We start from the raw sequence: 144,179 nt of genomic DNA, 5'->3' as shown, positions 1-144,179 counted from the left end.
CCTTTTCACAGCCTTCGACACCATTTGTCACCACACACTTCACACATGCCTCCACAACGCTGGAATCCACCACAGAGCCCTGAATTGGCTCACATCCTTCCTCTCTGGCAGAACCCAAAGAATCTGCTTCCCCCCTGTTCCTGTCAATGCCACCAAAACCATCTGCGGAGTCCCCCAGGGATCCTCACTCAGCCCCACCCTCTTCAATGTCTACATGGCACCACTCACCAACATCGTCCGATCCCACGGCCTCAACATAGTCTCCTACGTGAATGACACTCAGCTGATCCTCTCTCTCACGAAAGACCCAGCCCAACCGCCAAGACCAACCGCCACACCGGACTTCTCGCCATCGCCAACTGGATGGAGGCAAGCCGCCTCAAACTGAACTCGGAGAAGACCGAGATATTCATCTTCGGCTCCAACAAAGCAGCATGGGACGACTCCTGGGGGCCTGCCACTCTGGGAGCCGCCCCAGCACCCACCACCCATGCACACAACCTTGGCTTCATACTTGACTCATCGCTCACTGTGACCTAGCAAGTCAACGCCATCTTTTACTCATGTTTTAACACCCTTCACATGCTTCACAAGACATTCACATGGATCCCCATTGAAACCAGAACAGTCACCCACACCCTAGTCAGCAGCAGACTGGACTACCGCAACGCTCTACGCGGGAACAACGGCCAAGCTCCAGAGAAAACATCAGCGCATCCAGAACGCCTCAGCGCGACTCATCCTCAACCTCCCTCGCCACAAACATCTCAGCCAACCTCCGAAACCTCCACTGGCTCTCCGTCAACAAAGGGATCATCTTCAAACTCCTGACCCACGCTCACAAGGCTCTCCACCACACCGGACCCACCTACCTCAACGAGCGTCTTAACTTCCACATCCTGACATGCATATCAATATACGGGAGATAAGGTTGAAATAATCATTAATTGCATGAATGATATCCATGCACGTTTAACTGCATGCTCCAATTCCACTGATCACCAGACTAATTAAATGAGGTCTCCCATTGACCTTAATCTACCTTTTCTGTATTATTTCGTAGCCTTGAGAAAGCCCCAGGTGAAATTACCGCAGGGGGCAAAACACGTGTTGGCTATCACAACTGTCTCCCTACCATTGGACTGTGGCATTTGATGGACAAACAGTCCAAAACTGGATATCATTCATGCAATTCACATCCCGACATGGCAGCACCGCTCCACCAACCTCGCTACAGTCTCCCGCGTCCACCATACCACAGCCGCCAGCAGATCCTTCTCCAACCTTTCCGCCAAAACGTGGCACTCCCTCCCAATCAACCTATATCTGACCCAGGACCTCCTGACCTTCAGGAAGCGCCTCAAGACCTGGCTATTCGAGGAGTAGCACCCTCCCCCAGTGCCTTGAGACCCTATCGGGTGAGCAGCATGCTTAAATTACTGATTGAAGCCTATAAAGCTCCATGCGTTTTTGTGTGTGTGATGAGAGAAGGGGCGTATAACTGCTGCTCGTCCTTTGTTTGCCACAAACAAGGTAAAGTTGCTCTTTTTCACTAACATTTCAAACTAGCATTCTTTCAAATGGATGTCATTTTATAGAAAACGCTGGTTCATGCTCCCCACCTGCATTATAACATGTCATTCACTGCCCCGCTCCCCCACTAGGCTGGTAACGGGCCTGAGATGTGGAATACTCCTAACTTCCAAACTGCAGTAAAAGTTGACAGCTGAGCCTGGCTTTCAAGTAAACGGGCTGTATGACTGTCTATATCACTTGCAGAAACAATAATCCTTTAAGGTCTGAACAACATATCACGTTTTCTGAGGCAAAATACATATAGTTACCCACCGAACCTGGCCCCGCCTTTCAAAAGTGCCAATCCTGTTGCTGAGGCTGTTAAACTGGCAAGGGTCCATGGTAGGTGTTTATATGGCGACAGTTTCACTCTTTCCCAGTATGTGAGTTAATTGGTCCTTCTTATTTTATTCCGTATAACGTGTTTGTCTTCCAGGGTCAGTCTCATCTCATTTTATTCCCAGGGTGTAATTTCACTCTCTTTCACACTCAGTGTGTAGTAATTGTATATCTCTTCAATCCCAGGTGGCACAGAACCCTTAATTACATGTTACCTTGCTAAACACTTATAGGGTCGCAAAGTGAGACCTATTGTCTATGCCAATGCTAGTTATATAGCGCAAACTCGACCTGAAGTTTTTGCCACGCTTTCCATGAGCACCAGTTATTATTTTTTTTAGGCACCGGGTGATAAAGTTATTTGCCCAGAATGAGTGTTGAGGCGACACAGACTCGGACCTGGCTCTTAGCAGAAGCTTTGCGTCTGCATGAGTACTCGCTATATCTGCAGACCACGGAGACCTGATGTCAGAGAAGCATTTCCTGCTTTCCATTGTTCTAGACATCCAAATCTCGAGCCTATGAACCGCAAACTATTTTAAGTGGGAGGGCGGGCTTGGAGACTCATGTTAGACCTCAGTTGATCCTCCATGTCCTACAGGAGGACACTAGGGGCCATATGTACGAACACATTTTCCCATTGACACAGAATGGGAAAAACCCTTTGGTACATCTAGCCCCAGGTAACAGTAGTTTTAATATGTTAATTCAAATACTAGAACTCTTGAAAAAGAAGCATGCTGGCTCGGCACAGCCGTACTCTTCCATACACCATCTCAGGCGCAGTTGCTACGGTAAACTGCTAAAGAAAAGTAAACCAAATCAATGCGTGGCTCAGCACTGCTGCTCTGATAACTTCAAACATACTGCATCATCCCCTCTACAGTGGTATGAGCGCCCAAAAATACACAGGCAAGGTGTGTTGCCTTGCTCCATTGCACTATAACACCATAAGTAACTTCAAAATAAAAACGTACCGATAGGCATAGTCCATGCGAAGAGAAAGAAAACAAGCATTGGCAAAGCCTGTGGATTTCACCTATGCAAGAGCTATTGGCTGTCTCAATGTGTTTTAGCTATGTTTCACATCAACGCGGCTTCTGTACAACACGGCTAAACGAAACCTTGACAAAGCCTATAGCTCCTGCATAGGAAAGACATTGGCTTTGTCAATGCTTGTTCATTCATGGGTCACGGAGATAAATAGCAACACAGATAACAGACTAAATCCAGCCACCAAGCCAAGAATGCATTTATTTGGGGGTGTCACCCCCAAATGCCATCCCCCCCTTAAAGCTACACCCTTAGTCACTGTTTGCAGGCAAGTCTGGTGCTAGCAAAGGCAGTGGCGGGCCATGGTTTCATAAGAAAACGTTTGTCAACCGACATTTGTTAAAGGAAATTACTGTACTTAAAAGGAGACGTTTCCATCCATGTACAGGGCTTTTTCGCGATGGAAGCTCCATTGTACAAAATTTACATTTCAATTGAGTGATGAAACTGTAGAGGAGACCAACCAATAATGAAATTTGCCTTTGTTACCACAAAAAGCATTCAAATTAAGTTTAGGTTTGCCTGTACTGGATACCAAACCTGCTAAGTATTATTGTGATTTTTTTTGAGGATTTATGTCAGACTAAATTCGGATTGACTGGCGTGACCATTTAGTGCATTGTAAATACATGTACCCAAATTGTTGTGAAGGGACAGCATTAATTTACAAGCACTGCAGGAGCTTAGCAGCATTTAGGACGCCTTTTGCCAACAGTGTCAAAACCAGACAGACACAAGCATATCCTATGGAGTACAGAAAAAAGTCTATATGAGGTCAGGATTTTCTGAGTCATGTTTTGAGTTAGTGCTTGGTTGCTAATGGAAAGCAATATGGGCCAGATGTACGAAAATGAAATTTTGCATTTCTTAAATACCTATTTTATGGAAATAACTATTTAAGAAATGCAAAATACTATGTACAAAGAAATTCCATTGCATTTAAGTCAATGGGCTGATTTTGCATGTCCTAAGTAACAATTTCTTAAAAATAGGGGTGTACCTGTAGAATACACATACACCTAAGGGGCATGTGTGTGCTCTATTACAATTAAAAAAAAAAAAATTAATTGCACCTGTTACCACTGACTTCAAGTCGGTGGTAATTGCATCTTCAAAATGCCCAAATCGCATTTTGGAAATGCATGGTACAACAGAATAGGAAATGTAAATAGGAAATCCCTATTTGCATTTCCTTTTCTGGGAATCACAAATTGCGATTTCTACAGGGTAGAAATGGCAATTCGGGATTCCTTAAAGGGCTATGTACATTAGAAAATTCCAGTTTACATTTCTTAACGGCCTTAAATACTGTTTCAGACCTTTAAGAAGTGCAAACAGGCTTCGTACATCTGGCCCCAAGTTATCGGTATTGCCTTTAGTGCTATGCTGGTGTCAACAATTTAATTCTTGCTTTCCTGGCCTGGTGTACATGTTGTTGCCATTCTTTATTATTAGTCAATCAAATATTAAATGCAAAAATCACCACATGCATTGATTCATTGTTAATGTAAGATTTCAAAGGGAGTCACCCTGGATAGTTATCAATGGCAATGAATTTTTTTAGGAGAGTGTGGTATCATATAAAAACATTTGGGTGACCACGTCCCTGTCCTGTGAGTTTGCCACAAAATAGCTGAGCTGGGAATGTTTCTTTCCTTGTTTACTTTATGCAACAATAGAAGACATACATACTTTAGACAATTCATAATACAGTGCAAGCTGCCAAAATACAGGTACTTAAATCAACAAGTCATGCTACATGCATACATATGATCCCACACACCTCAGAAGACCTTTGCAACAAACTCAGAATTCTTCTGTAACAAAACCACCCACTATATACAGCAACTTTGATCCTTAACCAGACTCTTCACAACTCAACTTCAGATCACGGCTTATGAATGAACCCTGATCTGCCATCACCACCATAGAAATTGCTGCTACCATGAAGGCCATCCATTCAGGGCTTCATCTGATCCTTGCCCCCATTATGCCTTCAAAGGACTCCTAACAATCGTTGAAGACTAACATTCATCCTCAATGCCTCCATTGAGCCAGCCACATTTGCTAGGACACCTGGAAACATGCCACCATCATGCCCCTACGCAAACCATTCCCTGACCAACACACACTTTCCAGATACAGACCCTTCTCCCTCCTAACGTACCTGGCAAGTGTTTGAGAAACTAATCAACCAATGCCTCACCGACCACCTCAGCAGCCATCAGCTCCTGGACACCACTCAGTCTAGGTTCTGGTCCAATTACAGTATGGAAACAGCACTCATCGCCACCACAGATGACATCCACACGATCCTTGATGGAGGAAAGCCAGTAGACTCATTCTCCTGGACATCTCTGCAGCAGTTTACATGATCTCACACGCCTGCACGAGATTGGCATCCAAGGACCCACTCAGCTGGATCTACTCCCTAAGAGATAGAACACAACATGTCAGCATGGCATTTTACTCCTCATAAGCCCAGAAGCCCACCTGCAGAGTGCCCCCAATGGTTATCGCTCTGCCCCATTCTCTTCTACTCATATATGATGCCTCTGGCCAATGTCATCCACTCACACATCAACAACCTCTCTGATACAGACAACATGCAACTTATACTCTCCATCTCTGATAAGCCCCCCGCACAAGAAACAAGTTCACTGGTTGCATGACCGAAGATGCTAGCTGGATGAAAACCAACTGTCTTGGGCTCAACACATACATGACTGAAGTAGTGATATTCAGCAAAACCCCTCATCATGTTACTCCAACTGGTGGCTAGCTGAACTTTGACCCACATCAGGAACCACAGAATTACTGATGGCAAACTGGACCCTGAAGATGCTGAGGAAGATCTTCAAATGAGACTGCTCCCATGCAACACTAGAAAATGTGTCACTCATGCCCTAGTCACCAGCAAGTTGGACTATGGGAACACCCTCTAAACCTGGAACATCAAGCAACTCCCTAGAAGACTACAAACCATCAAAGAAATAATAATAATAATCGGCAGCCAGACTAATCCTCAACCTCCCACACAGAACTACATCACACCACACCTGGGAACTAGACTGGCCCCCGATATACACATGCGCTCAATTCAAACTCCCCACACACACACACACACACACACACACACACACACTCTGAAGGCATTACACAACTCAGGTCCCACCTACCTGAACAGTCAACTCACCCAACTACACAGGCACCTTCACAGAACTACTTGCATACATTACAAACCTATACAGAACCTGATCAGGAATGGTATTCTCTTACATTGCTCCTAAAGCAAGGAATGACCTCCCACTCCACATCAGAGCCTCCTCCTCTCTTCTTGAATTCTGCAGGAAGCTGAAGATCTGGCTTTGCAATTAATTAACCAACAGGCAAGGCTAGGCTAGGCACACATACCTTCCCTCATTGCCAGGAACATTCAGAGATGTTTAAATCCAAAATATTTATTTATGTCTTTTCACAGCACAATATTCTTACAGTATAACATTTGTTTTTTGTAATTATACAAAGCAAAATTGAGACAGTTATATTAAGATTTCAGACCATTCATTTAAATTCTCTAAACACCCAACTCCTCCTAAAAGATGAACTGCAGGAGGTGTAGGGCAGAGAAAAGGAAAAACGAACAAGTGTAGAAAAGTTATGAGTGAAAGAATGTCCTATATGAGATAAACATATTAAAACAAAGAGCCCTGGGTTCTCTTCAACAGCATAGAGGCTATAGTGAGGTCAGAACACAGCAGCTGAGCACAGCCTCCAACTTCAGATTCCACAGATACTCTGCAAAAAAAAAACTCGACCTGGCGCACAAAGACATCACAAAAGAGCCAGCCCATAGATGTATTTGTACAATGAAACTGGGTTACGAGCAAGGCACAGGACGGCGGCATATTCAGAGAATAAATTCAACACTGGAGGCTACTCACCAGCGTTCAATTATTTCTGATGGGCACATCACTTTTTCCTTTGTCTTGCAGTCACCACAATCATTCGGTAGGCTCCATAAAGCTTAGACCCCATAAAGTTTTCGACCAGCACACAGTTTATAAGGACCGACAAGTGCACTATCAGTTTCAACATTCAACCATTTAATGCCCTGTGTGCAACACAGATCTACCAGTGTGTAGAAACAGTCAACTGTTTTTAATAGTGACTGGATGAGGCCTACTCTAATGACAATAAGCACATTCTCTGCCACAACCCTGTGAAGGTGAAAGATAAAAGAAAGGAAGAAATTACACAAGGCAGTGCACATTTAAAAACAGATCACATATGTTTGCAAAATTAACATGGATGTTGTGGTGGTTGTTTCCCAAATTGTCCAACGTTCAAAAAAGCCAGAATGGTAGTACCCAACAAAACCCTGCTGGGAAGACCTTCCCACCACAACAAAATACAATGAAACTACACTGGAATCCCTTGTTCCACATGAATTCATGCCTTACAGTTGTTGGGACACTGGACAAATGAATGCAACTGCTTTCAGAAACCAGGGCATTCTGGTGGTGAGACAGCAGCAGCCAGAGTATTGCTGGAGCTAGGATACTAAGGGCTGTTCTCAAAAAGGTAATAGATGTGTGTGTGTGTGTGAGACCACATGAAAATCAGAATGGAATTGATACCATTCGGAACACAAAAGACCCCAAATCAAGCCAATCACAGTGCTCACCTCTCCTTCTTGGGCAGCGTCAGCATGCAACAAGGGAACTCCCAGGAACTAATGTAGGTGCATCAGTCACAAACAGAGAAAGACAAACAGCAATTAAAGTGGGATATGCCATTCTGGCAGAGATAAATGAGTTTGCATTTTGTATCCCAATGCGATAATGTTTTTACTGAGTCAATATATTCGAGGGGCGATTTGAGTTTGAATGCCCAGCTCTTAAGACGGAGACCTCCGTGGTTCACTATTAAAAGACAATCCTTTGAAAAGTATATATGTTGAGAAATATGGAGGAAACAACTTGGTTACTGGTATTGAAGGTCACCGTGACCAATAAAGAGTTACATGCTCTGGACATATATTCTGTGAAAATAGGGTAGTTTATCATGGTTAAGGCAACTCATGTTTGTGGATTTGTAGGATCACATGATCAGCTGTAAAACTGTTGAGATTTGGATTTCAGTGTTTATACTTAAAAACAAACAAAAAAAAAAACAAAGATAGAGGAAATGGTGCCTTTCTAAAATAAAAGCGTTCACTGATTGTGTTCTTTCCACAGCTTTTACCCTCGTAGAATGATCAAGTTGCCAAACAAGGGGGTTGGTGATGATTTTCTGTAAGTTGTTCTTTGGAATTGGTGAAGTGGTCTCTTAAAAAATGGATTTCTTTTGATCAAAGGAACTTCACTTTTGTTTGAACTCTATACATATACCTCGGAGTGCAAAGGAGATGTGAAGGAAAACGGCCGGGAATATACGTGTATGCAATGCGTTCTAGGTTCGTGTCCGATGGCGGAGGTCTTGCCTACTGTAGCAAGCCAGGCTCCCCCAGGCTTCCCAGGCTCTGTCAACATTCAGAAGTGCTTTGTGAGCAATAGCAGGCATCTCTGCAACCATTTCAGTCCTAGATGGCAAAAAGTATATAAAAAAAAAAAATTACCATCTCTTTAGGCCAATACAAGATCACAACCATATCTCACACGAAACCAGGGTTAGTAGACTGTATGCTCAAAAACTCAAATGGCAAATTAAAAGCAGATAGCAAACCTATGATTTCATTGTTTTCTGCATTTTGGATTTTTCTCTGGGGGCAGTCACCATGCCAGCCTACAGGGAGTATGTTAGATTCTTAGGCATGCTTTGCAAATCAGCTCAATAACCCTGAACAGGACAAAGCATGTGCATAAGAATGACAGGAATAAGTACAATAGTTAAAACTTCCACTTCAGACTTTGATCCACACAAATACCAAAGAACCTCAACTCTATTGCATCCTAAAGCCTCTTGATTTTGGCAACAGCAAGTAGAAGACTTAAAAGCCTCAATATTAATGAGGCACACAGAAACTCAGGATGAAACATTGCACAGACATGAAATTAAATTTACCTGTTAGTCCTAAAAGGCAACAAGAGCTAACTATATACTCTCACAAGAGCCCATCTAACTTCCAAAATTCAAATTAAATTTGGGGACGATAATAAAGATGAAAGGGTGACCGACTCACACCCCTACCCGGTTATATTCTCTACGTTTTACCCTGAGGAGAACATTTAAGATGGTTTGGTGTACACAGACTTTAAATATTTTGAAACTTGCAGATGCAACCTATTCTCCGCACTTTGGGTTTGAGCGAGTTTCATCATTAAGGAACACTTGCATAGCACTTGAAGTCAAGGACTAGTAAGCCCACAGAGGGACAAATCAAAGGATATTGAATGATTCACATTTCCATACAGCCAGGGGCTGGGCAATGAAAGGGGCAGGGACCTGTGCAGACTACTGCTTCTGTAAAAGGCACTTCTGCCCCTTCCACATTTGATTAATTTTACTTTGTTTTTGGTAAAGGCAAAAATAAAAGAATAGGCTTGCCGAGGCCCCTGATGTCCTGGGGTCTTTCCACGCTCCTTAATTGACATCTACTACTCAGAGGCTTAAATAACAGCTTTAAAGCCACTACTGTGCAAAGGTTTCAAGCTGTTATCCCTCCAGTATTGATATTGGCTACTCAATGAGTGACCTTGTGAGTTTGCAGGTCTGCAGAGTTCTGTCGATATGGTGTGGAGAACCTCTCAAGAAACACTGGGTCCTCTACATAGGAATGTGGGATATTTCATGGTGTGTTTGATATCCTTACAGAGCTATCAATCTTTTCAACGGAAACTGTATTTAATTACTTTATTTATTACATATTGATAACAGCTACTAATAAAGCATCTTAGCACATGCAAGAATTCTCCAGAAAGTACAAATGGAAGAGGTTAAACCTTTGGAACCAGAAACGTTGTCAGGCAATTTGGAAATTGTAAAAAGTAGATAACTGAGTTCGGAGGGAAGAGAATTCCAGGCCTTTTCCACGCTGTCTGATGTGATTCATCCACCACACCAGTCTTTGAGAAAGAAGGAACTGTTAACAAATTTGCTGATTTTGGTCAGAGAGAGATGGCTAGAACTCATGGTTTAAGAAGCTTTGCACTTAATGTGCCTTGTTAGGAGTGCACAAAATAGTATTGTGGCATAACACAAGTTTGAAAAAGACATTGATCCTTAATGGTAAGCCAATGTAAGGATTTCAGCTGCTCCATCATATGTGCACATTTAATCAGCCCCAAACACATGCTAACCTGCTGCATTCAGAACACGCTTAAGTCTAGCAACTGGAGAATTAGGAAGTCTGAGGACAAGGGAATTACAGTAGTCAATGCGATTGAGGATAAGGACCACTGATTTTGCATTGGGTTCCAGCAGAAAAAGAAGGAAGTTTTCATCAATATTTGTAGCATCTGAAAGCAACCAAAAGCAACTAAATGAAAGCTTATGAATATATCATTTGTAAATAACTCTTTATTATAGGTGATCCCTAAATTGTTTTCACTGAGCTTGCAATGTCTAGGGTTGGTCCAAGATGTTCTGCCCACAAGAATACTGAGTGACAAGAAGAGTTCAGAACAGTAATATTTTAGTTTGTCTGCATTGAGGCAAATAAAGTTAGTTGTTACTTGAATTCATAAGATCGACCAGACAGCCTTTCAACTTGATGGCACGAGTGCCCTCTAAAGATTGAGGCACACAATCAGCTGTGTTATCAGCATACAAAATAGAACAGATAAAGTGTAGTAGCTCCCAAGGGGATCCCATATATTTTGAACATCACTGGGCTAAAAGCCAAGCCCGGAGGTACGCTGCAGTTGAGTCTTCTAGATTCTGACATAAGTGATTTCAAAGTCAGTTTGAAGTCAAAGAAAAACGGACAAAAAAGGTAGAGCCATTTAAGATTTATAGAATGGGAATATACTTCTAAAACTAAAAATATTTTGTTACTATATGAGGCCTGTTAGAAATTAGGTCTTCGGTTGGCAGTCAGGTTACCCCCTGTCCAAGCAAGGACCCTCACTCTAGTCAGGGTAAAGGAAAATCACCCTCAGCTAACGCCCGCTCACCCCCTTGGTAGCTTGGCACGAGCAGGCAGGCTTAACTTCAGAGTGCTAGGTGTAAAGTATTTGTACCAACACACACAGTAACTTAATGAAAACACTACAAAAATAACAGGTTTAGAAAAATAGAAAATATTTATCTAAACAAAAGACCAGAACGACAAAAATCCAACATACACAAGTCAAGTTATTAATTAAAAAGCAAAAAGTCTTACATCCTTGAGAAAACAGGTAAAACACTTAGCATTGAAAAGTACCTGGGTAGCGTCAAAATAACACGCATGGGCGAGTGTGCAGCAAAAAAGGTAAGCGGTGTGCCGGGTTTCTAACCCGCAAGCAAGATCATGCGTTGTTTCTCCTTCTCGGGTCGGCGTGCGTCGTTTTTCCTCCCTGCAGGGGATCGATGCATTGAACCGGGCAGCCCTCAGGTCCAGGCAGGCATTGCATCGCTTTTCCGCGCCTAGCAAGGTTTGCGTCAAAATTCCTGCTGCACAGTACCCACAAAACCACGCAATGTGGGTTGCGACATTAACAGCCTCCGTCAGCAGGTGTTGGGTGTCATTGTTCCAGATACATGCGTCGATTTTCCAGCCAGGGTGCCGGGGAAGCACCGATTTCTGCTGCGAAGCCAGCAGCGTGTCGTTTTTCAGCCACTTCTTGAAAGATGCATCGATATTTTCCCCACACTGCAGTCTGTGTGTGGATTTTCAGTCTTGGTCTGTCAGCTTCACCTTCCAAGGCCACAGGAACTGGATTGGGCACCACTTAGCAGGGGCAGGGGTCTAAGCAGAGAGTCCAAGTGCTGGCAGGGGAAGTCTTTGATGGCCCTGAGACTTCAACAGGAGGCAAGCTCAGGACATGCCCTTGGAGATTTCTTCACAAGCAGGAAGGCACACAAAGTCCAGTCTTTATCCCCTGGTAGCCAGGCAGAAGCAGCAACTGCAGGATAGCTACACGAAGGACAGTCTCAGGCAGGGCAGTGCTTCTCCTCAGCTCTTCAGCTCTTCTCCAGGCAGAGGTTCCACTTGATGTCCAGAAGTGATCTAAAGTCTGTGGTTTTGGGTGCCCTTCTTATACCCATTTTGGCCTTTGAAGTAGGCTTACTTCGAAGGAAAGTCTATCTTGTTTGTGAAATCCTGCCTTGCCCAGGCCAGGCCCCAGACACACACCAGGCGGTTGGAGACTGCATTGTGTGAGGGGAGGCACAGCCTTTTTTCAGGTGTAAGTGACCAACCTCCCCTCCCTCCTAGCACAGATGGCTCATCAGGATATGCAGGCTACACCCCAGCTCCATTTGTGTCACTGTCTCGAGAGGTGCAACAGCCCAACTGTCAAACTGACAGAATCCACAAACAGGCAGAGTCACAGAATGGTTTAAGCAGGAAAATGCCCACTTTCTAAAAGTGGCATTTTCAAACACACAATCTTAAAACCAACTTTACTAAAAGATATATTTTTAAATTGTGAGCTCAGAGACCCCAAACTCCACATGTCTGTCTGCACCCAAAGGGAATCTACACTTTAATCATTTGTAAAGGTAGCCCCCATGTCATGCTATAAGGAGAGATAGGCCTTACGACAGTGAAAACGGAATTTAGCAGTATTTTACTGTTAGGACATATAAAAAACATTAGTATATGTCCTATCTTAAACACATTGCACCCTGCCCTTGGGGCTACCCAGGGCCTACCTTAGGGGTGTCATACATGTAGGAAAAGGGAAGGTTTAGGTTTGGCAAGTGGGTACACTTGCCAAGTTGAATTGGCAGTTAAAATCTGCACACACAGACACTGCAGTGGCAGGTCTGAGCTATGTTTACAGGGCTGCTAATGTGGGTGGCACAACCAGTGCTTCAGGCCCACTAGTAGCATTTCATTTACAGGCCCTGGGCACCTCTAGTGCACTGTATTAGGGACTTACCAGTAAATCAAATATGCCAATCATGGAAAGCCAATTACATACACATTTTCTACAGGAGCACTTGCACTCTAGTACTGGATAGCAGCGGTAAAGTGCCCAGAGTAACAAAAACAGCAACAGTCCAGCACACAACAACCGGGTAAACAGAAAACAAAGTTAGGGGAGACCATGCCTAGGTGTCTATGATTTTATTCTACGTGATGCAGGACAGTATTTAGATGGTATTGCAAGGATTGGATTTGTTTTTCTTGTTGTAAAGGAGTGATCAACTCCTGTTTCCACAACAAAGGAACTTCTGCAATCTAAATTAACGATTACATAGTGCCGTCAGATGAAATACCAGTAGACCTGGTAGTACTTTATATTTGGTAGGAAATGGGTCCACCAGTTGTTTAGCAGACATGATCAATAGTTATTGTAAGCCATTGGGATTAAGTTTTCTTGTTAGGGAAATATAGGCAAGTTGCTGCATTAGGCCCAGTAGCAATTGTGTTTTGCTTTGATTCTAAGGTACAACTGAATTTGCCCACTAAGTTAGAAACACTGTTGCAAGACTACTGTGATGGGATAAGCAGTGGAGACTTTGCCTCAGGTATAGCCAACTTCTTTTAGACAAAGCAGTCTTATAGAGTTTGCAAATTTGTTAAGATTGTAATATTAACTAATATGAGAATGGTTTACTGAGAAAGTCTTGCTCAATTTGGCAGTTCAAAACAGAATAGTTGTTTTCTAGGACTTCCTAATTAAATATAGTCCCTAAAGTGGGAAATACCATTAATGAGCTTCAAAGGGGTCGCTAAGCAAAAGAAAACTGCTTTAATATCTATCCAAGGTAACGCAGACAGATGAAGAAATTAACAATGTAGACAGTTCGTAAGAAATAAATCAAGAGAATTTGCCAATGTGTATGGCCTGTGACTAATTGCTATAAAAGCCTAATGCTCTACATAAGTCAAGAACATTTTGAGTGGATACGATATTAAGATCATCCACCCAGATTTTAAATTTTCTACTAACAGAACATCATTCCCCAAAAAGATAATTAGTATGACACTGTCAAATTTAGGGAACTGATACCATTTTTTTTTAGTGTTAGCAGATATATTAATGGCAAGGTTTTCAGATGCAGGAGTTGTTCTAGTTGCTATTTTAGATATATTAAATGAATTTCTAGTTGAGCGGATCTGTGCTCTAGTAGGGTGCTAGCAATTATATACCTTCTTTCCCCAATGTTCGATGCAGGCCATAGTTTTGGGAGGAACAAGTGGGTTTACTTCAATCATTACCATGCACCAGATGTTCCTATCAGGCACAATCTACCCCAAGACACCACCCCCCAAAGTCCTGATGACGATCCCCTGCATTCCGTTTTTGGGATCGAAATTTTGTTAAGTCCTACCTTATGTTATTTCAATACTTCTGAATTGGTTCCTGGTATAAGTGCAGGCACTATTTAAAATTGACACAAATGTTGGCATTATTATTGTGTCATATGGTATTGCTGGAGTTTTACTATTGATTACTGTAATGTAATATGCCTCAATTAATATTTATCATCTACCATTTGCGATTGCAAACTTTCATACATATAATTGTTGAACCCGAGACAATTCACTGTGTTTGGTTTTCACTATATCAGTTATGCTGGAAAATGCATACTTTATTTTAGTCCCTTACATGCACGTACCCCTGCCTTAATTTTTTTCATGATTTGTTTATTAATAAAAATTTTTTTTTACTTTCACATCACACAGAGCTTATTTCATATCTATGTGCAAATTGTGAATCATTTTGTTGGTAAGGGGTCCTTGTTCCTTTTAATATTGTTACAAATGTCTGAGTGCTACATAACCTTTTCAGAGAACCGCATGCACATACGAGGCAGCATTGGTAGAACATGCAGAAATAGTGCTGATTTAATAAATCACAAGCAAATTATTTTTCTGTCGGGTGGGGGTTTTGGTGAAAACAGCGAGGTGGGAGGGTGACACCATGCCCGCAAAGGGTGGGGGGGCTGACGACACCACAGAGAGAGGGAGGCATGAAGGCGATGAACTGCATTACAAAAAGTAAACAAGCAGGGGTTTTCACAAGCTTGCTAACAAATAAGGTAACATTAGAAAGAAGTTCGACCAACGCAAATGAAAAGGAGTACTTGGGCACTGGGATGCTGATAAGAACACAAGAAGATCAAGCATTGACATATGCAAGAAATAGTGCTACAGCCAATAGAAACAGAGTAAAAGTAGGCGGTAAGCACAGGAACAAATGAAAAGCAAGGAAAGCAAGGGGGTGTAAACTAGGCTCCTTTTAAGATTGATATTCAATACAACTGATTTCAGAAGCACAGTGCAAGTGCTGTGCAGTCAAAACCTAAAAAGGTCTCAAAGTTTGGAGCATTTTTAATAATCAGAAAAATATCCAAGTTGCTAACACATCAATACCAGCAGACTGTTGAAGAGGTGACTGACATTGAGATTTGCAAGGACCAAGACAGATTATTAAAAAGTGGAACCCTTTCTATCACTAACTCTCCCACAGTCAATGAGCGCTGCTGCAATTTATGTGGAATAATGATAATTTATTTAGTTTTCTGGGGGTTCAGCGCAAGCCTACCAGCATCGCAAAAGCCCACACATTGATGAAAAAGGAATTGAAAGTCCATTTAAGTTTTCAATATGTGCAAAGTGTAGCTGGCAACTAAGAACAAGGAATCTATATATATATATATATAGAGAGAGAGAGAGAGAGCGCAAAAAGAGGGTTGGTGTCAAGACAACCCTTTCTGACATCGGTCAGGTGGAATAGGTTCAGTTAGATGGCAAGCCCTTCTCCGCCTAACCTGGGGATAAGTAATATTGTGGATCCAGATAAGAATATCCAAGAGGTTATCTGGCACTCCCATTTCCTTTGATACTGCCCACAATTATGAACTTGGGATTGTATCAAAAGCTGCCCGCTGATCGACAAAGAACATACAGATGCCCCTGTTCTGTCCTAACTGTTCTCCAGTAATTTTCTCTAAAGCCTTTTTGTAAATGAGTAAGAATAGAACTTTTCTGCATCTAATCACTGAGCAGCTGCCTGCAAATGACTTTTTGCAGTTTATCAATAAAGTTGACGAGACAGTAATTGATAGGACCATCTCATCATCTTAACAGAAAGGGACATCTATGGAGTAGGGTAAAGGATCTCTGGGGATGTGATTAGCAGCTCAGTTATTGGTCAAGGTTTAAGGGCTACTCCTGTGACCAGATAACTGTAGTCATCAGGAGAAGCTGACTTATTGCTTCTTTGGTGTCTGTTCAACAGTAGCAAGTCATTTTGAAAACAGTGCATGCCCGATATCTATGTTGGGAGATGCATATAGTAGTTACTGGCAAAAGGTAATCATTTACGTCTTTGGTCATTCTTGGCCCTTTTTGCAGGATTATCTCCAAGCTTTTTGCCTTCTTCCTCCTATTTTTTCTGACCTGCTTTTGTTGGCCTTAGTACTCTGAGCAATTTACCATTACTAACCAGTGCTAAAGTGCATATGCTCTGTCTAAAATGTACTGGTAATTGGTTTCTTCGGGACTGGCATATTTCATTTACTAATAAGTTCCTAGAAAGGTGCACTGTGTGCGCCCAGGGCCTGTAAATCAAATACTAACGCAGGTTTGCAGCACTGATTGTGTCACCCACATGAGCAGGCCAGTAAACATGTCTCAGACCACTCACTGCAGTGTCTGTGTGTGCAGTTTTAAACTGATATTTTGACCTGGCAAGTGCACCCACTTGCCAGGCCCAAACATTTCCTTTTACTAGATGTAAATCAGCCCTAAGAAGACCCATGGGAGCCCCATGGGCAGGGTATAGTGTATGTATAAGGTAGGACATGTACTGGTGTGTTTACATGTCCGGAGTGAAAACCTGCTAAATTCGGTTTCTCTATTGCAATGCCTATTCCTCCTTTAGGGTAAGATAGGAAGTGTATTGAAATCTCTTAAGTGTAATTTCCCATTTGGAGCAGATAGAGATTTGGAGTTTGGGATCTCAGAACTCAGTTTAAAAATACATTTTTTGAGAAGTTGGTTTTTGAATGTTAAGTTTGAAAACGGCACTTTCTAAAAAGTGGGCATGTTCTTGCTTAACCATTCAGTGCCTCTGCCTATCTGTGGAATAAAATGTTTGGGTCAGGATGACAGTTGGGTTGTTTGTGTATTCACTCTAGACAGTAGCACAAAGGGGGCAGAGGTGGCCCTGCATTTCCTGATGAGCCTTCCTGAGTGGTGGGAGGAGCTGACACTTGCACCTGAATAGGGTTCTGCATGTCCTCACACAAAGCAGTCTCAAACCCTCTGGAGAGGGTCTGGGGCCAGTGTAGGATCTTGTGCACTACAAAGACTTCTCTTTTACGTACGCCTACTCCGAAGTCAGAAATGGGTATAAGTACTGGACTTCTGACACCACAAAGTTCAAACACTTCTGGACTGAGGACATTCAGCCAGAAAGAAGTGCTGGATGCTGCAGGAGGGACTGACACTCTGCCTGATGCTTTGCTGTGCTGGCCTGCTGCTTGTCCTGGGAGTGAAAGGCCTGAACTTGCCTTTCTACATCCTGATTTCCAAAGTACACCAAGGGCTTGAATGGAGCTTGCCTCCTGATAAAAGACTTCACCTACCAGCGCTTTAGCACCAAGTGGTGCTAAATCCAGTTCCTAGACCCTAGAAATTGAGCTGTGGTGCAACCAAAAAGAAATCAAGCGCAAAGGCCCAGAGCGAATTTGGAACCGGTGCCACTCTCCGTGCTGCTGACCTGCATTGGAGCTGTGGTCCCAGCTGAGTGCAATGACTGTGACCTACCACACAGGCCCAACACTGATGCAGCGCCATCCAAGGCCTGTGTCACCGACATCAGTGACACCCGACTGACTCCGCCGCAACACCTGTGGCCCCATGGCGTGATTGTGACACCACAAAGTCAGTGCCTCGCATCTTGAGCCGCTGGATTTATCAACCCCGCCAGGTCGTAAGGACCCGGCGCCTCACCACCGACGCTGCATCACCTTTCCAGCAACCGTAAAAAAAACAACACATTACCTCCCCAGTAGCAGTAAGGACCCAACACCGCCCCGGCTCCAGCTATGACTCACCTCCCTAACTGTTTCCTCATCACTTTCCAACGTACTATACTTTGGGTCCTTGCGACTCCATGACCAAACGCACTCCCTTGCGAGTGGTGTTGGATTGTTAGGAACGACTTAGTCAAGACAACATGCTAGCCCCAGTTGGAGCTATTGTGTTTCTAAGCACTTTACTAAGACGTAATATTTGAAAATTCATCTCTACTTGTGTATGAAGGAGTTTTGTCTTGTTGCCTTGTTTTACGTATGCGCACACACACACACACACACAAATACTTTACACATTGCTTAGGAAATAAGCCGGACTGCTTGAACCAAGCTACCAAGGGAATAAGCAGCGGTAATCTTAGCTGCGTGAATCCCTTACCCTGACTAGAGTGAGGGTCCCTACTTGGACAGGATGTAAACCACTGCCAACTAGAAACTTCATTTCTAACACCTACAATGGTCCTTTGTATCTGGCAACAGTTGGTATTACTTCCATCATTAGACATATAGACTAAAATGCTAGAATACAAAGCACTGTTGTGTAAATAGTTCGTAATGCTTCAATTTGCTAGATAGGACAGGAGACTTGACCGCTATGAAGATGTATCTGTTTTTCAAGAATTCATTTTAAGGAGTGTTAATACGCATTTAGCTTCAGTGTAATTTCCTACTCCATCATGTGTATCCTGACTAAGCTTTAGGCACCTCAAATTTGCCACCATGTCGTTGTGACTACTGTTTGATATATAAGCTATATGTTTTGGATTCTCTGAATGTGTCCTCATCTGGAGCTAAGGAATGGATTTTTGCTGAAGTCTGAGTGCACCCATCTGCTTTTCATGACCAACATATATGGCAACAACTTGTTTCCTGCATAAATCTTAATAAACCTAGCCATTGTTTCAGAATAATAAAGTTAATAAAATATGCACATTTTTGTAATACATTGGCTTAGAAGACAAATTGAGACAGGCTCCAGGGCTATAAAGAACAACTAGAATGATAAATTGATATATGAAGGTAGGTAATGTTTACGTGATGTAACGAGGCTTCTTTCAATAAAAGTACTCAACACTTGTCTTTTTGGGTTAAATAGCTTGAAAGAAATCCAATAAATTTATAAATCTGTACTGATGCTTCAGTGGGCAGTGTTGTGTGTATTTACAAGGTTTTGCGGAGGCACATCTCACATGCTTCAGCATAAATCTTGAACAGCAGCACAGCAGGAATCCCACAAATACAAGATTGCTCACCTACTCCGTTGTAGCATGGTATCCTCGGTTGGCCATTTCCAAGTTGTACTGACCCCTTTCTGGGTCTCGTCGCCTCTGGATGATTGCCTTTCCATGGTGGCCAAACACATTTGTCTTTAGAAACTAGAGATTGAATAAACAGATGTCACAGCTTAAAGACCACTGACAGGTAACACTGATAACATGAAAGTCTTCATGCATGGAGTATTTTAAAATAAGCACAGAATGACAACTGCACAAGCTACTAGAACTAGGACTGCCCTGTATGTGGACCATTGTACTGTTTCTGCAGACTGCTTTACCTTGGTGCTTTGAGTAGACTTATTGAGCAAACTACTGAATCGAAAACTATTCCCTGCCTAACTAGGAACCACTGGAGAACACTAAAACGACTAAGCTCAATATCAACCTAACTACCAGGGCTTCATCCGTAGGCACATTACGCTTTTCATATTTAACGGACATATGACTGCACTGTAATCTAGAAATCTTGAAATCAGTGCCCCTTTTTTTTTTCTTTTTTAAAGAAGAGTAGACACGAGTGATAAAGGGTCAAATAGCACTTAGTTAAATGTGTTGCGTCTCTCGTGATTGTCTGAATGGTGCAACAACTGAGTTTTTCATAGGAGCAGTCATTTTTGCTTCATGGATTGTTGTGCAGCCTGCACACATCTATTATGTTAACATCCAGAAAATTCTACTGTGTAAAAATGTATCTCTCACATAAGGTTTCATGAGGAAGCCCCGCCCACAATAAACAAATTAAATCCCTCATTGGCTGATGGTAGACTTTAAACAGTTCAGCACTGGATTTAAATATAGAAACTAGTATGAGTCAAAGTTGGAGGTGACCCAGAGAGGAGTAAAGATATTTACTGTGACCAAGCCATTCAAGAAAGAATCATCCATTTAATATTAGTTTTAAATGGGACTAGTACAACAGGTTGCACAACTCTCAATCTTCTGCATCCTCTGCTAGACTTGTTCACAAAAGTAGTAGGTCTCCCATGCTCAACCCCAAATCTTTCATTACAATTTTCTACTATATGCATTGCAGAAAGATTACATTCCATAATTTTAATATATTTCCAGATCTATGGCTATATGTTTTGCAAATGACCTAGCAGCACCACATGTAAGCATGATGTAAAACATGAATTACAGATTATTTCCCTCCGAGTTAAAAACATTTACTCCATGATATTGAAGAGTTCACAGCACACATCATAAGTGGGAGACAAACTTTGTCCAATAGCTCTGCTGGTGTTTCATGAACTATGTTACTACCTGAAACAGGTCTGTGCCCAGATAGGAGAGCATACAAATGGTTTAGCAAGGATAAGACGACAACTTTAAGTTTAATGAAGGCGTGCCCAAGAGGCTTAGCCAGAGTTATCAGCTCCATTACAGCAGTGGTTTTCCATAGAAAACAAAGAGAAAAAAAAACATGAGCAAGAGCAAATGACAGTTCCAGAGCACAGGTCCCCCTCTACATTTACTTACCATTTGAACAAGCTCTACAACTAATAGATATGTTGTTCTACTTGTTATTTGAGAGTGGAATTGACATACGTTTACCTCACATGATTATTGCAACATGTACCCCTACTAATGCACGATATTATTATTATATAATATACATAAAGCGAATGCTATACTTCTATTTTTGCACACCCGTTTTTCATTCATTTTGTTACCAAGGATTACATTTGATTATCTAATTCAATTGAGCTGTATACCTGCTGTAATACGGTTAAACACTTGATTGCATTTAAGTCTTATGATTCAGTTCAATGAGTCAGATCATAAAGCCCTTACTATGTAGACTAAGTATGTTTTGTTAGATTAAGGACACCTTTATTAGCCATTGACTACAGCGGATTGTTGCCCAAACTCTCAAGGGGTTACTGGGTTGCTCTTCCTTTGTAGATCACATAGATGTACACTGGTGTTGTCATTATTCAGTTATAGTGTATTCGACAACAAAGATGTAATTCAAGGCATGCACAAAATAAGGTGCATGCCTATATCATCAAGATTTACATCAAGCTGAAGCCTGCTAAAGAGTATCATTGTAGGCTTAAAACTAAGTCAAAAACAAAAATCTAAGCAGGGTGGCTGAAGAAGCCATGCCAGCTTGGGTCTCAATGATGACTTTGGTAGGGTACCACAAGTGATGCATACAATATTTTGCTTGGATGGGGCCAGTGCTGCTATTTACTGCTGAACCTTAAAATTCCATCTCACTGTGAAGCAGAGGCTCAAGCTCTTGACAGCTCCTATTGGAAGCTGCCCAGGGAGAGCTGCAATGGGGTCTTTCAAGGACAGAAGGTTGAAAGGTAAGTTGTGCAAACCACAGTAGCTTGTACAGGATAGATGTGAGAAATATCACTGGTTGGGGGTGTGGGTGGAAGCTGAAACCCTACTCAAGGAACCACCACAATCCTTGTCAGGATGAGACACAAGCAAACCCAAAATTAACCTGTGCTCAACCCTCTGGTAGCTTGGTACAGAGCAGTCAGACTTAATTTAGAGGCAATATGTGCAATATTTATGTTGCACTTCAAACAGTAAAAGTGAAAGCATTACACAAGAAAAATCAAACATTTTAGATAAATAGAGTAGATTATAATCAATAAAAAAAGACCACAATGACAAAAATCCAATATGTAGACCCAGAGATATGCAATTTTACAGATTTACAGTAAAGAAAATCTGGTTTCGCCGGACTAGGACAAAGTAACAAGTTCAGGCTGGCCGCGATGAAGTGCAGGCTGGCTACAGGGACCCACTGAGCAAGAGTACCTTAAGTCCTGGTTGCAGAGCGCTGCAAGGTCTCTCAAAGATGGTTCACAAAGGTGAGGTGTTTATTCAAAGGAGCAACATGGCTGCAATGCGAGAACCTGTGTTGTCTAGACTGCTGTTGACAAGAGATTTGCAATGCAAGATCCTGCATCATTGAAGCTTTGCACAGCAACGGTTTCGATGCGGGCTGCTAGGTCGATGTGGAGTCCTGGCACTGAGAGAATCCTCAAAGCAGAGATGTGTTGATTCTGCTGGATACCCAGATGGGCTGGAAATCACCTTCAGGCCCACTTCCAAGGGCCCAGGACTTGGGAGAACTGGGGTGGCACTACTTGGAAGTGGAGGACTTGTAAATGGGTGAATCCAGGTACTGGGTTCAAGGTTGGTGGAGCCTTCTGTCCCACAGGCTCTAGTCAGGAGGCTAGCCTACTAACCCATGGAGTCACCTTATGATCTTGGATTCAACAGATACAGGTCCAGTATCCACTCAACCAGGCAAGGGAGTAGCAGGGCAGCAGTCCCTCAGAGCAATAGTACAGCAGAGAGGCAGTCTTTTCAGCAGCACACCAGTACTTCTCCCTAGCAGAGTATCCACCGGTCTAGAGGTTACTGAAGAGTTGGTGTACGAGATAAAAGATTTATACCTGGGCCTTCCTTTAAAGCGGGAGAAGCTTCTAGAGGTTTCGCTTTGAAGTCCAGTCCATCCTGCCTTCCCTCTGCTAGTTTCAGACTAATTACAGAGGGTATGCAGCCTTTTGCGTGGAGGCAGGACACAGCCTATTCAAATGTATGTAGGGCTGTTCCCAGCTCCACTCTTCCATCCTGCCAGTGATGCCAATACAGGCACACTTAAGATCTATTGTGTGTGGCTGTCTAGCAGGCATACACAAAGCCCAACTGTCAGCTACACCCAGTCATGTGGCCCAGTGACAGGCTAAGGGCACTAACTGGTTAAAGGCAGGAAAATACCTACTTTCCAAAAGTGGCATTTTCAAAATTTTATATTATTAGAATTACAATGACACCAAATATGAATTGCCTACCTGCTCCTATTGGGAAATGATCACTTATTAACTGAAATATGGGAACTCCAATGTTATCCTAAGGGGGAGAGAGAGAGAGAGAGAGGGGGAGAGAGAGAGAGAGAGAGGGGGAGAGAGAGAGAGAGAGAGGGGGAGAGAGAGAGAGAGAGAGGGGGAGGGAGAGGGAGAGGGAGAGGGAGAGGGAGAGGGAGAGGGAGAGGGAGAGGGGGAGGGAGAGGGAGAGGGAGAGGGAGAGGGAGAGGGAGAGGGAGAGGGAGAGGGAGAGGGAGAGGGAGAGGGAGAGGGAGAGGGAGAGGGAGAGGGAGAGGGAGAGGGAGAGGGAGAGGGAGAGGGAGAGGGAGAGGGAGAGGGAGAGGGAGAGGGAGAGGGAGAGGGAGAGGGTATATATATATAGAGAGAGATATAGAGATATATCCAAGAAAAGCCCAGGGAAGCACTTATTTGGAATAACAACAGAAGAAACAAAAGTGACAGAATCCCTTTTGTGGTTGACTATCATCCATCAGCTCCCAACTACAGAAATATAATACAAACAACTTTTCCCTTACTATCTACTTGTGAAAAATTGCAAAAGCTTTTTCCAAAACCGCCAGTCATTGCTTACCGCAGAGCTCCCAATTTACGATCACTTATTGTGAGAGCTGAACTTAAGCAAGCTGTAACAAATGCAGGAGTTCATTGCTGTGATTCCAAAAGGTGCATCACATGTGAATACCTTTTACAAACATCATCAGTAACTAGCTCAGTTACAAAAAGGACCTAAGGAATAAGACAGCATCTTACATGTCGCTCTAGATGCATTATTTATGTGATTCAGTGCCAACGTCAAAGCTGTAAAAAACAATATGTAGGTCAAACTGTGAATGACCTCCGTACACGATTCAAGAACCGCAAATAGGCAATAATGAACAAGAAACTTGACCAGCCTGTAGCCAACCATTTAAACCTTGTGGACCATTTACTATCAGATTTGAAGATTTTCCCTGTGGAACATGTTTTAAAGGAAGAACTACTGGACATCAGAGAAAATTTCTGGATGTACCGTTTAAAATCACTGCATCCAGATGGACTGAACATCACTGACAATACCACTTGATCTCTGCATATCTGAAGAGTTCTCAGGACTGCATTGATTCCACATTCCAATTGGAATCTTCACTCATGATGCTTTTTGAAAATTCACCAGTGTCAGCTGTGCAGCCACTGAGCAAACCATCTTGTACTACCTGAGGAAGGCGGAAGCTGAAACGTTGTAGAAATATATTTTTGTTCTTTAGTGAGATCTGTTTGAGTCACTTCTTTCTTGGATATTACATTTTCTTGTGGCTCTTTGTATCCTTTGGGATCCAGATTTTTGCCCTGGCTGGCTGTTTTCTTGTGATCCTGCATCTTCCAGTGTAGATATATATATCTATATATATATCTTAGGAGAATGTGTTTTCCCCATTGACTTATTGAAGCAAAGGCAATTTCAGGTGACAGACAGCCAAAACAAATCCATTTTGGGCTTAACAATAAATAACAAAATAATTTAAAAAACTAAAACAACAGAAATACAGTTGGTAGTCACCCACCTGAATCAGGTCGATTGGTATGGCTACCAGCCCATGTACAACTAAAAAGGTACATGTTCAACTTTTGAAATACACCCTGCTATGTGGGCAGTCCAGGGTCTACATTAGGAGTTACTTGTATTTATTTAAAGTAAATATTTGGGCAGGTCAAAATGGCAGTTTAAAACTGCACACACAGGCTATAATGGTGCACGAGGTATGTTTAAAGGGCTACTGAAGCGGGTGTCACAATCAGTGCTGCAGGCCCAGTAGTAGCACTTAATTTACAGGCCCTGGGTACATGTACTATCACTTTACTAGGGACTTTCAAATTAAATAGACCAATTGGGTGTACCAATTATGCCATGTTTTAAGTAGAGAGCACAAGCACTCTAGCACTGGTTAGCAGTGCCAAAATGCACAAAGGCCTAAAAGCCAACAAAAATAGGTTCAGAAAACAGGAGGGTGAAGGCAAACATTTGATGATGACCCTGCAGAAAAAGTTTTAGGATGAACCTGCAGAAAGGGCTAAGTTCAACAATGACATTCAAAATACAGATCCCCTCCTTGGTCATCTTTCAGACTCAAGATTTGAAATATAACCGTAGAGAGATAGAAAGAAAACATGAACACACTTGTTAGGAGGCTGGGAAGGAAAAACAAAGGACATGGTTAAAGGTCATGAAAATCCCCAAATATTAACTATTTATCTTGCATTAGTGCAAGAGGCAGGCCTTTGTTTTGGTTCTTAGTCATTTTGCATATCTATTGTAATGCCATTGTGCCTGCAAAAGACACAAGCATTATGTAGAACTTAAATGTCCCTGGACAAGAACCAATGCTGTTTTCTATCAAACACTCTTGTAACTAGACTGTCTCTGGAGAGCTACACCGTATTTCATGACCTCAGGAACTGCAACACTGTGTTGCTGCATTGAAATGTCACTGGTTTCAGTGCTATTGAACAAAATAATAGCACTCAAATTTACCCCACTGACATCAGCTATCTTCACAGTGTTTGCTTCAATTCCACTGGATAACACTTTCAATTATGAAAGTTAGATCAACTACTGAAGCAACCTACCTGAAAAAAGATAGGGATGAAAATAATCCCAAAGCATTTCACTTAATCTCACTTCTAAATATTGACAACTAGGCAGAGTGATGAGAAAAAGTGCATCCTCCAACTATTCTATAGTTTTACATATTAATATATTAATTCATCCAGTCATAATAGTAGATTTCAAAAAAACAAAAAAAACAGTCACATTAGGACACCTCTCTAAAGTTTTTGGTTAACCTCATTATTCAAACACTTCTGTTTCATGCTCCGTTGTACTAACTTTGCAAGTTTACCTGCCAAACAACCTCCCTTGACCAGTCTCCTGACTATTTAGCCTGAAAGAGCTAGAAAGCCTTGGTACAATCACCTCTCTAGATGGCTTTTCATCTGCAATCTTCTCAACCGGCTGTTTTAGTTTCTAGGTCCATCACTCCATAGCACTTGTGTTAAACATGTAATCACCACTGCAGAACAATCACCTATCTTTCATCCATATTGTCCTTCACTTATCCACTGCAAACAAGGGTCTTTCATCATGTCATTACAAAGTTAGCCAACTTCGGAGTTCAGTTAAGAAATTTTTCACGCTTATCATAGGACATTTTTAATGGATCCTTTGACGTCTCCTGTGTTCCTCACCTACTCCTTCTCTGGGCATCATTCTCAGGCTACGGCCACTTCTTTACACACCTGATGCACTGGCAACCAGTACTGTTTTTCCCTACCACCGAAACAGATATTTTGCCTCTCCCTCACCCCCACCTCAAGAATTGCATTCACCTGTCATACAGCAATCATGCCCTCGAGAGGGCTGCACTTTTAATGGTCAGGTATGCTGAATTAAATCTAACCTGCCTCACAACTTACAAATGTGGATAGTGACACTTATCTCCATCACCTAAAAAATATTGATTGTTCTTTGAATCTAGTATGTGGCTCAAATCATTTACAGTTGCCAAAGCCAAGGTTTTGTGTGTGATTATTCAAAAAATACATCCTCTTTTCCTTTCAGCTATTTAACAACCTTAGTCTCCCCGTTGAACAATGTTATGTTCTATGTTATAGGAGATTTATAGAGGACTCAAAGGTTTCATGGTACTAAAACGGAGAGCGAACAGCTTTCAGTTACCTGTAGATCTGTCTAAAAAGCAAGGTTTTCAGAAAGGAGCTACATTTAATCATAAGAAGCACTTATCTCAGGGAGGAAGGAGTTCCACAATTTAGGGGCCATCACTGCAAATCTGGAACCACCAGGCCTCGTTCTGAAAAATTTAGGATCCTCCAAGCGGTTTTGGTGGGCAGATTTGAGGTTGTGCTTAGGCAGATATTTCCACATTTTTGCTTAAACAAATATAGGACTCCTCTCATAAAGAGCTCTAAAAGACATCCAACTTTAAAGATAATTCTCTGTGCCATGAGAAGCCAATGATGTTTTTCCAAATGAGGTGTAATGTGACATGATCTAGGCTGAACCAGCTGAGCTACCTCATTCTGGACTAATTGCAGGCGCTTAATTTGTATTTGGGGAAGACCCAAATACAGTGAATTAGCATAAATGATCAGGGGTATGACCAATGAAATAATAATCTGAATGATAGCATCAAATGTGAAATATTTCCAGACCTTTATTTTCTGAAGCTGAAAGAAACAGGCAGAGGTGACCGCACCGATCTGAGACTTCCTAGAAAGATCCTCGTCCACCAGTATTCCAAGACTTTTAGCCGATTTCTTGAGTGAAGGAGGAGGGCCCATTTCTTCCAGCCAGCAAGATGGGGTACACTTCTGTAGTTTGTTTTGTACAAGCTCAGTTTTATCCGAGTTGAGCATCAACTGAAATAGGTTCATCCAGTTACAGATGTAAAGCATGGTCTTCTAGAAAAACTCCATTGATTTCAAGGTGTCCTCGATGTTAAAGATCAATTCCATTTCACTGTAGTTGTATATTTTTACACCTTGCTTCTGAAGGGAGAGAATCAAAGGGGAAATACATATATTAAAGAAGTGAGGGGATTGTGAGGAACCCTGTGGTACCCCACAATTTAACCTCATCATAGAAGAGCAAAAAAGATTAACTGATTGAGATCTATCGGTAAGTAAAGATCTAATCCAGACAAGAGTTGAGCCATACAGACCAGTGGCACTGATGCACTCAAGAAGGATATTGTGATCAACTGTGTCAAAGGCCATCAATAAATCTAGTAATACTAATACCTAGGCAATACCTTGATCAGCACTTTCCCTCAAGTCATGTACCGCTGACAGAATAACACTCAGTTGAATAGGCAGGCCTGAAGCCTGCATGATGGGTATCTAAAAAAATCTGAACTCTCAAGGAAGGAACTAAGATTGGGTAACATGAGCTTCAAGTAGCTTAGCTAGATATGGCAATAATGAGATAGGGCAGTAGTTTAATTTTTATTTATTTATTATTTTATTATTATTATTTTTTTTTAAGAGAAGGATCCTCACTAGGTTTCTTTAGCAAGGGAATTACTATTGCCTCCTTAAACAAATGGGGTACCACACCTTGGCTCAGTGATAGGTTAAACAGGGAGGTCACCACATCTGGCAGTCGAGAAAAGACTAATTCAGGGAGGGCAATCATCATCAGACGAAACAGATTTAACCTTAGCCATCAACTTTAAAAGATCATCTGTGGCAACTAGGGGAAGCGTATCAAGGGTAATAGAATCGTTATTCTTTGCCGAAAAAACCTATAGGAATACTATCCTTAATTATCTGTATTTTGTCAATGAAGAACTGGTTCAGATCGTCACAGCTTCTACGTGGAAACCACAGGGGAATTAACATGGTCTGGGGATTTGCAAGCTCGGAGATTATATCAAATATTTCTTTGGACTTATTTTCAAAATTTCAAATTTTATCGGTAAAATACTGGGATTTAGCTGTCCAGATTGCTCCTTTATAAGCTGTAAGTTGTAGAATAATGCTCTCTTTCCTTTCTGGAAGATACACCCTACATCATTTCCTGTCTGCTTGGCTTAGCTTTCTTTAAATCCTCTGTAAATCATTTAGATGCATAATGGCTCTTAAGTGGTCTTTTATTTTTACATTGTGGAGTGGCAGTATGACTGGCTGTCTGGAGCCAGCTAGTTAGATTCACAGCTGACTCATTTACAATCTCCTTAATAGTTGGTACAGATGGTACTAATGATTAAAAAAACTTCTCCAAATCAACACCTTTACTAATATGCAAGTAAGTTGGGGGGGCCGCAGGGAGGTTTCTTCGGATTAATGAAGTGAATATCAAACTCGATTAAATGATCATCAGACCAACTACGAGAAAGAACTGAGGTTGGTAGTCGTAAACTTTAATGACCAAATATGGTCTATAACATGACCCTTAATGTGTGTTGGCATGGCTATGTTTTATGTAAAGTTTAAACTTTTAAAAGCAGCAACAAGGTCAGATGAAGCTGTACCAGAATTTTCTTCAATCCAAATATTAGTCCCCCAAAAGCAGAATATTAGCATAATCTACTACAAGATCGGCTAAAAAATCTGCTAAGGAAGAAGAGACGCAAGGCCTGGGGGCCTATAAATGAGTATAGAATGACACATCCAGTTTTATCACTTAAGTTTTGGCAATTGAGACAGGTAAAGGTGAGAGTTTAGTGAAAGACCCATTTTTTTTTTATGATAGAAGCCACCCCTCCACCTTTTTTCCTCTGGGGTCTATTTTAGGAGAGGATATAATAATCCTCTGGAAACGCCGCTAAAACATCTGACATGGAGCCATCTGTTTACCATGTTTCTGTTAAGAACAATATGTCGGTGAAGGCAGTGTGTATTATATAAAATAGTTCTAACTGATGTTTAATTAGGGAGCGTGTATTAAGGTACTTGATTGATAACTCAGTTACTAGAAAATCTTGCTCCCTCCATATTCTACTCTCAGTAGCAGTAAGCAGTAGCTGAGAACACTCCCTCTGCTAGCTCAGGTTTCAGCATCCCCAATGAGTCCAATTTTTGCGGGACGGGAGCTTTAAGTTGGTGGGTAGTGGAAGCCAAGGTTTTCATATCATCTGCACTATAAATGAATATTTGGCCATAATGACTAGCCCCGGATGGGCACAGATGGGCTTGCCTTGCCTTCGGCGCGCCCACTGCGAATCTGCGCTGCCGCCAGCTTATGTGAGTGTCGGAGCTCTAACAGACTCCACCCACTCACCGTCAGATTGGTTGCCCCCCAACCAATGGCTGTCCAAAATAGCTCATTCAACTGGTGCGAAAATGAACCAAAGGATGCCTGCTCAAACAAAGAAAGCACAAATCTAAGAGCAGGTAATGAGAAAAAAGTGCTGTAATAAGGTTAAAAGCAGATTTTAAGCAACACAAAGCTGCCCCTGCAGCAAGGGTGTTCGTGCTGCTGCCAGCTTATGAGAGCGTTGGATCTCTAGTAGACTCCTCCTACTCACTGGATTGGTTCCTACCCCAACTAATGGGAGCCCAACATAGCTCATCCAACTGGCGCCAAAATAAACCAGAGGATTTTCCACTGCTGGGATTAATTTGAAACTAATAACACGGGTGATAGATTGTTGCCCATGGGCTGCTCAGTTTTCTCTTCTTTGAGATGTTCAGCTGTCTTCTACGGTGTTTTCCAATTTCAGAAGTGGCTAGAGATCTGTTGAACATTATTTAAATGTTCTATTTGTTGGCAAGGTGAATTCCACAGAATGTGGCACAGAAATAGCGGTCTTCCAAGAGCTGATTAAAGAGTTGGGTGTTCCTTTTGCTCCGGAAAAGACAGAAGGGCCTTTGAACTCAGATTTTTTTGGGATATTGAATGTCTCTGCCAAAATGGAGATTAGTTTACCACAAGACAAAGTTGAAGGATTGATACAGCTGTTGGAGGAAGCAGGTTTTGCAAAACAAAACTGGAAGTAAAGAAAGTGTAATGCTTGTTGGGCCATTTAAACTTTGCCTGCATTCAGAGTGGGGTCAGCTTTCTGAAGACGACTTTTTTTATTTTTATCTGGCACCACTTTACTTCAAAGTACAGTTGAAGGCAAACACATGGGTTTGGGCTCTTTTGGGATGGAAAATGTGTGGCAGAGTCCTGGGCAGCAGAGACGTTTTAAGACATGTGCAAAGTGGGCTCTCGCCCTGGGCCCCAGCCTTTGATGGGGCCCCATGATAGAGGCAGCTCTGTTCTGCAGGGATCTTGTCCTGATGACCTTGATTAATTCTTAAACAGACGTTTAAAATACTGTTTCCATTAAAAAATATTTAATGTGACTAAGGTGAGAGTATTTTAGACAGATTGCAGAGAAATGGTTGTTTCATGCAACAGCCATAAAAAAAAACACTTTTTTTTTTAGATCAAAACAGGAACTCATGAGACATGGGAGGGTGTCACAGAGATTATTTGCAGTAATATTCGGTGGCTGGTGTTGTCTGGGAAAAGTGGCGAGGGCACAAACAAAAAGACAACAAAAATCTGAATTACAAAAAAAAACCTTACCTCACGTGCTCATTTTTTTTTTTTTTTTGTAACCCTTGTCCGTTAAGGGGCCATTTGCTCGTGAACCAAACAGTAACATTCAATGTTGACAACCAAACAGTGGATTAATTCTCAGAGGACAAAAGATGAGCAAGTTATGCATTTGTTGCACGCATTTCTACTGCTATGTTTAAAAAATTTTATCTTCAGAGAGAAATACATATCCAGAGTAGATAACATTGGGGGATGCATTATCTCATTCGCACTGGCAGAGGTACCGTGGTCTGGTGCCAGGAGCAGTGGTGGAGAAGACCAGGATGCCTGGGGAACCCCGAGAGCTTTGACATGAGGTTATGTGATCTAACTAAGAATTTATTTGCACCTTCTGCAAAGTGTATCCACTCACGTAAAGCAGATGTTTTTGCAGTCTGGGGCCCAACAACGTGAAAGGGAAGGATTACATGGAACACAGGCAGATACAGTTCAGTTCGTTGTGAGCAAGATTTCTAAGGGCTTGTTTGCAGTGACTTTCAGAAAAATGTAAGGTCCTCATTTTATGGGAAGAGTTTTTGGGGCTATGATCCCATGATTGGAAAATTTTGCAGAAGGATTTCAGCAGGTTGGGCTAGGGGGCAGTTAGGAGAGAGGGACAATCCTATTTCTTTGTCTGTTTTGCAGGAATCAAGGTTGCATTTCATTTGACTATCTGACTGGGAAATGTCTTTTCCTTTTGCACAGTTTTGTTTCACACTGAGGCATTTTGCATTTCTGAATTGTTCGGGTTAAGAGGTGCCCCTGGTTTATCTACAGTTCAGGTATCAGCAACATCTACATGGATTTGGTTGTGAATATCTAAAATGGTTCAGTTTGGGGAAAGTGCAAGAAGTCTTATTGCTCATATCATTTTTTTTTTCTTAGTTTTGATGCCTGGTGACCAGATGGTTTAATTTCTTTAAGTTAATAGGACTATGCCAAGGGCATGAGGATGGGTCACTATTTAAGTTCTTAGAGTTTTGAGGATTGCTTTAAACAATATGGATTTGGCAGCAGATGAATACGGACTCATACTTTCAGGATTGGGGCCGCAACTAAGGAAAAACAGGCAGGTTTGTCATCTGAGAAGCCAAAGTTTTTGGGCACATCTCTTCATATTGCTTTACGTGTTCGATTAGGATGCATGAATACGTTGGATTTGGTTATTTTCTCGGTTAATACTTTGTTTTTTCTTTCTTAGGCTATGTTGCCGGGCCGTCCAGTGTAATCACGGAAGTATGAAATGTTGGACATTCATTGGTTCGTCGGCCTGCAAAACAGGCAGAAAAAGGGACTCTGGAAAGCAGTTGGGGCTGGATGGAGCCTGAGTAATTGTGTCTTGGTTGGAGACGAGTGGCATTAGAGGGGGTGACTTACTTGGTACGCTCTCAAAACTCACTGTGGGAAAAACATGCTGGAATCAGGTGGTACTGCGGTTGGGCGAAAAGGACTTGGTGAGAATTTCAGAACAAAAAAAGTGGCTTTAACCTGCATTACAGATGTTTGGAGTAGGACCCATTTAGTGTGGACAGAATTGGTGCTAAGAAAGGTGTGGAGCAGCAGCGGTTTTCCATTAGGGGGTGCCAGTGTGGCACCCCCAAACTTTCAGTACTTGCTAGATGTGTTTCAGCTTTTACATGAAAACAAACCATCTAACTGATCATTTGTTTGAATGCAAGAGCTGCAAATCATGTTAGCACCAGAGGGGACTCCATTGTGCCCATTGGTGGTATGCATACATGAGGACTTTGGCTTTTACACCCCAAACCCACAAATTCACATTCCATAGCTGATATGCTTCATACATCTTGGCTGTGTAGCATGTCGGCTAATGGAACTTTGGTGGGGCTTGTCTATCACATGATATATCAGAAGCTGGGTTAGAGAAGGAGGGTCAACCTCAAACTGTACACTAGTGTTGAAACAGATATGCTAATTAGAAATTATTAATCAATGTTTATGTTTTTTGATTAACAAAAAGTTAATAGAGAAATTGCAGAGAAAATGTGCACGTTTGAAAATGTGCCCACGGGGAATGGCAGCCACTTATACGAATTCATACTAGAATGACTAAAAATGCGTGAAATAATGGAAAAATGTAATGTACTAGTTTGCCATATTGAGATGTATAACCTATGTTTTGCATTATATTGTAGAGTTAACTTAGCCGAAGTTGAGGCCTAGTTTGATAGGCCTCATGGCGAAGCAGAATAAATTGAGTACTGTAGAGAAGTTGAGATGTTGAACTAACCTTGAACCACCCAATGTTAAAGTCTGCTTAAATAGACTTTTCTGCAGTGTATCACTGGACAAGATATGATGGAATCAAATTGATACAATTATGTGTAGAGTAGACGAGATGTAATTTCCCAGGACTCAAACAATTGAGACACTGACTGAAGAGGAAGATGCAACATTTTCGATACCTGATGAGCCAGATGAGGACATCATACAGTGAACCAATCAACGAACTGAGAACGGCATAATCTTAGAACTTATAGATTTGTAAAATAGACATTATTGGTTAGGGTAATAACTGGTGATTATTTGACCAAGTAGGAATTAGGGGGATGGACTGAAAAACTAATAAAAAGTCATGACAAGGGGCTAAAACTACAGATGCAAGGACAGAATTGAGGTCCGAAGATGCGATTCGAGATTCTGTTATTGGGCTCATTCTCTAGAGAGCCTGATGTGTTGCTGATTGATTGATGACCTGAAGAAGACGACTGTTAGTGATCCATTCTGTGGACAGGCAGCTATGACAATGTGACTGATTAACTTTTGTGCCTTTTCTTCTAGGTACCAACTGCACTGTTTCATAGTTTATTTTTTTCCTTAGCTAGATGTTTTCCAAATTCACGTTCCTAAATTGTTTTTGCATGAGGTCCCACATGCTAATGCTAATCTGGGCTAGGTAGGATTCTTGGGTGACTTGACAGTGACAAATGATTGACGAACTGATTGCTGAACTCTGCTAATAGAAGCATTAGAGCATATGTTTTCTCAAGTTCTGATTAGATTATGTTATTGGTGGTCGTTAAACTAATTCTGAGTTGATTGAATAAAGTTTGAGTTAACCTTATGCACTAGAATTGTAACTAATAGGGAAATAAAATGTTAAACGTATATTGAGTTGAGGTTATTCATGAAATATTGATATAATTGTCTAGTAATTAATGATGTTCTCTTAGTGGTTATTGATGAGTTATATTGAATATTAATAACATTGGTCACTACATGGCTAGGATACTCCATGCGATCCAAAAGGTTAATCGGCCTATACGCGTCCCCTTGTAAGTTTACTTACTAAGGACTAGGCGCGCTAGCACTAGCTTCTGATCGGGCAGACGCGCCAACATCAGAGGTGCGAATTCATGAATCTCAGGTCCAGCCAAGCAGGCGTTGCAGCTCAGAGCACCTCCGATGAGGTATGTTTCAATACTAGAATGTGTGGATTGTGTGCATGGGAGTGCTTCTATATATGTATATTTACTTACGGGGTAGTGCGGGTCAGATTAAGTCTGTAAATCATACAATTATGATCCTCAAAATTCAAAAACTGTTGTATTTAACATATGGAAACTTTGGCAATAATAATAGGTCACATTATAGCACTGCACTGAGAAATATTTATTAAAAGTGATTTTTACACATGAACCATTAGTGAACTAAGAAGCAAAATAGTTGTCAGGTGAACCCTGTACATGGCCTAGAGATTATTATAGAGAAATATAATAGTCTATTAAATGAACCAATAGGTTTTTCTACGCCTGGTATTCTGAGCTCACATATTTGAAAGTTCTTCCATACGCACAAGTGAAGAAAAAGGAGTTTTGGTGAAATAAAGCATGTGCCTTAAATCACACAATTTGTGCATTTTTCAGCAGTTTTTATATTGCACAAATTCGACCCAGATGTATTGGAGTGCTTTACTGAGCACCTGTTGCATCACACAGAGCACTTAAAAGAGCAATGCGAAGTAACCACAATCTGCCAGACTATCTAGCATCACCTTTCACTTCTCACAATCAGCCGCACAAACCCATTGGTTCAACCAGTAGAGGATTCAACCAGTCTTCCTATTTCTAATTATGCATGATAACCATTTGGATGCTACATACAAACCTATGCTTCAGCCTCCAATGTTGGCAAGGTTAAATAGCACAAAAGGCTAGTAAAAAAAAACAGATAAGTCGGAGTTCGTTTGCAGGTGGGCGACCACTATTTCTGTAACCAAGTACAGACTCTTGAGCACCAAAATTATTTTGAAAAGGTTTGTGTATATTGTGTGTCTTCCAACAGTAACTAAAAATGCATTCCACTGCTGACAATTGTTTAGTATTGTATTGTGTTTGATTGCGACTGTGTCAATTGTGCCTGATGTCATTTTTACCTGCGTCTTTGTTGCTGTTGACTTCAAGGTGTGCTTCTAGGAGTGCTAGCTCAAGCTCTTCTGGCCATGCCTTTACAACAGAAATTCATTCACACATATGACCTCATTCCCATTATATAGAAGCAAGATGGAAAAATGTGCATTTTGAGAAATGAGTCATGTGATACGGCGCAGCCATTTTACTCCCTGTATTACAGCTCTTAGCCCATTTAAGGAAAAGTATGATGAAAAACTTATTTTGATAGATTGTTATTTTGTTAGATATATGCCAAATAAAAGAATGTTTTTAGGACATGGACTGGCAGCTTGCATGACTGAGCGCAAACAAATTGAGGGAAAAACCTTCAGAAACAGAAGCTTCAATCATCCCAAATGATATTTCCCTTCTTCATATGTAGGTATGCCTGTAGTGGACGAGTGTGGACTAGGAGAAAAACATGGGGAGGAAAGGATTGTGGCTGCAGTTGGAAATACACGGGCATATGATTGTCTAATTGATATCCTTTTGGCATCACTGGACAAAGTGAGTTCAAGTCATGATAAACATGTGGGCCTGGCCCCCATATTCTGCAGTTTGCGTAAATTCCCAACCAATACACTTTTGGGCGAGTTTGTCAGAACTTGCTCACAATACAGTTGATATCCAGTGAATGCTGATTAAAATATTCCTTTCCCAGTTACAGGATGGCAGGGTAAAGGCCTCCATTATTTTCTAGGATATTAACTTTAGCGATAGACTTCGTGCAGGTACCAGGGGGCTTAAAGTAGCAATCCTGGACCTTCTGAGAAGGGCAGAACCCAACTCTCCAGTGTTGTCGTGTAGCTTTTATATTCAATATTAACGAGAAATGCTTGCAAAATAATGTATAATGAAGCTGCCTAGAAAATGTATTAATGTGCTATTAATGTGCACGTTTGAAAGGTGCCCACGGGGTGTGGCCAACAATGTATACGATGATAAATGAAATTGACTACTGATGAATTATTAATGTACTAATGTATGATTTTATATTAGCATTAAGAGTTATATGTTAAGGTTTTTGCTAAATTAATCACTAGTCCTTAGTTAGCAAGAGTCTGGGCCTAGCTGCCTGGTCTCATATTAATGAGTTTTTCTAACGTGTAATGTGCTGTCTTCCTGAAGGACATGAAACTGTACTTTTCCAGAAGCTAGAAATGTGGCTGTAACCATAGTAAATTCTTGCTCAAGGAGACATTCTTGCCGAATGCAACAGTGTGATTTGCAACAGGTGCAAGGTCGCCTGTGCTAGGAGAAGACAATGAAGCTACTGACTGGAGCGACAAGTGTAACTTTTCTTACCTGACATTCTACCCGTTTCAGACGTCAATCACAGGAGCCAATAAACTACGTGAGAACTGTCTTAGGTGAAAATTCTAGTAAGGTGTGTGATGATCATTGGACAGAGATAACGATGCACCAAATATTGCCCAATTGGAAATTAGAGACTTGTTATCCAGATTCGATATAACGACCGGTCACAATGAGAAATCAGCCATTACCTAGCCATTCTATGCCACTTTTCCTGAGCCATTACGTGCCTTTTACTGAGCCATTCATGCTGTTACTTAGATATCCTGCCGTAAGACTTTGCCGTTTTATTCTTCAAACCATCCTCTTTGCCTGACAAATTGTTTCTCCTCCTTATGAGGGAAGCATTCCTTCCTACTCTAATTTGCCGAGACTTTGCTGCTTACCCTAGCTGATGACGAATCGACTGATGTCCTGAGGATGAAGACTGACTCTGTATGCTGACCCATTTCGGAGGGTAAGTATATGAAAATGAGTTGTAATTGTCTGTCTTCCTTTTCTTTCTAGGTACTAAGTGATCTTTTGATAGAGGCCATAGTTAGATGTTTTCTAAATTTGTGTTACTAAATTATTTTGCATGAAGCCGAACATGGTGATGCTAATTAGAGGTTAGTTAAGGAATTCACCAAAACGGGTGCAAATAGACAAATGACTGAATCTTTGCTTTGTTGAATAATGTGCAAATGATACTCTGCTAAAGTTGATTCATGTTGATGTTGTGTTTTGTTCTAATGTTCATGATCTTTGCTTTGATAAAGTCTTATTCAAGTTGTCACATCGTAACGTTGTTGATGTGTTTGCTGGTATTGAGACTAATAAACTTGCTAGTAGAGTGTAATATCTTAAATCTTACTAAAGTTGTGTGGTTACTCATGACTGCGAAATCATGGTGTGGTTGATCCTTATTGAACGTTATTGATTAGTTATTGTGAATATTGATGGGGTTATTGATCTATTGATTGAAATGTTGAATAAATATCTCGTCCTGAGGAGTCCCCCAATCCGGGTCAAAAGGTTCATTGGCCTAAAATGAGTCTCCGTGTAAGCAAATTATTAAAGGTGGGACGCGTTATCACCAGTGAGGCTGAAGCCACAGGATGGTGCATAAAAAACCTTATTGCCAGGCATTCCTCACTGTTGCACGTTAGTTTGCAAGTCAATGAAGCTATTCTGTGGAATGCAATGGTGCAACAATAACACCGCCAACACGTCTAACACCCGCGGAGCGGGGGCAAACTCCAGGAGGCCCCCTCAGCACAGTACATGGTGCATTGGTGGCAGGCCCCTGGCCAGAGAGCTCCTGACTGGGTCAAGGGCCCCCCTCTTCGTGTAGTTTGCAGAGGGCCCCCTCAAGTTTCGTTACACCACTGGTGGAATGATTCATATTCCAACACATCCAGTGAAAATGACCTCCATTTCAATACAGCAGGGAAAAAAATATAAGTGGGCTCCAAACAAGTGACAGGGAAGTTGAGGGAGAGAGAGAGAGATGGGTGGAGTCAATTTGGAGTCTCCAAGTAATGAGAGAGGGTAACCGGTAAAAATGATAAGCTGGATGACATGAGCTGCCACTGGAATGAGGCTGGGGACTGAGCAAACAGGAGCTAAGTCCAGAGTATAGCTGGGTTGTGGGGGTTTGTGCAACATCAATCAGAATGCAGTGTTAAAAGGGAAGAATGAATGATTTGGCAAATGTGAAATCATGTACCAGTGCACACATGAATTATTGGAGACGTGCTAAGAGCCCTGTAGGCCGGCTCTGGATAGAGCGTTAGCAATCCCAGAATAAAAGGTTAAAGTGTCAACATCTAACTCACGCAGCAACTGTCACCACATGTAGTAAACATACACCAATTAAATCCACGTCAAACATTTTACCTAAACACACACAAATTAAACTACCCGTTCTCTTGCATACACTAATTTTAAAATGCCCTGCCTCAAGTTCAGGATCGAGTCGTTTGTGAAGCAGTGGTTGGAGAGAGATTTAGGTAATATTTCCAGCAAGGGAGATACAAAAAGAGTGATATCACCTATAAATTAAACAAAAATATAGGGAAGATGTATCATGGACATCAGTGCATCTCTGGTTGCTGTCTTTTGTAGGCAGTTTTACTGTCAAGAAACCATACAGGGGTTAAGCGCTGTTGAAAGCGATCAGTCTCATAGCACCTGCCGAACAAATAATTTAGAGCAGCCAAGTGAAGTTTACATGGTGTGAATGAGAAAACAAGGCTATGGGAAAAGGACTAGTTAATTCCTATCTAATGTCATCAGTTGTCACTCTGAGCAGCTGGTGGAACAGGCGGGAGCCAGATGCAAACTATCTTATTGTGGATGACAACCAAGAAGTTCCTCTTGAGCATTTATGGAAATCGCACCAATTGTATAACTGAGCAACTGGTGACAGATTCAGCATTTGCATTGCCCAATGAAGCGATTCAGTGAACTTGATGCAGATAATTTGAAGGTGGGGAAAGGAGCCCTAGATGAGGAATGGACAATCAAAGTTCACAGTTTCGTTTAATCCAACCTGAATTGCAACTGGATATGTGCATTACTTAATTTGCATCTCCTCCTGACTGCTTTGAAGTTCTCCTTCGGATAGTCAATCATGCTCTAGAATTGGTAATCTGAGCTACTTTTACTTTTGACAAACTCTTTGCAATTCCCAACCAATCTTCCTGGAGCCACTGGTTTAATTTTCGGTTCGGTTCAAGAAGTCAGATTCCTTGTAAGCCAGATTCTGTACAGGCAATATATACGTATCCGAAGCTGGCGTGTGCTGTACTTCCTGTGATTAACGCCAGTTGGCTTTGTGTTCTATTCAGTGAGAAACCATATTTGACGCATAGAAATCCAGAAAAATAGTGGGTCTCAACGAATCTGCATTGCGTCGAGTTTGTCTGATATGGTGCTTCGCAGGTTTTGCATGATTTGTATTTGTTCCACGTTTTGTCTATTTTTTTTTAGCTTGTTTGTCTGTTCTCAATTTCCAAAAAGTATCTGTTGTGTGAAGGATAACAGTGAAGACTTTGGGAAGATTTCGGAGCTCTTAGTATTACTGGAGCAATTGTATGGAGGGCGCAAGGTAGATGATGGTACATGACCAGCAAGGCACACTACACATCCTATATTCAACTTTGTAGCCAAGGAGCAGTTCTCACTACTAACATCCAAGTGGTGATCTATGCAGAATGTACACAAACCTGCTGCAGGTAGAAATCTAAGGATTAAATATGAAGTACTTTTCTGCACTATCACCAAACATTGTACATGATCAATATAAGACATGATAAAATGAGTCATATTACACAATTGTTAAATTGATTTTATAACAGACTTTGACACCCACAAACTAGCGACACCAAGTGTGAACTCACCAACATCTTTGGAACTTCACAAAGCTATGAGATGGTGAATTCAAAGTAGGAGCATTTGAATTTGGACACACAAGGGGATCCAAAAACACAACTCTGCTACTAACCAGAGTCACAGGTCTTAAAACCACCCCATAATGTTGGTTACCAGTTCATTGTAGAAATTAAGCCACTGTTGGTCTAATTAATAGGTTAATATTGACCATATGCAACACTTCCGTATACCATCAGTGATGTGCCCAAACACCACCACTGGCTTTAGTGACTGATGGGTTTAAGCAGTTTCTATTGAACGTCAACATGGAAGGCAATTCTGACTTTATCACTGTTTGATTAGATGTGACGAGGAGATCTCAACTGTGGGAAGAGAATGGATTTTAACGGAATGGTGTTGTCAGCAACAAGATGAGTACATTTTCTCAGATGAGCAAGACTGTAAAGTTAGCTAATACAATTCAAGCATCCTACTACGACAGTGCAGTGCACAAGGTCAGGTTTGATAACCTGAAGAATTCAACAGATGTATGCAGCTGCCTACAGTACCTAGCTTATACTAGGCAAGTCACCACCAATGTGTTATACAGGACTCATTGCCACAATCCTACCTTGGGCTCAGGTCACGCCATGGTCTATACCATAATACTTATAAAAATCACTACATGTACTATTTAGAACATGCTTTGTATTAATTTCACATGATCTCACCAGGAATATGATGACAGGAACAGCGATGATGACCAGCCCACACATGACGATGATTGCAACAGCAAAACCAGGGAAGTGTGGATACTCTGCATTAACATCCGGCTTAGCATCTGGAATTGAGCATGGTTAAGAACAGAGAAACACTGTCAGAAGGAATCTCTGAAAATCCAGCACTGACTTATCTCTAGTTAAATAAGACCCTGGCAGTTGAGAGGGATGGGTCCAGATGCTTTGCGAAAATCTGTTGGAAAGAATATATTTTCAGAGGTGGCAACACAGAGACTGAAGGCTGTTCTTTCCTGTAAGTGATAGGTGGAAGGAATCCTAGACTCAATAACGGAATGCCCCATTGGCTAGTTTGAAAGGAACTACAACACAATATGTCCCATTGGTGACTTGCAATTAGTAAACATAAAATCTTTCAACTTATGAAAACCTGTATATGTAGATAGTTTGGGCACCTTTCAGACTCTTTTTACATTTAACTATGCATTGCACTGATATTCCATTGGAAAGAGGAACAAATGGGGTCAAAGTTGCTACATTTTTACTTAACACAGACAATATCGAAAAAAGCACAAAGCTGCTAGTCTTTGAAAACAAGAAACGTACTGCTTCGGAAATTGCATCTCTAGAAGCTCTGTTTCAATCCCTGCAAACAATCTAGTTTAAGGGATGACTAGCGCTACATAGCCATCACAGTCACAGGCTATCTTTTCTTGGAGGAGACTGCTGAACACTGAACAATTCTAACACCATGCCAGTCAATCGTATAGGGGAGATCCTCTGTCTGAGTCACCCACTTCCAGAGACAAAAGTTTGGTGCTCACTAAGCATCTCCCTGAGGTATTCAATTCAGTGAAAGGTACACTAACCAATATCCCACCCCAGGGCAATCCATCTGCTTAAGTGAAATGCTCTGTATTCCTTCAGGTTAGACTCATTCGCGGATTTCATCCCTTTGCCCAAAGGCCTAGACCTGCAAACACCATTATCAACTTAGCCATAGTTTAATAGTCTAAATTGCAACCCCTGGCATTCAACAAGCCAGAAAAAAGCCAGAAATGTTTTCTTATGAAAAGTACCTGCCACAACAAAGTAGGTCGGATCCACCAGGAAGGACGATTTTCCAAAAACGTTCCCAGAGCCGACTGAGCCAATGAGGGTCTGCAGGACTTCCTTACTGGGTGGTGCTGGACTTTGGAATATTAGCTCACCAAGGGTCAACACAGAACCGCTCCTTCAATGATGGAGAAAAGTCAATACAGGAGCGCAAAAAAGTAGTTTTACAACATAAAGGTAAGAAATGCAAGAGAAAGTCACTCGCCATCCACACACCAGGCTGTATTTCAGAATTATAAACTATATTTATAGACAGTAAAACTCATACTTTACGCATCATAATAAACACATAAATAGCGTGCTGGGCATGGGGCCAAATGTTTCAGACGAACGTTTCTGCTTGCCATGCACATCTTCCCCAATGGTCATCCATCATACAATAGTAATGAATATTAATTTGTTTTTAGGACGGCATCTACAGGATTTCATCATTTTCAAGCACGTTTTGGAAATGTAAAGTTGATAGCCAGAAAAAGTAAATGACATGCTGTTAAACTTTTCATCCTTGGCGTGGTCTCCCTTAACTTTTTGCCTCTGTTCCCCAGGTTATTGATGTGTGCTGGACTCAGATTTTACTGTTTTTGTTACTCTGGGCACTTTACCACTGCTAACCAGTGCTAAAGTGCAAGTGCTCCTTTACAAAATGTGTATGTGATTGGTTTATCCATGAATGGCATATTTGATTTATTAGTAAGTCCCTAGTACAGTGCATTAAAGGTGCCCAGGGCCTGTAAATCAAATGCTACTAGTGGGCCTGCAGCACTGGTCGTGCCACCCACATAAGTATCTCTGTAATCATGTCTCAGACCTGCCACTGCAGTGTCTGTGTGTACAGTTTTAACTGTACATTCGACTTGGCAAGTGTACCCACTTGCCAGACCTAAACCTTCCCTTTTCTTACATGTCAGACACCCCTAAGGTAGGCCCTAGGTATCCCCAAGGGCAAGGTGCAGTGTATGGTTAAGGTAAGACATATAGTAATGTGTTTTATATGTCCTGACAGTGAAATATTGCTAAATTCGTTTTTCACTGTTGCAAGGCCTGTCCCTCTCATAGGTTAACATGGGGGCTACCTTTAAATCTGATTAAAGTGTAGATTCCCTTTGGGAGCGGATGGACATGTGGAGTTTGGGGTCTCTGAGCTCACAATTTAAAAATACATCTTTTAGTAAAGTTGATTTTAAGATTGTGCCTTTGAAAATGCCACTTTTAGAAAGTGAGCATTTTCTTGCTTATACCATTTCTGTGACTCTGCCTGTTTGTGGATTCCCTGTCTGGGTCAGTTTGACAGTTGGGCTGGTTGCACCTCACACTAGACAGTGACACAAAAGGAGCTGGGGTGTAGTCAGCATTTCCTGATGAGCCATCTGTGCTAGGAGGGAGGGGAGGATTGGTCACTTACACCTGAAAGGGCTGTGCCTGTCCTCACACAATGCAGTCTCCGACCCCCTGGTGAGTGTCTGGGGCCTGGCCTGGGAAAGGCAGGATTTCACATTCAAAAGAGACTTTACTTTGAAGTAGGCCTACTTCAAAGGAGAAATTGGGTATAAGAAGGGCATCCAAAACCACAGACTTTAGAAACACTTCTGGAACCAAGAGGAACCTCTGCCTGGAGAAGAGCTGAATAGCTGAGGAAGAAGTGCTGCCCTGCCCGTGACTGTGCTTTGTGGAGCTTTCCTGCAGTGCTGCTTCTGCCAGAGTAAGAGGGTAAAGGCTGGACTTTGTGTGCCTTCCATCTTGTGAATAAATCTCCAAGGGCTTGATTTAGAGCTTGCCTCCTGTTGTTTGAAGTCTCAGGGACAGCAAAAACTTCTCTCTGCCAGCACCTGGAGTCTCTGGAGAGACTCCTGCTCTGACAAGTGGTGCCCTATCCAGTCCATGGGCCCTTGAAAGGAAAGCTGGTGGAAATCCAAGGAAATCGACTTCGGACGACTTCGTTCCGACGCCACTGCTGAATCTGGTGACGCCGACGCCGTGACCTTCGCTGGAACGTGACGCTCTTCGCAGGCCAGATGCCGCTGCAGCCCCGCTGAAGTCTGCGACTCCGTGGAAGTCGCCGCACCACGTCGTGACCGACGCCGCTCGAAGTGCGCGGATTCAACGCTTCGCACAGACGCCGCGATCCCCGACTTGTTTTCACTCTTCACCAAAGGTACTGTACTTGGGGGTCTACGCGACTCCGTGTCCGGCGCCGCTGGTGTCGGCTTGTTGGCAACGACTCCGTCACGACACCGTGTTAACACCTCATCGAAGCATTTTTGTTTCTAAGCGCTATTTTTGAGTTTAATCTTTAAAAATTCATAACTTGACTTGTGTATGTTGGATTTTTGTCGTTTTGGTCTTGTTTTGTTTAGATAAATATTTCCTATTTCTCTAAACTGGTGTTGTATCATTTTGTAGTGTTTTCCTTAAGTTACTATGTGTGTGGGTACAAATACTTTACACCTAGCACTCTGAAGTTAAGCCTACTGCTCTGCCAAGCTACCAAGGGGGTAAGCAGGGGTTAGCTGAGAGTGATTCTCTTTTACCCTGACTAGAGTGAGGGTCCTTGCTTGAACAGGGGGTAACCTGACTGTCAACCAAAGACCCCATTTCTAACATTGGTGATCAGCGGTTGGGATTTGGACTTGTATTTGTGCTTGACATACAGTGATCAAGTGTACACTATTATTTTGAGTGCAGAGCACTATGTGACCACATACTGCTTGTCTTGAGATTTTTGCTTTTTCTCTTTTTGTGGATTTTTCCCTACATCCACTTTGTTTTTCTTCGCTGATCTTTGACTTTGAACTTCATTTGGGAACTTGTTTCTGCATTTGGAACTTTGCACTCTTAACCTTTCATCATGTCTCAACTTGGAGATGCATCAGTTGTTTTTGACCTGAAGCAATTGGATAGTTATAACAAGGCTCAGCTAAAGCAGTTTTGTAAAAATTTTGGTTGTCCCATTAAGAGCTCTTCCAAGAAGGATGAGCTGAAAAAGGCGCTGAGGGCCTGGGTGACAACCAGAAGCACTGGAGGGCACACTGAGGATGAGGAGGAGGATGAGGAGGGAGGACAATCAGTACATAATGGTATAGTGGGGGCACCTGTTATTCCCAGGGAAAGAGTCTCTAGGGCAGGTAGCAGTGTATCCTCCAAAGGTCTGACGCCTGAAGAATTGCAGGACAGACCGGCAGAGTGGGCATACCAATTGGAGCTGCAGAAGCTCAATCTGGAGAAAGAAAGATGAGAGAAGAGCAGTCCTTGAGGAAAGAAAGATGCAGCTGGCTCATGAGCTTAACTTAAAGGAGTTAGATCAGAGGAGCCAGTCCAGTAGGAATGGTGGCAGAAATCCTACAGTGCAGCCTGAGAGAAGGGTACACATCCCAAAAGACCTTGTGAGGGATTATAAGAGGGAGGATGATATCTACTTGTGGTTCAAGGGTTATGAGTCAGCTCTCCACATGAACCTGGTCCCTGAAGCTCATTGGGGGCAGCCCTGTGGAAGCATTTTGAGGCAGAGGGGAGGGATACACTGACAGCCTTAGGGGATGCTCAGAATCTCACCTACTCTAACATGAAGGATGCCTTGCTTACAAGGTATGGTCTTACCCCTGAGCAGTACAAGGATAAGTTTAGGTCCTACAAGAAGAAGGAATCCCAAACATGGTTGGAATGTGTTGATTCTTATTGAAGGTCACTGGATGGTTGGGTGAAGGGCAGTAAGGTAACTATGTATGAGGGGCTTTACAATCTGATTGCTTGGGAGCACTTGTACAGTTTATGTTTTCCAGAGCTGTGCCAGCACCTGATAGACAGCAAGCGGACTGACCCCAGGAAGCTTGCGCAGGAAGTGGACCGCTGGGAGAGCACCAGGGTCCAAAAGAGGTATGGGGGAGACCACGCCAAGGGTGGGCAGGGTCCCTCTCAGAAGAAAGGGGGGGGGTAAGGGCAAACAGGGGGAGTTCTCTAAAGGGCCCCAAACTGATTCCCAGGGTAAGGATTCCCAACCCCCCCAGTGAAAAGAAGCCATGGTTCTCCAACGGGAAGCCAGTGGCATGTGTTCCCCCACGTAAGTGTTATGCATGTGACCAGGTGGGTCATGTGAGGGAGGAACCCAAATGCCCCAAAAGTACACCGGCACCCACTGGTGCACCTCCCCAGGGTTTGGCCAGTGTAGCGCTTGGGGAGGAGTTGGTTTCAGGTGGGTAGGAACCAGCTGAGATGACCCTTGTCTCATTAGGGGACAATGAGATGGTCCAGAGAACCCTAGTGCCTGAAAACACTAAGAAGTACAGGCAGTGGGTGACCATTAATGGACAGAGGGTGGAGGCTCTGAGAGACACAGGAGCCAGTGTGACTACAGTGAGGAGTCAGCTGGTGTCTGAAGAGCAGATTGATCCCCGGGTACTTCACCAAGTAGCTGCAGTGGACAACTCAGAGCGCCTGTGCAGAGTGGCGCAGGTTCCCTTTGAATAGGGGGGGGGGGTCTCAGGTTCCTTGAAGGTAGCTGTGAGTCCAACCATGCCTGTTGATTGTTTGCTGTTTGCTAGGCAATGACCTGGAGGATTCCCCTTGGAAGGAGGTGGAACACAGGTCTCACTTGGAGATGTTGGGTCTGCCTGGGTGGGTATGTGTATCCACCCGGTCAATGGCAGCCCGTCAGGGTAATCAAGAGCCCCTGGAGCCTGAAACAGTGGCCCAGGGGACCGCCAAGAAGAGGAAGGGCAGGGGGTGCAGGAAACCGGCCCCAGAAGTTCCCACGGTCCGGAAGGAGGCGGAGCCTGAGGGTGACACCCCGGAGCTTGCAGGGGAACAGGTGGCTGAACTGGGGGAGGTCCCTGAGCTGTCGCAGTGGCAGCAGGAGGGGGGGCCCACCAGGGAAGCATTCTGTGCAGCACAGAAGTCATGCCCTACTTTGGAGGGTTTGCGGCAGCAGACTGCAGACCAGGCGGCTGGCAAGGAGCCAGGATCACACCTGATTTATTGGGAGGATGACCTCCTGTATAGCGAACCTAAAGTTCCTGATCCTGGGTCAGCCCGTGTGTTGGTGGTAGCCCAGTGCTTCAGGGCCTTCCTACTGGGGTTGGCTCATGATGTGCCTTTAGCTGGACATTTGGGGGCAAGACAAGACCTTTGAGAGGCTTGTCACCTACTATAACTGGCCCCTAATGCACAAGCACTCAGATGCACATTGCAGGTCTTGTCAGACTTGTCAGGCAAGTGGCAAGAGTTGGAAGAAATGTAAGGCTCCCCTCCAGCCTTTGCCGGTTGTCAATACTCCCTTTGAGAGGGTAGGCATTGACATTGTGGGGCCTCTGGATCCCAAGACAGCCATGGGCAACAGGTTTATCCTGGTCTTGGTGGACCATGCCACCCGGTACCCAGAAGCCATTCCTTTGAGATCAATCACTTCCCCTGTGGTGGGTCGTGCATTGATGGGGTTTTTTACCCGCATGGGGTTCCCCCAGGAAGTGGTATCTGATAGGGGTACCAACTTCATATCCACGTATATGAAGTCTCTGTGGAAGGCGTGTGGGGTAACCTACAAGTTCACCACCCCTTACCACCCCCAAAGTAATGGTCTGGTTGAGAGATTCAACCGCACCTTAAAAGGCATGATCATGGGCCTGTCAGAGCCCTTGAGGCGGAAGTGGGACGTCTTCTTACCATGCCTTCTGTCCGCCTACAGGGAGGTGCCTCAAAAGGAACTTGGGTTTAGTCTCTTTGAGCTGATTTATGTCCACCCTGTGAGGGGACCCTTGAGTCTGGTTAAGGAAGCTTTGGAGAAAGCTCCTAGTAAACCCCCCAAGGATGTATTCAGTTACATGCTGGCTTTGAGAAACCAGACTGCCCGTTTCAGGAGTCTCTCTCAGGAGAACCTGGAAGCAAGCCAGGAGGATATGAAACAGTGGTATGACCAGAATGCCACTCTGGTCGAGTTCCAACCTGGTCAAAAAGTGTGGGTAATGGCACCAGTGGAGCCTAGGGCGCTCCAGGATAAGTGGACTGGGTCATTTGAGGTGGTGGAGCGCAAGAGTGAAGTCACCTACCTGGTGGACTTGCGGTCTCCAAGGAACCCTTTAAGGGTCCTGCATGTCAACGCTTCAAACCTCACTTTGAGCGTACTGAACTGTCCATGCTCCTTGCGACAGATGATGGGGTAGAGGAGGAGAGTGAGCCTCTTCCTAAACTCCTGTCTGCAGGAGAAAAAGATGGGTCAGTGGAGGGAGTGAACCTCTCCCCCTCCCTGACTGAGGAGCAGCAAGGTGACTGTCGCCACGTGTTGGGACAGTTTTCCTCACTGTTTTCCCTGATCCCAGGAGTCACACACTTGTGCACACATGATGTGGACACTGGGGACAGTACACTTATTAAACAGAAGGTTTACAGGGTGACTGACAGGGTCAGGGCATGCATTAAGGATGAGGTATCCAAAATGCTTACCCTAGGGGTTATTGAGCACTCCAGCAGTCCTTGGGCCAGCCCAGTGGTATTGGTCCCAAAGGCTGCTGCACCTCGTGCCACCCCAGAACTCAGGTTCTGTGTGAACTACTGGGGACTCAATGCGGTCAGCAAGACGGACGCATCCCCCATCCCCCGAGCTGATGAGCTCATTGACCGGTTGGGAGCTGCCAAGTACCTCAGTACGTTTGATTTAACATCTGGGTACTGGCAGATTGCCTTAACTGAGGGGGTCAAGGAGAGGTCAGCATTCTCTACACCAGATGGACACTCAATTTAAAGTGATGCCATTTGGGATGAAGAATGCCCCTGCCACCTTTCAGAGGTTGGTCAACCAGGTGTTGGCAGGACTGGATGAGTTCAGTGCCGCCTACCTGGATGACATTGCTGTGTTTAGTTCCACATGGGAGGAACACCTGCAACACCTCTGGAGAGTGTTAGAGGCCCTGCAGAAGGCAGGCCTCACTATTAAGGCGAGCAAGTGCCAAATAGGGCAGGGTTGTGTGGTGTACTTAGGACACCAGGTGGGGAGTGGCCAGGTGGCACCCCTACAGCCTAAGATTGACACGATTCTGGCTTGGGAGCCTCCTAAGACCCAGACTGAAGTGAGAGCCTTTTTAGGTCTCACAGGATATTACAGGAGGTTTGTTAAGGGAAATGGTACCATTGTTACTCCCTTAACTGAGTTTACTTCTAAGAAGCAGCCCAAGAAAGTGATCTGGACAGAGGCTTGCCAGAACGCTTTTGATGCCCTGAAGGCTGCCATGTGCACAGCACCTGTGCTGAAGGCACCTGACTACTCCAAGGAGTTTGTTGTTCAAACAGACGCCTCAGAGCATGGTATTGGAGCAGTACTCCCACAGCTTAATGAAGAGGGCCTAGATCAACCCGTAGCCTTCATTAGCAGTAGGTTACTACCCAGGAAACGTAGGTGGAGTTCCATAGAACGCGAAGCATTTGCTGTGGTCTGGGCACTGAAGAAGCTAAGACCCTACTTGTTTGGGACTCACTTCCGAGTTCAGACCGACCACAGGCCCCTCAGATGGTTAATGCAGATGAGGGGTGAGAATCCAAAACTGTTGAGGTGGTCCATTTCCCTACAGGGGATGGACTTTACGGTGGAACATCGTCCTGGTACAGAACACGCCAATGCTGATGGTCTGTCCAGATTCTTCCACCTTAGTGATGAGAACTCCCATGAGGTTGGGTAGTTGCTCCCCACTTTTAGCTGGGGGGGGACATGTGTTAGACTTTATCCTTGGCGTGGTCTCCCTTAACTTTTTGCCTCTGTTCCCCAGGTTATTGATGTGTGCTGGACTCTGATTTTGCTGTTTTTATTACTCTGGGCACTTTACCACTGCTAACCAGTGCTAAAGTGCAAGTGCTCCTGTTTAAAATGTGTATGTAATTGGTTCTCCATGATTGGCATATTTGATTTATTAGTAAGTCCCTAGTACAGTGCATTGAAGGTGCCCAGGGCCTGTAAATCAAATGCTACTAGTGGGCCTGCAGCACTGGTCGTGCCACCCACATAAGTAGCTCTGTAATCATGTCTCAGACCTGCCACTGCAGTGTCTGTGTGTGCAGTTTTAACTGTACATTCGACTTGGCAAGTGTACCCACTTGCCAGGCCTAAACCTTCCCTTTTCTTACATGTCAGACACCCCTAAGGTAGGCCCTAGGTAGCCCCAAGGGCAGGGTGCAGTGTATGGTTAAGGTAGGACATATGGTAATGTGTTTTATATGTCCCGACAGTGAAATATTGCTAAATTCGTTTTTCACTGTTGCAAGGCCTGTCCCTCTCATAGGTTAACATGGGGGCTACCTTTAAATCTGATTAAAGTGTAGATTCCCTTTGGGAGCGGATGGACATGTGGAGTTTGGGGTCTCTGAGCTCACAATTTAAAAATACATCTTTTAGTAAAGTTGATTTTAAGATTGTGCGTTTGAAAATGCCACTTTTAGAAAGTGAGCATTTTCTTGCTTATACCATTTCTGTGACTCTGCCTGTTTGTGGATTCCCTGTCTGGGTCAGTTTGACAGTTGGGCTGGTTGCACCTCACACTAGACAGTGACACAAAAGGAGCTGGGGTGTAGTCAGCATTTCCTGATGAGCCATCTGTGCTAGGAGGGAGGGGAGGATTGGTCACTTACACTTGAAAGGGCTGTGCCTGTCCTCACACAATGCAGTCTCCGACCCCCTGGTGAGTGTCTGGGGCCTGGCCTGGGAAAGGCAGGATTTCACATTCAAAAGAGACTTTACTTTGAAGTAGGCCTACTTCAAAGGAGAAATTGGGTATAAGAGGGGCACCCAAAACCACAGACTTTAGAAACACTTCTGGAACCAAGAGGAACCTCTGCCTGGAGAAGAGCTGAATAGCTGAGGAAGAAGTGATGCCCTGCCCGTGACTGTGCTTTGTGGAACTTTCCTGCAGTGCTGTTTCTGCCAGAGTAAGAGGGCAAAGACTGGACTTTGTGTGCCTTCCATGTTGTGAAGAAATCTCCATGGGCTTGATTTAGAGCTTGCCTCCTGTTGTTTGAAGTCTCAGGGACAGCAAAGACTTCTCTCTGCCAGCACCTGGAGTCTCTGGAGAGACTCCTGCTCTGACAAGTGGTACCCTATCCAGTCCCTGGGCCCTTGAAAGGAAAGCTGGTGGAAATCCAAGGAAATCGACTTCGGACCGACGCCGCCTGCACCCGATGCCGTGAACTTCGCTGGAACGTGATGCTCTTCGCAGGCCCGACGCCACTGCAGCCCCGTGGAAGTCGCCACACCACGTCGTGACCAACGCCACTCGAAGTGTGCGGATTCAACGCTTCGCACAGACGCCGCGATCCCCGACTTCGCACATCGACTTGTTTTCACTCTTCACCAAAGGGACTGTACTTGGGGGTCTACGCGACTCCGTGTCCGGCGCCACTGGTGTCGGCTTGTTGGGAATGACTCCGTCACGACGCCGTGTTAACACCTCATCAAAGCATTTTTGTTTCTAAGCGCTATTTTTGAGTTGAATCTTTAAAAATTCATAACTTGACTTGTGTAAGTTGGATTTTTGTCGTTTTGGTCTTGTTTTGTTTAGATAAATATTTCCTATTGTTCCAAACTGGTGTTGTGTCATTTTGTAGTGTTTTCCTTAAGTTACTGTGTGGGTGGGTACAAATACTTTACACCTACCACTCTGAAGTTAAGCCTACTGCTCTGCCAAGCTACCAAGGGGGTAAGCAGAGGTTAGCTGAGGGTGATTCTCTTTTACCCTGACTAGAGTGAGGGTCCTTGCTTGAACAGGGGGTAACCTGACTGTCAACCAAAGACCCCATTTCTAACACATGCCCAATATGGCCATCCCATTTTCTAGCTTCCCCTAATTTTGCATGATTGCGCTCTCAAATGGCAAAGGCGCTATAATGGCACCTTAAAAAAAGTGAAAATAAAATACTCAACTAAATCCATCAGGAAGGCTCAACTTGTAAAGGGGCCAGAGCCTGTGAGAAGACCTCCAGATCATGATGCGGGCCACTTATGTGGGTATGGAAATGAACTAACTTTAAATATATAAAAAATGATGTTGTCCAATCATTCCTTTAATATCTTTAAAAGTCCCAGTACTTTTACAGTAAAGTACCTGAGCAGGAACTCTAGCAAGGCTATCTCCAACCCTGCATCTCTGCAGGGCTTGGTGAAAAGGCATGGAAAACAGGAAAATGCCAAAGGATACATGAAAGGTTATTGTCAGCATAACAGGATTTTATCAAAGAATTCTGAGCAATAGGAATAAAATTGCTTTTGCCAAAATGGATACATTGTTCTTCTCAGACCAGGGCCGATACAGAGACTCCTACTGTCACTGCGGTGCAGGAGGGTGTATTGGGTTGTCAACCTTTCAGGGCGGCCCCAACCCTTTAGGGGGCCCTATTCAGTCTAATGCCAATGAATATCTGTGAGGTATGGAATAGTGAGGAGCCCCTCATCAGATTCTGCGGGAGGCCCAATAATTTCGTTAAGCCACGGACTCCGAGCAAGTTGAGGATAGTAAACTAAGCCAAATACTTTAGACGAATTGAAGACAAAGTAAGGCAGCCCCTGGTCTAGAGGCTTTTAACCCCTTCGCTGCCAGGCCTGTTCCTGCCAGGTGCCAATCCTTTTTTTGGCTGTTTGGGGCAGTTCACGCTTAGGCCCTAATAACCTTTTGCCCACATAAGCTACCCACACCAAATTTGCATCCTTTTTTTCTAACATCTTAGGGATTCTAGAGGTACCCAGACTTTGTGGGTTCCCCTGAAGGAGACCAAGGAATTAGCCAAAATACAGCAAAAACGTTTTTTTTTTTAATACGAAAAAGGGCTGCAGAAGAAGGCTTGTGTTTTTTTCCTTGAAAATGTCATCAAAAAGTTTGCAATGCTAAAATCACAATCTTCCAACTTTTCAGGAACAGGCAAGACTTGAATCAGAAAACACAATTTTTTAACACAATTTTGGGATTTTACTGGGACATACCCCATTTGTATTATTTTTGTGTGCTTTCTGTCTCATTCCAGTTATTGACAAATGGGTGTGAAACCAATGCTGGATCCCAGAAAGATAAACATTTCTAAAAAATTAGACCACATTTTGAATTCAGCAAGGGGTAATTTGTGTGGATCCTACAGAAAATAACAGCTGAAATTAAAAAAATAAAAAATATTGAAATTGAGGTGAAAAAACAGCCAATTTTCTCCATGTTTTACTCTAACTTCTTCCTGCGTTGTACCGTTACGTCTGCTGGACTTTTCTGGTTGCGGGATATATAGGGCTTGTAGGTTCATTGTTGGACCTGGCCCTTGTGGCAGGTTCACCCGCTGACTTTTTGCCTAATTCCTCCTATTTTTTCTGACCTCTCGCTGTTGGTTCTAGAACTCTGAGCACTTTATCACTACTGACCAGTGCTAAAGTGCAGGTGCTCTCCCATATAAAGTTGGTATGATTGGCTTATACCTAATTGGCATATTTAAATTTACCTATACGTTCCTTGTAAAGTGGTATCTCTATAACTAGGGCCTGTAAATTAAATGCTACTAGTGGGCCTGCAGCGCTGCTTGCCCCACCCACTGAAGTAGCCTTTCAAACCTGTTTCAGGCCTGCTAGCGCAGGGCCTGTGTACACAGTTTTCTGCCAGAGGGACCTGGCATCTAAATTTACTTGCCAGGCCCAGAACTCCCATTTTACTACATTCAAGTCACCCCTAAGGTAGGAGCTAGCTAGCCCTATGGGCAGGGTGCTATGTATGTAGAAGGCAGGACATGTGCCAGGTTGCGTGGCCTGTCCTGGTAGTGACAAACAGCCTAACAGTGTCTCACTGCTGTGAGTGCTGCCTTCTCACATGGTTGCATTAGAAATGCCCTGCTTTATGTATAGGGGGTTTTGTCTGATTTATGAGGGGTAGCGTAGGCATCTTTGGTATGGTTGTGATGGTGGTAAGAAATGCTGCTTACTGGTGTAGGTGTATTTATTTCTATTACAGAAATGCCACTTCTACAAAGTGCAAATTTCTCTGTGTTTATGACTCTGGTGTACAAAGGGAGGGTGGAGGTGTCACAGAGGTGCATCTGCATACTGAATAGTCTTCCTGTGCTGAGAGAAAGGAGAGGCGGGGCACACCTACATTTGTAAAGGCTGTGCCCTGGCCTCACACAATAGGGTTGTTTACCCCCAACTGATGTTTGGAGCCTGTGCTGGAGGAAAGAGGGGGCACTCCTAGAACCAGTTGTAACTGGTTGGAACCTCCTCTCTCCCCTTCCATTGTAAAACACTGTAAAAACTGAGTATAAGTACAGGGGAGTTTTCCCCACAATTTGGAGACTCTTGGAAACATTTTGGAACTGGACACAAAAGGCTGGAATGACTCACCAGGAAGGACCATGGACTGCTGCTGCTGTGCTGACCTGTGACCTGCTTGGTCACTGTAAGGACTTGCCACCTACTTGCATCCCCTGTGTGCTGGCCTGTTGCTGGGCCCCTTCACCTGTAGGCCTGCTTCTTAATTTCTGCTCCCCAGGGGCAGGGTGCTGTGGCCCCTGACCCCTGCAAAGCACGAGGAGTGCTTCACTATGTGACCAGACTTAGCGCTTTGGAAAGCGCTTTACATTTTAGAGGCTTAGCGCTTATGGAGGAAAAGCACTGCCTCTAATTCTTTTAGCACTTGAAAAGCGCTTTATTGCAGGGAACAAGATCACTGCCTCAACCGGACTGTATTAAGTGCAGTGCTGGGGTCACGCTGCTTTCTGTGCCCCCGGGACACAAGGAAAACTACAAAGTTGAAGATTGGAGCAAGAGCGCTCCTATCGTGCCCCCAGGGTGAAGCGCGCTCTGTGGAGCACCCCCGGGGCACTAGCAAGCATCTACTTTGGTGCCTGCTGCTCCTAACTGCCTTGGCAGGGCGCAATGTCTGTTCTGAGCCAGACGGTGGAAGGAGACCTCATCGGAGGCTCCCTCGCCCACCAGGCCCCTTTCTCCTCTTCCAGGGAAGGGCAGGGGAGAAGGAAGTCTCTCCCTGCCCCGCCAGAGCCCAGGTGAGCCGCATCAGGACCGAGGGCAGGGTGGAAGCCTCATCGGAGGCCCCCCATCAGAGGATCCCTTTTGGGTGGCCCCTTGTGGGCCAGTTCCTGAATGGTGCCTGACCTTCACCCCCCCCCCCCCCCCCTGGTGAGGGCCAGTGGAGGCCAGAGGGGGCCCGTCCTTAAGACGGAGGGGGTGTGTGGTGCCCCCCTCCTTTCCAAAAGTAATTGCTGACCTTGGCCCTGCTCTTGAGGGCGGGTGGAGGCCCGGGGGGGGGGGGGGGCAGTGATCGCGGGCCCCAGGAGAGGCCGGTCAGAAATGCCGAGGGGTTGTATTGTGCCCCCCTCTACCCCAGAACTCACAGGAGGCCCCTGTTTTGCACAGAGGAGCACTGGGGGCCCCTTCTTTGTTCTTTTGGCACTGGAGGTGTCTTCATCTTAAACCAGGTACTACTAAAAGTCAATATGTTTATCAAATTCTTTTTAGAGGCTTTTATTGATTTATATGTTGCCTACCTCTTTGATGATGTTCTCATATATATGTGTGCAAATGTTCCTTTTATGGGCATAACATGCTAATATGTTTTTCTGACTTGCCGTACGTTTTTTAATGTTCCTAATATGGGCGTTTATGATAGTCTTATGACAAGTGCTTTAGTGTAAAACGTGTTTCCTGACTACTGCTTATGTTGCAGAATACTGAGTAACCTGTGTGTTGTATGTGACTACTGCTAGCTTGCAGAGTAACTAATGTGTAATGTTCTGACAACTGCTAAGGTAGCAGGATACTACTGATATGTGATGTTTGGTCTAATTGTGTTGTGTACAATACAGTATATTTTCTAATAACTTGGTGTTTCCTTTGTGGTGGGGATAGTGCGTTACATGTGTTGTGTTTGTTGTGCAAACGCTTTACGCATTGCCTCCGGGTTAGGCCTGACTGCTCGTGCCAAGCTACCAAGGGGGTGAGCAGGAGTTATCTTGGACGTGTAACTCCCTTGCCATGACTAGAGTCTTCAGCCTGGCTTAGGTGCATACCCTAACCAACCAGACACCCCATTTCTAACATTCAAGAACCCTAGGTACCCAGAGCCAATAAATGAGCTGCACCTTGCAATGGGTTTTCATTCTATTATATTTGATGAAATAGAAAGAGTGAAAAATAGGTATCAAGAAAATCTTTGAACTTCCAAAATGGGCATAAGATAAGTTGTTGAGAAGCATTGGTTATTTGCACATCTCTGAATTCCGGGGTGCCCATACGAGCATGTGAATTACAGGGCATTTCTCAAATGGACGTCTTTTTTTTTTTTTTTTACACATGGTCTTACATTTGGAAGGAAATACTTAGAGAAAGAAAAGGGCAATAACACTTATTTTGACATTCTGTGTTCCCTGAATGTCTCCCGATGAAAATGGTACCTCACTTGTGTGGGTAGGCCTAATGCTCCCGACAGGAAGCGTAACATGGACACATCACATTTTTACATTGAAATCGGACGTGTTTTTTTGCAAAGTCCCTAGCTGTAGATTTTGGCTCTGGGCTCAGCAGCCATAGAGGGAAACCTACCAAACCAAGACACTTCTGAAAACTGGACACCAAGGGAGTCCAGGGAGGTGTGACTTCCGTGGATCCCCCAGTGTTTTCCTCAGCAAAGCTCAAATTTAGCTAAAAAAAAAAAAAAAAAAAAAAAATCACACACATTTCTGTGTGGGAATGTCCGCAGCGGGACAAATTTCCTAGCAGCCAATGTTCCCCTCAGTCTCCCAGTAAAAATACTTCACTTGTGTACGTGGGCCAAGTGGCTGTGACAGGGAAGAGCCAAAAATGTGTCTAAACTAAGAGGGAACCCAAAGCGGGTCCAAAAGGGCAGTTGGAAAAAAAAACATTTTTAGGCTGACAAGTGGGGATGAATGTTTATCGGTATAGATGAGACAATGATGGGTGGTAGGAATTTTGTGGATTACTGCAAATTCCGGAAGGTTCCGTCCCAAAAATCGGGAAAAAAATGTGTGATTTCCAGCAAAGTTGGAGGTTTGCAGGGCATTCTGGGTAAGAAAATGGTGCGGAGTGCATATGAAGCACCCCACCCTGGACTCACCCAGATGTTTAGTTTTCAGATGTGTCCAAGTCTTGTGGACTTTTCTACATGGCAGAGTCCCAAAATCTAAAAAAGTGCAGCCTTCACCAGTCCAAGTGGCCCGATTGAGAGTTAGCCAAGCTCTCATGGCCCAAATGTAAAACCAAAACACAAAATAATCAAGTGTCCTCTTGCTTGCCGTGGGATAAGATGTTTTAGTGTGCGGGTGAGAGCTGAAAGACTGTTACCCCCTTCAGTTAGGGTGGGGGCATAACCAGGCCCATACTGGTTGGTAGCCACCACCCCACTATTTATTTTTTTATTCCCTGGCATCTAGTAGACTTTCTGCCCCCCCAGCCCCCGGAATGTGGATCGGGGGTAATTGCCGCCTAGAAACGGCCTAATTACAATATGCCCCCCCCCCGGTGAGCGACCCATATATGAAAAAATAAAGTAAACAAAAATAAATATCCCTGGTGTCTAGGGCTTTCTGATCCCCGAGGGCAGATCGGCCTAATAGACCGATTTGCCCCCGGGGGGGCAGAAAAGGCCTAAAAATATTTTGCCACGCTCATGACTAACAAAAAATAAAAAAAAAAAAAAAATAATCCCTGCTGTTTAGTGGGCAAGCGGCAGAAATGCTGAGAAAGAAGACCTTTCCTTTCCTTTGAGGCGCCTCTCAGCCCCTCCACGTGATCGGAGGATAAAACAAAAGCATTTCTCCTCAGATAGGCGCTGTAATCTGAGCTTCCAGCATAGAGGGGCAGGTCTCGGAGGTCAGCGCGCGATCGCATCAGACGCCACAGGGAGGACGGGGTGGAAGGTGAAGCGATTCCCCTTCCATCCCTGCACTGGGGCACCGGGCGAGAAGCTCATGGGGGGAGCGCTAGCACTCCCCCCCATGATCCTAGCGATCCCCCCATGAGCCTGTCCAAGGACTTAACCGTTAAGTTCTTGGCTGGGAAGGGGTTAAAATACTTCATTAGAAGAAACTTAAATGTTTACCGTTTTGACCCAGCCAATAATGATTAAGTCTTAATTCTGTAAACTTTAACAATTTCTTGCAATTGGTTTCTGATATCTTAAAGCAACCCGCTTAAATCCCTTTAAAACAAATAGGTTCCCAATGGAGTTTTCGTAAACTGGGTACGTGGACGATCCCTCACTCATGTGCAGTCCTAAAATGGGCAATTAAGACTGGGGGACTTATCAAGGGATATGCGCTCAGCAACTATCATCTTAGTTTCCAAACCGGACAAACCTTGGGATCATAGCATAAAATGTGGACATTAAAATCCTGGTCAAATTGATAGCAAACAGACTTTGAAAAAGTCATGATGACCCAGGTCCACTCGCATCAGAACAGGTTTATTCCGTGTCGCTCAACACCATTAAATCTAAGGAATCTCCATAATAATCTAGTGCAGATCAGGGATGCTAATACGGGCAGGGCTATACTCTCCCTAGATGCCAACAAGAATTTTGATTCCATGGAATGGTCTTATTTCTTTGGGGTCTTAGAGAAGATTGGTATTGGCCCTAAATTTAGGAGATGGGTTAGACTCCTTTATGATAGTCCCTGTGCAAAGATAAGGGTTAATGGATACACTTCCCACAAATTTCACCTGTACAGGGGAACAAGGCAGGGCTGCCCCCTGTTGCTGCTTCTATTTGCTTTCCCAATAGAGGGACTAGCAAATTGGGTAGGAGCGCAGATTACGGGATGGCCAACTGGAAGTGGTGGAGAGGAGCATATTTCATTCTACACTGATGTACTGTTGTACGTATTGTTCTAACTAACAAAGGTGCCCTCATCAGTCCAATGCCTGGGAGATATTTTTCGGGTGTTTGAAGCCTCTGGTTTTGCAGTGAACTGGGACAAGTCCCTGTTGACACCTGGGAATTGCTGCAAGTACTGACACTGCCACCAAGCGAGGAGTGGAGCTAAATAAATTAAAATACCTGGGGCTCTGGGACACTAAATAGCCCACCCAATATTGTTACACTAACCAGTCCCCTTTACTCAGACACTTCAAGAAGGATGTCAAACACTGGCAAGCTCTGCCGATTTCCCTGTTGGGGGGGGCACTATTCAAGATGATGGCCCTTCCCCGCTTTCTTTATATCCTTCAAAATTCCCCATACCTTATCCCAGTTGCCTTCTTTAACAGAGTGGAGGACCTAGCTCCTACACTAATACGGTCAGGTGGGCAGCTGAGGGTGGCTCTCTGTACGCTGCAGAGGTCTAAATATGAAGGTGGGGGAAAGCTCTCCATAATATTTGCAAATATTACAAAGTTGGGCAGGTGAGCGTGGTCAATCATTGGACATTTGACCCCTGGGAGGACCCGGCATTCAGGGAAATAGAGAGAGCATGAACAATCACAGTTAACTACACTGGCTCAATGGGGGGGGGAGGGTGGACCCCTCTGTGTGCACCGCGACAGTGGTAGTTATCCAAATATAGAGAAAACAGGCAAGGGAAATGGGCTGGACTAATTGCCCGACCCAGAGAGCACAGGCACACAACTTCCTAAGGTCCACGCCCTGCAGGGATTCAAAGGGTGGAATGCAAGGAGGATATCCACTTTAGCAGAGGTGTGGGATGCCAATGGGGTAGTACCCTTTGACCACTTACAAAAATAATATAAAATGTCCAATAAACAGGTGCTGCAATACGGACAGTTAGGAAAGACCCTAAGCCTTATGGTTCCTGCAGAGGCAGAGATACAGGACAACACTCTAGCGGAACTGAGACTCTAAGACTGGGTAATTCTGGAGAAATTAATATCACTTTCATACGGTACATTACTGAGGAACAAGCAGTCCACTGTAGATGCTTTGTAAGAAAAATAGAAGAGGAACTGTGTGGATCTAGAGGAGGCTGACTGGGGGGAGGCCCTAATGTTCCAGAGATTAGCCATAGCTGCATCGTTCAGGCTAATCCATTTTAAAATACATACTTAGCAGATTGGGAAGGGCGACTACCATGGAGTGCCTTAGAGGGTGCAGGAGCGATGGCACGTTTTACCACAGAGTATGGACCTGCGCCCCAAGATCAAGACCTTCTGGAAGGAGGTGGGACAGACGCTGGAGGAAGCTACAGGATTACTCCGGAGCTACGCTCAGAGGTGCCCTCTTGAGAAACTGGGGACAGACTGAGCACACTAAATATCACAAGTGGCTGAAAAACATAGGCTTTACGGTAGTCAAAACAGACATCAGCAGGGAATGGGGATGGGGGACGTCCCCAGGAGGATAAAACTAGTGAGATGGTGTGGAAAAGTGGCAGATACTGGAAAAAGAAATATACAAAGGAAGGGGCAATGGAAAGAAATATGCAAATATATGGGGTGACTGGGAGGCAACGCTGGCGCCATAATGACAATGCAAGTGGCCCTACAGATCTGGCAAGGGGTATGCATGAATACATACAGAAAAGGGGGAAATTGCCGTACAAGTCCAGGTAGTGCTGGACCGAACAACCCCCCCCCCCAAAAAGAGGAGCTGAGAAGGCCATCCAACCTGGGAGAACCACATATGTTATCTAGCCATTAACTGAAATGTACCATGGGGGAGAGGGTATTAAATGGTTGACAAGGCTGCATGTTTTAGAGAATGTCTGAAAAAACTAACTTTTTTTATTTTATTTTTTTAATATCCATAAATAGTACACCAATTACAAAAGTATCTAGGAGTGAAAGGTCCATCACTAACTTATACCAATTGAGAGGCCACAAGATCATATTATTGAACTACTTAAGTCTGCAATTAGGAGGAAGGATATCCTGCTTCTTTGGCACTTCCATATCCAACACCCATAGTTTTAGATTCTGTAGATCATAGAGGGCTGGTTATTGAATCTATTCATATACAAGGCTCAGATTGCCTCTTGTCTAGATAAAGCATTAGGGTTCAGCTCATCCAAAGCTACTGTAGGTTGGTATTCACATGTCCACTGAACAAGGATTAATACCAAGATCCTGTTAAGCGAATCTTATGAGTGACAACGGCCACATCATTACATAGTGAATGAACAGGGCAAAATCTTTGCCATAATGGCAATAAGGTTCTAGATCTGAATCAAAGTTTGTCCATTTGAATTAGGACAGACTGTCCACGTCTCAAGTATATTTTTTTCAAGATTTCTTCTACTGAGGTACACTCCAGAAAGTGTCTTATCTTTGTACACATGGGTTTCTCAATACTGCTCTCAATTTACAGCATTTTGGGTATAGATAGAACTTTTAATCTGGTGCTTCGAAACATTAATTTGATTAATGTAATGGGACCTCCCCTCCTATGTGCCAAACAAACTACACATACATAAATGCCACAATCGAGTAGATTGAGATTTGACAGCTTAGTTTGAAAGCTCAACGTACCCAGATATTTACATCAGCAATTTGTTTTTTTATCTTCTCAAATATTACTGAAGTTTGATTCACAACAAATACATGGAGAATTTAAATTCGCCCAGATTTAGTTGAAATAGGGGTGACACTGACAGTCCTCTAAAATGCAGAAGCATAAGTTATATTTTTCACTTTTAGGGGTGAATTTCCTTCCTGCCCAGAGACAACACACCTGACTCTTAGTAGGACGCAAATAATTAATCATCGCTGGTCACAAGTATGGAATGAGAAAGAGGAGAGTAACATATCAAACGACCAGCCAGAGGTATGACCGACAGGTTTGTACCAATCAGGACCCTAGACTGAGAAAGATGTGTGAAATGGGATCTCGCCCAGCCTTTAAGGCTTGCTCACAGTTGTGGGAGGGGATCCTGTTGCATGTTTTGCCATCTTGGAAAACCCAAGAAGATCTTACTTAGAGGTGTGTCAGGAAAGCAGACTGGGACTGCTGAACTAGGCAGGTTTGACTGTGGGATTTTTATTATTAGAGATATCACCAATAACTAGTGCTCATGATAAAAATGTATTTTCACCACAAGCTTGCCAGGTTACAAGTGGACCTGGAGGTAACCAGAAGAAGAAAAAGAAGATTTGTATTTGTGTCCCCTTGTACCAAGCATTGAAAGAGTTCAGAATGGATAGGCAAGATCACCATATGTACCTTCAAGGACTGGAAAGGCTTTAGAAGAGCTCTACCTCTGTTGAAGGAATAGCTACCCATTTAGGAGGGGACTTAAGTAGACCTAGTTGGAGTCCTAGTTGGACCATGTGATACTCCCTGTATCACACTGTTGACCTGTGCAGAGGGAGTTGTCCAGTCACCTGACAATTTCTAAAGCATTTGAGTTTACCATCCCGGAAAGTAACAGTTTCTGCTCGACTCTCTTGTGCTTTTCCATTGGTCACTTTTTGTAATGCACATGGACGACTAAAATGTACTTTTTCCACTTCATTATTCCTATAGGTGTTTCATATTGGTCTTAAAAATTCATATCCCACGATTCTCGAATTTTGTGCTGGTTTAGTCTTGTATTCAATAAATGTTCTTTTTGACTAACATTTTACTTTTCTTATTTCAGCTTTTCATGCTAATCAAATAACTAACATATTTCTATCAAGAAAACCAGTGGTGGCTGATGATTTTAGCAAGGGGGTTGATGGGACACTCACCCATGCATTCACACACATACACATTTATTCACAAAGCTCACTCAAATATTTATACATGCATGCACCAATACAATTTTTTTTTTTTAAACAAACAAACAAAACAAAAAAGCAGCTCTGCCTCAGATGTTCCAAGAGGGCTGGAACTGCTACCCTCCCTCATTTGTTGACCTGAGGTCAGCCAGTGAGAAGGCAGCAGTCCATGCTGGAACTCCTGAAGCAAGGGTGAGGTCTGAAGGTGGATGGGGAGGCTGTTCCAGGATTACCCCTGTGAGGTACGAGAAGTTATGACCTCCACTGTTGCTGCGGCGGATGCAGGGGGTGAGAGTGAGGAAGAGTGAGGCAGAGCGCAGGAGTTTGGAGTGAATGTGGAAGCTCAGGCGGTGGTTGAAGTACACCGGTCCTTGGTTGTGCAGGGCTTTGAAGTCGTCAGTCAGAATCTTGAATTGGCATCTCTTGTGGAAAGGGTAATGTGGGTCATCTGGGGAGGTCAAGATTGAGTCTGGCTGCTGAGTTCTGGATGGTCTGTAGTCTCTTCAGGAGGCATGATGCAATTCCAAGGTATAGTGTGTTGCAATAGTACAAGCAGCTGGTGATGAGGGCTTGAGTGACTGTTCATCTCATGGAGACTATGAGCCATTTGAAGGTGTTTTTGTAGCATGCAGAGAAGAGGAAGCAGGCAGAGGAGACAGAGTTCATTTGGCTCTTCATGGTAAGTTTGCTGCTCAAGATGATTCAGAGGTTCTTGGTTTGGTCTAGGGGTGTCATAGGGTGTGGGGACAGGTTAGCAGGAGTCGCCCCATGGTAAGGTGGTGTTACCGGAGATCAAAACTTCAGACTTGTCTGTGTTGAGTTTGAGGCTATAGTCCTGCATCCAGCTGGTGACACTGGTCATGCAAAGGTCGAAGTTGGCCTTTGTGGTGGAGGGGTCTTCAGAAAGCAAGTGGATGAGCTGGGTGTTGTCCACATAGGAGATGTTCAGTTTGTGGTTGGACGATGGTTGGGGCTGAGGGATGAGCCTTGAGGGATGCCATAGATGTTCTTGGGCTCATAGATGAAAGAAGAGAAGTGGACCTTCTGAGTTTTTCTAAAGAGGAAGGATGCAATCCATTCGAAGGCATCCTCTTGGATGCCGATCTGATTAAGCCTCTTGATCAAAGTGTAGTGGAAGATGGTGTTGAATGCTACTGAGATTTTGAAGAGGACCAGGGAGGCCGAATCTCCCCAGTCAAGGAGGGCTCTGATGTCGTCCATTGCAGCGATCAGGGTGGTTTTGGTGCTGTGGTTGGATCGAAAACCGGATTGGGAGGTATTCAGAAGATAGTTTTTCTCGAGGTATTCCGTGAGTTGCTGGTTGATGGCCTTTGAGGACTTTGGCAGGAAAGGGGAACAGGGAGATGGGTCAGTAGTTTTTGAGCTCATTACTGTAAACAGAAGGTTTCTTGAGGAGGGCTTTGATCTTGGTGTGTTTCGAATCATCCAGGTAGGTGGCTGAGGTGATGGATGTGATGAACACTGAGTTTGCTGCTGATGGTGTTGCAGAGGTTGGACATGTGGTGAGGGCAGGGGTCTGTGAGCACTCCAGAATGGATGTAGTGCATGTTGTTGGTATTGTTCTGCGTGGTGAGCTGGTTCTAGCAGGTGACTTGTTGGCAGTAGCATCTGTGAGGGCTAGGAGGCAGAGGATGTCAGCAGCTGGTTAGGTTTTGAAGTTTCTGTAGAAGGTGGATATTTTGTCATGGAAAAAAACTGGCAAGGGTGTCAGAGTACATGGGAGGGGGGTGATGTTTTCACTTACTGAGGGGTTGGAGAACTCCAAGATGATGCTGAAGAGTTCTTTCTGGTCATTACAGCTGGCTTTGATAAGATTGCGGTTATCTTTTAGGGATCTGTGGTATTGGCTGAGAACTGTCTTGAAGGTGGTCCGGTTGGTGGGCTCCTTGGTGGTGTGCTATCTCCTTTCCAGTGTTTGCAATTGTGTTCCAAGGTTTTTAGTTCCAGGGTTTATGAGCTGGCTTATTTGGAAGGTCTGTTTGTTTTTGGTGGGCATTCTGGGGGGTGACTGTTGGAGACCCAAGTGATAAGGGTTTTGATGACTTCGACATTTGAGGAGGTTCTGAGGGGAGTTGAGGGTATCTGTCCATTGGTTCTCTGTAACCCTGTTCCAGCTCCGGTGAGAGGTGCTGATCATCTGCTGGCGTGGCTGGGGGCTGCTGGTAGAGAAGAGGACAGTTGAGTGGTCTGTCCAGGTGAACTCAGTGGTGTGGATGTCTGATCTGACAAAGAAGAGTGTTAGGCTGATCTTTGCCCAGCCTGACACTTTTTGTTGGGGAAAAGGTAACGTTGCTTGGCCCCTCTGCCCACTGGGGCCACAGCTGAAGAAAACACTCCTGCTTTGTGCCACTGCAAATGCAGTTTAAGTCTCCAGTTTTAGGTGAACTATGTTTTTCCTAGTAATGCACTAGTTTACTAATTGGTGACTAACTCCAGAGCTGGAAACCCAGAATCTTTTATATTGAATTTCAATTGGCTTGACAACATTCCTCTTGTCCAATACCTTAGTCTTGATCTACTGCCTTGGATATTTGCTGTTTGAAGAGGCCGCATAACCAAATGAAATAAGACAATTATGCACAGGAGTGAATTTGGTGGTCATTAATAGGCTAAATATGATAATTTATTATGACTAGATTACTGCATTAATGCCTTTATGCAATAGTTCGGGGTTTACTAAACAAGTGCTATTTCTAGTTTAGCACTAACGCGAATGACTCAAAATTGAAGATGTACTTTAAACCCACTGCTGCAATGATTATTGTAAACTATATTTTTGAAAACACTTAAGTACTTTAGCTTCAATGTGCACATGAAGTGAACGTCCCCAAGATCTTATTTGAGTCATTAAGTTTTAAACCCTGGAACTAATTAATGCCTACCAGAGTTTTACCATCAAGAAATAATGCCACTCTTTGCATAACAAAATACAATACAGTTAGTACTCACAACAACTCTCGAACCACCATCTGCAGTGGAGGAACACCCTTCTTCAGGATGTCCAAAACCTACAAGAAAAATAAGTGAAGAGCAAATAAATCAGTAGGTTAAAAAGCACTAACCTCAGTATGTCTCACTGCTGCCCCACCATCACCAACCTTTCAAACACCCTGGCAGCATTAATATGAATTCCTGCTGTCTTCCCTCATCTTCTTACTCTCCCCCACTGCAGACCACTAGATAGGAAATGACTACAATATTATCAGGTACATATTTATATAATTATCCCCAATATCAGTTGATTAAGAAAGCCATGGATATAATCTGTACAACATTTGTGAAGATCAAAAATGTTCTTAATAGAAATTCAATATTCTTAAAGATCATCTACCCACCATTTGTAAAGGTCAAATGTTTTATTCACAGAATTGTCATATTATTAAATTAAACGTGCACAATTACCATAAGAGGTAGTGAAAACACAAATGTGGTGATTTATTGGCACAGCTTGCTGTGTATTAAAAGATGAATGGATTCTTTACTCTCACAATCCACATGGGTTAGCCATCATCACCATAGAGAAATTGAAAACCGAGAAATTCACTGGGCATTATCTTTAATCAAGTTCATATATTTAACAGGATATGTGCAGTGAGATGCTCTAGTTTTTACATTTCCAAGGCACTTCAAGCTTCTGTTGCTGGTGCCTTGGTCCAATGAAAGTTGAGTTGTTGTAAATAGCTGTTTTTTGAGGGTGTCTGTTTATGCTCTTGAGGGTGCATGCAGTTCAGAATGCCGAGAAGTGTATTATCTGTGGCCGAGAGTTAAACTGGAAAATCAAATTAAATACTTACGTTTACTAGGTATAATGCATTATCAACCAGGCCTATTCTGTGTGGCGAAGCCTTTCTAGCATACTCCAGCCAGCACATTCTGGATTTCATTTATTTCCAACACCCAAGGTGAAACGTGGGCGCCAGGCTGGATACTGATTCAGGGTTTTGGGCTCTAAAGATGTAGCGTGGTCTGCTTCAGCAGGAGTGACAGACTCAACCCCTTATAATATGAGTAGTTTGTAGAAATCCCCATTATCTACCTGCCCACATTTAACATTACCCATGGTCCGAGTAATTTTGGCGAGGTGGAGGGCGATAGAATTTATGAAATTGTAAAAAATAAAATGGGGATAATAAACGGAGTGTGACAATTTTCCACGTGTTTTCCCCCAGGATTCCTTTCATTGACTTTGCTTGGTGAGCTTCTAATTCTGATTGGCCCTCGTTATGAGTGACCTGTTGATTTTGAAAGGTCCGATAAATTACTTGGCCTGAGTGTCAGCTCATGTTTAGAAGGGCTTCACAAATATTGGCTGAGATCTGTTGTTCTTGTCCATAGGATTTATATAGCCTTTGCAATATAAAGAAGCAGGTCTTTTTACATTGTCTTATTTCATCTTCTGACCCCCACCCCTCACATGGTCTTATAAAGTTCACAATGTTTTATTTTTTGATAGTGCATTTCCTGAAAATATGCTATATTTTAATGAGTGTCCCCTTTAGAGCAAATTACAGTGGTTTGGAATAAATTTGCAAGATAATTAAGCAATCTTATATTCTTACCTTACAAAGATCACAGGGCTAATTTTTCACAAAGTAGAGCTAAAAGGATAAAGCTGTGTTTGCAAATGTCTGAGAGGCGTGTCAGAATCCACCGAAAGCATCTATGACAGCCTGACAATGCCGAATTTTCTTAAATACTTCCTTGTATAGTTGAAAAAGTAACATAAGAGACAACCAGTCTCCCCAGGGATAGGCCAAACACTTAAAAAATTCGAGAAATGGGCAGGTTAAAAAGAAAGAAGAAGCTATTCTTTGCAAGCTTCTGGTGCTACTGTAGGACTATGAAAGAAGAGATTTTATTCTTAGTAGGCATGAGGCAAAGCTCAAATCTGAGGCTTTGGACTATAGTACAGTACCACTCCATCGCATTTCTATTGCTGTACACATTGAACTGGCATCACAGAAAGTCCTGTTGTAAACCTGCAACTACATTGTGCTGTGTGGTAAATGGCTACATAAAGCTTGCATGTTTAAATCTGTTGAAATAGGTTTAGTTTTGCAAACCAGTGTGCAAAAAGCTTCATAAAACAGTTCAGCAACAACACTTCTTACAGCAGCAGGTTTGATAACAAGCTCTGATCACATTATCTGAGCCTACCTTGATAGGCAGAGCGGTAACTGAGAACCAGCCATGTGGCTCCCTTGAAGCAAGCAACCTAGGAGCTGTACTTGTGCAAAGTGGTACTCATCTGCAGCTGCCAAGAAAATGGGAGATGTATCTGGTCATCCAAGCAGCAGGAGGGAATGCCGATGGATTTCTGCAGAGTATTTTTGTCATCTGCAGTTTGGTTAGGAGCAGAGTGGAGCCTGGGCGACAAGGGGACAAAGCCACAGCTGGCACCAAGATGAGACGTGGGCCCTGGGCGGCACCAGAGTCTGGCACCGCAATCCACAGCAGGAAGGTGCAGCAGTTTAGCTAATACCAAAAGGCACCGGGGGTGCAAAAGAAAATGCTAAATCTATGAGAACCCAGGGAGTAGCTCAGAAGCCCAAGACTTCGATTAAGTCCAGGGTATAAGATCTCCAGCCTGAACTTGGTATGGGCAGCGAACAGTCTACATGGGACTGGGAGAATAAGTGTCTACCTACAGATAATTCCACTCAGACACAGCGTGGTCAGCAGCGTCCCACTTGAAACACAACCTGGGTGGAAATGTCCTTAACCGCACGTTGTAAACAATACAGACATTTACCATGCAAGCACAACACTTGCTGGAACAACTGCATTTTCTGTGCTTTAACCACGCATGTGCGAAACTACGCACACGAGTGGTTTAGGCACAGAAAAAGGCAGACAGCTCTTGAGAGGACACGGTGAGGTAAGTGGGGCTGGGGCAGGGTTGGAGGTCATTTTTAGAGGTGGGGTGGATGAAGGGATCAGGTGGGGGTCGGCTTTTTTTTCTGGCGGGGTAGGGGGCAGGTTAGTTTATTAGGGACAGGGGAAGGTTTAAGGAAGGGCAGGAGGAGAGGAAGGAAGGATCGGGAGAGGACACACTGAGGTAAGTGGGCTGGATTTAGTGCTTAGGGTGGGTGAGGGTAGCTTATTTCTTTAGGGGCGAGTGTTGGGGTCTTTTTTAGGGTAGGTGGGGGGTCCGGGCAGTTTAGTTATTAGGGGCAGGGTATTTTTACTTTTTTTAGGGGCAGTGTGGAGGGATTGTAGTATTTTGTTTTAGCGCTTATGGCTAGTTTACTTATTAGGGTTGGGGGAAGGTTTTAGGGCTCAGGGTGGGTGGAGGATGTTGGAGTATTTTACGTTTTAGGGGCAGGGCTGAGGGGTCAGGGTAATTTTTTTTTTTTTTAAGGGCTTAGGGTGGGGGTGTGGGTTGTTTAGTTATTAGGGGTGGGGCAGAGGGGTCAGGGTAGTTTTATTTTTAGGGGTTGCTGGAATAGTTTCCTGGGGGGGGAAGGGTTTTAGGGCTCAGGGCGGGTGGAGGATGTTGGGGTAGTTTAGTTTTTAGTGGCGAGGGTTGGGTAGTTTTATTTTTAGGGCTTTGGGTGGGTGAGGGGGAGTCAGGGCAGTTTAGTTATTAGGGGTATGGGGGGTGTACGGCAGAGCCACCTGAGCAGTTTTCACTTATGCCTTTACTAGGCATGCTTTTACAACAAAATTTGTTTTAAAGGCATGCGTGGTAAAGGCACACATAGAAATGACCTGGTTGAGGTTCCAACAGCGTTAAGACATGCGTTGTTCCAGCATGCATGGTTCTGTCATACAACCTGTTAGAAATGGAGTCTTTGGTTGGCAGTCAGGTTACACCCTGTCCAAGCAAGGATCCTCACTCTAGTCAGGGTAAGTCACACACAATCCAAATTATCCTGTGCCCACCCTCTGGTAGCTTGGCACTGAGCAGTCAGGCTTAACTTAGAAGGCAATGTGTAAAGTATTTGTGCAATAAATCATACAACAACAATACAGCACCACAAAAATACCCCACACAGTGTTTAGAAATATATAATATTTATCTGGATATTTGCAGGTCACAACGATAAAAGATGCAATAAGAAAATGTAAAGATATAAATGGAAAGTGATATAAAGTGTCTTAAGTCTTTTAAAAGCAAACAAAGGGTCTTTCAAGCACAAAGTACCTGGTTTGAGTAAAGAATCTCCGCAAAGGGCCGCAGAGGAGGAGATGCGTGGAAAATGGTGTGTGCGTCGGTTTCGCCCCTTCACACACTGACTTGCATCGTTATTTTCCATGCGGGGAAGACGTTGCGTCGATTTCCGGCACGCGGACGGGTCTCCTCTTCTGGTTGCGGGGTTTTCCAACGCCCCGGGGTCAGTGCGTGGAATCCTGGGCTTGTTGACCAGCTCTGCGTCGTTCCGGTGGGCGATGCAGGGAAATTTCTCCCTCACGGCAGGCGCTGCGCTGATTTCCCCTCTGGAAGTCGGGCTTCGTCGTCCCCCCGGTCTGCATCAATCCAGTGGGACGTGCGTCGAAGTTCCGGTCGCACCGCAGGCACCGTGTCGATGTTTTCCTTGCGAAGTCAAGCGTCGTCGTCTCGGGTCGGCGTGCATTGAATTTTTCACTGCGGAACAAGCTGTGCGGCGAATTTTTTGCCGCACAAGGAATCCAGTTGCAAGAGAGAAGTCTTTTTGGTCCTGAGACTTCAGGGATCAGGTGGCAAGCTCTATCCAAGCCCTTGGAGAGCACCTCTGCAGCAAAGCAAGGGAGCAGCAAGACAGCAGGGCAACAGCAAGGCAGCAGTCCTCTGTAGAAAGCAGTCAGGTGTGACCTTTAGGCAGCCAGGCAGTTTTTGTCAGGGTGCAGGTTCTGGTTCAGGTTTCTTCTCCAGGAAGTGTCTGAGGTGGTAGGGCAGAGGCCCCGTTTTATACCCAAATGTGCCTTTGAAGTGGGGGAGACATCAAAGAGTGGCTTAGAAGTGCACCAGGTCCCCTTTCAGTTCAATCCTGTCTGCCAGGGGCCCAGTAAGGGGTGTGGCAGTCCTTTGTGTGAGAGCAGGCCCTCCACCCTCCCAGCCCAGGAAGACCCATTCCAAATACAGATGTATGCAAGTGAGGCTGAGTATCCTGTGTTTGGGGTGGGTCTGAGTGAATGCACAAGGAGCTGTCAACTAAACCCAGCCAGACGTGGATTGTAAGGCACAGAGAGATGTAAGTGCAGAGAAATGCTCACTTTCTAAAAGTGGCATTTCTAAAATAGTAATATTAAATCCAACTTCACCAGTCAGCAGGATTTCGTATTACCATTACGGCCATACTAAATATGACCTTCCTACTCCTTTCAGATCAGCATCTACCACTTCAACAGCCCCAATGCTAGCCTATGAAGGGAGCAGGCCTCACAGTAGCGTAAAAACGAATTTAGGAGTTTTACACTGCCAGAACATGTAAACTACACAGGTACATGTCCTGCCTTTCACCCACACAGCACCCTGGCTCTAGGGGTTACCTAGGGCACACATTATGGGTGACATATGTAGAAAAAGGGGAGTTTTAGGCTTGGCAAGTACTTTTAAATGCCAAGTCGAAGTGACAGTGAAACTGCACACACAGGCCTTGCAATGGCAGGCTTGAGGCAAGGTAAAGGGGCTACTAAAGTGGGTGGCACAACCAGTGCTGCAGGCCCACTAGTAGCATTTAATCTACAGGCCCTGGGCACAAACAGTGCACCTTACTAGGGACTTATAGGTAAATTAAATAGTCCACTTGGGTATGATCTAATGTTACCATGTTTAAAGGGAGCGAGCATATGCACTTTAGCACTGGTTAGCAGTGGTAAAGTGCGCAGAGTCTAAAAACCAGCAAAAATGAGGTCAGAAAAAGGGAAGGAGGAAGGCAAAAAGTCTGGGGATAACCCTGCAGAAGGGCCATTTCCAACACAACCCAAACTTGGGCCAGAGGAGGTGGCCCTCATCGAATACACTGCAATCAGACAGAGCGGGGGCCCATCCAGAAGCCATGGTGCAGCCTAAACTGGCATACTGCACAGGGTTTTAAGTAGGTCAACTGGGACCTTCTGGGTAATGGAAAAGCCACTAGAAGCTCTACACTGTGGATTCTGGAGGCAATCTGGGACACCAAAACAGCTTTGGAGCACAAAATTGAGAAGTGTACGGCCAAGGTTGTGGACAATATGTTAATTCGGAAATTAAAAAGCTGATGATCCGCCTAGATATATATATTTTTTTTAATGTATTTTATTGGGTTTTAACATTTCAACTGTAACAGCCACATAATCGGGCATGACTTTACAATGCATTTTCAAATACATAGTCAAGGGAAAATACACACATAGTAGTATAGTACACATTTATAACATCCACAATACCATCTGAAAAAGGCACCAATATCACCAATTGTCATGATTTCCTAGCAGGATTAATAATACAAAAATTAACAGTCCTCCTTGCAGGTGGACGTGTTATGTGAGTGGTCAGAATGAAAGCCATGTGACCATGACTCTCGACCCTGAACTACAATGGAGACCGGCATGCATCTACGCTTCAAGTTCAAGTCTCTCCAAGTTATTGCTCTCCCTGCTTTGAGTGTATGTAAATGGGAGCAACTAGTGTGGGCAGCCCGGTAGTCCGGGAAGGAAGGTAAGTAGGTGTACTTAAGGAGTCGTGTGAGCTGCTGACCTCATCAGTGAGGGTGAATGTCACTTTTTACTTGAAGTTTCAATACAAGCTTGTCCCATGTATCGTAGCCTGTGCACGGCTGACCACTATCACGAACGGATCTGAGCACACGTGTCTCCATTCACTCCAATTTCAGTATCAGCGGGCTCCATCTGGGAACTTCTGGTGGCATGGGCACCTTTCCACTGCATAGCAAATGTCGTTTGTACAGAATAAATGTCAGATCAGCAAATCTGTGAAAATATTTGTCTTGTTTGGGTCTGGGACGAATACTCAAGAGACAGGACTCTGGAGTGGGGGGGGCAAATAAGTTGTCTGCTATGTCATATTTCCACTATGATTGCCTGCCAATAATTCAGCAGCAAAGGACATTCTCATACCATATGATCGAAACCTGCCTCATCAGTCCCGCAACACAGACATCTAGGGGTCGAGACCGGGAACATGCATTTAATACATTGTGGGAACAGATATGTCTGATGAATGAAGTTGAACTGCATGTAGTGGAATCGGGGATTACGAGACACCTTCCTTACTTGTTGGAGAGTTACTGTCCAAGTTTAGGGTGTCATGGGCTGCGGAAGAACTGCATTCCATCTATTGAATACTGCCTCCGGATGTGTGGTAGCAGTCACCGATAATGCACCGAACAGAAGTATTATTACTTTCTTTCAGCCAGTGTCTGATCATGTGTGAAGGATGAGAGTGCACGGAGGTTGCGTATCACTAGTCCCCCAAGCCACTTTGAGTGATCTGTGAATATCGTGGTATGTCAGGAAATGTCCCGGACCCAAGGAAGTAAGTTCCCTGATGGCATCAAATGACATTAGGGCGCCATTATCAAAGTAGTCTCCTATTGTCTCCATCTCTGCTTCTATCCAGGGAATAAGGTCGTGAGACCTGGTCAAGTGTGGGCCATCTGGCAATTGGTCAATAGGGATTGGGGGGGAGAGGGGGGTAACGAAGGGGAAGGAGACAGGCCCCATACATAACAGCGCCAACAAGCGTTGGTGGTTTTCATTAAAATGTTGTCTTCGACCCTTGATCGTATGCATTCCGAAAGCCAGCAGTATATGGGGGTTGCTCCTAATTGTGCCCGCACCCATTCAGCTTCCGCATTAGCAGAGGCACCCTACCAGCAGAGGGGCCACTGTAATTGTGCTGCGGCATAGTAGAGTTCAAACTTTGGTGCACCTAGGCCCCCCTTCTGAAGCAGGCACTGTAAATTTGATAGTGCTGCACAATATGCCTGTCCTTGCCCCCGTATTAACCCTAGTAATAAACCATTTAGTTCTTGAAATAAGCTCTTGGGGACAGTTATGGGCAAATCTGCAAAAAGTACAGCAATCTGGGGAGAATCAAAATTTTAGCTAAGGAGCAGAAGACAGGACTTGGATCAATTGACCCCAAGGCCCAATAAGGTCCCAAAGGTGTTCAGCAGGGACATCATATTAGACAATGAGGCTGTGCTTTTTCTAAGGTAAATCAGTGCATCTTTGGCATAGAGCGATACAATATGGTGAATGTTCAGCTTCCGGATCCTCCACTGCTGAGCCCGCAAGCGAAGGTGACCGGACAAAGACTCCATCGCAAGCGCAAGCAACAAAGGCGAGGGCAGACAGCCCTGCCTAGTGCCTCTGCCAATCAAGAAGCTCTAAAAAACAATCTACCCGTTTTCACCTCGGCAGATGGGTTAACGTATAATGTCCAGACCCACCTTAAGAGCCCATGCCCAAAGCCTATGTTGTTTAGTGTAGCAAATAACCATTCCTCAACTAAGTGTCAAATGCCTTCTCGATATCTAGTGATATAGCTACACTATCATATGCTGTAGATGGAGTGTCATGTAGGATGCATAATAGTCTCTATGTTGAGAAACGTGCTACGGCCTGGTATGAATCCTGCCTGATATTCATGAACTATTTACTATTAACTAAGGAGATAAGCCTGATCGGAAGAATCTTGCCCAGTATTTTACAATCAAGATTAAGGAGGAAGAACAGGCTATAGGATTGCACGTCTTGGGGGAGGGGGGGTCTTGTCCCGGCTTGGGCAGCACTGTGATCAATGCTTCGTGTTGTGAGCCAGGAAGCTCACCACATGTCCATGCTTCTGTGAACACTTCCAGCAGGGGTTAGGCAAGATGTGCTGAGTATGTGGTGTAACACTATCGGCAGGCCATCCATGGCAGGTGTTTTATCACGAGCTATCTGGGAGATATCTAGTCGTATTTCCTCTGGCTGCAAGGTTTCAATTAAGGGCCGCCCTCTGCAGGGGGGAAAAGCTTTGCTAGGGGGGGCAGTATTCAAAAACGATTCCATTTGTTGGGGAACAGTTGATAAGTCTGCTTGATATAGCATGTCATAGTAGTCATGGAAGGCGTCATGAATGGCAGCCTGTGAGGTAGCCATTGTTCCGTCAGACAGATTAATCACTCCGATTGGGGGTAATGCTGACATTCGTCATGGACAAGCCACGCCAATAATCTGCCCAATCAGTCACCCTCTGCGGGTAGTATAGTTAGGTAATATTGATAATCGCGTCAGCGTCATTAAATAGTTTCCGCAGATCCCAAAGACGATCAAGTGTCGCCAACTGGTTCACGATTTTGGTTTCCAGTGTACACATTTTTTTCCAGTGCAGTGGCTGCCCTGCGCAATGTGCATTGACCCCCCCCTCCCACCCATGTGGCAGAGAGGAAGTAGCCCCTCGCTACTCTTTTGTGGACATAGCGTGGTTCGAAGAGCTGTTGAGCCACTGATTTGCTTCAAGTATTGTGTGATACAGCAGGAGAACTTCACCCTGAATGGGGTGTCTAATCATGCTTCAGTCTGCAGATGCGACATGGGAATAGTGGAGTGCAATCTTCCCCACTGCACAGTGGGCAGTAACAGGGAGTGTTCTGGAACTGTGCGGGTGAGGTACTCAGAGTGTGTAACTGTGTGACCTAATGAAGTGTATCCCCATATTAAATCTATCTCAGTGTGGAGGTCGCGTACTGGAGAATAGTAGGAGTATTCCCTTTGTATCGGGTGCCCATACACCATACGTTGTAGAGCCCTCTGTCCTTACCCCAAGATCCCAGATAGTGGGAGGTCTTCCTACTTACTGCACCCACCAGGGAGAAACGAGCAATCAAGTTCCAAATTTGGCATACAATTAAAGTCACCTCCCCACAGAGAAGGAGCCAGGGGGTCACCAAGGAGTGAAGGGGTAAGGGTGCTGAGAAAGTCTCCTTGGGTAAAACTGGCCTCAAACCCCTACAATCAACATTGGTATACCATCTAACAAACCCTCCAGTACAACACATAGGCCCTCCTGTAGCCACCCTATGATACCGCTTAATGTATGGTACCCTTGGCGCTATCCAACCCCTTTGGCAAATGCTGATGAGGTGCCATATAATTGCCCCCGCCACGGTTTCCCAAGTTTCTGCAGCTCACTAAGAGATGCGTTTCCTGCAAAGTGCACATTTTGACGTTTAAGGAATGCATTTTAGCTGGCTTACCATACCACGCACATTCCATGACAGTACATTGTAATGCTGGGTGACATTATTAGTTTAGGTACCCATGATAAAGGAAGGCATATGAACATGTGCATCGTAGTTTGCCCTTACGAATGAGACTATGTATGCCAACAACTGTGCATTGTGTGTATTAACAGTACAATTTCCCACACTGTGAACCACCAAGCCATACCCTTTTCTACCCCCCTTCTGCAAAATCAACTCAAACAGAACCAGTGCAATCACTCTTATCGAGCCACAAAGCTGGTGGCACATAGGCACATCACTAATTTCCCCCATTACAGTAAGAAGAGAAAAACAGAGGATAAAAACAGACCATGTGGAAATCTTCGAGTGAGGCGCAACAAGTTTGTCTATTATGGGCCTCAGCTTGGCCCTCTAAAGGAAATATGAGACAAGATAAAAGCCACACCCAGGACCTTTCACCAATTTAGAACCGTTGGGTATGGGCATGGGCATCCACCGGCAATTCCCACAGGTGCCTCATGCGCAGCCAGCAAAGACCATGTAAGACTAAGGATAGGCAAATAAGACATCTGCAGGAGCCAATAGTCCATGTCCTAGTGTCAGGGAAACATTCAGACATTTGTCGCTAGTATGTCCACCTGCACTACTTGGAGTGTCTGGGAGCTTACCTCATTGATGAGAACAGTGCTGACCAAGCCAGACAACCATCAGAGGTCATCTGCTGTCTGGGGGGGTGGGGGTGGGGGTGGGGGGGGGTGACATCCGTACCTTTAACCATGTCCAGGAGAGTGGCTCAGGAACTCCCCAAGTCAGAGTCAGAATACATCGGAGGACTGTCCTGTAGTATCGCAAAGGCATTTTTGAAGTGAAGTGCTGTCTCCTGTAACGCCTCAACTCTTTCCGCAACTACTTGGGTTTTAGTAGGCTTGGCGTCTGTTCAGCAATAACTGGCAAGAGGTGTCAACCACTCTTTGATCATGCATCCCCAACAAGGATTGAGCTATGGATTTGGGGTGCATCCATGTCCAAGTATCTACAAGCGTGGAAAACATGTGAGTCCTCTCATCAGCAATCACTCGGAGCCAGGCAGGAAACATCAGGGCATATCTGATGTTATGTTCACGGAGGTACTGTTTGATTTTCATGTAGGAGCTTCATAGGCGTTGCATCTCTGCTGTAAATTCTGGATAAGCCATGAGGGTAGCACCATCACAATGATCGGGACCCCGAGTCTGAAAGCGTTGCAGGATCATGTCTCTATCTCCGTAATTGAGAAATCAGGCAGTGAATGGGTGAGGAGGTGCACCGGGTGGAGGAGGCCTACCAGGGATCCTGTGAGCACGTTCTATGGAGAAGAACTTTGGTATTTTCCCTTTCAGTACTGTGTCCATAAGCCAATGACCTAGGAAAAGTTCTGTGATTTGACCTTCCACTTTCTCTGAAAACCCCACGAAGCGCACATTATTCAGACGAGAATGTCCTTCAACATCCTGCGCTATGCGATGTAAGATCTGCACTTGTGTGTCAAGCCTTTTCATTTGTTCTTGCAACTCTTGGACAGAGGAACCCATTGTACAGAGGGTCGATTCAGTTTTCGCCACCCTGTCAAACAATTCACGGTTGTCAGCTCTGAGGAGATTGACGCCCTGGGAGACAGCCTCTCCTATTTTCCAGCAACATTTTTGCATCCAAAATAGCTTGCAATATTTTCTCACACTGGCTCGAATGCCTCTGGAGAGTAGTTTTCAGGTGCTGTAATGTCAGTGGGACCTCAATAACGGATATTGGGGTGGGAGGCTCACCTTAGTTATCTTGAGACAATGGTCTAGTTGCTTTGGGTTTCCCCATCATGCTAGTGTCATCCTGCTCTTCCTATGGTAGTGAGGCAAGTCACTGATGTCCTTGCAGCTGGTGGGCCAAGAAGCCACTCCACAATGGTACAGAATTCGTCCTAGAAAGCTCTAGAAGCCAGAAATTAATGCCTGTGATGCCCCCCGTTTGTATCAATGCATGCAGGGTGGGTCAGGATGTGTGAACACCTTCAACAGTCACTTATTGGGCTCTTCCCAAGCGAGCAATAGCCCCAAATGCCCACATGTGTTACTGAAGATTCCTTCCACAGGCCGTAGCTGGAGTATTATAAATGGGCATATGATTCTGTATTACATGTGCCTTAACAATGGAATCTGCTAATCAAGGGTGCAGGACTGATCAATTGCCCCCAATGAAGGCCTCCACCCAAGGGGGTCAGTGCATAAACTTGCCTTTGGTTTTCACAAAGTAGGATGTGTTAGCCCACACATGGGTGCCTCATTCACAGGGAGGTTTGTTCTGGACTGCGCGGCTTCTTCCGATGCCCCTATCAGTTGGAAGCCGTCCTCATGTGTCTGCTACTCGCTCTGGCAGCCGCTTAATGGGTACAGATGAGCCGCTGGTATCCTCCTTCAAGGTCGGCCATCACGCTGTTTCCCCGGTGAGTGGCCTCGTCCTGTCATCCACGAAGGACGCAAGGATCTGCAGCTGCCCCGGGCCACAGGCCAATACCGGACCCTCCATTTTAGGTGCCAGACGCTCCTAGGATCCATTGCCTGGCTTTTTCAGGGGCCCATGCTGGGCAATGGGCAAGTGCCAGGCAGATCACCGGTGCAGCCTGTCTTGGCCCAATCTTGTCACACTAGTGCAGGCTGCGCTGTCCAGCCCACAGCACATTTGCTGAGTCTTTTCTGGTGGTGAGGGTCTTAATTGCGGGAAGGGTGGGAAGTCCCCGGGGTCCTGCTACATGCCTACTGATGTACATGTGACTGATGTTTATCCGATTACGGCAGTCGGATAGGCAATTTGCTACAAGATTTTGCCAGGACCCGAGATGGAGCTGTATTTTAGGTGCCGACTCGGCCACCATCTTGGCCAAGCCCCCTCTGATCCGCCTACATGATGCGGAGGGCCAATCAAGGCATAACAATGTGCATCTGATTAGGATCTCCAAAAACATGGGGGGGGTCCCAGCACTGAAATATATGGAAAAGTGACTGACGGAAACTGTGCTTTAGGGCTAGGTCTTCATTGTGTCAAACGCATCCACAGAGTCCCTGGGTGGCCATCAACCTAGAATGCCTCTGACAGAATTGCCAGACTGCTGAACTTTAGGGACAGAGTCCATATTCTACCAAAGGCACGAGCAAAGGTTTTGTGGAAAATAGAAGGCAGCCAAGTTAATATATACCCTGGCTATACAACAGTGGTCCAATAGCAAAAATGATTTCTTACCAGTGAAAAAGCACTTGCAAACCCTGAACCTAAGCTATGCCTTGCTATTCCCAGTGAAACTGCAAATATCTATTTCAGGGGTGTTGCATTTCTTCACGGAGGCAATGGAGGTCTGGGAGTGGCTGAAGGACAAAGGCTATCCCCATGCCAGGGGCAGCAGACTGAGATCACCATTCTGGCTAGCGGGGGTCAAAAGCAAATTGCTTCGTGAGGTGGGCACCCAAGGCAACCTCTACCAAGGATAAAGCCCAAAAGGAAAGGTAGAAAGTAGTGCAGGAAGTCCACAGGTGTTGCCCATGGATGATGAACAGATGTATTTGTATGTATCCATTTATATTTGTAGAGCACACTAGTCCCAAAGGTATGGGAGTGCAAAGCCACTGGAAAGAATACTACTGAGGGGAACCAGAAGAAAATACTGTTGCGTAAAGGAGTTGCTTACGGAAAGACACATGGAATTTTATGCTAGCAATGTGGGTGGCAAGCGTGTTACTCAGTTTAGCCACTGCTACAGAAAAGGAATGACCACCCCATCTGGCTTTCCAGAATCATTGAATATTCACCTTCCTAAAAAAGGAGTATCTAAGGTTCCTCTTATGTGGTCAACATTAGCATCTAAATCCCTGGAATCGGGGAACAGTGATGAAGCCCTAGGTGATAGTGTTGAGGACAGAGCTCCACTGGGGGTTACTCCCATGCTGGTGGACTAACTTCTTTATGGCCACAAGACAAGGGGATATCTTCCCCCAGACAGTGGCAAGGGAGGGCTTCAGAAAAACTTCAGCAGACCAGAGAAGATAATAGACTACACTCTGCGGGGCCATGACACTTCACAGAGCCACAGGACTGCAACAATAGCTGAGTGATATATAATTTGTTTGGGGAGGGGGAATAAACGGTACCTCAGGCATTGGAGAGGCAGGTATTTGTGAACATGACAGCAGCAACAACAGAATGTATCCTAAAGACATACTAAGACACAGTGACGCCGAGGCCGAATACACAACATCTTACTAAGACTGGGTCATCTCACGATTTTATCCTGGAATGTCAAATGTGATGGGCAAAAAACTGAAAAGGGGAAAGATATTGAAATTCCTTTCTACTCACAACGCCCAACCTTGTCCTGCTGCAGGAGACCCATTTACTAGGAAACAATAGTGGTTTCCTGGAAAGTGGCATTTACACTTTTATGGCACCCACCTGATTCCCCAGTAGGTTTATGGGGTAGATGGCTATTGGTCTTCAAATCCCTCCCATATCAGGTGACCAAGACTTCGATGATCCCTAGGGGTGTCGAGCAGCCACAGGGGTACCTGGCAGGGTGAGGCGCAATATGTGGTATAATGATACCTCCCACTAGGACTCCAGTCAATGGGCCTTGAGAAGATGTTGAACTGGATCATGGTGATCCCCTACACACTGCTAGTGGTGGGGGAGATCTTAATCTCACTCTGAATGGGAAGCTAGACAGGATGGATTTTGGCGGGGGAGTGAGGGTGGTGGTGGTGGTGGAGGAAAGAGGGGAAGACACCTGGATCCGATGGTCTGCCAGTGGAGTTATTTCAGTGTGTAAAAAGGTGGTTGAACCTAACTGAATGCTGTTCCTAGAAGCTAAGTCATGAGGAGAACTGCCGGCAGATCTCAGACAGGAGCATATAGTCTTCATCTACAAGCCAAACAATACTCCTAAACTCTGCTTATCCTACACACCAATCTCCTTACTCAATGTTAAGACAAAAGTTGTAGCGAAGGTGTTGGCCAATCAGCTGATGCAAGATATCCCTAGTAGTGTGGCCCCGTATCAGTTGGGTTTGTTGCACTATAGATCAACACAACACAATCTCAGATGCTTCTGGCGGTCTGGCCAGGGAGAATCGATTGCAGGAACCTGCAACACAGTTGTCCCTCAGTGCTGCCAAGGCCTTCGAATACTCTGGTAGCCCTACCTACTAAATGGATCTATTGAAGGGAATGTGCTTCGGCTTGTCATTAAGGGCATGGATTAGTCTATTCTACACCTCTCATGGCCCGCATCTGGGAATAAGATACAGTAACGGCAGAATTTTGACCGGAAGAGTGGGTTGCAAGGAGGGCAGTTTGTTGGAAAACCTCTCTCTCTCTCTCCTCTCTCTTCTCTCTCTCTCTCTCTCTCTCTCTCTCTCTCTCTCTCTCTCTCTCTCTCTCTCTCTCTCTCTCTCTCTCTCTCTCTCTCTCTCTCTCTCTCTCTCTCTCTCTCTCTCTCTCTCTCTCTCTCTCTCTCTCTCTCTCTCTCTCTCTCTCTCCTCTCTCTCTCTCTCTCTCTCTCTCTCTCTCTCTCTCTCTCTCTCTCTCTCTCTCTCTCTCTCTCTCTCTCTCTCTCTCTCTCTCTCTCTCTCTCTCTCTCTCTCTCTCTCTCTCTCTCTCTCTCTCTCTCTCTCTCTCTCTCTCTCTCTCTCTCTCTCTCTCTCTCTCTCTCTCTCTCTCTCTCTCTCTCTCTCTCTCTCCTCTCTCTCTCTCTATATATATATATATATATATATATATATATATATATATATATATATCTATATCTATAAAGGCATTGATATACATTTGGTACCAGTGAACAATATTTACTATCACATTCCATGTTACAGTGACTGCCCAGGAAAACACTAATACTTATGAACAAACGCCACGGCCTAAACCATACATGCCTCTGTGTGTCATGTGATGTGGTTTATCATCATTGAGAGAAGGAAGGGACATAATAACTTATTGATGCTTCTGTCTGGGGAGTCATGAACCCTATCCACACTCAATGTTAGTAAACAGCATACTGGACAGCTGCACGTATCATATCCTTAAATGAACTGAATACAATGAAGCACAAATGTAGAATTAGGATATCCTAACTGTTCTGGATCTACACCAAAACCTCAGGACTCTTCGACTGAAGTGGAACCAAACTACCAGTGTCATATTTCTACTTTTGAGGAGCGAGAAGGGCTATGAATTCACCACAGACAGTGCCAAAGAACCAGAAAGTGAGGCATGGAGAGATTCTCATTTATTGGTGTACGTACAGTAGCTCCGAGCTCCTTAGCAAATTGCTGGAACACCATTGTTGAGTGATCCATCAGCTGTGCAGTCAATGCTCTGTTTAGGATCCGAATGCGAAGTGGGTAAATCTGCAGATCTAGGCGGACACCTGAAATGGGAAAGAGTAGACAGCTGAAAGACACTACCACTGGATAAAGGAGTGTGTACATTTGTAGGTCGACATCCAAGGACTACAAGACAACCTTATGTGCCAAATCGCAGCTCGCAAATCAAAATACTTATTCACATAATTTTTTAACACGCACTTAGTATTTTATCTTGTCTCCCATTCTCAGAAATATTTACCTTATTCATTGTCTTCTTTGGATTGAAATAGTTCACACTCTACCCCAAATCTCTGAAATATTTGTAAATATTCCAGAGAGGTTGCATTCGCCTGTCTTTCTTTCTCTGCACCCAGTCACTGCATCTTCATTTGATGTCTCCTCACACACAAGTGAATCCCTGAACCTCCGACCTGGAACGATTTCCAGAACGTATTCAGATTTTTTTTCCCCAAACCTGCAATAATACAATAACCAACTTGCTTAATAAATGTTGCTAACTGTCAATGTCATATGAAAATAAATCCCTTCCCACCAGCAGGGAAGAACAAAAGGCTTTGCCAGACATGTAAGTGTACTACTATGTACTTGTACATCCTCCCAAACATCTTCAACCATCCAAAGAATTTTGATGTGTGCACTGGTTCACCAAGCATTCACTACAGTAATGATGATCAGAACTAACCTTGCCAGGAGGCACCAAAAACCTCACTGGGGGGAATTAAGATCCCAGTCTAACATGGGCATCAGCAGAAACCCATGATGTGTCAAATGTTAGTAGATTTGACACATCGGAAACATCATTTCAATCTAACTATAAGTACGCAATTAGAAGCAACTGTTGCTGAAAGGGGGACTGATGCAAATTGTAGGGCTTTTTGGAAAGATGTTTTTAGCATGCTATAGCTCATTATGATTGCTTCATTTGCCAAAATAAGCCATCACAGTCTTCCACTCTTTCCCACTGTCCCCCCTCCATTTTTGTTCCCTATTTTCCCCTCTCTCACTTGCTCTCACACTACTTCTCTCCCTTCATAAATTTACAAGCTGCAAGACTTCAGGCAGATAACCAGAAAGCAAGTCCAGGAATTCAGGCATGCAAAGTCAAGCAACTGTTACCGAGCCATTGCAAAATTACAACTCTAGAGCTCTACTCTACTAACGTTATTCACAAAATGCCTCAAATGACAGCCTCTGAAACAAGATGCGTACGTAAAACATCAAGCAAGACCAATAGAGCGTTCTACATGAGCAACTACAAATACATGCTGTAAACAAGCATTGGCAAAGCCAGTAGGTGTTGGCTGTGTCAAAGTATTTTAGTCATGTTGTGTAGCAGTAAGCTATGGGAAACTGAAAACCCACACAATGGCAGAGCTACTTCCATTTAGGCATACAGGGAGTGCAACAAGGAAAAAGGTGAAAGAATCAACTTACAGATCAACGTGGTGTAACCAAAGAGGGAAGAATAGAATGTGGTGAAGGGTTGGCAGTGCACTGTCCCTTACAAAAACAGAGAAAAACAAATGAAGTACTGCAAAACGGATCTAAATTCTGAGTTATCAAAACCTGAAGGGACTTTGCAAACTGTTTAAGGACTTGCATCTATGATTATTATTTTTTTATTAAAAGGGATACAAACTCTTCACCCACATGTGTAGCATGTTTCATCATAGGGGTTTGCGCCTCACCAGCTGCCACAGCTCCCCACAGAGTACCCTGTACCGAACACTTCCTTTACAAAGGATCCAGTGTGCTCAGGTCGGGTGTCCTCGTTTGCCATCAGATCACGAAGAAGGCAGGAAGCATGCACACTCTTTAAATAGACAAAGCTTTACCAGGCTCTGCTGTGTGTTTCTTATGAACTCTGTGGGGTGTCACTCTAATGATTAAATTTGCCAGGTTCGATTGCAGGGTATTTGCACTTCTTGGGAGCTGCTACCAGTGCATTGACTGAGAATCAAAAGAAACAAACTACAGCCAGCGCCTCCCATGCCTCATTCTCTCAAGCGACTTTTCACAAAGAGTATAGACCAGTATCACCATCAATGCCCCTAAGTGACTGAAGAAAAATGGATTCTCCTCTTTGGTTAGTCAAGTGTGCAGTGTTATTTTTCATCCACAAAATGTTTTATTCACGTTTGTGGGTGGGTGCTTTCGGGGTATTTGTAAGAAACTATTTATAGAATATGTAATTTACAAACATCTCCACAGTGGGTGCACAGATTTGGGCCTATCAAAACTGCACGCACAGACACTGCAATGGCAGGTCTGAGACCTGTTTACAGGGCTACTCGTGCATGGTACCCAAAGGTCCACGAGTAGCGTTTGATTTAAGGCCCAGGGCCCACATGGTGACCCAGGGACTTACTAGTAATTCAAATATGCCAGTCATGGATAACCAATGACAATTTACACAGCACTTGCACTTAAGCACTGATCAACAGTGGTAAAGTGCCCAGAGTAGTAAAACCAGCAAAAATGAAATCTAGCACACAGGTAAAAATACAGCAGTCCGAGGCAAAAAGACAGGAGAAACTATGCCAAGGATGCCATGGCTAACACCTGTCCTGGCTCGAAGCTGGCTGCAGGAACAATGCAGAGGTGATAAGCCCTTTGTGTGAATGAAGAGCACATCCTATTCAGCCCTGCACCCCTCACCCCTCGATCCTGTCAGCAGATGACCCATTGAGGCAGACCTACTCCCTCTATTGTGTGACTATCTGTAAGGAATTCACAAAGGCTAGCATTTACACCCAGTCACGTGACCCAAGACAGGCTGCAGACACAAAAGGTCTAAGAGCAGGAAAGCAAATTTTCTAAAAGTACATTTGTAATTATAAATCTGACTATCCCATGAAAGATGATTGTTTCTTAGATATCAGACATGAACTGCTTACCTGGTCCAAATAAAAATAAAAAAAGCTTAAATTATTAAATGTAATAAGGCAGCCCACTTGTTTTATGAGACAGGTAGGTCTCACAGTAGTGAAAAAACTAATTGAGGAGTTTCTCGCTCATACGACATGTAGAACTTAAAAGTACATGTCCAGCTGTTTAAGTATAATGCACCTGCCATGTGGTATATCTGGGTCCTAACTCAGGGGTAACCTATACAATAAAATGTTTTTCATGATTTGGCAATGGAATTTAGCATTATTGGTTTTTAATGTGATGACAAATCCTTTTAAAAAAATGACAAGTCGAATTGTCAGTTTAAAACTGCATTCAGGCTGCAATGGCAGACCTGGAACATGTTTTAAGGGGTTACTTAAGGGAGTGGCCCACTAGTTGCATTTAATGTACAGGCCATGGATATATGCTACACCACTCTACAAGTGACTTATAAGTAAATTAAACATGCCAATCAGGTGTAAACTAATTTAACCATGTATAGGGGAGTGGGCACATGCACTTTAGCACTGGTTAGTAGTGGTAAAGAGCACAGAGACCTATGAAAAACAATACAGAATCCATCAAAAGAAAAGTGGAGGGTAAAGGAAAAACCTTTGGAGAGCTAGGTCCAAAACCTATGAATACTAGAGGTTAATTGATCAAGCTGTCCTGTTTATGCTGGGAATACTCATAATTCACTACGGTGCTTATTGATATCTTTCCTAGCCTCCAATACAAAATAAAATGGTTAGGACAGAATTTGATGATGGTAGTTCAAAGAGGGATCACACAAACATGATAAATGCCCCAACCGTGATAGCGCTAGCAGAGCAAATATATTGACACACAGGAGAGAGACAGGACAACTGAATGACTGAAGTCCTTACTTTTAATCTTGTGATAAGAATGAAACAAAAATGATTATATAGACAGCAACTTCACAATTTCATTTTCTAACAGACCCCATTATGAAAACAATCTCGTAGGACATCACTAACACTATTTATCACCAACTCTACAACAATAAAAAAATAAAAATAAAAAAAAAGAGACAAGCACAAGCTTGTGAAGAGCCTACCTTAGGACAACTGTTGCTGGTGAGGGAAAACCCCTATGAGAGGTGGGTGGGTGAAGGGCTTTTGTTCTATTTATAGGTAATCACTGATATGAGTATAGAAACAGTGCTAAAACAGTGTTCAAAGTCCCCTCGGGTGCGATTATACTCAACTTAGACTAATGTTGCAGTACCTCATTTATATTTCTATCAACGAAAATAGAGCAATGAGGAGGTTTACAAGCTGGACAGTGTGCCATTTTATGGACACCTACAAATGTGATATTCCCAGAGATTCAATGGATCACAGAAAAGTATACAAAGGCATCCACAAGATATAAACATTCACATACAGGAAACCTAATCATATTTATTTGGGGAATCAGAAGCCAACATTATCTGATAGAGAATATATACAAAATCTCACAGAGTATGAATCTCCCATAGTTTAGTGAAACAATATATATCATATATATGTATTTATTTATTTTTTAAACGGGAGCAGAATATCCTTACTATTTGATGAGACCATTCTCTGGGAGGTATAGTCTTTATGTCAAAAAGACCTACAGCCGAGCATCAACTGCCATACACAACCGTCCAAAGTAACTTTCCACACATTTTATCATCTGCCCTGCTCTTCCATGCCACAGCCACACACCATCAACGTTCTTTTCCATAGACCAGTCGGGATGTAACGTCCGAAGGCAAATGAAATAAAACAAATAAAATCTCTCACCACAAAGTTCTTACATCGGAATAGTATTCTTCTGAGCAACTCTTTAGAGAGAGTTACCAAAGGGGTTCTAATAGATTAGAACAGGCCACCCTACTAATATGCTATATTTACCCAACTTTAAACATAATAGTATGCTTATATGCCTTCACCACTCTTTGGAAAGGAATACTTTATCTCCCCTTTCCCAGATTTAGTTCCCAGCTTCACATGTACTCAATTTTCTCTGAACTGATTTAACTTACACCCAAACATGTCTCAAAAGAAATGTCTTCTGCTTCATTCATCCTGTTTCACACCTACTTTTTCTTTAGTGTCCTTCAACACTTGTGAATTTCAGTTTCCACTCATCCTTAACATAACTTAGAATGCAGTATTCTACAATGGTGATAAACCAGTGGTGGATTGTAGAATCACCCTATAACTTCAAATACTTTTCAAAGCTTTTCTACTCTAAATCTGACTTTATAATCAATTAAATACATTCATCCACAACATGATTTGAACTCCCACAAGACCATTCTCTGCGATTGTATTAGATGACCTGTGATGTCTGATGCAGTCTTTCCGAAGAAAGTCCTCATCTAGTCAGGGACAAAAAGGGCAACTGCCAATATGCACCCCCTAGACCCTTTTCTTTCAAAGGATTTTAATATAAATTCCATCACATCTTCAGTAGTGATGTACTTCATCTGTACCTAGGGTCAGTTGGAAAAATGTCTCCCTGCTAGTATAGCATTCCTGCAACTCCTTCGGACATACATGGTCCACGAATGCCAATCCCTAGTTTCTGTCAATGTCTAGAAGGAAGTGCCTCAGGCACAATTGATTCATCAACCTTAAGGTTTTTTTTTTTTTCCCAGTAACCGGACATGGCACACAATTCCTGACACCTCTTAATTTTCATATGCATTCCCAGCTAACATTGTTCTTGCCATTCTCTTCACTGAGGTCATAGTGCATGACCCTCATGTAACAATTACAACATCCTTTCTCTTCGACTTTTGGTAACTACTAACTTGCCTGCTCGGTACAAAATACCTGCCACTATTATAATCTCAGACCATACAGTCAAGTATTCTTTACTCTGTTCCTGCCCTTACACCTTTCCAATCGTTCTTACTAACCTCTATTGCTCTCCTAATCTCAACTAGTTCCAACTCTTTTTTCCATGCTTGTTCCCTTATTGCTCCATCAAAGCTCCCATGAACCCCTCGAAATGCTTCATCACCCACCACCAGGCAAGTTTCTCCCTATCACAGAATATTAACACTTTACTCTTAGTAGTCCAACACAAATAAAACTACCCTTTCTATTCCAGGTCTGGTCTTTATACTAGCATCTGTAACTGTACAGCCTCTTGAACTACTCATCTTTTCAATTCTTACTCACACTTTCATCCAAATAAATGTAAACACATTTCAGCTACTCACTCATTTCACCAATTCTGCTTGCCAAACGTTCTATCCATTTGGTGTAATACTGCACCACTCTTACAAAGGATCACACATTCTTCTTGGTAGTGGGACTGGGGGCTTTCTAGCCCTAAATGAAACCTAGGTTTGATCCCTGGACTTGATATGGTGGGCTTAGGCATTCTACTTCTGTTTTAGTTACCTTACACTTGTCCAAACTTAGTCAAACTCACATAAGCCCTATCCTAACATCCTTTCATGCTCTTACTCACATCTACCCAGTACAAGAATGTCACCCTGGAAGAATTTAACCTATGCCAAACCCTCAAATCTCTGTACCACATGCACCAAGACGGAAGCCAAACCAAAAGGCATTCACTCAATATGGCATGCTTTCTCATGTGAAAAAGAGGTGAGCTGTTTCGATAAGCGCAACTTAATCTGCTGGTATGAATGAAGCAATTCTTACGACTATGGGTATGATTATCCCACTATGAATTTATGGCTCTCCCTTCTATTTATCATGCAATGCTAATATTACCATGTGCACAAATGGACTAATGTCTTTCAATACAGTACGGACTTCTACTTTCATCCATCTGTGCCTTTGGATTTAGGATCATATAAAAACGTCCTTTGTTCTCCCTAACCTAGTTTTTTTTTTTCCACCATAAATTGTGTTTTGTTCTCTTTAGAGTTTAACTGTCTACTTCAAAACAATCTAGGGGTGGTTATTTCACTCCACATCACCATTTGGACTGGCTTCAGTCTAATGAAACTCTACACTTTCAGTACAGGTGCTCATTGGTCAATGTGCAGAGAGAACACGAGCCTGGAGTATTTTTATCCAGCACTCGCAAATTTGTATGTATTTTGTTATCCGTATAATTCCATTCAGTATAAACCCATGATAAAACCGGGGTTACCCCCTTTTAATAAAAGTATGTAAAACTTAAAGTATTGCAGTAAGAGCAGTGTTTGATTAAGCCTTTTTTTATTTAGATGGAATTAGCATTATTGTTTTTAATGTGATGAAAAATCCTTAAAAAAAATATGTCAACACTGTAAAATTTGTTGTACATATCTCTGGAGCCCTGAAGAAGTCCATGGTGGAAGAAATGCGTTGGCTTGGATTTGGCTACCAGTGGGCTTTACAGCTTTAAGATAAAAAAGAATGGAGTATTTTTTCTTTCAAACTGGACTCTTTTTTTCTTTTATTTACAGGGTGTTTCCCCTGTTTGAGCATGGGTTTATACTGAAGGGGCTGATTTTGATATCAAAATACATATTCATTTGTGAATTCTGGATAAAAATATTCTGAATTCTGTACAATAGATTTGATTTCCAGTTAAGAGGTATATGGTGACTGCGCCTCATTATGTAAACTTCGCACTTGCATAGCACACTACTCACCCGTTAGGGTCTCAAGGCAATGTACACATACCGCTGTGGAACCCCTCCTGGCTTTTCCCTGTGAGGTGCCCACTACTGGGCAACCCCCAGGGTGAAGCCAGGCATCCATGCGCTTTCAGGGACGTTGTGGAGATTAAGCAAGCTATTGCCCAGAGTTACAGAGTGGGACCCATTAGTTAGATTAGGCACAGAGGTGAGAATTGAGCCCAAGACCCACTGAGGAGGGAACAGAAACCCTGGACCCGGGCCAGATCTCTGCATCAGGGTCTGCCACTCTAACCACTGTGCCACACTTCTCCATTATCAGTCCACTCAGTGTTGATCCCTGGTATAGCAAAGGGACTTTGGGCCAGATGTGTGACCATTTGGTATTGTGACTTGCAATTTGCAAATTTGTGATTCGCAAATTGGGAGACGCAATACCAAATGTACAATAGTGTCTCCAACACGGTCAGTGATTCACAGTGGGTCGCAAAGGTACCTGCCTTCATAAATATTCATGAGGCAGGCTGCAATTTGTGATGCACCATGAATGACTACAGTCACAAGGATGGTGGCCTGCTGGGGTAAGCAGACCACTATGTCGGATTGCTTTTTAAATAAAGCAATTTTTAGGGTTGAGCATGCAAGCTCTCTGGACTGTTGTAATCGCTCTATGGGCTTTTAACCACACCCACTACTGCTATTCCTTCTTTGTCGTGCCCGTCTTAAGTGCTTCATTTATATTGGTGCATTTTGTGAAATGTCCCTCTTATGTGCTGAGTCCCCTCCCAGGCGATTTCACTAAGTGAATATTTTTGTTGGCCGTCACACTTTCTCCTGTTACAGCGTGTGATGGCTCCCTCCTCTGGTTTCGGTTTGCCTTTCATCCCAGCTGCGATCCTTTCTAGACATTCACGCAGAGAGCCAATAACTCTCGTGCTTTGAATTGACTTGCTTATGTTAACTATTTTACTTTTAATTTTCAATTTATGTGGCAAGAAAAGTCCAGTTAGAAATTTACAACGCTACTAGCTCTAACTAGAGGAAACACGAGACCCACTGCATTGCAAATGCTTGTTTGTTTTTTTGTAATGCAGTGCGTTTTTGGTAAAGGTAAATGGGATATATTACAAAAAGAGAACTGAAAAGTTTTATTTTGATTTTTTAAGAGTAGGCAGCGTTCCGTGGGACCACTGCCTGCTCTTAAAATGTGCACACCCCTATTCACAAACCAGTTTGTGAATGGTAATTGTGATTGTTTTGAGATCACATTCACTGTCGCAAAACAATCAAACATATCACTAAGGGTCGCTATTAGGAAGGGATGCCCCTGGCATGCCCCTTCCTAATAGTGACTTGCAAACCTACTTTGCGATTCAATAATAAATTACTGAATCGCTAAATAGCATTTGTACATTCCAAAATGCTTTTTTCCTGTGTGCAATCAGCCCAAATCAGGCCGTTAGTACATCTGGCCCATAATGCTGTGTACTCAGAGGGGATAGTGGTAATGTGCAGTGTTGTCTTGGCCTCAGTCACCAAATGTAAGGCTTTTAGAGAACAGGAGTCTGCCCACATCTCGATTTCCTTCCCACCCACCACAAGCAGGTCTGTAGAATTATACCACATTGTGCACATCTTAATTTCCATGCACATACACACCATCAAAATCTCTTCCTCACTTCTGCTTTCTTTTCCATCAGGCAGTACGTTGGTTACACTCTCGGCCCTACTAAAGTCACCTTTGCATACCTCAAACGTTTCCTTTTTTCTACATTTATTGAATCACACATTTATAGTAGCAGATGCTTCCAATGAGGAACGTTGCTTCGTCTACACATCAAACATTTTGGTCTATCCTCTTCTTTGTAGTCCATTTATTTGAATCCTTAGTATCCCATTCCTACTCTCGAAAATAGTCATAGCATTGAGAGCCTCATTTCCCCTTTTACATTTCGGGCTTATTGTTCAACTATTGCACATATTAAAATTGGTTCTCTCTTCTCACAAGTATCTGCAGAGCTCTATCAAAAGTTGGCTCTCCGAAACTGAACTCCTTCTCTTGGATTTTAGGATTGCTTGGTCTTTTAATAAACTAGTCATAGTTATCCTCTCCTGGAGGTCTTTCAATTAGCAAGTTACAGCTGACAATGACACTGCTCTATGCTTTCCCCTGGCAATCGTTCATATAAAATAAACTATGCCTTTCTACTACAGTAACTTTGAAATTTTCATCAAGAGCTCTTATAGCCTTTTCATACTTATTCTCCAGGTCCCTTTTCTGCATTCCTCACTGTCACGGGTCGTCATTTGACTGCTTTATTTTCTTCTACACCTAATCTGTGCTTTAATATGGCAACTTTCTATTTGGCACATATAGCTGTCCATCAATTGCCAGTTTATAGGCTTCAATGTGTTTATCCAGTCTTCCTAATACTGGTTTGCTCAGAGACTGGAGGAACACGAGCCCAGGTATGACTGATGCTGTTTTACACTTTGTTATCCTTTTCAAAACAAACTTAATGTTAAAACGTCTTTTGTTAATGTTGCAATACAACAAGCTAAAATAAATAACTACCACTGTCTTCCACGTTTTCAGTAATATTTACTCCATGCCACTTTACAATGCTCGTAAACTTTGCTGCTAGTATGCGCTCCTCTTCAAGTTTAATATTTATAATAGTAACAAAAAAAGTGTTAGTTATAAATTAGACAGACACCAGGTGATGAAACAAATTGCGGCATAAGTCCATGATTTACCCTGAATAGTGGCACCATCCTGAAATGTCCAAAAAACATGGTTAAATCCTTTTCACAAGTAAAAGACCCAGTGGTACAGAATCTATAATTAGGTTTCTCATTTAAAATTAATCGTGTGTGTACAAAATTAGGTTTTCAGTTAAGGGGGGGTAGAAGGGGGGAAGATGAGAACTCTTCAAGCCACAACCACAATCCTCGACATGGCGAACCACAAAAGTCAGTAGATCAACCTATGCTTAACCATCTGGTAGCTTTGCACAAAAGCAATCAGGCTTAACTTAGAGGCAATGTGTAAAGTATTTATGCAGCACAGAAGCAGTAATAATGTGAAAGGAACACAAGAAAAATCCCACCGCAATTCAGAAAAAGAGTAAAATTTTTAAAAACATAGGGACCGGCTTAATCCAGCTGGAAGTTACATTATTCAAAGTCGAGCACAAAACGTCCAGTTTGCAGCGGAGGTAGCTGTGACGAGGGCATTGCAGATGTCAGTTCCCATAGAGATCCTTTCTGGCATCATGGACGGTTTTTGCCGGAGCTTCGCAATGGTGGTTACTGCAGGGTGTGATTGCTGAAGCACAAAGTGCAGATTGTCACTGGCAGTCACTGTAGCACGAAGAGTCAAGTTCACTGGAGCTTCACGTTGGGGATAGTCGTGGGCAGCATGATCTCAGTAAGAATGGGCCTGGTCTCGAGGAGCCCAAATATTAAGGAATTCTCCCTTTTCTTCAAAGGAGTGCACACTGTCCAAGATCTAAGGAGGCACCTCCTGGGGGATCAGAGACTTACTTTGCAGATACCAGCAGGGTTCAGGCAGGTCCAGTTGCAGTGGATCAGCTGGGTAGTTGCAGGGAGGTCTCTGAAGCTTGTTGTGTCTGTTTTGTAGCTTACAACAGGCGGTCAGTCAGACCTTTGGAGTCACTTAGGTTAGCCTGGAATTAAGCAAGCAGGTTCAGTCTTTCTTCTCAGAGAGCAGGTCCTCAAGCAGCAGGGCAATCCTCTGGCAGCAGGGCAGTACTTCTGTAATGTTCACAGGTTAAGGAGTGTACTGAGCAGTAGGTGTAAAATCTATATTTATACCTGGTGCCAGCTTTCGATCAGAAGCATCTGGACTTCCCTTCACTTTTGGTTCTAGAATTTCCTTCCCTCCTTGGAGCTCAATGGGATCTGGAATGACAATTGGCTGTTGTCAAGTTCTTTGTGAGTGTGCTGGAGGTAACCCCTTTTAAATGTAAGTGAGGCAAGGAACAGATTTGCACCACACATACTGGCAGGTTGGCGCATCCTGCCAACACCTAGCCCCACTTTGTCTCAATGTTTGGGAGGAATAAAAAGGCCCACTGTCACTCTTAATCAGTCATGTAACCCAGGATGCAGACACCAAATGGCTAAGACAAGAAAATGCTAATTGTCTAAAAGTGGCATATTCAGAACTGTCAATTAAAATCAGACTACCACTGAAGAGGATTTTAAATTACAATTCTTTAGAGACCAAACATATTTCTACCTGTTCCAAACCAAACGTTGCCACTTATTTCCAATACAGTAACCTAATGTTATCCCATGGGACAGATAGGCCTTGTAGTTGTAGAGAAATACTAATTCACTACCAACATATGTAAAACTTAAAAGTACCTGTCTAACGTTTTAAATACATTGCACCCTGTTGTTTAGGGCCTACATTTGGGATGACCTATGTTTTAAAAAGGAATGTCTAGGCTTGGCAAAGGATTTATTTTACAAGTTGAATTGGCAGTTTAAAACTGCACACATGCTGCAATGGCAGGCCTGAGAAATGTTTTGAAGGGTTACTTAAGTGGAGGCACAATAACTGGAGCAGGCCTAGTAGTAGCATTAATTTAAAGGCTCTAGGTACATGTAGTAATACTTTACTAGGGATGTGTAAATAAATTAAGGCCCATATTTATACTTTAATGCCGCATTTGCATCATTTTCTTACGCAAAAGCAGCACAAACATACAAAATACAATTGTATTTTGTAAGTTTGTGCCGCTTTTGCGTCAAAGGACACAAATGCGGCACTAAGAAAGTATAAATATGGGCCTAAATGCGGCAATTGGAAGTAGGCCAGTTTTACCATGTTTTAAGGAGTGAGCACAAGCACCTTAGCAATGGTTAGCAGTAGTAAAGTGCACAGAGTATAAACAGCCAATAAAATTAGGGTCAGAACACAGAAGGAGGAGGCAAACAGTTTGGGGGTGATCCTGCAGGGAAGGCTAAGTCCAGCAACATGGCAAATCAATTCGAAAAATCAGAGAACATTTCATTCATATATATCATTACCCTAAAGTATACATCTTGATCTTATAATATTGTTCCATGTACAAACCATAATACAGGTAGCTGATATTTTTCAAATTCAACCCAAGTAGGCTGCACCATACTAATCAATAAAATATCATCCAACTCGATAATCATGTAAATCTATGTGTGCACCTACAAACCACTTTGTTCTTGTTAGACATTTCATCCTTGGCGTGGTCTCCCTTAACTTTTTGCCTCTGTTCCCCAGGTTGATGTGGGCTGGACTCTGATTTTACTGTTTTTGTTACTCTGGGCACTTTACCACTGCTAACCAGTGCTAAAGTGCTCCTTTGCAAAATGTGTATGTAATTGGCTTATCCATGATTGGCATATTTGATTTATTAGTACGTCTCTAGTACAGTGCACTAGAGGAGCCCAGGGCCTGTAAATCAAATGCTGCTAGTGGGCCTGCAGCACTGATTGGGCCACCAACATAAGCAGCTCTGTAATCATGTCTCAGACCTGCCACTGCAGTGTTTGTGTGCAGTTTTAACTGTACATACGACTTGGCAAGTGTACCCACTTGCCAGGTGTTGGACTTTTTGCCTTACGCAGGGTCATCCCCAGTCTTTTTGCCTCCTTCCTCCTGGTTTTCTGACCTCTCGCTGTTGGCTCTAGGACTCTGAGCACTTTATCACTGCTGACCAGTGCTAAAGTGCATGTGCTCTCCCATCTCAAGTCGGTATGATTGGCTTATACCTAATTGGCATATTTAATATACCTATAAGTCCCTTGTACAGTGGTATCTCTATAGCCAGGGCCTGTAAATTAAATACTACTAGTGGGCCTGCAGCGCAGCTTCCGCCACCCACTGAAGTAGACTTTCAAACCTGTCTCAGGCCTGCTAGCGCAGGGCCTGTGTGCGCAGTTTTCTGCCACAGGGACCTGGCATCTAAACTTACTTGCCAGGCCCAGAACTCCCCTTTTACTACATTTAAGTCACCCCTAAGGTACACCGTAGCTAGCCCTATGGGCAGGGTGCCATGCATGTAGAAAGGCAGGACATGTGCCAAGTTGCGTGGCCTGTCCTGGTAGTGACAGACAGCCTAACTGGTGTCTCACTGCTGCGAGTGCTGCCTTCTCATAGGATTGCATTAGAAATGCCCTGCCTTATGTGTAAAGGGTATTGTCTGATTTATGAGGGGTAGCGTAGGTGTGTTTGGTATGGTTGTGACGTGATAATAAATGCTGCTTACTGGTGTGGGTGTATTTTTTATTACTATCACAGAAATGCCACTTCTAGAAAGTGCGCATTTATCTGTGCTTATGACTCTGGTGTTTTGCAGCTTGACTCCAATCCACGTCTGGGCAGAGTGACAGTTGGGGCTTTGTGCATACTTTTCAGACAGCCTGTACACTGGGAGGGTGGAGGTGTCACAGAGGTGCACCTGCATACTAAATAGTCTTCCTGGGCTGAGAGAAGGGAGAGGCGGGGCACACCTACATTTGTAAAGGCTGTGCCCTGGCCTCACAAAATAGGGTTGTTAACCCCCCACTGATGTTTGGAGCCTGTGCTGAAAGGAGGGAGGGGGCACTCCCAGAACCAGTTGTAACTGGCTGAAACCTCCTCTCCCTACCATGGTAAAACACTAAGAACTGACTATAAGTACAGGGGAATTTTCCCCACAATTTGAACTCTTGGAACTGGAAACTGGACACAGAATGCTGATGAATGGACTCACCAGGAAACCACCTTGGACTGCTGCTGCTGTGCGGACCTGTGACCTGCCTGGTCACTAGGAGGAACTGCCACCATCTGCACCCCTTGTGCTGGCCTGTAGCTGGGCCCACCAGCCCTGTACCTTTTTCTTGCTTTATTGTTACCAGGGGCAGGGTGCTGTGGCCCCTGACCCCTGCCACGATCTCTACAGCTGGGTCTGTAGCGCTGGGGAACCGCGCTCTTTCTTAACCTACTGCAGAAAGATCACCGCCGCAGCCCGGGCTTTAACTTGGCCCTAGCGCTCTGAAAAGCGCTCCCCTGCTGCCAAGTTCACTGCCGCAGCCGGGTTGTTTAATTATTTCAGAGCGCGAGGATCGCGCTCATCTCACTGCCCCCGGGGCACGAGAAAACCGATGCTGAAAAATCAGGAGCAAGCCTGCTCCTAGCGGTGACCCCGGGGTAGGGATCGCTCCGAGGGGCACCCCCGGGGCGCCGGCAGGCCCAACCTTGGGCCAGCGTGTCGTCAGAGCAGAAGGGAGGAGGAGGACGCCTCTCCCACTCAAGCCTCGGAGGGCTCTCCCAGAGCATGCGGGTGGGGCGGCAGCCTCATCGGAGGCTCGCCCGTGGCGCGGGCTCTTTGGTGGGCCCCCTTGTGGGCCATGGGCAGTTGTGAAGGGGTCTCCCTGGGCCTCTGTCGGCCCTTCCACGGAGGGTGACCCCTTCACAACTGCCCCTGGCCCACAAGTGGAGACCCCAGGAGTTCGCGGGTCCCAAGAGGAGCCCGTTCGCAAATCGGAGGGGGTGCGTGGCGCCCCCCTCCTTACTCCCAGGATTTCCCTGACCTGGGCCCCCCTCGAGAGGGCCGGTGGAGGCCTAGGGGGGGCCCCCCCGTTATCACGGCCCCAGGAGGGGCCCGCTGCAAATTGGAGGGGGTGCGTGCCGCCCCCCTCTTGTCCCTAAAAGTCTTGGGTGATCTTGGCCACCCACAGGAGGGCCGGTGGAGGCCCGGGGGGCCCCCCAGTGATCACAGGTCCTAGAAGGGGCCCATCAGGAATTCGGAGAGGGTGCGTGCTGCCCCTCTCGGTCCCAAATGCTCACAGGAGGCCCCCGTTTTGCACAGAGGAGCGCCAGGGGCCCCATTGTTCGCCTTTTAGGTCTCTGAGCTCACAATTTAAAAAATACATCTTTTAGTAAAGTTGATTTTAAGATTGTGTGTTTGGAAATGCCACTTTTAGAAAGTGAGCATTTTCTTGCTTATACCATTTCTGTGACTCTGCCTGTTTGTGGATTCCCTGTCTGGGTCAGTTTGACAGTTGGGCTGGTTGCACCTCACACTAGACAGTGACACAAAGGGAGCTGGGGAGTAGCCTGCATATCCTGATGAGCCATCTGTGCTAGGAGGGAGGAGAGGAGTGACACCTGAAAGGGCTGTGCCTGTCCTCAACAATGCAGTCTCCGACCCCTGGTGAGTGTCTGGGGCCTGGCCAAGGCAGGATTTCACATTCAAAAGAGACTTTACTTTGAAGTAGGCCTACTTCAAAGGAGAAATTGGGTACAAGAAAGGCACCCAAAACCAGACTTTAGAACACTTCTGGAAATAAGAGGAACCTCTGCCTGGGGAAGAGCTGAAGAGAAGTACTGCCCTGCCTGTGACTGCTTTGTGGAGCTATCGTGCAGTTGCTACTTCTACCAGAGAAGAGTAAATGTCCACGGGCTTGATTTAGAGCTTGCAACCTGTTGTTTGAAGTCTCGGGGACAGCAAAGACTTCTCTCTGCCAGAACATGGAGTCTGTGGAGAGACTCCTGCTCTGAGAAGTGGTGCCCTATCCAGTCCCTATTTCCTTGAAAGGAAAGCTGGTGGAAATCAAGGAAATCAACTTCGGACCGACGCCGCTGCTGAATCCGGTGACGCCGCCTGCAACCGACTCCGTGATCTTCGCTGGAACGCGACGACCTTCGCAGGCCCAACGCCGCTGCAGCCCCACTGAAGTCCGTGGAAGTCGCCGCACTACGTCATGACCGAGGCCGCTCGAAGTGCGTGGATCCAACATTTCGCACAGACACCGCAATTCCCAACTTCGCGCATTGACTTGTTTTCACTCTTCAAAAGGTACTGTACTTGGGGGTCTACGCGACTCCGTGTCCGGCGCCGCTGGTGTCGGCTTGTTGGGAACGACTCCATCACAACACCGTGTTAACACCTCATCGAAGCATTTTGTGTTTCTAAGCGGTATTTTTTAGTTTAATCTTTAAAAATTAATAACTTGACTTTTGCATGTCGGATTTTTCTAAACCTGTGTTGTGCCATTTTGTAGTGTTTTCATTGAGTTACTGTGTGTGTTGGTACAAATACTTTACACCTAGCACTCAACTTAAGCCTACTGCTCTGCCAAGCTACCAAGGGGGTAAGCAGGGGTTAGCTGAGGGTGATTCTCTTTTACCCTGACTAGAGTGAGTGTCCTTGCTTGAACAGCGGGTAACCTGACTGTCAAAAACCCCATTTCTAACAGTTCACAACTATATGTCAATATCGTACAAGTGTCCAATGATATTTCCAGCATCTGTAGAAGTGATTCACTGCCCCAACAGTTCATTGCGATCATACACCAGTCCTTTATATCATAAAAACTTTTACCATTTATAATTTGCTTTGTTTAAATGAACTCCATTTTAGGGGTGGGCAGAATTGGTGGATTATCATTCTTTAGAATACATGCAAATTTCACGGAATTCCGACATGGGGCAGAGGGGGCACAGCAATGTGCAGTGCATACCCCTAGGTGCCCTTACATAAGTAAGGGCACCTAGGGGTATGCACTGCACTTGGTGCCCTTACATATTTATTTAAGGGCAAAGAAGGGTATGTGCACTGCAGTGATACTTAAAAAGGGCTGTAAAAAGGAGCAGTCCCTATAAATTTAAAAATCAATGCAGATAAAAGTTTAACCTGCAGTGGTTTTTAAAAATAGAGGGACTGCTCTCTCTCAGTCCTGTTTAAATAAAATTACACTGCTGATTTAATTCCACCAGAGGAACAGCCAAATGAATTAGTAATTCAGAATTACATGAGTAATGCAGAATTATCAAGTTACTTCAATTCCACCAGCGGACTTAAAAATTCCAACCGCCCCTACTCCATTTCCTGCGCCCTCAAAAATTCAAACAAAAGTGATATAAAGGTAGACTGTGTACCATTGGACGATACTGCAATAATGTTTGGTTTTGGATAATATTGTAAGACCAAGATATACACTTTAAGTTAATGATACATTAATGTATTGTCTGAATTGAAATTGCATAATAAGCATGGGATGAGCTGTATGAACACTCAAGTCATAATTCACTATTATAAGAGCATCACTGCCACCATCCTAGCACTGTCCAACTAAATAAATATTTAGGAGTTCCCTTCGGACCTAATGTCAGAGGTGTTAAAACAAATCTGGTTACATAAACAATGAAGACTCACAAATAAAAAACCTATGTTGAGCGAGCAGGAAGAGTTTTTCAAAGTATCTACAGTGTTTCTCCAGAGTTGATTGAGAACAAGTCACCACAAAACAAATGGTGCACATTTTTCTGTATGTGAAAGCAATGAGAAATATACACACAAAGGAGATTATGGATGCTCTAAGCAACAAAATTCTTGAGGCCTCGTCTGGCCTATGCAAGGAAAACAGTTCTGTACATCACCGCATTATTGTTTCAATCACAAAAGGTTCATGTTAATATGTAGACATAGTTCTAAGTAGAACTTAGCTAGAACATAAGCTTGCTCACAAAAAGCTACTGAAATATTTTCCGATAAACATGCTGATAAAGGTTTAAGGCAAGGGCTGTTTCCAAAGTCTAGAATTTAGACTGAGAAAGCACTTGCATTTACTGTTAACATTACTCTGATAGCTGTTGCCATGCAGTTAGCCCATGTTATCCATTGTTGTTCTAGCTGGTCTATGTGAAGATTGAGAAGACATTAACTCGGCGTCATGAATTTTAGATTTCTTTTATCTTTTCTGAAAGTCACTCGCACCTTTCTCATGAGAACGCTGCAGACCTGCAGTGATAGAACTAAAGTGACAACCTGAAATTGTTATGAGGAGTTATCCATCATCAACTTGCTGACAGTCAGTTTGAGCTGCTAGCTTTGATAACATTTTAGATTTCAAATACTATCTGTTAAGGACATTTTATTTTCTAACCCAGGTTGATGTTTTGATAGAAAGGAGACCGGTATAAGGAAATGGTTCGAGCAGGAAACCAGTACTGGCTTTTGGATCCCAAAAGTGTTTTTTTTTTTTTTTTGTTTGTTTTTTTGCTGATTGGGAGTTTGAGGACTGCACCTTTTTCATGAATTATTGTTGGTCAATATTATTTGAGTTCATTGTTCTGGTGAAAGATTGACATTTGGATTACTATCCTGCCATTGTGTTGCCCCATGTAATCCCTGTCCTTTTTTTGCAGCAGAACTGGTACCTTCTGCAGTGATAGGTAACTGGTATTCGATAACATTTTATTTAAAGGAACAGACAATGGAAGGTGGAGAGCTGATGCATTTTCAGGTTTTGCTCTGTGTGGTGGGCCTGTGGACTAGAGGAATCCCATTGCTTCTTTCCTTCACAGTCTAGTCACATGATTGATGAGGAAGTTGTGAGCTTTCATGAATCAATGATTCTTGCTAGACTTCCGACGCACTCCAGTCTTTGGTAGGGAGGACACGAGGCGACGCGAGATGCAAGAAGGGGGCATGGCCACAGTGGCGCGGCAGTGTGTGGACCAAAGAGGGTCTCTGGGGCTCCTGGACGGGGGCCCCAGACGCTGTAACAGCCGTGAGCAGCTCATGAATAGCTTGTGGATAGCCGCGGGGAACTGGAGCACTCTGCAATCGACACTCAGACCCGGACTACAGACCCAAATGAGAGTGAATGTGGTGCATCGCCATTGCCCTTACCTCCCCTACCTCCACCCCAGTGCCCCCAAAGAGAGCAGAGGTGAGTGGAGGTGCCAGGCTAACTGCCTACTGATAATTGAGATCATTGGGGGAAGGTCAAGGGAGGACTGGGAAGGGTGGTGCACAGTGGCTGTAGTCCGCCACCGCCAAGAGTGTGCCCCAGAACCTTGCAGAAGCGGCCCGGCTAGTGCTGGGTGTGGCTTGCTGTGGTCTGGCGAGCTTTGCTCCGAACCCGTAACCTCAACCCCCTGAGTGTTTGGCCCTCCTCCGCCCAGATCTTACTCAGGCTCTGCTTGATCTGCCATCGGCACGCTATTTTTTAAGATCTAAATTTAACTGCAACTACAAACTACAGTTGCCTACTCTCTTCTGCCCATTTCATCCACCTTATCTTCATTTACTTTAGGGACAGACGTTGACACAGATGCCTGCAATACAGTCAACATTGCCCCTACTGTCTCTCATCCTCAAATGCATTCCTATCGATGGGCACTTGCCTCCAAACTCAGGGCCAGACACATAATGTAGACATTGCTTGTAAGGCGCCAAGTACAGCACATGTCCGCGCTCAGCCCCATTAAAAAGACCAAGCCTGCACTTGCATACCTGGAATCTCAGCTTACTGTCTTTCCGCTGCTGATCTATCCTAGTGGTAAGGCGTCTCATGGCCAGACTGGCCTCTAATTTAGGGCTGTCGAGAATATTATCAAAAGCTCCTCAGGAAAAGTCATGGAAAGCACCCCAGGGGGGCTCACACTCAGCCTTTCTGCAGTCCTGGATGCCCAGACCTTGAGACTGCATCACAATGAGTTTAAAGGCTCTACCAAAGAGACTCTAGTTCAGCACAAGTGTTGATGTATTGATAGCCTCCGAAAACAGGAACAGTGCTAAAGTAACAACAAAACAGGGCGGGCAAGCCAGCTAAAAGAACAGCTTGTGTAAGGATTAAGCTGTCAAGCTCTGCCATCAGTAAGGACATCCCCCTTACCAATGGGTTAAAGCAAGGATGTGTGTTAGCACTCCTATTTAACTTTTATACAGCAGATATGTCCCAGGCGCTAAGACATGAAAACCTGATCGCACCAAAAATCGGGAATCTTAAAATCACCCTTCTACAATATGCAGACAATATTGTGCTGCTGGACCATTGAAAAATCATGTTACAAAAAGCATTAACTGCCCTGCATGGTTACATCACGGCAAATAAAATGAAGGTGAATGCTTCCAAGACTAAAGTAATAATCTTTAGAGGGTCTTAAACATCCGAATTCCTGCCAGAAAATGGTGCCACTCACCAATAGCAGCACAGACGTGCATAACTATCTGGGCATGTGGCTATCGGTGAAGGGAAAGCTCAAAGTTCATCTACATCATCGAAAGGTAAAGGCAGAATTCATACTAACCAGAATATGCCAGCTAAAGAATCTCATAGAAAGTCCCTCTCCAAGACTAATTCTTCAGGTCCTCAAAGCCTCTCTTCCAGCTTTAAACTGTGGCCATGAAGCCTATCCAGGCCAATTCACCACATGGGCAGAAAAGCTCCAAGTTAAATTCTATAAAAGAGTGTTTAAGTTACCACAATACATAAGGAGCCATCTGATAAGGCTAAAATTTGCCAGGAAGGCCAGAACTGGGCCCATATGGGTGCCTCCCTGAAATACTACCACAGGATAATTATGGCCTCACCTAACACTCTGAAACCAGCTCTTGGCCCTTTCTTTGAAACAAAAGTGAATCCCTGGTCGAAATACCTAACCACAGAATTAACCACCCTTCAAATTGATCACGCGGAACTGGCGCGGTTACGTATTTCCATCAAAGCTGTACTGAAAAGGTGACTTGAACAACTGAGTAATACCCCCTACGCAAGGAGTGGTGGCGGTATCTTATAAGAACGATTCACAGCACTTGGCACCTTAGCCATATTTGGCCTGCACAATCAAAAAAGCCTGTGTGGCACAGATTGCAGTCAAAAGACTGTTTGGCCTGAAGATGAAGGCACTGAACTCAAAACGAGACTCTCCACAAAATAAAAATGTGTAGGCTCTGGATACAAAACAGAGACATTTAACCATCTATTATGCTGCTGCCCGGCACAGATTAATGCACAACGCACTTTATTAAGACCACTTTTCCTTTGCCATGGTATAAGAACCTGTAATTAGGCCAGATCACTGGTGTTTGCCCAAAAGGGAGCCAGTTGAACTGGCCAAATTTGGGAAGTTTATCTCATCTGCAAGCAAAACTGAATGAATGCACCACGTTTACCCAGACTTTTTATTCTCAATAGACAATTTGCACTTCATACATAGGCAGGATATTATTTGTCATGATGGACTGCTCTGCGGGTTGCGTATTTCACATACATTTCTCCTGATTTCTCCCTTCCGTTTATTTTTTGCATCAATTTTAAGTAATAATGTAATAAAATTATATATATATATATATATATATACATACATATATACATACATATATACATACATACACACACACACACAATATACACGTGCACATACACGTAACGACTTACGATGGGAAAATAGTGGTCCAGCAGAAACTGAGGTATGGTCGCTGAAGTTAACAGATTAGTACAGCTTCCCACTGACAAATGTGTGAGCACAGTCAATCTTTTGATTATGCATGCCAGGCTATATTAGAATGGGTGGAAAATGCTAGCATCTATTATGCACTCCCTACACCAAGCATTCCTGAAAGTAGTTCAGCGTGAACAGAGTGAGCCAGAAAAACATTTGTTTAACTGAATTAGGCAGGATTACAATTGCTACTCCCTAGGGGGTATTTAACTTCTTGCTACTGCGAATTGTCATTAGTTTAACAAAACAAATCCACCAATGTGACAATACTTGAAAATGAAATGGAAAGATTAGAATGCTAACACATTCTTAAACACTTCAAAAACAGATTAAGTTAGACTACAACATGTTCCTAGGTAAAAGGGCTGGGCTGTGAGTCACGATCTAAGGCAAACATGTTTCAGAACTGTGCAGGGTATGCAACAAGTTAGTCAATTATGTTGACATGAAGGTATGCTAGAAGCAAAGTGATACCAATGAATAGGCTGACTCATTGCTATTAAACAGGAAGATCAAGTCACTTATATTCGTAAATTTGTAAGCCCCCAAAGAGTACCTAGCTAGGAGGTTCTTCATTTTAGGGATATAAAATTATGTTACAAGCTTTTGTAGACTGCAGCAACTCCAATGCGGTTTTCATACACTTTCTCACACATGAATGAGACACAATTAGGAAGCTTTAGTGGATGGTTGAGCCAGGTCAAGTGATTTCCAAAACTTCAGATGATTGATTCCAGAAAAGATATGAGAAGAGAGATCCAGACTGCCAGTGCTTAATCAGGGCAGCCTAAGAGCCCTACATAGTGATGTACAGGAATAACCATCAGTCCCTGTGGTGTGGTTTGGTTCACACACAAGGCCACGTTCCATGAGTCTCTTACGAAGCAGTATCCAATTTGATATGCTTAAGCACAGGTACGTTGAACAGACCAACATTCCAGATTTTGAAAAGTACTATTTATCAGCAAAGATTCAAATTAGAGGTGGGTGGTTCTCAATAGGATGGCAACAGATCCTAAACTGTTGAGTGGTAGTGGATTGCCTCCAGGAGCGGCTCACGGTGCGGGGGGGGGGGGATGAGATTGGAGGAAAAAGAGAAAAAAAACAAAAACAACCGATTCCCCTCTGCCGCGCCACTCAAGTCACCACTGCAGGCACAGGCTCCCAAGCCTGCCTGCGACCAATCCGAATGCTGCTCTCCTGCTCTGTGGCAGCATGAAAGCATGGTTCGGATTGGCTGGAGCACCTTGGCTCGACACTCCCAGGCAGATTTGGAGCCTCTGCCTGCTCTCTCCAACCTGGCAACACAGTGCTGAGTTGGAGAGAGCCCGAGACAGCTGGCTAAACACATGTGCACTGCCCCTCCATCTGTCACGCCCCAAGGTTCAGCCCCATTAACAATAAAACAATAATAGCTTATTATTGTTTTATTGTTAAAGGTTTGAAGCAGCTGCTGCTGGTGGGGGCGATGCTCCTCTGCCACAGCGGGCGCCTGATTGCCTCAGAAATGTTAACTGATGTTTACACTGATGTTTACTTTCGAAGAATTGCAAATTTAGTGGATTTGTTTTTTTCTATTATGTCAGAGATAATTCCCTTTTAGTGAGAGCTCAAATTCACTCCAATCGCAATCCCTGCTGGCTCAGTTAAACAACTGTATATTGACTTCAAGCATTTCTGCCACTTTTGAGTCACTGTACACCAACTTATCTCATAAGTCCTTGGATTAGTTTGTCTCTCCTATTTTAAATGGCAGCCATTAATTAAATTGACTCAAACTCTGAAGGCTCCCCTGTGTGTGCTATCAAAATCAAGATTTTCAAAGGATGCTAATGTACCCAGATGGTAAAGGAGTAATTGTGCGAACATGGGAAACTTATATTTAGGGAAACAGTTTATGTAGATTATAGAAGCACAGGTGACATTTGCCACCCACTTGTAGTTCCTCTAACCTAATAGGCTACTCAAGACAGCAATAGATACAATTGGTTATGTTGATAAGAGTCTTGCATTATACTTTCTACATTATTGGATAGAGGAACTATCACCATTATATAGGGCGACTATTGACCCCATACACAAACCCAAATTGAGAGTTAGAGTAAAATGATAATACATCAATCAGAATACAGCTCTGGAGCGGACACAAAAAGCATCTTGTACTACCAGATTTGGTGTAATGCAGTTTATGCTTCTACTAAAATGATCCCGCTAGAAGGCAACTCTACCCAAAGTGTACAGAACATGTGGTCAGTTTCATGCATATGGCATGGGAACAGCCACATCTAAGGCAAAACACGGTGCTGGCTTTACAAATGACTAACCATTTGGCATCAAACCATCCAATATCAATAGCAATATAGGAAAAAAGGCAGAAAAGCTTGCAGTTCTCTTGGCTAAAAGAAGGATACCCATATATTGGTTAATGGCTGTGGGACTGTATACTGACTCAGATGTTGTAGCTTGGTCATTAGCTGAAACCATACATGACTGTCACAAACTGATGTAAGAGAACCTCATCGACTGGCAAAACATTAACTTATCTGACTAACCTGATGAGTCACCCACTCGCCCCCCCACACACCCACACATACACACCCATTTTCTTTTTTGCAATCTGGTACTAATATTTTAGTTGATTTATTAAGTTTGGGAATAACACTATAAAACCAGATACTCTCTTGAGTTAGTTGCCGAATGCACTGCTAAAGATTTGCGTGTGTATCCACTGATAGTTTATTTATTTTATTTTCATTTGTATTATTAACCTAGAGTCAATAAAACGCTAAAATAAGAAATAATGTGCTCCTTAGAAAATCATAGAAGGCCCTCTGACCTACGGAAAGGAAACTGGAACATTTTTTTCAAGCAAACTGGCAGGCAGCTCAAAAGAGGTAGGCTTACCTAGTTAGGAGTATTATTAATTTGAGCAAAATTGGACGTTCTACTCATGCTGTTGACAATGACTACACTGCCTTGAGATTAAATTAAAATAATTATGGTAGAGACATGGTGAGTACAGAACAAGACGGGTTAGTTTCAAGAGTTGCTCACTGTGTTAGAAACAATACTTTACCACCTTTAGTATGTGCTCCCGGGGAAACGTCTGAGCAAACAGAATGCCATGCTTGTGACAACCTGAGTCTACATTCATGCTGTGCAGGAAAGCCACTCTCTACTTGCTTTCTACTTTGGTGTAATATACCCAGCCGCTACAATACTAGGTATGTCTGCAGAGACCAAGGGTATTGCATCAGACAGAATGCACGATCGAATGCAAGATTTTGATTGGACCTGCATTCTGAGTGTTTGATTTTTCTAACTCTCCACTATTTAGAATATGCTGAGACATGCATAGCCTGGAAGTTGTACTTAAACATTCAACAGAGTCAGGGCGTGGTCAAGATGGAGATAGCTTGATATGTGCAGAGGGCCCTTCTGCCTGCCTGACTCAGCAAAAGGAGCCTTTGGTGGGTTAAGGGGTGCTGGGAATTGGCATGAATGCTGCTGCAGCACCTACAGAAGGGGGTGATCAATTAACGAAGAGTGGCATAGCAACTGATGGTGCCCACAGTAGGAATCCATGTTACTATACAGCAGAGCAATGGTCAAAAAGGATTAGCGTGAGCTCCAAGCAGCCCTGAACACCTTAAGTTGCTGAGGGTCCCCTACCACATGCAGGCAGGTACCAAGAAGGGCTCAGAGAGCACCCTCTGTAACAGTAGATGGTAGTACTGCTTATGTTCCTTAGTGCCCACCAGGGCCCCTAATCACCAGTGCCTGAAGGGCACAAACTCAATCACCACCAGGGTGGCAACATGGAGGGGGTTCTGTACCCCCTCCCCACTCAGTGATGTGAACAGTACATCAGTGAGTATCACTCATTGAGCCCCAGTGTTTCTCCTATCACCTCAGAGCCCAAATCAGTGCTCAAAGCATCTAATTAACGGCAATGAGACACCAGTGCACTATGGTATGGTTTGGGGGGTTCGAACCCCCTCCTTTCCCTCACTAGATCTGTAAAGAGCCGGAAGGCTCATGATATGAAAAACTTACTGTGCAGGCATGAAGGTGCCTTGGTTTTCTGGGAGGTGAAAGGAGGGGACCCTCGTGTGAATGACTCACCTGGCTGACAGGGAGTTGTCATTAAATGCAGCAAGTGGCAATACAATCTTAATTGAGAGCAGCCTCCTCCACTCATGGTACTGCATGACATGCTCACATGCTTTGCTAATACCTCTGACATGGTGGGTCTGCCACCTCAGAGCAGACCGACCACAGAGCACCAATGAAGGAAGCTGCACCAATCACACTGGCTTTTATAACTCTCCAACTCCCTCAAGGCACACTTGCAGACTGTGAAGCATGATGTCACAGGATCTGAGGAAGGTGAGACAGGACATGGGAACACTGGGGGACAGTGTCCACTTTAGGGACAATGAGAATGTGCGGTAAATATATTGAACTACTGCAAGAATTCAGCAGACATGCAGACTTCCAGACCCATGCTTAACATTTGGAGAACCACTCCCGTGGAAATAACATTAGATTTTGAGGTGTACCAACAGGCAGTGAAGGAGCTATGTACAGGCATTGTTCCAGGAGAGTCTGGGCTGGAACATCAAGGGTAATTTGCAGCTAGACAGTCCATTGGGTCGGAAGGCCTGGTGGAAACAACACACAGCTGCCATATATTTTATGGTGCATTCACAATTTCAAACTAAAGGAGATCTTCAGGGAGGACAGGGAAGCACATCCCTCTTAACTTTTGAAGTCACAAAATATTGTTCCAAGACACTTTACCACTCGCTCTACAACTCTGCAGGGACTTCAAGCAAATCACTATTTGTATGGCAAGGAGGTCTCTTACAGTGGGGGTCACCCATTCAGGATCACCTTCTACTGGGAGGGTAAACGTCATCAACTTAGAACACTCTGAGGGCATCAATGTTTGGGCCTTATGCAGAGGGCACTCCAGCATCACCCAAGGTATCTGGTGGAGTGTCACCCAACTGCACTGATCAGTGGCAGCTGTCCTCTGGTGCTCTGAGGGGGGTCACGACCAGACTGGTACAGCTGCGTGGAAACAGGGCTGTCCAGGACAAGATTTCGATAGAGACAGGCCATTAGACAGGCAAGCCACATGGATAGAAGCTAGTTTGACTCACTCCTATTCGCAGGGTCTCCCACCGCAATAAAAGTAATGGGGGCAGAGGATCCGATTGAATGGACACCTCAGCTGGTAGGCGATGCCCATGCTCTGGTTGTTGGCAATGCCCTTTGGACACAATATCTCGTTTTCTAAGTACGGACTTGTTTGGAGGTAAAATTGTTACTGTTATGGTGGGGGTTGTTCCAGAAATACATTCCCAAATGCTTTTAGTCGATTAATTAATTGACTTTAGGATCAGACCACGAGGCAGACACCAGCACAAGATGCTTTTCACCCACTCCCTGCCTAACTCTTGAATCTGTGCAATCAGACGTACCAATCTCAACACACTATACAACGGACATTAACATAATTCACCTCCATGTCAGAGGCTTAAATCATCCAACCCAGAGGGCTGTGTTATTGTCTTTCCTGAAAGCCATTGGAGTGATATATGCTTGCTCCTGGAGACACACCGTTTAGCAAAAGATGAGCTGAGGTTGACACCCCGCTGGCTCCCCCAGCAACTCTGTTCTCTAGGACAGTGAAAAAAAATAGGAGCGCCTAGATTGGTCTCAGAGCTTCTGATGGGGGGTGATTAGTAAAATAACCAAAATAAAAGCTCTTCTGCTGGTTTATCGCATTAAGATAGGCAATCTCCTCACTATAGCATCTGTTTATACCACCTAATAAGCACCAGGAACGCTTTACAACTTGAGCTCTGGCAGAGGTCTTACAGACTACAGATTAAACCATTCTTGTGAGAGGCAGCCTAAAACCTTGTTACAACCTTGATCGTCAGGCCACTGCCTTAGCCAGACCGGGCTTTCTCAACTAGCGGCTTGGCTTGACTTTAGGAGTGGGGCTTTGATGACCTTTGGAGATGTGCACACCCCTGCTAGAGCGCCTGGTCCTTAGTAAGTAAACTTACAAGGGGACACGTATAGGCCGATGAACCTTTTGATTCGCATGGAGTATCCTAGCTATTTAGTAACCAATGCTCATCAATAATCAATATACAAATCAATAACCACTAAGAAAAACATCATTAGTAAAATCTGTCAACATTTTATGAATGACCACAACTCAAAATACGTTTTAACAATTTTTATTTCCCTATTAGTTACAATACTAATCCAGAAGGTTAATTTGAACTTTAATTAACTCAAAATTTAATTCATTAGTGACCACCAATAACAATCTAATCAGAACGTGCGAAAACATATGTTCTAATGCTTCAGCATAAGCCAACAAAGATGAATATATCAACATTAATAGCAGAGTTCAGCAACCAGTTTGTCAATCATTTGTCACTGTCAACTTCACCCCATAGAGACCTTACCTAACCCAGATTAGCATGTGGGACTTCATGCGAAAATGATTTAGAACATGAATTTGGAAAAACATCTAGCTAAGAGAAAACTATTCAGACATCTCAGTTGGTAGTTGGTACCTAGAAAGAAAGGCACAAAAGTTAATCGGTCACATTGTCATAGCTACCTATCCACAGAATGGATCAGCAGCAAAGTCAGTCTTCATCTTCAGGCCATCAATCGATAAGCAACGCATAAGGCTCTCAAGAGCATGAGTCCAATGACAGAATCTTGTCTCTTTGATCACAAACCTAGCATCTGCCTCCATCCGTGGTCACCTAACATCTGAACTGTCTCTCATTCTGTCACGTCATTATATCAAAGTTACCCAGTCCATCCCCTAATTCCTAATTTGCCAGTTGATCATCAGTTATTACCCTACCCAATAAAATTAATTTTGGAAAACTATGAATTCTAATATTACGCAGTTCTCAGGGTGTCGATTGGTTCACTGTACGATATCATCTGGCTCATCAGGTATTGAAAATGTTGCATCTTCTTCTCCAGTCAGTGTCTCTATTGTTCGAGTCCTGGGAAAGTACATCTTGTCTGTCTTACACCAATTTTGTTACATGCCTAGTTCCATCATCCCCTGTCCGTCGATTCATTGGAAAAATTCTAGCTAAGCAGACTTTATTAAACAAGCGGTTCAGGGTCAGTTCAACACGGAAGCTTCTCTACAATGCATTTTTATTCAGCTTCTGCATGAGGCCTGGCAAAACTAGGCTACAACTTTGGCTAAGTTAACTCTATAATATAATGCAAATCATACGATATACATCTCAATAGGACATATTACTACATTATCATTATGCAATTTCAACATTTCACATTTGTCATTTTTAGTATAATTTGTGAATCTTGGTGACCACTCTCCATGAGCACATTTTCAAACGTGCACATTAATTTTCTACATTAATTTGAGTTCTACACGTTTTCTTGATTCAAAATACATAAACATTCATTAATGAATTTTAATTAACATCTCTGCTTCCGCACCCCCTACAGCAGGGACTATACCATCTACTCTGCAGAACAAACTATGCAAACAAACTAATTCCTAGGCACACCAGTGCTACAGAGAGATCAGGGGCATACATGCATATAATACATGTCATTGTCAGATCACGCTCCGTTATCAGTGCTTTTCAGTGTGAACACATAGGTAAGCGCACATTAGCTAGAGGTTGCAGGATAGCCTTATCCAAAATGCAGGGAATATCTGCACACTAAATGCAGTGATCTCTGCCTACCTGCAGAATAATGACAGGGAAGAGACAGTGGTGGCCACTCTTTCGGAGGTGTTGAAAACAGTGTTCATAGATGAGTTAATTGTTATGTTAGCTGGCATTAGCCGGATTAAGAGGAAGAAACAGACAGGAAGCAGTGAAGGAACTAGAGACCACACAAAAATACACGTGAGCCCCCAGGATATGGCAATAACTAGACAAAGTTCAAATGTATGTATCTGAATACACCCAACTTTGTCTCAAAGAAATTCTGCATTGGGAGCGATAAATGTGTTAAAATGGTAGCACATCGGCTGCAACAAGAACAATGATAGTGTATGTCATGTTGGATGCTAGGGCTTCCTGGACTTCAAACAAACACTTCTCATCCCCGGGCCTGAATGATTGCAACATCCCTGCATAATTGAAAATGGCTCAAGTGACGGAACTCGACTCATGACAATCAGAAACCCTAGCGAAACCTATCCTAACAGAAGCGATCATAGCAAGGTTGAAAACGGTTAACTCCCAGAGCCCTGATGACTAAATAAAATGTTTTGTCATCTCCTCGCCCCTGTCCTCACCAGTTCATTCAGCTCTTATGCATCCAGTGGGACACTCAAGCAAACCCATGCTTGAGGCTTCCGTCACGGTCATACCTAAACTGGGAATAAACACAGTTATACAGCTCATACAAACCTATCCTGTTGCTTAATATGGACACACAACTTTTCACAAGCGTCCTAGCAGCTAGAATAAAACCCTATATTCCTAGTCTGGTGGACCCCGCGAAATAGGCTTTATTCCAAAGAGGATACACTAAGGGATAATTCATATCATTGATAAAGCCCAGATGTCTCAGAGGCGCTGCTGCTAGTGGGAGAAGCAGAAAAGTATTTGATAGGGTATATTGTCCTTACCTAATTAGCACCATGAAACATTTCGGTTTGGGAGCAAATTCTACCCATGAAAACTGAGAGCTTACAGCACCCCGAGGTCCCAAGGTGAATGGGGTGTCATCTGACTCATCCCTCAAACAGAGAGGAAGGCAACAGCAGTTCCCTTTATCCCCACTCTTACTTGCTTTACATTAGGAGCCATTAGCCTAACACATTCAGACAGATTGAAGTATCAATGGAGTCCATTTCTGTGGCGATACACACACCATATCAGCCTCCGTGTTGGTAACATGATAGTAGCTCTATTGAACCCTACAGCGTCACTGCCTGCTCGGACAACTGAAGCACGTCACTTTGGTGCAATGTCAGGGTTTAAAGTTCATTTACAAAAATTACCGATCCTCAAGTTATCAGTCCCACAGATCAGCTATGTGCTCAATATCCAATTGCGTAGACCAAGGAGTCCATCTCATTTTTGGGTATACAATTTATCCCCACTGCATCCAAGATATCCGAGATTAACTATACACCTTAAACAAGTAAGAGCAGACTTAACCACCTGGCGACATTATCAACTTCGAACTTGGGCATGTGGCAGCCCAAAAAGTTATTATACCCAAAGTTTTATTTGTGTTCCAGTCCTTGCTAATAACCCCCTCCTGACAACACACTGCTGACTCTACAAACAGAAGTTAATAGGATCCTGTGGGACTGGAGGAGGTCCCACATACACTTGCATCTTGTCTGTAGGCCAGCAGCAGGAGGAGGAATTGGCTGCCCCTAACATCATACAGTACTTCTAGACAGTGCAACTTCAGTTTATGGTAGAGTAGGGCCGAGTGGCATTGGAGAAGCACTGGTGCTTGAAGGACAGGCGGTAGCGGGGATGCATTCCTGGAAGATCCCTTTGCTGCCCTGCAGACACAGGGCATGAGGTCTATATTCTTCTCCCGTGACTAGAACCACCCTGCTGGTTTGGGATAGCTTTGTGACACAAGTGGCTAGATTGGGGGGTCCCTTCACCAATGACCCCCTCCATCTTCAATAAACCAGATTTCACGCTGGGCCTACAAACCAATCACTTCCTCCGGTGGCAGGAGGCAGGCTGTAAAAGAATAGGCAGTCTTTGACATGGAAGCGATTATTCCCTTTGATAGATTAAAAGGGGAGCATGACCTCCTGGAATCAGGCAATATACATTACTTACTGACCAGGCATGGGGTTGACACACTCCCTCCATCAAACCTCATGCACACAGAGAACCAACACTATTTGAGAAGTAGATCTTTTTAAAGGGAGTCAGTAGACAACTGATCACACAGCTATAGGCCCTCTTCGTACAGCTTCCTCCACCAGATAAGACCACAGGGCAGGCACGGTGGGAAATGGAATTGGAGCGGACACACTCAAGGAAGGGGACAACATTTACTACTGAGCCAAACACCACACAATGTGTCCAGCACGATATGGTCTTCAATATCACCTCCTATGGGTACCTGATCCCCACCCACATGGTCAATAATTGGCGTCTGAAGCACAGAAAGACTGTTGAAGGAGATGCAGGGGTACTGGCACCCTACCACATTTACTTTGGAATTGCCCAAAACTGGTCTGGGATTGGGGGAGGGTTCTAGATGACAATGACAGATTCTTTAACACTCAGATCCAGCAATTCCCTGCAAACATACTAGTAGGCTTACCTAACCATTTAAAATCCTTACGAGGCCAGCAAACTGCACTGCTTGTGGGAGCAGTGCATCAAGCAATACTCTCCCTCTGGGATGCAGACAGGTTCCCAAGACCACGCAGTCTGGTTTCATAAACTGACTTATATGAGGCATGGAGAAACTGATGCCTGATCTAGAAACATCAGAAGATCAGGCCCCATCTATTGGTATCCTCTCTTTAGAATGTAATGAGCTGACCTACCAAAAATACCTTAAACTACTAAAGTCACTCCTGGCCCAGGTAGTAGGTGGAATGGGCACTAACCAACAGATGAGGCATAGGAGGAGTTCTATGGTAGGGCGGGACATTGACTATTGGTCTTGTGGGATATGTTTAGGGGACACTTCCCTGCATCTCATTTCATAACAAGAGTATGGACGGAGGGCTCTAGGGAAGAGGGAGAATTTTTTAGGGATTACTTTGAATTGTTACGTTATGAACATATGCCGACACCCTCAGAGTTGTAGCCAGCAGCACTGTGCATTGGTATCTCGTTTCCCCTTTGCACAAAACTAATAAAACAAAAGTGATCCATAAAATGTACCAGTTACATTGAAATGAATTTTTTGCAGATATTTATTTTACCTACCATCAGCATGACTGCTCTCTTCTATGGCCACAAAGTTTGACAGGACATGACCTTGGGAGTTGGACACACATTTACTTTGATTCCCCTCAGAACAAAGCAAAACGTGTCTGGCGGGGAGTCTGGACCCAGAATGAACACATACAGGATACAGGGGTGGATTTCCTAGTGGGAAGTGTGAAGAGGCATGTTTAATAAGTGGGTGACAATTAACTCACCAGAAGAACTGGCAAAGAGCCCCAGGTAAAATATTCATTCCCAGTAATAGGCAAGAACCAGACACCACAACCAATCCATACCCACCAATGAGTAACCTGAACAGCACCCATGGGTTTACCATTCAAATTAATTTCCTACATTAGCTATTTGGAGCAGCTGTCTACTCGCCATGCAGAATATTTCTCTGTTCAAGAATGTGAACGGCCATGCCACTTATTTACAAACATTGTTCAAAATAGAAAAATATTAAGTTCGACACCAGATAAGATGAAAAACTCCAAGCCTGTCATGCCTTCAAATCTCTACACATCATTCAGCACCAGCAATCTTTGGAACATGCTTCTCCCAAAATCTTTTCACTGGTGTCTTTCCACAAATTCCGCTAGTACAATATTCATATCCACAGTCCTAGACCGCTGTATCCCCATGAAGTAAGGGTGCACTCGCGCTAAGCTCACTCTTAATTCTTGTTCTCCCCTTGATCCAAACATCTGAGACTTTCAGGTTTTTGTCTCACCCCCAGTTCTTCCCACTGTCTAATACATCTCTCAAGACCGGCACAATTCCAAGAAAGTGTAAACAGTCTATGTTACTTCCTTTCCTCAAGAAGCCCAATGCTCATCCCCTTGTTCAACAAGGCTAGCCAACTCATCACTCCCCAGCTCCCGGATGTCATCAACAGCTCCTTTGAGACCGTAACCTTCCCAGATATTTGAACGCTCTGCTCAAAAAACCCAAAGCAGACCCCAAAGACCTCACAAACTACCAACCTATCTCTCTACTGCCCTTCCCCACGAAGGTCATAGAGAAGACAGCAAACAAACAACTATCCCGCTTCCTGGAGGACAACAACATACTCTGGGTCTCCCAGTCTGGATTCCACAAAAACCACAGCATCGAGACCACCCTTATCGCCTGCACAGACATCAGGACCAGATTGGACAAGAGTGAAACGGTCGCACTCATCCTTCTAGACCTCTCCGCAGCATTCAACACCGTATGCCACCAAATCCTTCGCACACGCCTCTTCAACGCCAGAATTCACCACAAAGGCCTGGACTGGCTCACCTCCTTCCTTTACCAAAGAACCCAAAGAGTTCGCCTCCCTCCATTCTGGTCTAAAGCCACCAAGGCCATTTGTGGGGTCCCCCAGGGATCCTCACTCAGCCCCACCCTGTTCAATATCTACATGGCTCCGCTCGCCAGCATTGTCCGCCCCCCACGGCCTCAACATCATTTCATACGCCGATGACACCCAGCTCATCCTCTCCCTCACGAGGAACCCATCTACAACCAAGAACAACCTACACGCTGGACTCCTCGCCATCGCTAGCTGGATAACAGCAAGCCACCTCAAATTGAACTCAGGAAAAGCCGGAATCATCATCTTCGGATCCAAAAGACAGCATGGAACGACTCCTGGTGGCCTGCCACCCTAGGACCACCCCCAACACCCACCACCCACGCACACAATCTCAGCATCATACTCTTCTCTCTCCATGACTCAGCAAATCAACGCCAAATCATCCTCCTGCTTCAACACCCTCCGCATGCTAGACCTTCAAGTGGATTCCAATAGAAACCAGAAGAACAGTCACCCACGCCCTCATAAGCAGCAGACTGGACTACGGCAATGCCCTATACGCATGGACCACAGCCAAGCTTCAGAGAAAACTCCAGTGCATCCAGAACGCCGCCGCAGGTCTCATCCTCAACATCCCTCGCCATGAGGGCATCTCCGCCCACCTCAGATCACTACACTGGCTGCCCATCAACAAAAGGATCGTCTTCAAAATCTTAATCCACGCTCACAAAGCCCTCCACGACACCGGACTGGCCTACCTCAACGAACGAATAAACCTCTACATCCCGACCTGCCAGCTCCGCCGACCTCGCAACAGTCCCCCGCATCCAATGCACCACCTCTGGCAGCAGATCCTTCTCCCACCTTGTCACCAAAACCTGGAACTCCCTCCCGACCAACCTACGCAAGACCCAGGACCTCCTAACTTTCAGGAAACACCTCAAAACCTGGCTCTTTGAGCAGTAACACCCCCCCCCCCCACACACACACCCCCCCCCAGTGGCCTGAGACCCTACCGGTGAGTAGCGCTTATAAAATTTGACTGATTGGTGATTTAAACAGGACCAGACAGTAGTAATATAGGTCTGTAATTAAACAAAACCATCAAAGCATATGTCAATACCATTCTCTCCTCATTTATCAAAAGCATTTTTAGTTTGACCCACATCAGTCACTTTTCAGACAGGTATTCAGTCATACGTAAAGGGCATCAGACTATCGCCTCATGTACCCAGACTCTTGTAGTTTCACAGCTGTAGTCTTGCTGGATCTGTGCATAGCTTTCACCACAGTCTCCGACAATATGTTACTTCTCTGCCTTAAGGAAGCTGGTGTAAGGATACTGCCTTCAAGACTGGTTCTCTGTTTTTGACCAATTTCTTTCAAGCAATATTCAAGCCTCCATTTAAATCCAGATTTCGTAGAAGCACGTGGTGCCCTATTTTGTTTCATCTTTAAGGGTCTCCCTGGCCAACTTCATTCACTTGATTGGCTTCACTTTCTACTCATGTGCTGACACCCATTTCATACTCCGGATGAATGGTGTATTGACTGTACTTCAAACTAGTTTAATAGCTATATATGCAATCTATTGCCCTATGGATAAAATTCAATGCATTGAGATTAAACGCATAAGAAACAGAATCCTTACTATTCAGTGCTTAGTAATATGGAATGCGGTCTGGTGGTCAGATGAGTTAACATACCCACTAACTTTGGTCTTATCCTCAAGGAATCTTTAGACACCAATGTTTCTTTCCTGTAGTTCATTTGTAAAATAGCTTTGAGTTATTTTTTCTGCATAAAAATCTTACATTCATATCATAGGAAAGTATGAAAACACTAATTCAAGCCACAATTGTCAGACTACTGTAATGCAGTCTTTGAGATGCCACAAAAGTTGCACTTTCCAAATTATGCATTCATTTGTGTTGCCGTACTAGCAGCAGAGACAGAAAGAGAAGAGGGTATTTTTCAGATGAAATTGCAGGTGTGGCTTCTCCGCTATGGCAGAGGAGTGTTGCCCCCTCCCCCAGCCAGCAGCAGGAGCTGCAAAATGAAAAATAAAAATAATACACATTGTTTATTATCATTTTTATTTTTCAGAGGTGTGGGGCCACGGGTGATGACAGGGACAGCACTCCCCTCAGTGGGCATGTATGCTTGGTAGGCCGTCTCGGGCTGGCCAAACACACATGCGCACTGGGCTCTGTCGAACTCGGCACAGTGTCGTCGGGCTGGAGAAAGCAGGCAGATGCTTCCACTCTGTCTCACATCGCCAAGCCAGGGCGCTCTGGCCAATCGTAAACGCTGCTCTCATGCGAGAGCAGAGTTAGGATTGGTCTCAGGGCAGTCTGGGCGTCTGTGCCTGCAGCGAGTGGACCGGGAGCCAGAAGAGCGGCGAAGCGGTGGAGGTGCATTTCCTTTTGCCCCTACAGGAGCTGCCCCAAGTAAATTGTGATGCTAATCTTGCACCAGTTACTGTTCATTTGGATACTGGGAATAGTGACGTACTAAGCTAAAATCTTTCAGTCACACAACCTATACCCTCCATGTTGTGTTTATTTTAATTGCAGGATGATTAAGTACATCGGCTTTGGGGTTTAATAAGGACAGCAAGTATCTAAATTGGAAGATATGTGTTACAATCTCAGAATAAAGTTTGCATTTGAAGCAACAGACTTGAGGAGCACAAAATCAATTTAACAGTTCTAGATCAGACCTACAGTGTTGTAAGAAAAACTGTACTCCAGAAAGGTTGCAGACATTAAAAATGTGAACATTAGAATATCTTGTAAATTATTCCCACAAATCGTTTTGCATTTAGAGACTTGATTAATTTGGTTTTAATTAAAAATGCTATAAGACGGTACATTACACGCTGCAGGAGTATTTCACCACCTCTATAGCGGTCTTGAATTTCTGCATAACTAGTGCTGGGGATAATATTAGACGCATATGCTTGGCTTTCAATAAAATAGTGTACAATTTTCGTAAATAAAGTATTTTCTGTATTATTGCGGTTATAGAAGACAAGCACTGACACTGCAAATAGGCATGGCTGATAACGAGTGTCGAAGCAATTTCAAGTTAACTGAACATAAGTGCACTTTTTCACTAAGGCATCCATTCATCTGCCCACTGACTCGTTCTGCGTTCTCCCACTCACCCATCCACCATGGAGAACACACAACCTGGAAAGGCGTATACTGGATAAATAAAAAGCATGAAAAGAATAAAGAAAAAAATGCTCGTACCGAACGTGTTTGTCGTGCTTGCAATAAAAAAATAAACGTAAAAAAATTAATCACAACGGACACACATCTTGAAAGGGGAAATGGGAGTGTGCATTGCTGTTCCGATGCTTCCAGATGTGGTGTCCATCTTGGAATGTTGATAATGATACACTAAGAAAAATCCCATTTCAAGAAGTCCACCCAGTTTAGAAGCAGTGGTCCTGTAGAATGTTGTTCATTGATGATAAAATGAGCAGCAAGTTCGTGACCCTGAATGACAAACCATTCAGATACTCAAAACGAACGGCCTAAAATCCATTCACTTATCTATATGCATGTATTTTCTAAGAATGATTTTGGTTACAAGAGCCAGGCAGGCAGCTAAAGTTACCAGACCTAAAAGAGGACTCAACTAAATGCTACACATAATTACAAATGCACAAAACTGTAGTTCTCAAAGTATATATAACTCAGTTTTAAAGCGCCTAAAAAGGATTATCAGAGAGCAAATCCTTAACAGCAAATTTTTGTCAGAGGGGTCTTACTGAAAGAAAAATTATTTCCTACTATGGATAATGTGTAAAACTCCAAAATACCAGTCTACTAAGTAATGAGACCCACAGCACCTGACCAAACCACTTCCAATTACCAAGGAAGCCTACAGCTGTGAATCATAACATTTTGACTTCTGTGGATCCCAACTCATAACAGGAACTTGGTGGCCTCTACTGTATAGTTACTGGGAACAGCCCCACCCAAAGTCATTAATGGCAGCTAGGGACAACAGGCTAAGCATTTTCGATGATTTGAACTGTATAAAACACAATAGAGAAACAAGCGTTTACCAAACAAATACACAAATTATGAATTATTTTGTTTAATTCACAAATACAAAAATTAAACATTTTATTTTTTAATTTGAATGGGAAGGCTCTAAATTCAATTGAGGCCACTAGTTGTCCATACTGTATTCTGCTTGAAGCAATTGCACCTGTCCCACAAATCAAGCTGAGGATACTAACTATTTTTAAGCCTCCAATTTAAAATTTCATGTCAAGACCGGAGGCTAGCATTAGGCATTAATCGTTTATTGCTGCTCAATTGCAGCACTTCAAAGCAAACTTTAACCACACTTAAAATTCTAGAATTAGAACCATACTACAGTCTATGCAAGGCAAAACCCAGAAGCCATTTCCTCTTGATTGCTGCTCCTTGTCAGTTAAGTATCTGTGTACGTCTTTCAGTTTATACTTATTTAAAATGATCTGTATTTTTATGGATTTATTTAACTACTGATAATTTGTGGTGTGATGTGCTTTTTTAGTTCTAGGTTTTTTGGCGATTTCCCAATTTTCGGGAACATCAGTATGCTTTGCTGTTAGGCATTAGTTTCTTTATATATTTTTAATTTAAGTATATCATATTTTACATTTACATGTATTTACAAAAAGAGTTAAAACTTGCCTGTTGGCATTAGTTAGCCGGATCGGGTGTTGAGCGTTTTTCTTTGAAAAATGGGCGCAGCGTGAGGCTCACTTTCTCTGCCTTGCGTGCCCTCTCTGACCAGTGACATTGGGATTCGGGCAGCCATGATTGTAAAACCAGTTTTATGCCATTTGAGGCCTTCGGAGGCCATTTTAGAGTTAAGGAGTGAGTGTGTGTGTGTGTGTCACTTCATGCAGATTCCTGTCATTCATTTGGAATCTTTGTGACCCCCTGTGCACAGTTTCAGTTGTTTCCATTTGGAGGTACCATAAAAAAAAAATTGAGGATTATATTTTTAGAGCAGAATTACTGACTTATTAAACAAGTGGCAAGAAGGAGAATCTTCTGGGGTTGTTGGGGAGAATCCGCATTAAAAAAGAGGGTTCCGAAGGAAGTAAGGGCTTTAGTGAAAGACGATTTAGAGTATGTAATGAGAAAAAAAGGAAGAAAGCTAATGAGCATTCAGATGAGAAGGAGGATTCTAAAAAGGTTAAGAAATCAGGAAAAAAGAAGATGGAGAAAGCATTCTCTGAGGGAGAGGTGGTCTTATGGTATCAACTGAAAGGTGGTCTCCACAACACAAAGATGTCCTGCGCAGCACAAAGGAAATTAATGTTGGACTTGATGAGGAAAATATATATGCTCAGGAGGACAGTTTTGATGAGCTTGTTCTGGATGGCTATGAGGATGATGGTTGGGATTTAGATGGCAAGGTGGAAACAAAATAGAAAGGAAAAAGGGATAATAAAAGATCCACAAGGAGTGGACAGATTTAGCGCTGATACAAGCCACCCAAGAAGTGCAGCTTGGTGGCTGAGGACTCATGTAGCAAATTGTTATAAAACTGGGGATAAGAAGGCCACTGGAAAAAGAGGCAAGAGCTGTGATGAGAGCGGATTGCTAATGACCAGTAATTGAGGGAAAAACTAGTACGACTCCGGACTTCGATCCAGACCTGATCAGTTTTCTGTTTAAATTAGGACTTCATCCCAAAAAGGGTCTGGAGAGGGCACTAAAGCAGTGCAAGGATAGACTACATGATGTCACTTGGCCTTTGGCAAGAATTTTAGACACGGTAGAAGACGACCATTCCAAATCTGTTCTGGTGGATACAGAAATATTGCAAGGATGGTCACAAAGGGCATTATGCTTCCTTGGAAACGTGAATGCAGCTTAAATAGCAGAATAAAGGAAGGCAATGCTTATGCATATCAGTTCTAAACTTGGTGATTTTGCACAGAAGGAACCCAGATAGAACCCTAAGGGTCAATAGTTTGGTGAAGGGTTAGTGAAGGGTGTAGGAAAGTATGTTTCTACCGTCAATAGCCTGGATAAGACTCAATTCTCTCTGGGTCGAGTTTTCAGGAATCGTGTTTTTGACAGGGCTGGAGCAAGGAGACGTTCCTCTGGCTGATCATATTCATGGCCCCAATACATTTCACAAGGACGTGGTTCCTTTAGAGCCGTGGACCCCAACCTTTTTACTTCTGTGGACCCCTACTTTATCACTACTGGAACCGGGGACCCCCCCGCTGAGTCATTATTGGAATCTGGGGGCCCCTCACTGAATCATTACTTAAAGCTGGGGACCTAATCTGTTATTTAATTTTCTGAGCAGTTGTAGACCCCCTAAGGAGGCTTTGTGGACCCTCAGGGGTCCCAAGACCACAGGTTGGAAACCACTGCTTTAGAGGATTTGAGTCTGCAACAGGACTCTATCCCCAGAGAGAAAGGAGGAGCAGGGTTTTTTAATCCAGCAGGAGAGCACAATTTTTCTCAGAATAGCCAAGGTAAATATTAAGACAGATATTGGTTCTTTGCAAGGAAAGGTAGGCGGGGGTCGGTTAAGGAAGTTTGTAAAGGATTGAAGAATCGAAGATCAATGGGTAATGGAAGCTATTCAGGGTTACGTAATTGAGTTCAGAGAAATTCCAGTCCAAACAGTAGAACTAAGGGAGATGGTCTTTCAGGAGTACCAGCAAAAGTTGGTGGATTCTGAAAGCCAGGAAATGTTAAAAAGGGAGCAACAGATAGAATTTCAGAAGAGGTTATGTTTGAGCACAGTTTTTTTGTTAAGGAAAAAGGAGAAGTGATGGAGGCCTGTGATAAATTTAAGAGACCTGAATTGGTATTTCATTTACAGGCATTTCAAGATGAAAGGGATACATCTTTTAAGAGATATTCTAGAAAGGATCCATTGGTTGGTAAAGCTGGATTTGAAGGAGACTTACTTTACCATACCAATAGCGGAGGAGAGTCACATATCTGGAATTCAGATGGTTCGGAGTACTATATCAGTTCAAATGTCTGCAGTTTGGTTTGGCTTCAGCCCGTTGGTGTTTCACAAAGGTGTTAAGGCTGGTTGCAGCTTTTCTGAGAGAAAGGGGAATACAAATGATTATGTATCTGGGCAATTTTCTTATGGCTCAGGAGGAGTTAAAAACTCAACTTCTTTTTGGTTTTGAAACTCTTGGAATCTCTGGGATTCTTGGTCAATGTGGGAAAAGTCAGTACTGATTCCTTTTTAGGAGGTGGAATTCCTGGGGTTCCCATTAAACAGTCCTTGCAACTTTGAGTCTCGCAGGGAAGAAAGTAATGAAGATTCAAACGGAGATAACCCAAGTTTTGAAGAAACAGAACATTAGTTGGAGGTCCTTAGCAAGGGTTGTGGGTTTGTTTTTCTTCATCTATCCAGGCGCTTTGTTCCCAGACCTCTTCATTACAGAGCTTTGCAGAGATTGAAAGCAGAAGGCTTAAGGAACGGTTTATGGTATGGAGATTTCAGCAGAAGCAAGAAAGGAGCTGATTTGGTTGTTAAACAATTTGAAAGTTGGGAATGGTCATGCGATATTTGGAATATGTCCAGATTTCATATTGGAGACAGATGCAAGTCTCTTTGGTTGGGAAGCTTGCTTGGATCATCAAGAGACAGGTGTCAGATGGTCTTGGGAAGAGAGTGGGAACCATATAAATGGCTTGGAAATGAAGGCAGGTCTTTTTGCATTGAAACGTTTTGGGAAAAATATTAAAGAATTGCAATGTTCTTTGAAAGATGGACAATGTTTCAGCAGTGGGAAATATAAATCGGTTGGGTGGCAAGCATTTTCCAGGTTTACTCAACTTGGTAGCAGACTCTACTCTGATTATAGCAATTGGAAGATGGATGTAGTACTAGTCGAGAGAAGTCAGTATGGGGTCCTTTGGAGGTGAATTTTTTTTGCTTCCAGGTTGACGTTCCAGTTGGAGGCCAGACCCAAATTTGGAGGCAGTGGATGTGTTTTAACAAGTTTGGAAAGGGCTTTGAGGGTATGCATTCCCTTCTTTTGTGATTAGAGAGTTTTGCTGATGGTGAAGCGACATGTCAGATAGTTCTAAACACTCTTTTGAACAGATCAATCTTGGTTTGCAGGGTTGTTAGAGTTGATGGTAGCAGAACCATTTTTGATTCCAGTTTCAGAGAGAATATTTTAGGGCCAGTTGGAAAGGTTCACCCTTTGAAGGTGGAAGGTACCTTGAACCTTGTTTGGAAGATTACAGGAGAGGAAAGCAGTTTGCAGAACTTTGAAAACTAGATCAGGATTTGCTCCAGGAGTCATGAGCTCCAGGTACTAGAAAAAGTTATGTTGAAGTATGGAAGAAATTGGTTTGCTGGTGCATGGAAAGGGACTTGGATCCTGTCAAAGCATCTTCCATAGAGCTGTCAATTTCTTTGTCACCCTTATTTGAGAATCATATGAGTTACAGGACTATTCATTGTTATAGGTCTGCGGTGGATGCAGGGCATGTTCTGGTGGGAGGTTCATCTGCCGAGAGATACTTTGGTTTGTAGAGTGCTGAAACGATGCAAGTTGCAGAGGCCAACAAGGCCTAGGTATATTAGTCTCTGGGATCATAAGTTGGGAAGTTGGCCTCCAAATAAATATTTGAGCCAACATCAGTTGTCTTGCAAGTTGGCAGCTTTAATATGTTTGATTTCCTTTAGAAGGGTCTCGGATGCAAGAGCTTTGGATAGGAGTAATTGTTTTTACAATCCAGAGTGTGTGATATTTCATAATACAAAAATAACTAAAATTACGTCTTCAGTATTTTACCCAAAATTTGATGAATATCCAAAGTGGTGTGTAGTGTCTTGTTTGAAAGAGTAGGATGGGTGAATTTAGAAGAGATGGGGTGATGCAGTTGAGCTGTTTTGCAAGACCTTTTACCCTGTAAATTCAGTAACTATAGCGCTATATGTGAGAATGGGTAATGCTGAAGGCAAGCGTAGATATGCAAAGGTTTGGGGCACATTCAATTAAATGTGCTATGACGAGTAAGGCGCTCTTCTGGAGGGCATTTAGGACAAAGTCTGAAAGCAGTAGATTGGTCTAATGCTGATGTGTTTGTAAAGTTTTATTTGAAACATATGGAACATGTTTCTTCTGTTGTGATTTCACAGCTTTGAACATGCATAATGCTAACCTCCGGTCTTGACATGAAGTGTAGATTCTCCAAGTTTTGTGATGAGAGAATCTAGATTTCATTAAAGACACAGGGGATAGCATTATCCTGGTGTCCCACCCCAGTTTGCGAGGGGGAGTGGGACTGAAGGTTTTGCAGTAATATGTATAATTTATTTGCGAAATATAAATGGAAAAAAAAGACATGTGAAGGTCATTTCAAAAGTTGTATTTTTTTAATTTTTTTTAAAGTTATTCTTTTTTCAGAAACTCAAATATGACGGGATGTCCCAGTCTTGGAGTAGGAGTGAAAATGGAGCAATGTATTTGGTTTGAAAGTTCAAAAGCATTTGTTCATGTCGGAGGAGCTACAAAGAAGATGTCTGCTGGGTTCCAACTTATATAAACTGTAGTATGGTTCTAATTTTTTAACTTTAAGTGTGGTTAAAGTTTGCTTTGAAGTGCTGCAATGGAGTAGCAATGGATTACTGCATAATGCTAGCCTCTGTCTTTGATGAAATCCAGATTCTCATCACAAAACTTGGAAAAATCTACATTTCCTCACATGTACAGAACGTTTCACAATTTGACTGTACATTGTGTATCGTTAATCATATACACTTTTTAGATATGTGAATAGATGCGCTGTCAAAATAGAGCTCCAAATTAAAAGTGACCATGCTTGGCATCATGTCATCTCCATGGAATATGTTTAAAAGCTCTTTGCAAAGGGTAGGTGTACTGAAGGCCATTCAATCCCATATTTCCTACCTACCAGTCTTTGCATTTTTGTTGTTGTTGTTGTTTGTTTTAAACTTAGTGAGGAATTTACATGCAAGATGAACACTGTTCCCGGTTAAACAGAGTGTCAGTTCATCGGGGGCAGTGTCCAAGAATTATATTTAGATTTCATTAACAATAAACAGTGTGAAAATACAAGGGAAATACATTACTAGCATTTTTATGGTACTTAGTCTATGGTCAACAGACAATTGGGATCCTAGCAGGGGTAAAGGATGGAGGATTCCCTGAAATTATGTGTGCGCAAGTCAGGAAGTTCACAGTTGTTTCTTTGCACAGACATTCTTGCCAGGGGCACTATGCAAACATTTCTATGAAACTTCATTATACTGACATTATAAAGAACTAGAGATTTCCTTGATATTGTGGGTGATACAGAATATGTTCTGATGACTGAACAAGGGGCAGACAACATACCACTCTCTGTTTAACTCAAAGTAGAAGTTCACCCCCAAGTAGCCAGTGGTCCGAGATATGTTAAAAGTACTCACCAGCTACTACAATTGAGCTTAGGTCCACAGAGTGGTTCACAAGACTCCTCAAGGCTTGTAATATTTGTAAGGAATCCACATGAGTGTGTGTGTTGATGTAAAGATCTCCGTTGATGGACAGGTCGCCACGGAGGTTTCTAGGAATAAAATAAGACAAGAGTTTGTTACCTCTATTTTTTAATATATCAATCCATAGCCCTCCACAGTCCAATCAGATAGAGCAAAAACAGGCTGGAATGATCACTTTATGAAAGTTACATTTAAAAGGACAAAAGGAGAATGCAAAAAAAAGTGGTCCCTCTGCTTCAAGACTCCTTTCGCCCACTGCCTTCATTGAGGTGATCATTGCCCTTCATATCCTAGATTTGGGACATGTGGCAAAGATTTGAGTACTTACATTTTTACACAATTAACAATTTGCTGGATCCATTTTCACCGTTGATAACACAGGTAACACTAATGTAGTACTATTGTTTTTTAAACAATCTCTATGATGTGTACAAGTGTGCTTCCTTGACTCTGGTCAAATAGGCCTCAATTTGAGCCATTTTCGAAATAGAGGTCATTCTGGTCTTCTTCCTGCACGTACTCTCAGCGCCCTGTTTCGTCAGCATGGAGTTAAGGAAAATATTTATTTCTATTGTCCTTGTTTATGCTGTTTTCAATTAACTTTCCCCGGCTCAGTCAAAAACTGCAACTATTTCTTCAAGGTCTTTGTGCTAGATCATGGTGCCCAATCCAGCCATATAACAAGCTGTTTATGTATCTAGTTTTTGCTAGCATCTATAGATGACATTAGCATAAATGGGGTAGAAGACTTAATCACCTAGTGGGATAGTGTTGGTGCTGAGGCAATATGATATTAGGAGACTGTATTCCTATTTGCTAATTAAATGATACATTTGCTTACACAACGATTCTGCCTTTTAATTTTATACATGAAAATAATCTATAAAAAAACGCTCGATTTTGAGAGTGAGACAGACTTTCCTGTTCTACTTAGGATGCGGTCTCTTTCCTGAATTTTTCTCCCACTTGGGACTTAGACTAATTTTAAGTATTTCTTGAGAGCCTTCATGACATTGCCTCCATTGCTTTACTTTTGAATAAAACCCTTTAACGATACTGCTAATCTAGAATTCAGTTAGCGTGTGGGCCCTTAGACTGTATTTCTGATATTTTTGCTGTATAAGAAGGGGCCTTACCTAGAGGACACATTGCTGTATGAAATTGAGGTTCCACACAGTCTATGATTCAATGAAGCTCTGGACGTCCAGTTGAGGTAAATTTTGGTGTCAAAATTGCTGGGTCCCCCCTGCCTGCACACAACCGGTGGAGAAGAAAGAAATAACTAAATGGGACAGTGTGCATTCCTGATTTCATCCAGACATTTAAATAGCCGGTTGCTCTTGCACAGCGGTTTTGTGGTCAGGGGATTCCCGGGAGTCTGAAGCCTGGGGGATTTTTTAAAATATTTGTTTGTGAATTAAACAAAAGATTTAAGTATTGCTGTATGTGTTTGATGAGTGTTTATTTCAGTATTTTTGCATATTGCTTTGTGGTTCAAATCGTCAAAAATGCTTAGGCCGGGGTTCCTAGCTTCCAGTAATGACTGTGGGGGTTTCCAGATTTCAATAATGATTCTATAGGAGTCCCTGGGTTCCGTTAAAGATTAAGTGGTGGTTCACAGACGCGGCAAGATTTAGAACCACTGCCTAGCAGGACAAGGGATGGCAGGATGAGTACTAGTTTGCTTACAATGGCAGCACAGTGAAAGTAGAATCAGGTCAGGAATGGATATATTAGCTAATACGTGTGCTGCGAAATGGTACCTTCCGATGAACGGACAGCTTGTCTGTGCCCCACAATCTCACAGTAGACACAAACTGTTCTAACCTAAGAGCTGGTTTTGACTTTGGCATTTTCATATACAGTTGTTAATTTTCAGTGTTTGATACAGCACGTTATATGTTAAAAGGAGCAGTACAACAGTTTAAAAATATTTTTTTTTATTGCAGGAGAAGTATCTCAAATATCAAATGCTGAACATGGAAGAGTGTGGGAGGGTCCTTTCGAAAGGGAATTATAGAAGCCAAGATATTCTGGGACAAGGTTTGGCACATGCATTTGGGATAACACTAAGTAATTGCCAAAAAGGCAAACTAAATTAGTAATTTTGATCATCATTTACTTTAATGCTTGCATCAGGACCCTAAAACAACAGCACAGAAAACAATAGGTGTCTACTAAAGAAGACATATGTGGAAATTTAGAGCCACATAAGGTAATGCACTGGCCAACACAATTTGAGACATCCTTGAGATTTAAAAATTCTAAGCGTGTGTTCACAATGAAGTGTGAAGCTGGTGAGATTATTTTGGGGCGGTAAAGATGCTAACACAAAGTCAAAACACTGGCCTCTATATCATTGCTGGTCATTAAACCACATGATGTCAAACCCAGGTGACAAAAAAGTAATAACTACACAAGTAAGCAGTATCAGATTGACTACACTAACTGCAGTCATCATAACGCTCTATTTTGCACAACTGCTACACTCACTTGATACTCTTCAGAGAGATGCTCCATAACACTTGTATTGCCTGTTACAAGTAAAGTATGTCTCTTGGAGGACCACAGTGTGATAGTGGTGCATGCAGCATGACAATCGTCAAAACCCTTTAAGAGATCCTTCAGGTGGTAGACTTGAACAGTAGGCAGTGGCCTTTAGTTGAAGGACATTATCAGTGAGCCAACTGTCTAAGACATGGGATGACTAGGTTACGAGAGAATCTACTGAGTGAACATGAACGCTAAAGTGCTGTTTACATAGAGAGAGGTCACATCTTCACAGCAACAGATATAAAAGAGGAATATATTGCAATATATACACAAGCAGATCATGCATTTATGAAAACAAATACTGAACCTCTTAACAAATAGCCACTGATTGGCTAGAGCTCAAAGGCTTACCTGACTTCCACCAGTAGAAACTTCTTCAATGAAATGACTGGTCTCAGAATCCGTAACACCTGCATATGGGGAAAAGGAAAAGAGAATCTTATGTGCCAAAGCAGACTGTTCATTTGTCAAATTGCCTTCTCCATGGTGTCATCATCCTGTTCCAACAAAAATGAAAGCTATCAATTTTGACAAGGTGCATTTCCCATTTACTCCACAGAAACTATTATATGCTTAAAACTATTTTTATGTTTCATCCCAAATATTATTCCTACATACATTAACTCTAAAATATTATATTAGATTGTGGCCACTAAACCTTTAACCTCAAAACACAGCATCATTTGACAGATTCCTAAATGACAATCATGAAAACAGGGATTTCAATTTGGGGCTCATCAACTCCATGCTAAACAGAAGTACTTTCATCTGGGATAAGCCTGCAAAGTTGGATGCAATCCTCATAGCAAAAAGTACTATTCAATAGCTTCAACCCCTGAGATGGTGGTGATGGGACAGAAGGGAGTAGGAAGGATATACCTGGAAAATATCCACCCTGAGATTTCAGGTAGAGTGATCTTATAAGTTAGAGCACCTGAGGGTGCTTCTGAGAAGGATGTATTTGCATTAATGCATTCAAATGCCAATTCATCATGTACAATTACATCATAAGATTGACATCTTGTCTCTCTGATGGGCACGCACTAGCCTCCCTCTTTACTGCTGAAGGGCTAATGGACCTGTAAAAAGCGAACATAAGAAAGTAATACGGCTGTTGAAGTCCTGTTTACTTTCTGTTCCTTTTGCTGTCTTCTTGACCCCTGAGACTAGGGGGTAACACTTGCACCCCTCACTATTCCTAATTAACTTCATTGGAATGCTCCCACAACCACCCTACATTCCTTGCCTACACAGAGAAACAGGACGTTTATGGCATGGGGTAAGGGATACATGCACTTCCTAAGAAACATTCTCCATAGTTTATAAACCCCAGGTACTACATTAAGGACACAATGCTTAATGTTGATGCTACAGGGCTGCCACTGGACAATCACTAAATACCAAAATTAGGGGTCTTGTAGGTGGCCCCGCCCAAAGCTCAAATCTGCCTATAGACATGTTCTTGGCTTGCTACATTCTCACCCACTGCTACCATTCAGTAGTTTTCAATAGAACGGTGTTGAACAGAAGTTTTTTTTTTTCATAACAAGGTGGACTGTGGAATATCAACTTGTCTAGTGTTGATCCTGTAAAAGTTCAGAATAGGAAATAAATGACTAAGTTGTGCAGTACTGCATATACTCTATAAATATACGCATTGATAGGTCATTATGGAGCTTGGTAGGGGATAGAATGTTCAAATATTACCTAAAGACGGAGAATGCACAATTGAAATGCTTCCAAGAAAAAGATTGTCAACCTAAAGTAGGATCACTCTCAACCAACTCATAACATGATTATGAATTATGGAATGCTTAACCCTTTAGGGCTGCAATGTGGCGGACATGTCTCAAATGCAATAAAACTCAAATGAAAGGCAAAATATTTTTTATTTAGCATGGGTACTACTAGTTATCATGATGTGTTAGCTTATTCACAAAGCTTTAAATGATATTTAAAAGCATAATCATTTTTTATATATGTGGAGGAAATTGATGGTTAGTAAGGAAGATCGATCATAAATGTCTGAAATAGGTTCAAAGCAATTGTGGTGTAGAATTCCTGTGTTGTGCGCAGTTGGAATACAATAATTGTTAATGGGGAAATGGTAACTTCTGTGTGAGCGTGCAATGGAAGCAGACTGTGGTCTCCCTTTGACAGATCTTTCAGTGTACTGGAGGCAAAGGAGTTAGCAGCCGACTTAGTTTCAACTCGTGAAGCCCATTTGGCCACACAAAGAGGGCCAGGAATCATTATTGGAGTTTAGTGGGTTTGTTAATAATGAATAATCTCTATAATATGTGTAAAGCAAAACCAAATCATAAATGCGCACAATCAGAACCCACAAACACCTGAATAGGTTCTATTTCAATACCATAAGGCAACTATTTTTGACAGTGAGGAAATAGGGAAGCTCTGAGAAAACTGCCACTAATCCTGAAACTCTGAGACCGAACAGTCATTTGATACTTGGCAATAAATCCCATCTCGCCAGATGTGAGAGATGATTCTTTACATTTCATTAAAAGTAAGGTCAATTATTTCTCAGTCCTGTGTGTCCATATTAAGGAACCTTCAATGTTGCAAACTTCCTAATTTAAGCCATCATCTACTATGACTGCAGTCTTTTATATCTGTATTCCTAGTATATGGCACCTTTCTAGATTATTTCTAAATGTCATAATCTAAATAATGTGCTAAATATTGCTTTTCACCAGTGTCACCATCCTCCAATACCACTATCCACGTTGAATCAGAAATGATTTAATCCCAAATTAGTTTCACAAAATCTCTCTCAAACCCAAAACGTGGTCACCTCGTTTCCAATGCGCCTATTTTGTTTACATATCTCGCTAATTCTGCTCAGATCAATACCCATCACACCAACATAGGGCCAATAAAACCGAGTTCCATAAAATTAGGCCATCAACACCTCTCTCATTAACCGTGTCATTCAACCTATAGTCCAATTCTGTATTACTTTTAGTGCAGCAGCGTAGTTTTTGCTGCAGCCCTAGATGTTACTGAAGTGATATAAAAATATCAAATCACATACTGACAGTCACCAAATCCTCAGGGTCTGTGCACGTTCCCAACACTTCCACCACAAGACAGCTCCAATACTCTGATTAGATTTGTCACAGAGTCTAAGAGAGTCCAAGTGGGGAAAAGGCGATTAGGAAGGGAACATCTGGGAAGGAGACCTGTAGGAAGCAAAAGGTTAAAAAACACACAAACATCAAACTAATCTCTCATGAAATCAGTACTATGCTATGACTAAGCAGCGTCATTCTGAATACATGAACAACCTAAGAATAAATCTTATAATGATTAGGCTTTTTAGATGACTGGATACCTGTGGGAGAAAACAAGAGGGGTTAGATAAAACTTTCAGATTCAAGTACTTTCTTTGGCATGAGAATCAGGAAACAATCTGAGTAAATTCTGAACCATCATATAAATCTTATTTTAAGAATACATCTCAGGAACACACAGCATTACTGCTAGAAACTCTGGTCTTGTGTTCTCTCAAAACATTGAAAAGTGAATTGCGCACATTACAGGTTTTCATATAAGCAATAAACGCCATAGAAGGATTGTGCACCATGAACAACAACGTAGATTCAAGGAAAAAACTCGAATACTATCAAGTAAATGCCTAGGAATGATAGCGAACAGTAAATAACATTAAGCACGAGGAAAGAATCGCACGTCTTGCTGATTCGAATGCCACCATGTAACTGCCAAGGAATGGTAGCGCACAATGAATAACATGAATTAAACACAAGGAAGGAATCGGGCGTCTTGCAGATTCGGATGCCAGCATGCAAATGTCATGAAAAGTCCAAACGCACATTCACACAGGCAAGAGCAAATTATTTAGCAAGAAGAATTAGGACCAAGAATTCGAGCGTCATTGATATGTAGTCGGGGGTCCAGCCCGACCTCCATCTTACCGCCCTGATCAAGAATCACCCAGAGAGTGAAAGGGTGAGGCCTCGAAAATTAAAGTAAGCCTCCAGAACAGGATCTCAGGAAGTTGCTGCTGCTCTGCACCCGGACCTCTGACTAGTGAGCACGTGGAGCTGGGCTGGTTCCCTTTTATAGAGTCTTGGCCCAGCCCACAACCACACCCAGGCATGCTGCAGGGAAAGCTTCTAGAAGGCCCTGGAAAGGGACCACACCCTGACTCACTCTGAAAGCCTGCAGCAATACATTGCAAATGGACAGTATTTATAAGCACCTTTAGAATGAGTCTTCAGGATTGAATTCTGCAATGCAAAAGGTTAAACAATAACATATCACAATGCATAAATTACATTATCATGTGTTGGTTTTTGCATTCTAATGTCCCGCAGAGCGCGCACTGTCCTGGTGTTGACACATACTGTGTATGCCTTAACATTATTAATGTAAGGTGAAGCATAAAAATGTACTATTGAAGAGGCATTCACTGTAGAAACTAGAGTTCATGTACATATGTGCTTTTTGTTTAGCCATAACAAGAGGATTTGTAGTTCTTATTCACATTTACACTTTTGTTTTGAATTGTTGCTTTTATTAAAAAGCACATTGCATATGTAATCACTAATTAATCTATTCACATTTTGTATTTATTCTGACATGTTTGCACCCATAATGGTGTATTAAAGGGCATACCGACAACGATTTCTAAAGCTGGCCTAACTAGGTCCTTCGTTTAACACAAGATGTATTTTTCTGTGCTCTGCATACTTTTATTTTGCTGGTGCTCTAGTGATTTGTTTTTGCTAGAGAAAGGAGTATTGTGTGATAGAGAGGCTTGAGAGGAGAACTCTTGGCATGGACTGAACAATATAATAAGCAGAAGAAGTCTCCCATTCATCGCATATCTGGTGTGGAGGTGTTCAAGTCTAACTTAGTTGTTGGAACTCAATAAAATGGGAGAATCATCTGATGTTGCAATTGTACTCCGAAAAAGAAAATATTGAGTTTCTGGTGATGTGTTAGGAGATATGAATGCTCCTGGAACTTTCCACTTTAATTTAGTGTTCCCTTTCGTAGAGTTACAGCAGATTTCTTCAGAGGTACACAACCCTTAGGATCCCTTTGCCTTTACAGTGTGTAGCGTCATGTTAACACTTGTTCCTTTCTTTAAAGACTTCTACGGGAGACTTTACGATGCGGAGACCTACTTGTTCTATTCCTGAAATCCTGGAGCCCTTATTCTACTTAGCCTAGAACCTAACAAGATGTCTTTAATTCGGTTTACACAGAGTGTATTGCAAATTCATTTGAGGAAAGCAATTTCTTGCTTCCTAATATTTGTATTGTTTTGACTGTAATTTCTGCATGCCTTATGCTATTGAAATTTAACCTATTATGGTCTTTCGGATTGCCGGTTCTGAATCTGCACACTTATAATTTGGTTTTGCTTTACACATATATTGGAGAGATTATTCATTACTAATAAATCTACTAAACTCCAAAACTGATTCCTGGCCCTCTGTGCGGCCAAATGGGCTTCATGAGTTGAAACTAAGTCTTTTGGTAACTCCTTTGCCTCCCAGTACACTGAAAGATCCAAAGGAAGACCATTGTCTGCTTCCATTGCACGCTCACACAGAAATTACTTTCTCCCCATTATATCTTATTTCATTCCAATTGTGCACAACACAGGAATTCTACACCACAATTAATTTTAACCTATCTGTTTCAGACCATTTATGATAACTCTTCCTTGCCAACCATCATTTCCATCTCAGATCCCCCTTACACAAATCTTCAGTACCTTTCCAAATTATCCACCACAATGCTCCTTTGCTAGTGCCCCACTTGACTTGTTCCACAGTAATTCTATTTTCAACACTGGACATTAGGTCCACTACAGGTTGTCCCATTTGAGTTTGCCAAATATTAAAAGATGTCCTGTGGGAGTGTTTGAAGCATATGCATAATGTACACACTGGATACATGGCTATTCATACTAAATAGAGTTGATGGGGCAACTGGCAAATTATAAATGGCTCCTTAACAGTTTACCCATGGGCTGGTAGTATTTTATTTTATCCTTAGCTACTTTCTTGTAATGCCTTAAGTCTTACCCCGAAATGCATAGCCATCTAATATCTGTAGTCTCAACTGGTGAAGGTGAGCACATGGGCAACTTAAACGTAATAAATGAAGACACTTTACCTAGAATTTCTTTAAAAAAAATTTTTTTTTAAAGATAATTTACCTCAGTTTGGAGACGTTCAAGGGGGCTGTCTGAATTATTCAGGGATACAGCAAAACCCATTCCCAAAGCGAGGAATGAAATTGACACCTGTTCTGGGTCCAGATTCTTCAGGGACCGACCTACAAAAATCAAAATGCATTAATAAGATTTCGTAGATGGTCACATAATGAGCATGAGGATATATAACCAAAAAGCCACGACAAACCACTTTCAGGGCAACACACATTGCTATTTATTTGGTTTACCACATCATAGAAAAGCATTATTCATACCTGTATACCTTGAGTTAGAGCAAATTTTCAATTGAGCCATTCCAAAAAGCTAGCAAAAAACAAAGTCATCTTTCATATTGAAAGAGACAAGAAACCTAGATTAAAGAAAAGGCTATCACATGGAGGCCAGATCATAGCTTGAGAATTTTAAAGTCCATATGATATATAATGTGAGAAAACAGGGCTGATTGCAGAGGCCCCCTAACTTTTTGCCCCCATTTTCCACTTTATGCTGGTGTTTTCCTGACTCTGATGGTGCCCTGGGTACTGCTAACCAGTCCCAGGGCCTGTGCTCTGTGTAAAATGGATATGCAAATTAGGCTAATTATAATTGGCTAAGTTAACCTACCTATAAGTCCCTAGTATATGGTAGGGCATGTAGGTTTAGGGACCACAGCATAGGTGGTGCACACCAAGGTGCATTGCTGAGGTGCCCAGTGTCATTTTAAAGGCAGGCCTGCCTTGCTGGCTGCTTTTAAATTAAAGTTATATGCAAATTCGACTTTGGAATTAAAAGTAGTTCCAAAGTCTTAAACTACCTTATTTTTACATATAAGTCACCCCTAAGGTGTGCCCTATGTGCCCCTAGGGCTGGGTGCCATGTAACTATAAGCAGGGACTTTATAAAAATAGATTTATAAACCCTGGTGAGGTAAAAACAGCCAAATTCGTTTTTCCCTCATTGAAGTAAATGGCCTTCATAGGCTAGAATGGGGAGACTTTATTTTAATTTTTAAAGTCTCCCTAAATGTTGCATACCAAGAATTTGGTATCAAATTAATTGTTGTAATAAGTCCCACAACTTCCAGTTGTTGGATTTAATATAACTTGTTCAGGTAAAAAGTTTAGACTTTACCTAAAAAGTTGCCAATTTCAGCTCTGCATTGTTTTTGCTGCTGTGCTCTGATTGGCCAGCCTGCAGCAGCTTTTGCCAAGCTGCCTTGATGAGGTGTGAAGTGGCCTGGCTTCACACAAAGGAATGTGCTTGGGGGAGAGAATCTCCCCTCAGCAGATGGTGAGGCAGGAAGGGGGAGGGCTGCCAAACTGGTCTTCAAAGGCAGAGAAGGACATCTGGAGCACCCAGCAACACCCCCACATCCTGCAACCCCAGACAACTAGGTGCCCCCTTGATTAGATTAGGAGAGGGCAGGAGAGGGGTGTGTTTATGATTTTTAGCCACACCAGTGGGTGGGCTCAGCCAGATGTAACCTCCAAAAATCAGATTCAGCCATGTTGGATTTTTAGAGACTGTTGCCTTTTGGGATGGATTTTTGCCACACTTCCCAGGAAGTGGTCATCACAGGGGGACGACCCTGTACCTGATTGGAGGACCAGGACCCCCCTGCTTTTCACCCAGGAGCAAGGATAAAACTGGCAGACCTGCATCCACACCTCAGATCCCCACCAGATTTCAACAAGAAAAGAACTAAAGGAGAAGAAGGACTGCCCTGCTGGACCCCTGGCCTGCACCTGGAACCTGCACTCAGAAGAACTGCACCAGCTGCACACTTGGGCTTCACCACAAGAAGGACTTTGCCTGGCTTCAACTGGTTCAAGGAGGGACTCCCTGTTTGCTACAGGTGAAAAATTGCTATCCAGAGTCCCCTGCACCAACTCCTGAAGAAAGCGACCAGCTGACCACTGTCCAAAAAGGAGTTTGCGCCAGGTGCATTCTGGGAGTGGTAGTCCGCACCCCCCAAGGACCATCTCAGAACTTCTGGACCCTTGGGGTGAGCTGTGGACCCCAAAAGAACCTTAAAAGAACATCTGGGTGAAGCCCCAGAAGTTGAGAAGATTTGAGAATTTTTGTAAAAAAGCTCCATAGAGGGACCGACCCGCCACGGAAATTCTAGCCGGCTTGCCTCAACTGCCACCCGGCCTGATTTGGTGGTTCGTCCCGGTAAAGAAAAATCTCAGAAAAAGAGACTAAGTCCGAAGGTAAAAAGTTGACCGGGACCTCCCAGCCATCGTACCCGAGAAGGGCTCCATGGACGTCGGATCAAGATCCAGGTTTACCCCGGTCGAAGGATTTTCACCTCGAAAAAACGACTAAGTCCGAAGGTAAAAATCTCCACCGAGGAATCCAGCATCGCGTATCCGGAGAAGGGCTCCAGGAGGTCGGATAGGACTGGCAGGTTCGTCCCGCTGAAGAAAATCTTCAAAATAAAGACTAAGTCAGAAGGTAACTTTTTAACCGAGACCTCCCGCGACCTGTAGCCGAGCAGGGCTCCATCGCGGTCGGCCTGAAAGTTTGACTATGCCCCGGTCGAGGTGCAACCAGATGACCCGATTGGCGCTTTTTGTTTCTAAGCGCTAGAAAAATAATAATTCTTTAAAAATTCATATCTCCGGTTCCCTTTATCCGATTTTATTCGTTTTGGTGTCATTTTAAAGATAAAAATATAAACTATTTTTATAAATTGGTTTTGGATTTTTAAACTGTTTCCTGTGTTTTATTTAATTACTGTTTTGTGATATTTGAATGCTTTACACACTGTCTCCTAAGTTCAGCCTTGACGCTCGTTGCCAAGCTACCAAGGGTTGAGCTGGGGTTAATTTACTGAGACCTAACTGGACCTAAGTGGAGGTTAGTGGCTTGTTGCTAGGTGTAGGTACCTACCTGCCCTTACCAATAACCCATTTTCCAACATATAACCTTACCAGAAGATGACAACTGCAAATCATTCATATGTACCACCATCTGGGAGGTCGTTGACAGCCGCAAGGTGCATAAACTCTGCAAAGATTACATTTTTGCTCTAACCGAAATAGTGCAAACATGAACACTCCTGGGTGCAACAACGATTTCTAGAATATTATCAAAGAGGTGCTATCACAGGGTTTCATCACAAACAATATTTGAATAACTATGACAAGTTACTAATGCCACAAAGTCCCTTTGTGTGACATCTATACTAATTTTTACTACTCATTCATTTGTTCCAATTGTTTGTTTAGCCAACTATGGATCAAGGATTTGTGGCCAGTGTAAAATAGCGTTCAACTAAATCTTTAAATGCATGAAGGCTGCCACCCATACTGCCATTAGCCAGACAAGTCTATCCAACCATCTCCCAGGATTTGTGGTTTTTAGCAGTGACAAAAAACCTAGCATTTTCCCTGAATGGGTCATTTGTATACACCGCTCATATATAGTTATTTCACTATTTAGGTGGTCCAGAAACACTTTACTGAAGTAAAAACATGAACACTACATCTTCAACTATTCACAAAAGGGGACAAATATATCTTTACAAAACAGATTTATTTACATATCAATTACACTAATTCACAACATCAATGAAGACAGCATAACATTCTATATAAATAATCATACTTTTGGGTCAATATACAAAAATTACAAATAAACATTTCACAAACACTTAATAGATTGTGGACCTAAACAAAACACCCTGAGCCTGTTTGTCAAACATAGGAATTAAATATATCTTGGTTGCCCATTCAGTCCAGGTATGTCACCATTTAAGTCCCAAAATGTTTATTTAGTCAATGAAGGACCATCATCAGGATAAATTGTCTCATTGCTATAGAATGTAACAAACATTTACCCAAGTAAAAAAAAAAAAAACACATTTTTAAGGGAAAACAACCTCCCTATCAGAAAGGCAAACCACTAATTATTTTTTTTTTAAATCAGTTGTTAATAAATTGGAAAAACAGCGATGTTTTCATACACAACTCTCATTGAATATTATCATATAGGTCACTCAACCATGAAGGATCTAAATGAACCCTTTTGAACTGAATGGAGAACTGATGTATTGCATTTGAATCAAACTGGGAGCATAATTTTCTGTAAACTTGACAGTTATTGCATCCCCCAGTGAGTAAATCCATGTGGAGAGTACTTGAGCTATGCAAATTTAATCAATCTTGGTTCTTGATATACGGGCTTGGGGCATGCTGTTCTTGAATCTGGTAAGTCAGTTTTATTAGGGTGACCTGGTACTTACAATGCTGTATCCCATTAATTCCATTATTAGTGATCATTTTCCAGGAGGTATCTTTGCATTGTTAGGATGAAAACACAAACAGTAATTCACCCTCACAGTTTATTAGATTGTTCAAATATGCTATTCAGCTGTTCTGGTCAGTTCAAAAAATGTTAATTTGGATCCACCATGATGGCCCTGATGTGTATATGATTTTATTCAATTGGTGTTGTGTATGAAAACTTCAAAGTATTTTTCCAAGTTAATTACCCAACTACGTTTATGATTTCTTGAAATTTGAAGTCTTTATCCTGTCAGATAGGGAGGTCTTTTTTTGTTATTCTGTGTGGCTCTGTCATCGATTATTTGTGGGCTCTAACATGTTGCTTGCAAAATTCTGTAGCAATGAGGTGGCAATATATTGAATAAGCACCTTTGTCCCAAGGATGGTCATTGACTGAATACCCATTTTGGAACTGAAACACTGACGTGCATGGGCTGCTTGAGCAGCCAAGATATATTTCACTTCAAAGTTTCTTTGCAATTAAGTAGTTGTCTGTTAAGGTACAATAGTTTTAATTTGTTGTCACATAAGTTGTCATTCGCCTTCATACAAGTTATGATTGTTTATGTGCTATTCTGTCCGCCTTTTTTTTCAGAAAAAAATGTTATGATTGTTTATGAGATGTATATCTATTCTTAAAGAGATATTTCTGGTCCCTTCTATAAATAGTTGGACACAAGTTCATGTTTCTTCTTCAGTAAATTCATTTCTAAATCTCATAAATGGTTCAATACCTATACATAACGGTGTAAACAAGACTCCTCCTGCAGAATAGTTGTTCACTGTTATACTGGAGCAAGACTAAGTCACATGACCTAAGACAAGGCATTACTGGGACAATTCCCTCAATATCAGTCAATTTTCTGAGGCAGTGAAGGATAACTTTGCAGTCTAGCATGCTCAAAGTCAGTGGGCACGCCAGGTCAGTCAACAAGCATGGCCCTGGCCTCTGTCTGTTGCATCTGTAATTCCAGTCTGGCAATTATGTCTTACATAGAGAAGCTGGTACCTTTCTAAAAATAAATTGCAAGCCATTTGTTTGTATTTTGAAAGCCTGGAAAGCTATTAGCTTGTATAATAAAAATTTGCTTAGAAGTCTAAATTTTGTGACATTGCCATGCTGCCTCAGATTTCCTCTAGACGACTTTTGATCTTCTTGTAGTTACAGTTTTAAATGCAGACTTCAAATCAGAAAAATACTGTTTGTTGTTGATTTTACCTTTAACCAGTAAGGCCGAAACAAATCTATCAGCCATGTGAGTAAAATAGCAACAAGGCAATACCTCTAGCTAAGAAAAGCATCCATTGCTTCTTGTGGATGAGACGCTTTGTGGTGGTTTCTCATCACCATTTAACCTTTGCTAGTAAAAGCCATAGCACTGGTAGTTTCCTTTATACAGTGGCAAGGTCCAAGGCAACCAACCTCAATATCCACAAGGATGTCAGCTGAAGGTTACTTGATGGCTTGGAAAACTAACAAAAGTGCTGGCTTGACAGACCTAAAGCTGTGCTTTAATGAGGGTTGCAGAGTACTGGCAAGACCACCAATGGTTTGGATTAGGCACAGAGCTCATAATTTAGCTGTTAAAAATCGATCCTAGGACTAATGCCAGGTTCAGAATCCTTTTTCATATTCTTTTGGAATATCAGGAACTCCTTAGATGCCTACAGGTATGTACCACTATTTAGTCATTAATTAGCCACACTGATTGCAGGCTATTTTACATGCCCTTAGGGAGGGCAGATCACTTGTATGGTGCATTTCCACAGCACTTCCACATACCCACAATGTTGAGGGAATTCAAATACAGCAAGTTTCCCTTTGAATTGTGTGCCATCAATACTCAGGGGCATTGCACCATTACAACAGTGGCTGGATATGCAACACCAGGCTCTTTTTTTTTTAGCTGGCAGGTCCTACGAGCAATGCTACACCAGCCTACCATAATGCACGGTCACTGACCATCCACTTGGGTGAAGCTTTGTCTGACAATCGTTCAAGTGTCCTGCTCTGTCGGATTCTTAAAACCAGCCTAGTCTTCACCTCTGGATTCCAAGGCTAGGCTTTTGCTCTTCAAGGCTTTGCCACCTTTTGGAAACATACTCCACCAGATTTTGCATAAGTAAGTTTATTGCACTTACTACTCCCTAAATCTCAAACTGCTCACAGCCCACCATACAGTGGTATATTGCACTTATGACCTATACTCTTCCCTCCCCGCTAAATAAAATGTATCTGCTGGTGTCCATATCTTGAACTATTGCTAATTCCTTCATGAGAGTTCAAGGTATTAGTCAGTTAGGGAATGGGATGTTCTATTTATCTCATCAATAAGCTAGTCCTTCAGAGAAAATGCAGTGAAATGGTTAAGTTGGTAATTGGTTTCAGACTGCCTGGATTCTAAACTAGGCTTCCACACTTAATCACATTGTGCGATCCTGGCTAAAAGATTTACCCTTCTGCATACCAGAGTCCCCCGGGCTGCCAAAACTGGCCACACTTGGAGGGCTACAATGCTGACATACACAGAGATTTGTTAATAAAACTAGATATTAACCACCCAGACCGGGTTCTGTGTGCACTGGCAGAGGTTAATGTATGGAAGGATACATTTCCAGAAGTCTTTAAGGAAAGGTTAGGCTTATTAAAGAGGTTTGCACACAAAATTGTTTTAAAGGAAGAAGCGTGTCTTAGGGCGCATAAGCCACGCACTGGGCCTTTGGTGTTGAGATCCTTTGCAGAGGGAACTACGAAGATTAGGTAAGGAGGGCATTATTGAGGAGATCAAAGCCTCTGAATGGATGGCTCCAGGTGTTCTAGTGAAAAAGGGCAACAGAGATCTAAAGCTGTGTGTAGATCTTTGTGACCTCAATAAGGCAAACTGGGTGGATCGCCACACCCTGCCAAACATTAGTGATCTGTTGTTGACAATCAAAGGAACTAAGTTTTTCTCCATGCTGGATTTGTCATTAGCATATCATCAAATTGCTATACACCCAGAGGCAAGGCCCCTTTATGTCATTTGTTACACGGGAAGGGGCTTATCGATTCAAATATATGGCTTTTGGGTTGGCATCAGCTGCAGCAGTGCTCCAGAGAGCCATGCACCGGATTTTTGAGGAAGTGTAAAAAATAAAAAAATAAAAAAAGTTGCATACTTTCAATATATTTTGGTGTTTAGCGACAATGAGAATGAACATAACACGAGCATAACAAACTGTTACATTCTAGGTTGGAAAATCTGCTGGAGTATTGCTTAACCATCGGGCTGGACAAATGTAAAATTAGAACAAGAGGGGTTGAATACTTGGGTCACTGGCTGGATGAGCGTGGCCCCGAAGTTAGTCTGGAGATAGATCCCTCATCCCCACAGAAAAAGGACCAACTGCATTCATTCTTAGATTTAGCAGAACACTAATCCAAGTTTCTCCAAATGTTCACAGATAGTACTAGATGAATGCAGACGTAAAATGTTAAAGAATGAAGAAGAGTATAGCATTGTCTACAGCTTTGAAACTTTTTGACACACGCAACAAGAGCATCATTTGCACTGATGCTGGCAGTGGGGGATTGGGAGCAGTCTTCATGCAGTATAGGGATGGCAAGGAGGTAACTATAGTGTACCCTTCATGACCTCTTGAGAGGTGGAGAGTTGTCATTTTCCATGATTGAATGAGAGGGGTTGGTGTGTTAGTGGGGTTTTAATCACTTCAGGACGTTTGTGTGGGGAATAGGCTTTGCGATTCATATGGACAATAGGACCTTGGTAGATGTTTTCACCAATAAGGCACATGCCAGGCCTTGTCTAGGATCACACAATGGGTTTTAAAATTGTTGGAAATTATCTTCAAGACAGAATATGTTCCGGGCAAGAAGAATGCGGTGGCTAGTTGACTATTGAGACTACCAGTAAATAGTCTGGGTGCGGTCGTGACGGTGAGGAAAAGTGGTTTGTGGCAAATGTATGTGCTCTCAAGGATGGACGTAGATCACATAAATGGGTCCAGGCAGTGAAGGGGGATGGCATTTTGCAAG

This window comes from Pleurodeles waltl, chromosome 3_1 (assembly GCF_031143425.1).
Source record: "Pleurodeles waltl isolate 20211129_DDA chromosome 3_1, aPleWal1.hap1.20221129, whole genome shotgun sequence".
NCBI classification, from domain to species: Eukaryota; Metazoa; Chordata; class Amphibia; order Caudata; family Salamandridae; genus Pleurodeles; species Pleurodeles waltl.
This window is presented reverse-complemented; position numbering follows the sequence as displayed.